Below are 144,179 nucleotides of genomic sequence, written 5' to 3'. Positions count from 1 at the left end.
GTGACGATCGCTCCAAATTTATATGGACGAACACGTCATTCATCAATTTTATTGCGAGGTATTTGACCTCTATATGATACGTTTTGTAAACATTGCATTCTTTTGAAAAGGCACACCATAAATTAATATTTAAATCAAAGGTTTTCGACATCTGATGATTTTTTCACATAGACAATCACCGTAAATAATAGTTTATAATAGTACTTTCGTTGACAATGCAATCAAAATAAGATACATGGTGATGATTTGGTGAATGCAACGTTTCCTTGAAAAAATATGCCATGTAAGACTCCATGCACATAGCTTGTCTAACATATAAGCAAACAGCGGAAGACTTCTAGGGAACCTGAGAATAAACATGTTTAAAAGTGTCAACATAAAGGTTGGTGAGTTCATAGTTTTAGTGTTTCGCATAATTTGTATATAAAAGTGGATCACAAGATTTCAGTTGTTTCATTCAGAAACGTTTATCAATAGATTCTACATAACAGAGCAACCTGGTAACTACGCTTTAACGTTATAATGATAAATACCCCATTCGTTTTAATACACGCAAACCAACGTGTCCTAAACTCAAATAACACACGTCCGTTAAAAGGCTAGCGCTCTAGCTCGGACGGGATGTCAAGCCCTATGGATCCATATACTGTTATTTGCGCCCACCAGTCCATATCCTATGTACTGGCAGCTACTAGTTACCAAAGCTAAGGGATTTTCGGTTCAAACTCGGTGTAGAATTAAGTATGTACTTGTATCCATTGCGTTTAAAATAAAGTGCATGTATTCTCAGCCCAAAAATATAGATTGCAAAAGCAATTAAAAAGGGAGCAAATGAAACTCACCTTAGCAGCATATAAAGTCGTTCACCAAAATGTGACCGAAACTCGGAATACCAAATAACCGTAGATCTCAACGTATCAATATTGTGATTCAATATTACAGGAAAGTACGTAGACGCAAAAGAGATGATAAACACTAGGTTTGACTTGCGAACAATACCCATGAACATTACCCATAACCTCCATAGCTATAACCCATAATTTCCTTAGCTCTATCCCGTTTGAAAACCCATTTTGAAAGTGACACGCTCATGACCTCGTCGTAATATTTTATGTATAATACTACTAATAATACTACTAATACTACTAATACTACTAATAATAATATTTAGATTAATAATAATAATAATAATAATAATAATAATAATAATAATAATATGTATAGAGAGAGATGCGTGATATTGAATGCACCAGACTGGAACCAGATCGATCAATTTATAGAACCTAAACTCTCCCACCTTTCCATGCGATCGCATGGCTTTTACATGCATATACCATGCGATCGCATGATATAACTTTACAGCTTCCATTCAATGATTTTCATCATGTCGACACATTTAGTACATGTAATATATATATATATTATTATTTAATATATAATATATTTAATCTTTAGAATTAATTAAATATTATATTATATTTACGCTCATGGTAAAAATATAATTTTTACAAAAATGACACGGACGTGGTCTCACGACTCATGTACCACTTTCGGTTTTTCGAGCGCACTTTCGTACGTTTAGAAAACTAGCCTTTTACGTTTAATGACCCGTACTATTATAAAAATTTGGTTTTAGTTATTGAAAAATTACTTTATGACAAATGTACCTTATATAATTGAGTGTTGTGGTCATTTGCTTCTATAAATCAGTGGCTCGTTGTTTGTCAAAATATATTATTTTAAGTTAGGACATTTTATGACTAAGTTAAGATATATATATATATATATATATATATATATATATATATATATATATATATATATATATATATATATATATATATATATATATATATATATATAGAATTGTAAATTTGTACGTAATATATATGTTTGAAATATTTATCTAATGATATAAAGATAAAGTTTAAATTTGATCAAAAATTTCCGGGTTGTCACAATAACTACCCGTTAAAGAAATTTCGTCCCGAAATTTGAGTGAGGTCATCATGGCTAACAATAAAAACGTTTTCATGACGAATATGAGTTGGTAAATAGAATTTTTTTTCACCATTGAATAATACGGATAAAACAATCCGATTACTCGAAGCGTATGAGAGAAGTTATCGTAATAGAGTGAAATGGAGAATAGAGATTCGTCTTATCTCTTGATGTAGTAACTATTGATTTTCGGAATTTAAGGAATAGAAAATCTTCATAATTTAAATAAGATTTGATTCTTCGAAATTTAAGGAAATTAGGATTTCCTTTGATTAAATGCGTAATCTGCCTCGATTGCTATGTCTGATATTTTGCTATAAATTAAGGGAGATGATATATCCACCACTATTTTTGATATATCCACCATCACAGTGCATTGTTTACATGTACTGTACAACTATGCAATGCATATTTTTTGGTGGATGAATAAAAAATTATGGTGGATTTATCATTGCCCATAAATTAACTACTTCAGTTTTATTATTTTCACCACTCCTACATCTTCTTCCTTATTTCATATTTCCAAAAGATTGTGAAATGCTTAATCCAGTTCTGATTCTTGATATTTTCTTGGCTATCGTATCCTTCATTCTTCTTTTTCATCTACCACCAGAGGAAGTTATTTTCTTCTACTATTACCTTGGGGTTATAGTATTTTTCATTCTCCCATGTCTTTATATTGCTATACGCATTGATATACACGGTTTGTAATATACGTGTTGTTGTCAGGCTTTATATTTTCCCTTCAATTTAGGAGCTCCATGCTTTCGTTTTTCCTTCCCGACTTTAAGTCAAGCGAATAATGGTCCAGAATTCGTAGGTATGAATTTCGGAATAAACATAATTAATGTTTTAAGAAAGGAACGGTAATGGCACAATCTGACTTGTCAAATTACCAGAATACCTCGAAAAAGACCGAATCATTAAGAAAAATATTTTCTTGATATGTTTAGAGGTTAAATAGAATGAAAGAGTTATGTAACATGGTTCATGATGAGGGTGGGATCTGTGAACCTTTATCACATTCCATTAAAAACTCAGCATGACTTACTGTAATATAATCACGTTGATCAAGTGTCATTATATTATACTAATTCATGCTTCAGTTCCCAACACTACTTCAAACATCTATTTTTCGAATTTTTCAGATTTTTAAAACTAACATAGTTTCTTTTATGATGTAACACATATAGCGCGAAGAGATGAATGATTTCAGATAAGAATGGTTATAAGAAAATATCTTCAGAAATATGGAGGATATTTATAATGGAAGATACGATGATAACTAAGAATATTTAAGATAAGATGATGATGAAGAATATTGTCCGCAAAGGTTTTAGAGTAAGGAGCAAGGTATTTGCTAAGGATTTCAGCAGACACTGAATCATTTGTATTCTTTGAAGGTAGATTTCGTCTTTGTGATTTTTCCACAGCCTCCTTCATGGTCTGCTCAATCCGTTTTTCAGTTCCAAACCTTCTCTTTTTCTCAGCTTTACCACCATACTATTCTTTATCATCAAAATTTTAACTGTTAAAGTCATTTACAGTTTTTGCTGCTTCATCAGCATTGTTCCAATTTCAGATAACTAGTTCATAGTTTGGGATGTTTTTCAGAAACTTCACATTCAAAGTATGTAAGTCTAGAAGATAGATATTATCTATATATAACTGTTGTCACAGAAAATGCTGCGAGATTCAAAATACTGATTACTAATTCCCGGTAGTTGGTATGACAATTACCGTTACAAGATGTGAATGAGTACATGATAGGGTGCCAATGAGTATAAGGATTTTTCGGAAGATCAAGGATAAATGAAGTTGTTGGTAAATTTACTGCTAATGTGGTGAAACATAAAAGGTTCCCCGGTAACAAGAATGTATATGTCAAGATTATAATAAGGCTAATCTGAAAAGTCGAATTTGACTGTTGGAAGTATAGTAAAACTGGATACTTTGAAAAAAAAAATTGCAAGATTATTTTCGGTAAAAACAACGCTAAAGGATCTTGCACAGTTTTGAAGTCAAAGTATAGCTTTGAAAGATATAGAGATCTAAGAATGATGTCACTGGTTCAGAGTTATGACTTGGATTCTGATCCGTCAATATCAGAATATGTAATTGAATTTGTATGAAATGATTGTGTATTGCAGTTAAGGTAGTGAGTATAGTTAATGATTGTTGAATTAAAGTTGAAGAATGTACAGTGTAACATATTAATTGTGAACTTATATATTTCCCGAGTATTACCTACCCGTTAAAGATTTCACAAGTAATATTTTGTACAAAAGAATTTTTCATTACAGTCTTTATGAAAATATCTGTAAGTATATTTTCTTCAGATGTAATTCAGATTAAATGAGTAAAAATTATATTAAACTCATTTGATTTTTGGCTTGAATTATAAATGAATAATCTCTAAAACATTAGAGATTACATAATCTTCGTGGAGTATTTCACTAATGAAATCAATACTTCATTAATTATTCTTATTGATATTTCTCGGTGAAGGATGTTGGTGTTCGTGGAATTTTTGTGAACCTTACAAGGCACATATGATGTTTTCTGGAAAGTTTCGAGTACATCGAAAATGAAAAATGTAAAATCAATTATGTAATTGAATAATACACTTGGTTTATTATGAAATGGAATTCATTATGTTGAAACATAGATTGTAGTTAACAATGGTTAAGTTGTTAAGGAAGGATGTACATCATTGCATATTAGTAATATGAACTAACCGAGTAGTACCTACCAGTTAAGATTCACATGTAATAGCTTAGTACAAAAAGATTTATTTTGATTTCAAAATTCATATATATTAAATATACATAAAATTTCTTCAGGGGAAATGAGTTAATACTTCATCGGTTATTGTTGCTGGTATTTCTTGGTAACTACGGTGCGTATGACGTTGATGCTCGTGGGACAGATTGTGAAGTTGAGATTTGCGATGCGGATGTTATTGGTGGTGGTAATGGTACTGTTGGTGTTGTTGTCGGTGGTACTGTTGATGCCGATGATGCTGCTGGTGCTTGTAACCTTTGCACCATATTCTCCAAAGCCACTACCCGAGCGCGAAGCTCGTTGACTTCTTCTACTATACCGGGATGATTGACGGTTCGGACGAGCAGATGAATAAGATCCAGAATTTGAGAGAGTATATGATCATGACGAGATATTCTGGAGATGAGAGAGAAAATGGTATTACGAACAGGTTCGCCGGTAAGTGCTCCAGGTTCTTCGCCAAAAGGGCAATGTGGTGGATGGAAGGGATCGATTTCTTATTGTCTCCAATAATTAAGTAGGCTACGAACCCATCCCCAATTCATCCAGAATAGATGATGGCTAATTGGTTGATCCATTCCGGTTACACTGTCTTCGGAATTCAGGTGAATATCCATATCGGAATGGCTGTCAGAGTTTAAGGAATTTGAACTAGATACGGGATCCATCTTGTATAATTAGGGAGATGATTTTTGATATGAATTAGATTATAGAATTTAGTTTGGTATTCTTCAATACATAATTTACATATGTATATATAATACCAAATTCCACAAATCATGGAAAAATTTTCGGAAGATGTCAGGAAAAGTTTACAGTAACAGATACGCTAAGATATGAATTTTGTCTATACACTATTCATGCAATAAATGCAGGAAAACGTGTCTAGACTTAAGAATGATAAACATGTAATTTCCGACAAGAAATGATAAGCAAAACTTTTAACATGCAGACACGGTCGAAGTCCAGACTTACTAATGCATCTTAACAACTATCAGTTAGACACACTCATGCAAGACCTGGTTCGCTAGGACCAACGCTCTGATACCAACTGTGACGATCGCTCCAAATTTATATGGACGAACACGTCATTCATCAATTTTATTGCGAGGTATTTGACCTCTATATGATACGTTTTGTAAACATTGCATTCTTTTGAAAAGGCACACCATAAATTAATATTTAAATCAAAGGTTTTCGACATCTGATGATTTTTTCACATAGACAATCACCGTAAATAATAGTTTATAATAGTACTTTCGTTGACAATGCAATCAAAATAAGATACATGGTGATGATTTGGTGAATGCAACGTTTCCTTGAAAAAATATGCCATGTAAGACTCCATGCACATAGCTTGTCTAACATATAAGCAAACAGCGGAAGACTTCTAGGGAACCTGAGAATAAACATGTTTAAAAGTGTCAACACAAAGGTTGGTGAGTTCATAGTTTTAGTGTTTCGCATAATTTGTATATAAAAGTGGATCACAAGATTTCAGTTGTTTCATTCAGAAACGTTTATCAATAGATTCTACATAACAGAGCAACCTGGTAACTACGCTTTAACGTTATAATGATAAATACCCCATTCGTTTTAATACACGCAAACCAACGTGTCCTAAACTCAAATAACACACGTCCGTTAAAAGGCTAGCGCTCTAGCTCGGACGGGATGTCAAGCCCTATGGATCCATATACTGTTATTTGCGCCCACCAGTCCATATCCTATGTACTGGCAGCTACTAGTTACCAAAGCTAAGGGATTTTCGGTTCAAACTCGGTGTAGAATTAAGTATGTACTTGTATCCATTGCGTTTAAAATAAAGTGCATGTATTCTCAGCCCAAAAATATAGATTGCAAAAGCAATTAAAAAGGGAGCAAATGAAACTCACCTTAGCAGCATATAAAGTCGTTCACCAAAATGTGACCGAAACTCGGAATACCAAATAACCGTAGATCTCAACGTATCAATATTGTGATTCAATATTACAGGAAAGTACGTAGACGCAAAAGAGATGATAAACACTAGGTTTGACTTGCGAACAATACCCATGAACATTACCCATAACCTCCATAGCTATAACCCATAACTTCCTTAGCTCTATCCCGTTTGAAAACCCATTTTGAAAGTGACACGCTCATGACCTCGTCGTAGTATTTTATGTATAATACTACTAATAATACTACTAATAATAATATTTAGATTAATAATAATAATATTTAATAATAATAATAATAATAATAATAATAATAATAATAATTATAATATGTATAGAGAGAGAGATGCGTGATATTGAATGCACCAGACTGGAACCAGATCGATCAATTTATAGAACCTGAACTCTCCCACCTTTCCATGCGATCGCATGGCTTTTCCATGCATATACCATGCGATCGCATGATATAACTTTAGAGCTTCCATTCAATGATTTTCATCATGTCGACACATTTAGTACATGTAATATATATATATATATATATATATATTATTTAATACATAATATTTAATCTTTAGAATTAATTAAATATTATATTATATTTACGCTCATGGTAAAAATATAATTTTTACAAAAATGACACGGACGTGGTCTCACGACTCATGTACCACTTTCGGTTTTTCGAGCGCACTTTCGTACGTTTAGAAAACTAGCCTTTTACGTTTAATGACTCGTACCATTATAAAAATTTGGTTTTAGTTATTGAAAAATTACTTTATGACAAATGTACCTTATATAATTGAGTGTTGTGGTCATTTGCTTCTATAAATTAGTGGCTCGTTGTTTGTCAAAATATATTATTTTAAGTTAGGACATTTTATGACTAAGTTAAGATATAGATATATATATATATATATATATATATATATATATATATATATATATATATATTTATTTATTTAGAATTGTAAATTTGTACGTAATATATATGTTTGAAATATTTATCTAATGATATAAAGATAAAGTTTAAATTTGATCAAAAAATTTCGGGTTGTCACAGTACCTACCCGTTAAAGAAATTTTGTCCCGAAATTTGAGTGAGGTCGTCATGGCTAACAATAAAAACGTTTTCATGACGAATATGAGTTGGTAAATAGATTTTTTTTTCACCATTGAATAATACGGATAAAACAATCCGATTACTCGAAGCGTATGAGAGAAGTTATCGTAATAGAGTGAAATGGAGAATAGAGATTCGTCTTATCTCTTGATGTAGTAACGATTGATTTCTGGAATTTAAGGAATAGAAAATCTTCATAATTTAAATAAGATTTGATTCTTCGGAATTTAAGGAAATTAGGATTTTCTTTGATTAAATGCGTAATCTGCCTCGATTGCTATGTCTGATATTTTGCTATAAATTAAGGGAGATGATATATCCACCACTATTTTTGATATATCCACCATCACAGTGCATTGTTTACATGTACTGTACAACTATGCAATGCATATTTTTTGGTGGATGAATAAAAAATGATGGTGGATTTATCATTGCCCATAAATTAACCACTTCAGTTTTATTATTTTCAACACTCCTACATCTTCTTCCTTATTTCATACTTCCAAAAGATTGTGAAATGCTTAATCCAGTTCTGATTCTTGATATTTTCTTGGCTATCGTATCCTTCATTCTTCTTTTTCATCTGCCACCAGAGGAAGTTATTTTCTTCTACTATTATCTTGGGGTTATAGTATTTTTCATTCTCCCGTGTCTTTATATTGCTATATGCATTGATATACACGGTTTGTAATATATGTGTTATTGTCAGGCTTTATATTTTCCCTTATATTTAGGAGCTCCATGCTTTCGTTTTTCCTTCCTGACTTTAAGTCAAGCGAATAATGGTCCAGAATTCGTATATATGAATTTCAGAATAAACATAATTAATGTTCTAAGAAAGGAACAGTAATGGCACAATCTGACTTGTCAAATTACCAGAATACCTCGAAAAAGACCGAATCATTAAGAAAAATATTTTATTGATATGTTTAGAGGTTAAATAGAATGAAAGAGTTATGTAACATGGTTCATGATGAGGGTGGGATCTGTGAACCTTTATCACATTCCATTAGAAACTCAGCATGACTTACTGTAATATAATTACGTTGATCAAGTGTCATTATATTATACTAATTCATGTTTCAGTTCCCAACACTACTTCAAACATCCATTTTTCGAATTTTTCATATTTTTAAAACTAACATAGTTTCTTTTATGATGTAACACATATAGCGCGAAGAGATGAATGATTTCAGATAAGAATGGTTATAAGAAAATATCTTCAGAAATATGGAGGGTATTTATAATGGAAGATACGATGATAACTTAGAATATTTAAGATAAGATGATGATGAAGAATATTGTTCGCAAAGGTTTTAGAGTAAGGAGCAAGGTATTTGCTAAGGATTTCAGCAGACACTGAATCATTTGTATTCTTTGAAGGTAGATTTCGTCTTTGTGATTTGTCCACAGCCTCCTTCATGGTCTGCTCAATCCGTTTTTCAGTTCCAAACCTTCTCTTTTTCTCAGCTTTACCACCATACTATTCTTTATCATCAAACTTTTGACTGTTAAAGTCGTTTACAGTTTTTGGTGCTTCATCAGCATTGTTCCAATTTCAGATAACTAGTTCATAGTTTGGGATGTTTTTCAGAAACTTCACATTCGAAGTATGTAATTCTAGAAGATAGATATTATCTATATATAACTATTGTCGTAGAAAATGCTGCGAGATTCAAAATACTGATTGCTAATTCCCGGTAGTTGATATGGCAATTACCGTTACAAGATGTGAATGAGTACATGATAAGGTTTCAATGAGTATAAGGATTTTTCGGAAGATCAAGGATAAATGAAGTTGTTGGTAAATTTACTGCTAATGTGGTGAAACATAAAAGGTTCCCCGGTAACAAGAATGTATATGTCAAGATTATAATAAGGCTAATCTGAAAAGTCGAAGTTGACTGTTGGAAGTATAGTAAAACTGGATACTTTGAAAAAAAAATTGCAAGATTATTTTCGGTTAAAACAACGCTAAAGGATCTTGCACAGTTTTGAAGTCAAAGTATAGCTTTGAAAGATATAGAGATCTAAGAATGATGTCACTGGTTCAGAGTTATGACTTAGATTCTGATCCGTCAATATCAGAATATGTAATTGAATTTGTATGAAATGATTGTGTATTGCAGTTAAGGTAGTGAGTATAGTTAATGATTGTTAAATTAAAGTTGAAGAATGTACAGTGTAACATATTAATTGTGAACTTATATATTTCCCGAGTATTACCTACCCGTTAAAGATTTCACAAGTAATATTTTGTACAAAAGAATTTTTCATTACAGTCTTTATGAAAATATCTGTAAGTATATTTTCTTCAGATGTAATTTAGATTAAATGAGTTAAAATTATATTAAGCTCATTTGATTTTTGGCTTGAATTATAAAAGAATAATCTCTAAAACATTAGAGATTACATAATCTTCGTGGAGTATTTCACTAATGAAATCAATACTTCATTAATTATTCTTATTGATATTTCTCGGTGAAGGATGTTGGTGTTCGTGGAATTTTTGTGAACCTTACAAGGCACATATGATGTTTTCTGAAAAGTTTCGAGTACATCGAAAATGAAAATGTAAAATCAATTATGTAATTGAATAATACACTTGGTTTATTATGAAATGGAATTCATTATGTTGAAACATAGATTGTAGTTAACCATGGTTAAGTTGTTAAGGAAGGATGTACATCATTGCATATTAGTAATATGAACTAACCGAGTAGTACCTACCAGTTAAGATTCACATGTAATAGCTTAGTACGAAAAGATTTATTTTGATTTCAAAATTCATATATATTAAATATACATAAAATTTCTTCAGGGGAAATGAGTTAATACTTCATCGGTTATTGTTGCTGGTATTTCTTGGTAACTACGGTGCGTATGACGTTGATGCTCGTGGGACAGATTGTGAAGTTGAGGTTTGCGATGCGGATGTTATTGGTGGTGGTAATGATACTGTTGGTGTTGTTGTCGGTGGTACTGTTGATGTCGGTGATGCTGCTGGTGCTTGTAACCTTTGCACCATATTCTCCAAAGCCACTACCCGAGCGCGAAGCTCGTTGACTTCTTCTACTACACCGGGATGATTGGTGGTTCAGACGAGCGGATGAATAAGATCCAGAATTTGAGAGAGTATATGATCATGACGAGATATTCTGGAGATGAGAGAGAAAATGGTATTACAAACAGGTTCGACGGTAAGTGCTTCATGTTCTTCGCCAAAAGGGCAATGTGGTGGATGGAAGGGATCGCTTTCTTATTGTCTCCAATAATTAAGTAGGCTACTATCCCATCCCCAATTCATCCAGAATAGATGATGGCTAATTGGTTGATCCATTCCGGTTACACTGTCTTCGGAATTCAGGTGAATATCCATATCGGAATGGCTGTCAGAGTTTAAGGAATTTGAACTAGATACGGGATCCATCTTGTATAATTAGGGAGATGATTTTTGATATGAATTAGATTATAGAATTTAGTTTGGTATTTTTCAATACATAATTTATATATGTATATATAATACCAAATTCCATAAATCATGGAGAAATTTTCGGAAGATGTCAGGAAAAGTTTACAGTAACATATACGCTAAGATATGAATTTTGTCTATACACTATTCATGCAATAAATGCAGGAAAACGTGTCTAGACTTAAGAATGATAAACATGTAATTTCCGACAAGAAATGATAAGCAAAACTTTTAACATGCAGACACGGTCGAAGTCCAGACTTACTAATGCATCTTAACAACTATCAGTTAGACACACTCATGCAAGACCTGGTTCGCTAGGACCAACGCTCTGATACCAACTGTGACGATCGCTCCAAATCCATATGGACGAACACGTCATTCATCGATTTCATTGCGAGATATTTGACCTCTATATGATACGTTTTGTAAACATTGCATTCTTTTGAAAAGGCACACCATAAATTAATATTTAAATCAAAGGTTTTAGACATCTGATGATTTTTTCATATAGACAATCACCGTAAATAATAGTTTATAATAGTACTTCCGTTGACAATGCAGTCAAAATAAGATACATGGTGATGATTTGGTGAATGCAACGTTTCCTTGAAAAAATATGCCATGTAAGACTCCATGCACATAGCTTGTCTAACATATAAGCAAAAAGCGAGAGACTTCTAGGGAACCTGAGAATAAACATGTTTAAAAGTGTCAACACAAAGGTTGGTGAGTTCATAGTTTTAGTGTTTCGCATAATTTGTATATAAAAGTGGATCACAAGATTTCAGTTGTTTCATCCAGAAACGTTTATCAATAGATTCTACATAATAGAGCAACCTGGTAAATACGCTTTAACGTTATAATGATAAATACCCCATTCGTTTTAATACACGCAAACCAACATGTCCTAAACTCAAATAACACACGTCCGTTAAAAGGCTAGCGCTCTAGCTCGGACGGGGATGTCAAGCCCTATGGATCCATATACTGTTATTTGCGCCCACCAGTCCATATCCTATGTACTGGCAGCTACTAGTTACCAAAGCTAAGGGATTTTCGGTTCAAACTCAGTGTAGAATTAAGTATGTACTTGTATCCATTGCGTTTAAAATAAAGTGCATGTTTTCTCAGCCCAAAAATATAGATTGCAAAAGCAATTAAAAAGGGAGCAAATGAAACTCACATTAGCAGCATATAAAGTCGTTCACCAAAATGTGACCGAAACTCGGAATACCAAATAACCGTAGATCTCAACGTATCAATATTGTGATTAAATATTATAGGAAAGTACGTAGACGCAAAAGAGATGATAAACACTAGGTTTGACTTGCGAACAATACCCATGAACATTACCCATAAACTCCATAGCTATAACCCATAATTTCCTTAGCTCTATCCCGTTTGAAAATCCATTTTGAAAGTGACACGCTCATGACCTCGTCGTAATATTTTATGTATAATACTACTAATAATACTAATAATACTACTAATACTACTAATACTACTAATAATAATATTTAGATTAATAATAATAATAATAATAATAATAATAATAATAATAATAATAATAATAATAATAATAATAATAATAATAATAATATGTATAGAGAGAGATGCGTGATATTGAATGCACCAGACTGGAACCAGATCGATCAATTTATAGAACCTAAACTCTCCCACCTTTCCATGCGATCGCATGGCTTTTACATGCATATACCATGCGATCGCATGATATAACTTTACAGCTTCCATTCAATGATTTTCATCATGTCGACACATTTAGTACATGTAATATATATATATTATTATTTAATATATAATATATTTAATCTTTAGAATTAATTAAATATTATATTATATTTACGCTCATGGTAAAAATATAATTTTTACAAAAATGACACGGACGTGGTCTCACGACTCATGTACCACTTTCGGTTTTTCGAGCGCACTTTCGTACGTTTAGAAAACTAGCCTTTTACGTTTAATGACCCGTACTATTATAAAAATTTGGTTTTAGTTATTGAAAAATTACTTTATGACAAATGTACCTTATATAATTGAGTGTTGTGGTCATTTGCTTCTATAAATCAGTGCCTCGTTGTTTGTCAAAATATATTATTTTAAGTTAGGACATTTTATGACTAAGTTAAGATATATATATATATATATATATATATATATATATATATATATATATATATATAGAATTGTAAATTTGTACGTAATATATATGTTTGAAATATTTATCTAATGATATAAAGATAAAGTTTAAATTTGATCAAAAATTTCCGGGTTGTCACAGTAACTACCCGTTAAAGAAATTTCGTCCCGAAATTTGAGTGAGGTCATCATGGCTAACAATAAAAACGTTTTCATGACGAATATGAGTTGGTAAATAGAATTTTTTTTTCACCATTGAATAATACGGATAAAACAATCCGATTACTCGAAGCGTATGAGAGAAGTTATCGTAATAGAGTGAAATGGAGAATAGAGATTCGTCTTATCTCTTGATGTAGTAACTATTGATTTCCGGAATTTAAGGAATAGAAAATCTTCATAATTTAAATAAGATTTGATTCTTCGAAATTTAAGGAAATTAGGATTTCCTTTGATTAAATGCGTAATCTGCCTCGATTGCTATGTCTGATATTTTGCTATAAATTAAGGGAGATGATATATCCACCACTATTTTTGATATATCCACCATCACAGTGCATTGTTTACATGTACTGTACAACTATGCAATGCATATTTTTTGGTGGATGAATAAAAAATGATGGTGGATTTATCATTGCCCATAAATTAACTACTTCAGTTTTATTATTTTCACCACTCCTACATCTTCTTCCTTATTTCATATTTCCAAAAGATTGTGAAATGCTTAATCCAGTTCTGATTCTTGATATTTTCTTGGCTATCGTATCCTTCATTCTTCTTTTTCATCTACCACCAGAGGAAGTTATTTTCTTCTACTATTACCTTGGGGTTATAGTATTTTTCATTCTCCCATGTCTTTATATTGCTATACGCATTGATATACACGGTTTGTAATATATGTGTTGTTGTCAGGCTTTATATTTTCCCTTATATTTAGGAGCTCCATGCTTTCGTTTTTCCTTCCCGACTTTAAGTCAAGCGAATAATGGTCCAGAATTCATAGGTATGAATTTCGGAATAAACATAATTAATGTTTTAAGAAAGGAACGGTAATGGCACAATCTGACTTGTCAAATTACCAGAATACCTCGAAAAAGACCGAATCATTAAGAAAAATATTTTCTTGATATGTTTAGAGGTTAAATAGAATGAAAGAGTTATGTAACATGGTTCATGATGAGGGTGGGATCTGTGAACCTTTATCACATTCCATTAAAAACTCAGCATGACTTACTGTAATATAATCACGTTGATCAAGTGTCATTATATTATACTAATTCATGCTTCAGTTCCCAACACTACTTCAAACATCCATTTTTCGAATTTTTCAGATTTTTAAAACTAACATAGTTTCTTTTATGATGTAACACATATAGCGCGAAGAGATGAATGATTTAAGATAAGAATGGTTATAAGAAAATATCTTCAGAAATATGGAGGATATTTATAATGGAAGATACGATGATAACTTAGAATATTTAAGATAAGATGATGATGAAGAATATTGTCCGCAAAGGTTTTAGAGTAAGGAGCAAGGTATTTGCTAAGGATTTCAGCAGACACTGAATCATTTGTATTCTTTGAAGGTAGATTTCGTCTTTGTGATTTTTCCACAGCCTCCTTCATGGTCTGCTCAATCCGTTTTTCAGTTCCAAACCTTCTCTTTTTCTCAGCTTTACCACCATACTATTCTTTATCATCAAACTTTTAACTGTTAAAGTCATTTACAGTTTTTGCTGCTTCATCAGCATTGTTCCAATTTCAGATAACTAGTTCATAGTTTGGGATGTTTTTCAGAAACTTCACATTCAAAGTATGTAAGTCTAGAAGATAGATATTATCTATATATAACTGTTGTCACAGAAAATGCTGCGAGATTCAAAATACTGATTACTAATTCCCGGTAGTTGGTATGACAATTACCGTTACAAGATGTGAATGAGTACATGATAGGGTGCCAATGAGTATAAGGATTTTTCGGAAGATCAAGGATAAATGAAGTTGTTGGTAAATTTACTGCTAATGTGGTGAAACATAAAAGGTTCCCCGGTAACAAGAATGTATATGTCAAGATTATAATAAGGCTAATCTGAAAAGTCGAAGTTGACTGTTGGAAGTATAGTAAAACTGGATACTTTGAAAAAAAAATTGCAAGATTATTTTCGGTAAAAACAACGCTAAAGGATCTTGCACAGTTTTGAAGTCAAAGTATAGCTTTGAAAGATATAGAGATCTAAGAATGATGTCACTGGTTCAGAGTTATGACTTGGATTCTGATCCGTCAATATCAGAATATGTAATTGAATTTGTATGAAATGATTGTGTATTGCAGTTAAGGTAGTGAGTATAGTTAATGATTGTTGAATTAAAGTTGAAGAATGTACAGTGTAACATATTAATTGTGAACTTATATATTTCCCGAGTATTACCTACCCGTTAAAGATTTCACAAGTAATATTTTGTACAAAAGAATTTTTCATTACAGTCTTTATGAAAATATCTGTAAGTATATTTTCTTCAGATGTAATTCAGATTAAATGAGTAAAAATTATATTAAACTCATTTGATTTTTGGCTTGAATTATAAATGAATAATCTCTAAAACATTAGAGATTACATAATCTTCGTGGAGTATTTCACTAATGAAATCAATACTTCATTAATTATTCTTATTGATATTTCTCGGTGAAGGATGTCGGTGTTCGTGGAATTTTTGTGAACCTTACAAGGCACATATGATGTTTTCTGGAAAGTTTCGAGTACATCGAAAATGAAAAATGTAAAATCAATTATGTAATTGAATAATACACTTGGTTTATTATGAAATGGAATTCATTATGTTGAAACATAGATTGTAGTTAACAATGGTTAAGTTGTTAAGGAAGGATGTACATCATTGCATATTAGTAATATGAACTAACCGAGTAGTACCTACCAGTTAAGATTCACATGTAATAGCTTAGTACGAAAAGATTTATTTTGATTTCAAAATTCATATATATTAAATATACATAAAATTTCTTCAGGGGAAATGAGTTAATACTTCATCGGTTATTGTTGCTGGTATTTCTTGGTAACTACGGTGCGTATGACGTTGATGCTCGTGGGACAGATTGTGAAGTTGAGATTTGCGATGCGGATGTTATTGGTGGTGGTAATGGTACTGTTGGTGTTGTTGTCGGTGGTACTGTTGATGCCGGTGATGCTGCTGGTGCTTGTAACCTTTGCACCATATTCTCCAAAGCCACTACCCGAGCGCGAAGCTCGTTGACTTCTTCTACTATACCGGGATGATTGACGGTTCGGACGAGCAGATGAATAAGATCCAGAATTTGAGAGAGTATATGATCATGACGAGATATTCTGGAGATGAGAGAGAAAATGGTATTACGAACAGGTTCGCCGGTAAGTGCTCCAGGTTCTTCGCCAAAAGGGCAATGTGGTGGATGGAAGGGATCGATTTCTTATTGTCTCCAATAATTAAGTAGGCTACGAACCCATCCCCAATTCATCCAGAATAGATGATGGCTAATTGGTTGATCCATTCCGGTTACACTGTCTTCGGAATTCAGGTGAATATCCATATCGGAATGGCTGTCAGAGTTTAAGGAATTTGAACTAGATACGGGATCCATCTTGTATAATTAGGGAGATGATTTTTGATATGAATTAGATTATAGAATTTAGTTTGGTATTCTTCAATACATAATTTACATATGTATATATAATACCAAATTCCACAAATCATGGAAAAATTTTCGGAAGATGTCAGGAAAAGTTTACAGTAACAGATACGCTAAGATATGAATTTTGTCTATACACTATTCATGCAATAAATGCAGGAAAACGTATCTAGACTTAAGAATGATAAACATGTAATTTCCGACAAGAAATGATAAGCAAAACTTTTAACATGCAGACACGGTCGAAGTCCAGACTTACTAATGCATCTTAACAACTATCAGTTAGACACACTCATGCAAGACCTGGTTCGCTAGGACCAACGCTCTGATACCAACTGTGACGATCGCTCCAAATTTATATGGACGAACACGTCATTCATCAATTTTATTGCGAGGTATTTGACCTCTATATGATACGTTTTGTAAACATTGCATTCTTTTGAAAAGGCACACCATAAATTAATATTTAAATCAAAGGTTTTCGACATCTGATGATTTTTTCACATAGACAATCACCGTAAATAATAGTTTATAATAGTACTTTCGTTGACAATGCAATCAAAATAAGATACATGGTGATGATTTGGTGAATGCAACGTTTCCTTGAAAAAATATGCCATGTAAGACTCCATGCACATAGCTTGTCTAACATATAAGCAAACAGCGGAAGACTTCTAGGGAACCTGAGAATAAACATGTTTAAAAGTGTCAACACAAAGGTTGGTGAGTTCATAGTTTTAGTGTTTCGCATAATTTGTATATAAAAGTGGATCACAAGATTTCAGTTGTTTCATTCAGAAACGTTTATCAATAGATTCTACATAACAGAGCAACCTGGTAACTACGCTTTAACGTTATAATGATAAATACCCCATTCGTTTTAATACACGCAAACCAACGTGTCCTAAACTCAAATAACACACGTCCGTTAAAAGGCTAGCGCTCTAGCTCGGACGGGATGTCAAGCCCTATGGATCCATATACTGTTATTTGCGCCCACCAGTCCATATCCTATGTACTGGCAGCTACTAGTTACCAAAGCTAAGGGATTTTCGGTTCAAACTCGGTGTAGAATTAAGTATGTACTTGTATCCATTGCGTTTAAAATAAAGTGCATGTATTCTCAGCCCAAAAATATAGATTGCAAAAGCAATTAAAAAGGGAGCAAATGAAACTCACCTTAGCAGCATATAAAGTCGTTCACCAAAATGTGACCGAAACTCGGAATACCAAATAACCGTAGATCTCAACGTATCAATATTGTGATTCAATATTACAGGAAAGTACGTAGACGCAAAAGAGATGATAAACACTAGGTTTGACTTGCGAACAATACCCATGAACATTACCCATAACCTCCATAGCTATAACCCATAACTTCCTTAGCTCTATCCCGTTTGAAAACCCATTTTGAAAGTGACACGCTCATGACCTCGTCGTAGTATTTTATGTATAATACTACTAATAATACTACTAATAATAATATTTAGATTAATAATAATAATATTTAATAATAATAATAATAATAATAATAATAATAATAATAATAATAATAATAATAATAATAATAATAATAATAATAATTATAATATGTATAGAGAGAGAGATGCGTGATATTGAATGCACCAGACTGGAACCAGATCGATCAATTTATAGAACCTGAACTCTCCCACCTTTCCATGCGATCGCATGGCTTTTCCATGCATATACCATGCGATCGCATGATATAACTTTACAGCTTCCATTCAATGATTTTCATCATGTCGACACATTTGGTACATGTAATATATGTATATTATTATTTAATATATAATATATTTAATCTTTAGAATTTATTAAATATTATATTATATTTACGCTCATGGTAAAAATATAATTTTTACAAAAATGACACGGACGTGATCTCACGACTCATGTACCACTTTCGGTTTTTCGAGCGCACTTTCGTACGTTTAGAAAACTAGCCTTTTACGTTTAATGACTCATACCATTATAAAAATTTGGTTTTAGTTATTGAAAAATTACTTTATGACAAATGTACCTTATATAATTGAGTGTTGTGGTCATTTGCTTCTATAAATTAGTGACTCGTTGTTTGTCAAAATATATTATTTTAAGTTAGGACATTTTATGACTAAGTTAAGATATATATATATATATATATATATATATATATATATATATATATATATATATATATATATATATATATATATATATATTTATTTATATTTATTTATTTATTTAGAATTTTAAATTTGTACGTAATATATATGTTTGAAATATTTATCTAATGATATAAAGATAAAGTTTAAATTTGATCAAAAATTTCCGGGTTGTCACATAAGTCCGCTTTTCCAACAGGACCCTTCCGCTGATTGAATTGCTTCCCGACAAAATACATAATGACTGAATTACCTCCCGACACCGAATGATTGAATTACCTCCCGACGTATACCGAATGATAATGAAAGTAATGGAGAAAATCAAATGTCGTTATGCCAATGAGTTTGAATATTTAGAAGATTGGAAATAGTTCTATTATTTTATTATTACTCGTATTTATAATTATGTCGTATTCTTAAACGAAATCTGCCAAAAAGCCCATTTCTCAGCCTTTAATAAGATTTAAGTCAAAAAAATTTGCTATAATGCCCTCGCAAATCGCAAACCCAAATTTGCGATTTACAACTGCTTGCCAGTGGCCATTTGCGTGTATGTACAATGTTGTAGCTGAGTCGCAAGTCGCAAGTCGCAAGTCGCAAGCCGCCCATTTGGCATTTATGGATCAACACGATAATCGATAATGTTTTAGATAAGATTTCGGATAAGATTTTATGACATTTTAATTGTTCTTTCTTTCTTTCACGTTGATGTTGGCGGAACTTGTAGGACTCACTTCTTTTATTTATTTATCGTGGTTGTCTTGTACTTTGTGAATTTGTAGGGTATATTTGTGTGTATTGTTTATTTGATAGACAATGTCTAGTTATGAATCAGCTATGAGTTATTGAGATTGGTTGATGCTAATATGACGCTATAAGAGAGATGTTGGTATTAAGATATGGAGTAGTCTAAGGCGCAACGGAACCTCGGTTTTGAATTAAAACCTTTTGACAACACTAACAACAACAACAACAACAAAACCCAATACCACATAAGTGGTGTATGGGGGAGGTGAGATGTAGACAATCATTCCCCTATCCGAGAATAAAGATAAGTCATTTCTCCACCCAGAGTGAAAACACCCTCAAAAGTAGAGAAAGTCATCCCTCTCTCTATTCGACGGATAGAGATATTACTTCCGAGTGAACCTCCGGCCAATAAGTAGGAAAAAGTTTTTAAAAATAAAATTAAATAAAATTAAAAATAAAATTGAGACACCATGAAAATGATAAAATCAAATTTCCATGGGTTTTAAATCCTGCCTAAAATTTAATTTAGGCTCTAAGAGTCAGTCAAGTCGCCAAATAACCTTAATTCCAAATAATCATCTCAACCATTTTCTGATCTTTAGCCTCCTGGTTTCAGTTATTCCTTTTCCTCTATCATTAATATGCTCCTTATTCTCAAATTCTATTTTAATTTAATTCCCTTTTCACTTGCCATTAATTACCGCCCACAAATTTTCACCATGACTTTGATTTTTTTTCTCTAAATGAGTATTTTTACAATGTCATTTTGTTGAGAAGTTCTATTTAAATTAACAATAATATTATTCCAAGTACTCCTTCCATTTAAATTCTTCATATTCCAACCTTTTTTATCTACCCCTTGACCAATACCAACTTCACATCTTTTAACAACTTTGTAACCCTCATCAAGATTATCGTTGAAATTGGTACCTTCTCCATTTATTACTGACCGGCCCGCGCGTTGCGGCGGGGGCTTTCGGGTTGCGTATTCATATTTAACGTAGCGTTGTGTATTTACAGAGGGGAACACGACTCATGTGTTAAGCGTCGTTTTAGATGTTATTGTGTTAAGCGTTTTTTAAAAAGTATCCGTTTCGAACGTAGTTAGTTTTGATTTGTTCAATAAATTTTTTCAAGTGTAACGGTGCTGTCAGAAAAATTTAACTCGCGGCGAGCAGAAAGATACGGGCTGTCGTTGTGTTTAGCGTTTTTTAAAAAGTGTCCGTTTCGAACGTGGTTAGTTTCGTTTTGTTCATAAAATTATTTCAAGTCTGATGCTGCTGTCGAAAAAAAATTAACTCGTGGCGAGCGGGAAGATACGGGTTGTCGTTGTGTTTAGTGTTTTTTTAAAAATTGTCCGTTTCGCGTATAGTTAGTCCCGTTAGGTTCGTAAGATTTTTCCGAATTCAACGTTGGTCTCGGAAAAATTTAACTCGCACCGAGCGAGAAGATAGGGCCCGTTATAAATTCGGGTGGAATTAGCTTCTTTTATTTTAATAAAATAATACATTTACACTTTTAACCCCTGAAAAGTGTAAACTTGAGGGGCCGTCATGTAAATATAGTCGAAGTTGAAGGATCAGTTGTAATGTGAACGCAAACTCAAAACTACATTCCGATGTAATTAAAACTACACATTTTCCCACCTTTTTTAGTATATAAGTGTTAAAATGTTAAAATAATAATTATTACTATTACTATTACTAATATAGCTAATAGACAAAATTTGTCTTATTAGCTATGAATAGTATTATTTAACATTTCATTTTCTACACACCTACCCCTAACTTTCATTAAAATACAAATTGAACCCCCCATTTTATAGCACTATTTAATATTTAATTTTTCACACACCCAACCCCTAACTTTCATTAAAATACAAATCTAACCCCCCATTTTATACCTATATTCTAAAATATTATTTATCCCATCACTAACACTAAAAATATTGAATAATAACACTCACTACGCTACTACTGTGCTACTTTTTTTTTGTCTCAAACGATAAAAAACAACTTTCATAAAAGGAACAACCCTTCAATGCTATCAAAAGATGTCGAAAAATATTATTTTTTACAAAATAGATCAACTAACTTTAAAAAAAAAAAAAAAAAAAACTCGAACGCTAAAAGAAGCAACTTTCACAAAGGAACAACCCTTCAATGTTAGATGTCGAATTTTTTTTTTTTACAAAATAGATCAACACTTTTTTTTAACTCGCATTCAAAACGGAGCCTCCGGCGCGAAGCGAGGGCTACACAACTAGTTATTACCAAAAGGTATCAAAATATTATTACAAGCTTGTGTTGGATGGTTGGTTTGAGCAAATACCAAAAAGTATCCGGGTCTAAGGCTCTAAGGGTGGCAGCTTGAATTAGACTTGCGGGTTGAAACTACTAAACCAGAACCCAACCTGAATATATATATATATATATATATATATATATATATATATATATATATATATATAAAAGGGTTGTTTTATTCAACCCAACTTAAAACTTGTTAAACTAAAGTCGAACCAAGTTACCCGTTTATTGATCAGGTCAAACAGTTTTTTTGGGTCAAATGACTCACATGGGTCAATCTTTTCTAAATTAATAGCTCATCATTAGTAAACATAAAATAAAAATGCATTTTACATAAATACAGTATAAATTTATCACCAACATATCTAATCCAACTAGGAAAAAGTAATCAAACACTTTTAAATCAATATTTAAGAATCATCTATAAAATTACAATTGATTATTGTCCATTATGACCATTTTTAATAAGTGATAAATGAAAAGGTCCAAATCTTATGTTACAGTAGGATAAATTCACATTTTTAATACTCCGTAGAATTTATTCGGGTTGGTGGGTCAACCAAAAGACACATTAGATGATCCGAACTCAACTCAAAAAAATAGCATGTTGGCGGGTTTTCGATTCATGGGTGAAACACCCGTTCCTTGTCGGTTTTGTTGTCTGAAGTTGACATCCTTACTCGGGTCGGTGGATTGACCCACCTACCCAATCATGAGTTGAAAAATTAAATGGGTTGGTAATCTGAGAATCTCGATCATAACATGTTGATTTGGGGCTGTGTTAGAAAATCACTAGCAGATCCAAGAAAATTATCTTATCAGATTTTGAATGCTAGTAAGATTTAATTATTAATGTTTTTTATATTTTTCATGTATAATTCTACTATGTGACTATAATTTAATTACAATATTTTTTCATGTTTAACGTATATCGTATTTTGCAACAATTGTTATATGTTGCTAAACTTACTAAGTATTGATCTCAACCCAATAGTAACTCTGGACTAACAAGTACTGAAGACCGTAAATTCAAACAACCAATAATATGGTTAGGCTGCAGACTGTAAGTTACAATCACCCAGCACAAGTTACTGAAAGAAATACATCAAACAAGAAAAATACTACAAAAAAAATACTAGACGTTACTACAAACAATTAAAACGTATACCCTAAGGAACAAGCAAAGTGCATACAACAATAACCTTCCATCTCAACTGCTACAACATCACATCGTGCAACTTAGTCCGGGAACCGTATGATTTCCTTAAATTAACTGACAAATAAATAAAAATATATATAAGTGAATTACAAACAAAAAAGTTCAATTAGTCAATAATTGCAATTCATGACATAGCAAGATGAAAATCCTTGTAATTATGGGTAAACGGATAAGCTGTAACAATGAAGATATTGACAGGGCATAGCAACTAGAAAATCATACTTAAAACAGTAGGTTGGGTAATATCAAAATGGGTAAGGAGTTATACCCCTAAACAAAAAATAATATATATATATCTAACAAGTTAAAGAACTGTAAGCTTTTAAATATTTGCAGGAAAACTATGGACTAGTTTAACATATTTGATAAGTGCCATTTTTGGCTAGAAATTTGGAAACTCGACATAAAGGAGTCAATCGCCCCTGGATAACATAGCATTTGCACTTTTCAATGGTCATATACTGTGCAGAGTAGAACATAAAAAAAAAGTGGCATACATATGTAAGATATTGAAACTGAGTCGAGATCAAAAGTAAAACACAGACCTTCATAATCCCGGTTCATATACGATATTTGTTGACATGGCATAGTCAACTTAAAGGATGACAACAGTAGCCCATGAATAGGACAGGATCCTACAAGACTATTCGACGGGCACTACAGCCTAACTAATGCATAATGAAAATTTCTACTACTTAATCACATTGATGGGCCTGCAAGATTATCGTTTATCTAACCTTTTTGCTACTTTGATAGGTCCTATCCTATAAGGTGTAAGTACTGCTAACTGTCTGGATCTGTTAATGCCATATATTTATCATTTATATGACAAGAAAGAAGTGCTCATTTGTGTTGGTACGTAATGATGATGGTATCCATTTTAATTTCACACACTGGCTAGTTTGAAAGGTATTACTTTTCCACACTATAGCAGTAATGAACTAAAGCTATCTACTTGATTGTAAACAAGATAATGGTGTTGTGTAATGTTTACAACAACCTAAAATTTGATTATCATTAGTACAAAACCTAAACTAGCAGCAGTAAAATTAAAGTACCTCAGAACACATCCATCAACAGTGCCGGCATCCTCATCATCATCGTCAGTACCATCATTGTCGTCGTCCTCATCATCATCTTTGATGTCGTCGTCCTCATCATCATCATCGTCGGTGTCTTCATTAATGAGCATAGTATTCGGCTGATCAATCAAAAGTAACGTTTCCGCAAGGGAGTCTACGGTGACCTCGATCATAGAATTACCGTTTCCAAAAACCTCAAGATCAGTGAACTCTTTTGAGCATGGTCCATAAACTTCAAAACTATATATATTAGGTCCTAACCTTGACAATATAGGTAGACCATTCTTTCTAAAACCTAGAACTTGATAACATGAATCCTTTGGAGCCTTAAAAGTAAAAAGTTTATCATAAGAATTTGGAACACCATGCTTCATTATCCATACATCACAAACTTGTTGATTGCCCTTTTTATAATCATCAATAATAGCAAGAGACTCCATTCGCTTGGATAGGAATAACCCTCCGGATGAACGTGCTAAACTATCTGGAAAATATAATTCTCCAAATTTTTCACTTTTCAAATCAAATGTAATTATCATGTTTTGACAATATCCATTACAAGTTCTTCTACTATCATCCTTGGCAAGAAAATATATAATCCCATTTATAACTACCTGACTCAAATTCAAGGAAACTGACTTACGAGGCTTATCGCTATGTATAGTTCTCCAAACCCCTGAGCTAACACTATAAACCTCGACATCCAAATTGACCGAATTAGAAGTGGCGATATTACCATATCTCCTAATTTTGACTAGTTTAGGGTCAATACTGTCACGACAAACTCCGAAACCAACAACAAAACTTGAGGCATTAGGAATCGGTATAACGATACATCTTCGAATTGAAGGATTCCATAAAAAGCATTTACCACCTATATTATTATTACTACGTTTAAATAAACACAATAATCCGTGAGAAGAACTGACTACAATAACATCAATTCGGTCAATAGTGTCAGGGACATTAAGAATAGGTAACTTAATTTGGGGAAAATTATCATTTTCAATAACGGAAACGTGATTTAGTTGAAATTCGTGATTAATATTTAAATCGTACCGTGCAAGTAGATAATGCTGCTGATTGTAGCGGACGCTATGTTCAGTGATGAACAAAGGGCTTTTGATGATGGAATTGAATAATTTTGAAAGGGATGTGCATAGAATCAATGATTTAATCGGAAGATGTTTTATGATTTCAACTTGGATCTCGATCGGTATGTTAGCAGGCAATTTTAATTCTGATTTCATTTTGGGTTTTAGGGTTACGAATTTTAGGGATTGATCGAAGTGTATATGAGTTAGAAATGAGGGTTCAACATCTTTACGTTAATCATCCTCTTGTTTCTATTCATCTAATTGACTATTAAGTCTTACTTATAATAACAGGTTAAAGTTCCAAAATAAATTTAAGGTTATAATTGTAAGTTTTATGGTAAAAAGTGGGTATGATCAAAAATTGATGTGTGAGTATCACTTGACTCGAGAAATGCAAGTGATTTGCCTAGGTAAACGCCGGTTGTGAGCATCCTGATTTTGGGTTTAATTAATTGGGCCTGGGCCTAGCCCATCTGGCGTTGATGTTGCCCATAAAGTTTTTATTATGGGCCCCCTGATTAATGGGCCTGATCAGTAGGGTGGGCTGGATTTGAACTTTCATTTGCCTGAAGTTGATTTGGTTAAGCAGCGGGTCGTTGGTGTTGCTGGTTTAGATCTCGGTCTTCGGCAAAGGATGGTTGTTGAGGAAGTCCATTCTTCTTTGGTGGTTCCTCAAAATGTTGACGTTGGCGGTTCTTCTTCGAGAAAGTTCTCTAGTTGTTTCGATGAAGCCACGAAAGAGTTCAAAGAGTGTTGGGTGGAAGGAAAAATACTTCACTTGAAGACGGCTCCGAAACGAAAGAAAAACCCTAAAGCTTGGACAGTACACCGGGTCAATTCCTCAATTTCGCTAGGTCAATGACCCATTACTACAATGGGTCACTTTTTTCTAAGATAAAAGTTTTCTACTAGTAAAAAGAATTGCCTTTCAAAAACGACCCATTGGTATTTATCCTCAGTAGGCAATGTCTTTATACACAATGACTTGGAACGAGTCAAAGAGGGCCACACAATGAGGAAAGCACCCCGTTAACTATCAATACCCACTATTTGTTGCGCCCTTTGGAGAACTTGAGATGGAAGGTTGTTTGATGTCCACAGCAAAACCACCATTAACAAGCTCATGCTCAATCTTATTATTTTAGCTGCCTTTTTTTCTTCTTTGTTACGATATGGATGGATTCTCATTTTGTACGCATGCAGATGAATAGAGATGATTGATAATCATGCACAGTAAAATTATGAATTATTGATTACTATTTCACCTACTCTATAATTGATTGTGAAAACGAGTAATGTACAGTTAACTTTTAGTATTATAAATACTCACTCAATTGTAAGGATATGTACACCATTCTTAAAATAAGAATTTAATCTCTTCTTTCTTCCTTCATATTAGTATCTTCCTTCATAGTAGTAGGATATATGTCATATACAATATGAAATTATAACACGTTATCAGCACGAAGAGCTCCTGCCGGCCACCGTCCTCCTCCGCTGAAACAGTCGGAAGATCCAGAAACCTCCGATGTGTCTTCTCATCAAGAAGTTATCAGCTTGGATTCTTCCATCACTAAGTTATACTCATCAGGTATTCCAAAAAATTGTTGACGTTATTTAATTTAAATTACTTTGAATTAATTAATTAACAAGAAAACCATAAAACGATCATAAAATGAACCTGTTTTGAGAGGGATAGTTAAAAAGAGAGATATTAAGATACCCATACATACTAGATATATACATACCTTCTTGTTTTCTTGATGAACCGACATCACCACTTTTCTTTCATAGCTTTCATAGAAACCAAAACACCACCTTAAACACCATCGAGTCTTTTTCTTCTTCTTTGCAAACCGTAGTGAATAACCACAACAAAAACCTTTTTGGTCGAATTCCTCATAAACCAAACACCCAATTTTTTTTTCCTGTTTTTGATTCGGTTGAAACCCAAAGAATCGAATAGAAACCTTCTTTCTATTCTTCTGTTACATACAACCATACACAACCCCACCGCCACCTTTAACCGCTATTCTTGTACCAGCCTGCTGCTGTAATTTGGTTTATTGTACAGCGGGTTAGTGAAAAAAAAATTGATAAAGATATTGATAATTGATGCATGATAACTATATATATAAACATATAGGATTCGTATTGTGATGTGGGGTTTAGCTTTTTTTTAAAAAAAAGCTTCGTCCCACCCAAATATTAAGAGGCCGACATTTGCATATTGAAAGAAAAAGTGGCCACTAGTAGTTGAAAGGACCCGTCCTAATCCACCTGGACGAAGTCATCAACATTTGGTCCCATTGCGATGATCGGCTCCAAGTAATGTCCTTATATTGAGCAAATGCACAGCGGAAGACTTAATTCGTACCTGAGAATAAACATGCTTTAAAGTGTCAACCGAAAGGTTGGTGAGTTCATAGGTTTATCATAACAATCATTTCAATATGTTAATAGACCACAAGATTTCATAATCATAAACATAATACACTCGCAAGTGTATGTAAATCATTCTAAGTGGTTGAGCACTTGGTAACCATACTTAACATTTAACCAACGTCGCAAATTCCCTTTATTATGAAATCTCACTACACCGTACCAAGTGTAGTCACCAAAACGAAGTACTGTGCAACCGTTGAATACTGGTCGTCCAGTCCGGTTGGGGTTGTCAGGCCCGATAGATCTATCAACAGGATTCGCGTTTACAATACCCATGTAAATAGTAGTTACCAAGCTACAGGGAAATATGCCAGTGGTACAACTCAACGTAGAATATATTTTTAAGTACTTGTGTCTATTTTGTAAACATTTATAAAAGCAGCGCATGTATTCTCAGCCCAAAAATATATATTGCAAAAGCAATTAAAAAGGGAGCAAATGAAACTCACTTTTGCCTTGAAGGTATTTAATTTGACTTGGTCTCCGATAGATATCACGAACCTAACCATATATATAATATATCAACATATTTTCTTTTTAAGTAATCGTTACATATATATACTTTTAATACTTTTAATATTTTCTTAGTCCGTAGTTAGCAGTTCGATGTTAGTGGTCCATAATTAGTTGCTTAAATAAAATAAATAAAGACCCCATCGTATTCGTATTGATCAGAATTAATCTCGACCCATGGTACCATGTTGTCAAATGACGTGTTGCGTACATAAAGTACCGTGTTGTCAAATGACGTGTTGCGTACAATCATGAGGTCTTATGGTTAATCTTCTCGTGTTGTTTACGGGTGGTCCTGAAATATATAAAATCAAATCATAAGTAATTATATATAAAATATCATATTAATTAGAAAAGATATGATTAATTTACTTTTTCTCCAAATATTTTCGTAGCTAAACTAGCTTCGGATACCCAATCTTGTTTTAGTCGTAGTTTCTTCATTACAACTCCGTTTTTGTTGGTTCAACTTGCCACTTCCTTGGATCGAGTCAAATTTTAAGAATATGAACTGAAAATACCTTAGTTTGTATTCGAAATCATAGGTTATAGGTCAAACTTTGGTGAAACTTATGAAAGTGATCATTTTCCATCATAAAAACAACATTTAATGATCATTTTTCTAAAAATACTTACACTTTGAGTTAAACCATGAAATTTTTATGTGTTAACATATTCATAAGAAATATCATTTTTCCAGAACATGAACTTCCAATTCAAAGTTCAAGATGGTTTTTAATTATCCAACCCAAAACAGCCCCCGGTTGGACTCCGACGACGTAGATTCAGTTTTTAAGATGTTCTTTGTAAAACCAAGTTATATCTTGTTAGGTTAGCATATCATTATGATATATTACAGGTCTTGAAGTGTTTTAAAAGTCAAGTTAGAAGGATCTATTTAGTTTGCAAACACGTTTGAAATCATTCAAACTATGTTCATGTTGTTAAAATTTTATACCACAAAATAAGATAGCTATATGAATATGAATTGAATAAGATTATGAACAAGGTTACTACCTCAAGTTACTTGGATAAAGTTACTGAAAAAGATAAGATATAATCTTGGAATCAAAGAGTGGTGGAGTTAGATCAAAAGGTTGGAAGTAAACTTCTTCAAATGGGTGGTTATTTTGATATGTTCTTGAAAGAGTTTTCTTATGGTGTTTAAGGCTTATAATTGAAGCTAAATGATGGGGAAAATGTTTGGAGATGATCAAGTATGAAGTTAGGAGTATTTTGAGAGAGAAATGAGGGTGTAGGTATGAGAAAATGGAGTGAAGAAATGGTGTTCATTTATAAAAACGTTTTTAGTTTATAAAGAAAGAAAAGGATTCCTAATTTTGTTTTCTTACTAATAATTCATACTACTTGACAAATCCTAGTTACCTCATATCTAGGGCAGTAATAATGTTGATTAGGATGTTGATTTGATGTGTATATATCAATAGTAAATACGTATAGAAGCTGGGTATGATACGGGTACATATACCCTAGATATACGTATAGAAATCTTGAGAAAACGGAACGAGAATTTAAATATAGCTATCTTTTGTGAATATACTTATATTGTTTTATGTATTTAAGTCCTTAAAAAGTGATTAAATACTTTATATATACGATACATGTATAAGCATTATAGATTATAAGTATATATATCAAAGAATGTTACGTATAGTTATCGTTTTGAAAACTTAAGTTAGTAGTTTCAAAATATACTTATAACTCATTGTCATTAGTACACAATGAGATGTTAAACCATCATTAGATCATGTTAAATATATATAAATACATATATATACACAAACGTATAATTATCGTATGTTATATAGTTCGTGATATCATCGGTCATATTGGACGGTCAAACGTTGTGTAAAACTCTTTTCAAAAACACAAGTCTCAACAATTTGGATTGCTTATCATGTTGGTATGGTTTAATTTATGTAAATATTAATCTCATAAGTATAATTTGGTCGGAAAATTCTGGGTCATTACAGTAGTGTGTTTATTACTTCATATATATATATATATATATATAAGAAACGAAAAAGGTCAATGATTGATAGGAATAGATCTAGTAATATGCAAGTGGCAATTTACTGTGGAAATTAGATGATGATGATTTGGGTTAGTAAGTCACGATGGGGATAATATTATAGTAAGGAGGATATTATTGTTTTTAAACTACTAGGGTGTTCTTGTTCCTCATATGGCAGACCAAGTGGGATTACACCACGTTTTTTTTATTTGTAAAATAAATAGAGTGCTCATACTTTTAAGTATGGCCGACACTCTCAATTAATTAAACCCCACTAGATAAAGATGTTGAACTCTTCTACGGAGTATTATTTTTCCCCCCACCGAACATGAAACCACAGAATTATTAGCTGGATCATTATTAACGGAATATATGTGGGACAACATGAAGGATAAGGGCCGACAGAAATGAATTTTTGCAAAGAGACGTTCATATACAAACACGTATAGTTTTTCTTTATTAAAGTGATGTTAGTGGGTTTTTGCAACTTGATGAGTATATAGCTATTTATAAATGGGTGCCACCTTATATATTGGCAGACAAAAACAAAATTAGGTACCAAATTAAATTTAATCAATAGATTGATAGGGGTAGTGGGGTCTTTATCAAGAAAATGAATCCTAGGTGATTAGTTGAGACTTAATTAAACTGCCATATTCAACCTCTATTATAGCCGATTACTTTACTAAGTCCACTTCTTGAAATCTTCATATATTAAACTGAAATTCTAGCGGGCTTATTATTTTCTTTGGGATTTTCCTGTTGGGCCTCCCCCATCAGGCCCAAATACATTGAATAGTTAGTGATTCTTATTAACTGATTTAGATAAGTCTCAAATAAAGTTTGTTAACATTTAAATATAAATATAGCCCAAATGAAAAATAAGACAGTTTAAAAAATAACGAGTCATTCCAATATATAAAACTCTAATTACATTATCTTGATGTATTTAAAGAGCCACTGTAACAGTATAATTAAACACATATGTCATATGATATTGTTCAATAGTTGGAAAATGTCTATGTGCACAATTAACGATCTTTTGCATATTATTTTTGACAAACCCCACCTATTAGTTTGATTCATATATTTAGTGTATTCAAAACGGTTATGATTGAATACATTTTTGTAAATAATACTCGTAATACTTTGTTATGATTGTGGATAGTGACTATATAATAATTATAATTATATTAGTATAAAGTAAGCCTCCCCTATTATTAATTCCTGGCTCCGCCTCTGGACGGGGCATATGATGAAAAGCGCAGCACATATGATTAAAAGCGCAACGCATATGATTAAAAGCACATATGATGAAAAGCGCGTATGATGAAAAGCGCAGAGCATACGATTAAAAGCGCATATGATAAAAAGCGCATATGATGAAAAGCGCAGCGCATACGATTAAAAGCGCATATAATGAAAAGCGCAGCGCATACGATTAAAAGCGCATATGATAAAAATCGCATATGATTAAAGGCGCATATGATAAAAAGCGCATATGATAAAAAAGCGCATATGATGAAAAGCGCATATGATGAAAAGCGCATATGATAAAAATCACATATGATAAAATGCGCGGCGCATATGATTAAAAGCGCATATGGTGAAAAGGATATATTAATGAAAATCACATATGGTGATTAATGAAAAAGAACATATGGTAATTAATAAAAAAGTACATATGGTGATTAATGAAAAACATATATGGTGATTAATGAAAAGTATATTGTGAAAAGGAATCACAAATGTTTCTTGAAAGAATTCAAGGTGAGATATGCGAATAAATTCATCCACTGTGACGACCCGGCAATTTCCGACCAAATTTAAACTTCATTTTATTATGATTTCGACACGATAAGCAAAGTCTATATTGATGAGTCTCTAAAATTTTGGAACTATGTCTATATATTAAATTGACCATTGACTAATTCCGACGATTCACGAACAATTATTTATAAATAAATATGTATACATATAAATACATGTAATAAATTGAAATTATAAATATAATTTAAAACATTAGAATTAAAAATGTAAAATAAGATATCAAACAATTAAATGTAATTTAAGACGAATCTATATTTAAATATATAGGATTCCCATGTATAATTATCATATATATATATATATATATATATATATATATATATATATATATATATATATATATATATATATATATATATATATATATATATATATATATATATATATATATATATATAGTTTATAAATAATAAAGAAGCAATAAAAGTTATTATATAATATATTATTATTATTAAACATTACATAACTTTTAATATATTATTAACAAGTTAAAATATAGTTGTTATAGTAATATTATTATTACTTTCATCATTATTGTTAATACTAATATTAATAATAATAATTAATCTCTGTATTAGTTATATTATTATAGATAAGATATGGATATGAAATTTAACACATTTAATTAGACATCTCTACTAATATTATTATTATTATTTTCATTAATATTATTAGAATAAGTACTTAATATTAAAAACAGGGTTATTATTATTATTATTATTATTATTATGTATAATACATAATTATGAAATTTGATACAATTGATTTGTTATATTACTAATATTATTAGTATTATTGTTATCACTAATTATATCATAATTAGTAGTAAAATTCTTAAAAGATTAAGTTATTATTAAAGAATATTTATTATTACTATTACTTTTTATCAATATTAATATTATTAATATCATTATAGTTATTATTATTAGAAAATAACACAATCTATTAGTAATATCATTAATATTAATATTTCCATTATTAATAATCCTTGTAGTACAAAACAGTTTTTTTAATTATTACTAATTCTTATTATTATTATTATTAATGTATAATTACTTAATCATTAAAAATTAATTGTATAATTTATATTAATTAGATAAAGGGAATCGGTTTGGCTTTACATAGCTTTCCAGCTGTTATAAATTTTGTTTATATCTCAAGTGGTTACAAATCTGTATCAATTGTACGAACCTGTTACTTTCAAAAATTACTTTATATTTTATTTATTTATTTGATATTCCTGATTAAAAGTGTGTCGATTAAATTGGTTATATATTAAACGATTAGCTCGATGAATTTAATTAATACATTCAGTTCTTGTATCACTATTCTCAATTAAGAATCAAATCATCCTTTGTTCAATTTAAGAATCAAACGAATTTTTTTTTATACAAACCGATATCTCTGTTTCTCCTTAATTTTCAAAACATACGAATTCGAAAATGATTTTCAAATATAATATTGCAGTGTTCTTAGAAAGTGATTATGTAAACTATCTGCAATTATTCATCATCCAATTTTTCGTAATTAATCCTAAATTGGAGGTCAAAGTTATTTTTAAGAAAAGTCAAACAGCCCGTTTTTGATCAAATTCGATTTTGTTTTTAGGTTTTAAGTTAAATTGTGGATACAGAAAGATTCTATGGAAGAATTAAAACTTATTTTATGTAGAAAATTTGTTCTAAAACCGCCTAGAAATCAAAATCGCGAGTTGAGTTCTATCTTCTTCACAGCGTCGGTTTAATTTTTTTTTTATTATTTTATTAATTTTTTTTCTTTTGTTAATCAGTAACAATCACATGGTATATTTCTGTTTCGTTTAAAAATTTAAAACACATATTTTTGAGTTTGATCTTTGGTTACCGAAAGAGATTTCAGTCGAATGGGAAGGAGAAAAAGAAGGGAAATAGTTTACTTGAGTTAAATGTTTTCTGCTGGGTTTTAATAACAGAAAAGATGAAATGGTGGAATGGTTGAGAGGGTTGTTTGGGTTTAGAGAGGTCGCGGGTTCAATTCAAGGGAGTGACAGTTTCACTTTTTTTTGAAGATTATCAATTCTATTAAGGTAGTTTATTTATTCTTATTATTATTACTTATTGATATTATTATTATTATTATTATTATTATTATTATTATTATTATTATTATTATTATTATTATTATTATTATTATTATTATTATTATTATTATTATTAGTTAGTGTTAAAGTGTTATTATTATTATTATTATTGCTAACATTAATACAAATAATAATAGTATGATTATAATTATATATAGGTATGATCATTATGTATTATTAGTATACAAATTGTTATTATTACCAGCAATATTAGCATTATTATCATATATATATAGTTATTATTGTCATTAATATCATTAAGTATCATTATCATTAATATTAGTATATTAGGAGTACCCTTTAACATTAATTTTAGTAGTATAAATTATGAACATTAGAAATTTCTATTAAAACGCTAATTATTATTAAACTTACCATTACTATTGAAAATACTATTTTTATTAAAACTATTATTTTTACTTTATCATTGTTAATAAAATTACCATTTTTATTAAAATTACTTTATCAGTATTATTATTATCTTTAAACTAGCATTACTACAATTGATAATTTTACAAAACAAAAGATATATATGTGAATACAAATATATTTACTAAATAAAGTATACTAATACTACATAAAAATTTCGTTTTAACTAGCAACATTAATTAAATATCAAATAAATATCATAATGTAAAGTAAGTATTAATAAAATTATATATATAAAAACATTAATCTTAATACATAAAATAATAGATATACATTTGTTTGATTACGATTATTTGTTTTAATATATATACAAATGATATAGGTTCGTGAATCCGAGGCCAACCCTGCATTGTTCAGTTAGTCTGTTTCGTAATATGTATTTTTACTACAAAATACAGTATGGTGAGTTTCATTTGCCTTTTTACCCTTTATATTTTTGGGCTGAGAATACATGCGCAACTTTTATAACTGTTTTACGAAATAGACACAAGTAATCGAAATTACGTTCTATGGTTGAATGATCGAAACTGAATATGCCCCTTTTTAGTCTGGTAATCTAAGAATTAGGGAACAGACACCCTAATTGACGCGAATCCTAAAGATAGATCTATTGGGCCTAACAAACCCCATCCAAAGTACCGGATGCTTTGGTACTTCGAAATTTATATCATGTCCGAAGGAGGATCCCGGAATGATGGGGATATTCTTATATGCATATTGTTAATGTCAGTTACCAGGTGTTCAATCCATATGAATGATTTTTGTCTCTATGCATGGGACGTATATTTATGAGAAATGAAAATATGAAAAATCTTGTGGTCTATTAAAATAATGGAAATGATTATTTATGATAAACTAATGAACTCACCAACCTTTTGGTTGACACTTTAAAGCATGTTTATTCTCAGGTACGAAAGAAATCTTCCGCTGTGAAATTGCTCATTTTAAAGATATTACTTGGAGTCATTCATGACATATTTCAAAAGACGTTGCATTCGAGTCGTTGTGTTCATCAAGATTATTATTAAGTCAATTATAGTAAGATATATTACGAAATGGTATGCATGTTGTCAACTTTCAATGTAATGAAAGATTGTATTTTCAAAAACGAATGCAATATTTGTAAAATGTGGCATATAGAGGTCAGAACCTCGCAATGGGACCAACTGTTGAAGACTTCGTCCAGATGGATTAGGACGGGTCGTTTCAGTTGGTATCAGAGCGGTGGTCTTAGCAAACCAGGTCTGCATTAGTGTGTCTAACTGATAAGTCGATAGGATGCATTAGTGATTCTGGACTTCGACCGTGTCTGCATGTCAAAAGTTTTGCTTATCATTTTGTGTCGAAAATTAACTACTTATCATCCTTAGGAAATTACCTGCTTATCATTCTTAGTCTAGACACATCTTACTGCAATGATTGCATAAATAGTGTATAGACAAAATCCATATCTTAGCGTATCTGTCACTGTAGACTTTATCTGACACGTTTCCTTAATTTTCTCCGTAATTCACGGGATCTTTGGAAGTATGTATAGATATTCTATATATAATTAGAATATCATTCGATATTCGAAAATCATTTCATATCAAAACCCTTTAACTGATCGTGAGAGATGGATCCTACACCTAGCTTGGATTCCATTAGTTCTTGAAGTCATTTTGAGATGTATATTGAAGCAGACTCCGAAGTCAATGAACCAGAAGTGCCTCAACCATTTAGTTATTTTTCTTTCTGGAGGAGATGGGGATGGGTTCGAGACTTACTCACTCGATGGAGAAATGAAGAAGGCGAGCCCTACCGCGAACCAAACTTACCTCCTAACATCGGAGAAAATGATGTACTCACCGGTGAACCTATGCGCAACACTGTATTCACCCTTCTTGCTAAAGTTTTCCACCTCGAAGGTCGCATTAATGCAATCTCAGAAAATATTCAACCTCTACTTCCGAATACCAATAGAAGGGGAATATTAGAAGAAGTTAGGGAACTTCGAATTGATAATCAAGATCTATCGAATCAGATGAGTGGATGGATAGAAATGATAGATGGTAGGATAGAAAACCTGACAAGGTTGGTGCGTGATCTACAAGCTATACTTACTACACCAACGTCATTATCAACCTCAGCACCAACAACACTTGTAGCACCGACAGCAACAGTGCCATCATCCGCAGCACCAGAAGCATAACCAGTACCAACAACAACATCATCACACGTCTCAACCTCGCAATCTATACCTCAAGCATAATCATCGTTCTACGAATCGTACTACATAAACTATCTTCGTCCTTCATGGCAATTATGTAATCTCTAATGTTTTAGAGATTATGTACTCTAATTCTAGCCGTAAATCTGATGAGTTTAATATCACATTGACTCATTAAATCCATGATTACGACTGAAGAAAATATATATGTATATATATATATATTATTTCATAAAGATTGTAATTAAAAGCTCCTTCGTACAAACTGTTAATGGTGAAAATATTTTAACGGGTAGGTAATACCCGAGGAATATTTAGATTTCACATTAATATTACACTGTACATTCTTTCAAATCTAATTCAACAGTCATTTACTATCCTACTTACAACCACCGATATACATATCCGTTCACCAAAGAATAACTATTTTCATTCAAATTCAATTTCATATTTGGATTTTGACCTCTCAGAATCCAACAAGTGGCATAATGAAGAAATAATGGACACAATAAAAATTGATTAGAAACAGACTAATTAACAATATGAAATTTTGTTAAGAATCCACGCTAACAAGATCCTAGCTAACTGTTAATTCCGTATTACATTTTATTTTATCGCAATTTATTTATCGCAGTTTATTTATCTCAATTTATATTCTCGCAATTTTATTTATCGTCATTTAATTTCTGTTATTTATTTTACGCACTTTAAATACCGGGACACGTATACAAGGTTTTGACATATCATATCGACGCATCTATGTATATTATTTGGAATAACCATAGACACTCTATATGCAGTAATGATCGAGTTCTCTATACATGGTTGAGGTTGATTCTCAAATAATATATATATACTTTGAGTTGTGATCGAGTCTGAGACATATACGGGTCACGATACGTATTAATTAATTCGATTATTATATATTAAACTATATATATGAATTATTGGACCGTCAACTGTAGACTTTCGACTGTGGACTAATAACATTGGACAATTAAAATGAATTAAATTATTGATTATAACATATGAAACTAAACAATTCTTCAAGTTTGCCACTTGATTTCATTTTAAACCCCATTCGTATCATCACGATTACAATATGCGTTCAAACCTTTCATGATTCTTGAAAACACCTCAATTGATAGGATGAATCAACCGCACTTCATCTACGGAAGGAAAGATTTATGCATATAGTTATGCACCTGAGAAACTCTCGGCAACTGAGTAAAAGTTTAACACGTAGCCGCGTCAGATCCTTTGGCATTTATTAGCAAAAATAACTTTGCGATCCCTTTTCAAAGTAGCTAATTTTGTCACAGCTCCAGCAAGTCAACTTCGACTTTTCATTCGAAGTAGCTTTACTATAATCCTGATATATACAATTACCCTTTTGATACCGGAGAATTCTTTTATATTCCACCATATTACCAGCAGACGTACCAGCAACCTCGTTACTTTTTGGCGTAAATCTCTCTGACAAATCATTATATTTATTTATTGAAACCCTATCATATACTCATCCGCATTTTGTAACGAGAACTGCCATAACAATTACTGGGAATCAGCAATCAGTACTTTGAAAACTCACAGCATATCTACATCAACAGTTATATGTATAACATTTATCTTTTAGAATTATGATATTTCATTCTGAAATTCTAAAAAGCACTTAGTCACAAATCAATAATCTGAATGTTGAAAAAGCCTAATGAAGCAGCAGAAACCATAGACAACTGTAAACGACCTTAGTCATCGAAAGTTTGATGATAAAGAATAGTATGTTGGAAAAGCTCAGAAAAGTTGGAACAGGAAAACGGATTGAGCTAACCACGAAGGAGACCAAGGATAAATACAAGGACTATATCATATATTCAAAGAATCCAGGTAATTCTGGATCCGATGAAACCTTCAGCGAATATCTTGCTCCGTACTTATGTTAAAATCTTGCGAAAAATCTTCCTCATCAACCATCGAACTTAGAAATTCCAAAATATCATCATAAATATCTTCCATATTTTTGAAGATATTTTCATAAATATTCTCGTCCGAAATTATTTATCTCTTCGTGCTATCTATATTACATCATAAAGGAAACTACTTTAGTTTCTAAAATTCTTTAAAATTCGAGTTTAAATTATGAATGTTTATGAAGTAGTGTTGGGAATTGATGCGTGAGTTAGTATAATATAATGACACTTGATCAACGTGATTATATTATAGTAAGTCATACTGAGTTTCTAATGAAACGTGATGATTCACAGACTCTAACGTCATCATGTGCCATGTTACACGACTCTTGTATTCTATTTAAACCTCTAAAATATCATGAAAATATTCCTTGATGATTCGGTCTTTTCCAGGGTATTCTGGTAATTTAAAAAACCAAGATCGTGCCATTACCATTCCCTTCATAGAACATTAACAATGTTCATTCTGAAACTTATATCCGCGAATTCTGGACCATTACAAGAGATACACAATCGCAAGAAGAAGAAACGAAGGGACAAAGCTCCGAAATAGAAAGTGGGGTATAAATCACAGCAAATAGGAGGGAATATTAACTGTGGATAACAATGATTATAGGAAACATAAATAAGGACATTGAGATATAAGGGGAGATATAAAGCCCAATAACAACACGAAAATTACAGACCGTGTATATCAATATTTATCGCAACATAAAGACACGGGAAAATTAAAAACACTATAACCCCAAGGGCGAAATAAAAGAAAACAGATTCATCCGGTGGTAGTTGGAAAAGAAGGACGATCTTTGCGATAGTTAGAATAAGAACAAGGATCAGAACAGGGTTAAGCATTTTCATAAATCTTTTGAATTTGGGAATTGAGTATAGAAGCGGTGAAAACTAATGGAATGGAAAAGGTAAATTTATAAGGGAAATATCAGACGTAGTAATCGGGACAGATCATTGCATTTAATTAAAGAGATCCTAATTTCCTTGTTCGCTGAAGAATCAAATATTTTAGATTTTGAAGATTTTCTTAAATCCATTGAATTCCGAAATTCAACCAATACAACGTCAAAAGCTAAGACGCATCTTATTTCCTAAATTCAACCATGACTAGTCAAAAGTTATGATGAAACTTGTCATTTTCAATTCACTATTCTGTGATAGCTTCACTCGTACTCTATACACAATCGAACTGTTTTATCTATATTATTTAATAATGGTGAAACTCTATTTATCAACTCATAATCGTCATGAAAACATTTTTATGGTTAACCATGACGACCTTACTCAAATTTCGGGACGAAATTTCTTTAACGGGTAGGTACTGTGACGACCCGGCAATTTTCGACCAAATTTAAACTTCATTTTATTATGATTTCGACACGATAAGCAAAGTCTATATTGATGAGTCTCGAAAATTTTGGAACTATGTCTATATATTAAATTGACCATTGACTAATTCCGACGATTCACGAACAATTATTTGTAAATAAATATGTATACATATAAATACATGTAATAAATTGAAATTATAAATATAAATTAAAACATTAGAATTAAAAATGTAAAATAAGATATCAAACAATTAAGTGTAATTTAAGACGAATCTATATTTAAATATATAGGATTCCCATGTATAATTATCATATATATATATATATATATATATATATATATATATATATATATATATATATATATATATATATATATATATATATATGATAAAGAAGCAATAAAAGTTATTATATAATATATTATTATTATTAAACATTACATAACTTTTAATATATTATTAACAAGTTAAAATATAGTTGTTATAGTAATATTATTATTACTTTCATCATTATTGTTAATACTAATATTAATAATAATAATAATTAATCTCTGTATTAGTTATATTATTATAGATAAGATATGGATATGAAATTTAACACATTTAATTAGACATCTCTACTAATATTATTATTATTATTTTCATTAATATTATTAGAATAAGTACTTAATATTAAAAACAGGGTTATTATTATTATTATTATTATTATTATTATTATTATGTATAATACATAATTATGAAATTTGATACAATTAATTTGTTATATTACTAATATTATTAGTATTATTGTTATCACTAATTATATCATAATTAGTAGTAAAATTACGAAAAGATTAAGTTATTATTAAAGAATATTTATTATTACTATTACTTTTTATCAATATTAGTATTATTAATATCATTATAGTTATTATTATTAGAAAATAACACAATCTATTAGTAATATCATTAATATTAATATTTCCATTATTAATAATCCTTGTAGTACAAAACAGTTTTTTTAATTATTACTAATTCTTATTATTATTATTATTATTATTATTATTATTATTAATGTATAATTACTTAATCATTAAAAATTAATTGTATAATTTATATTAATTAGATAAAGGGAATCGGTTTGGCTTTACATAGCTTTCCAGCTGTTATAAATTTTGTTTATATCTCAAGTGGTTACAAATCTGTATCAATTGTACGAACCTGTTACTTTCAAAAATTACTTTATATTTTATTTATTTATTTGATATTCCTGATTAAAAGTGTGTCGATTAAATTGGTTATATATTAAACGATTAGCTCGATGAATTTAATTAATACATTCAGTTCTTGTATCACTATTCTCAATTAAGAATCAAATCATCCTTTGTTCAATTTAAGAATCAAACGATTTTTTTTTATACAAACCGATATCTCTGTTTCTCCTTAATTTTCAAAACATACGAATTCGAAAATGATTTTCAAATATAATATTGCAGTGTTCTTAGAAAGTGATTATGTAAACTATCTGCAATTATTCATCGTCCAATTTTTTGTAATTAATCCTAAATTGGAGGTCAAAGTTATTTTTAAGAAAAGTCAAACAGCCCGTTTTTGATCAAATTCGATTTTGTTTTTAGGTTTTAAGTTAAATTTTGGATACAGAAAGATTCTATGGAAGAATTAAAACTTATTTTATGTAGAAAATTTGTTCTAAAACCGCCTAGAAATCAAAATCGCGAGTTGAGTTCTATCTTCTTCACAGCGTCGGTTTAATTTTTTTTTATTATTTTATAATTTTTTTTTCTTTTGTTAATCAGTAACAATCACAAGGTATATTTCTGTTTCGTTTAAAAATTTAAAACACATATTTTTGAGTTTGATCTTTGGTTATCGAATGAGATTTCAGTCGAATGGGAAGGAGAAAAAGAAGGGAAACAGTTTACTTGAGTTAAATGTTTTGTGCTGGGTTTTAATAACAGAAAAGATGAAATGGTGGAATGGTTGAGAGGGTTGTTTGGGTTTAGAGAGGTCGCAGGTTCAATTCTAGGGAGTGACAGTTTCACTTTTTTTTGAAGATTATCAATTCTATTAAGGTAGTTTATTTATTCTTATTATTATTACTTATTGATATTATTATTATTATTATTATTATTATTATTATTATTATTATTATTATTATTATTATTATTATTATTATTATTATTATTATTATTATTATTATTATTATTATTATTATTATTATTATTATTATTATTATTATTAGTTAGTGTTAAAGTGTTATTATTATTATTATTATTACTAACATTAATACAAATAATAATAGTATGATTATAATTATATATAGGTATGATCATTATGTATTATTAGTATACAAATTGTTATTATTACCATCAATATTAGCATTATTATCATATATATAGTTATTATTGTCATTAATATCATTAAGTATCATTATCATTAATATTAGTATATTAGGAGTACCCTTTAACATTAATTTTAGTAGTATAAATTATGAACATTAGAAATTTCTATTAAAACACTAATTATTATTAAACTTACCATTACTATTGAAAATGCTATTTTTATTAAAACTATTATTTTTACTTTATCATTGTTAATAAAATTACCATTTTTATTAAAATTACTATTATCAGTATTATTATTATCTTTAAACTAGCATTACTACAATTGATAATTTTACAAAACAAAAGATATATATGTGAATACAAATATATTTACTAAATAAAGTATACTAATACTACATAAAAATTTCGTTTTAACTAGTAACATTAATTAAATATCAAATAAATATCATAATGTAAAGTAAGTATTAATAAAATTATATATATAAAAACATTAATCTTAATACATAAAATAATAGATATACATTTGTTTGATTACGATTATTTGTTTTAATATATATACAAATGATATAGGTTCGTGAATCAGAGGCCAACCCTGCATTGTTCAGTTAGTCCGTTTCGTAATATGTATTTTTACTACAAAATACAGTATGGTGAGTTTCATTTGCCTTTTTACCCTTTATATTTTTGGGCTGAGAATACATGCGCAACTTTTATAACTGTTTTACGAAATAGACACAAGTAATCGAAATTACGTTCTATGGTTGAATGATCGAAACTGAATATGCCCCTTTTTAGTCTGGTAATCTAAGAATTAGGGAACAGACACCCTAATTGACGCGAATCCTAAAGATAGATCTATTGGGCCTAACAAACCCCATCCAAAGTACCGGATGCTTTAGTACTTCGAAATTTATATCATGTCTGAAGGAGGATCCCAGAATGATGGGGATATTCTTATATGCATATTGTTAATGTCGGTTACCAGGTGTTCAATCCATATGAATGATTTTTGTCTCTATGCATGGGACGTATATTTATGAGAAATGGAAATATGAAAAATCTTGTGGTCTATTAAAATAATGGAAATGATTATTTATGATAAACTAATGAACTCACCAACCTTTTGGTTGACACTTTAAAGCATGTTTATTCTCGGGTACGAAAAAAATCTTCCGCTGTGAAATTGCTCATTTTAAAGATATTACTTGGAGTCATTCATGACATATTTCAAAAGACGTTGCATTTGAGTCGTTGAGTTCATCAAGATTATTATTAAGTCAACTATAGTAAGATATATTACGAAATGGTATGCATGTTGTCAACTTTCGATGTAATGAAAGATTGTATTTTCAAAAACGAATGCAATGTTTATAAAATGTGGCATATAGAGGTCAGAACCTCGCAATGGGACCAACTGTTGAAGACTTCGTCCAGATGGATTAGGACGGGTCATTTCATCCACCATGTGGACCATTTAGATATTTCATGTTCTAATAGACGCATCTAGCGGATGGTCTCATGTTTGTGTGTTATTAAGCCGTAATATGGCATTTGCAAAGTTTCTTGCACAAATTATTAAATTGAGAACACATTATTCTGATAACACCATTAAAAGGATGAGACTTGATAATGCTGGTGAGTTAACATCTCAAGCATTTAATGATTATTATATGTCTACAGAGATTGTTGTTGAACATCTAGTTGCACATGTGCATACACAAAATTGATTTAGCTGAATCAATAGATAAACACTTGCAGCTAATAACTAGACAATTGGTAATGAGAACAAAACTCTCAATATTTATATGGGGACATGTAAATTTAAATGATGCGACATTAATTCGCATTAAATCAAGTGCAAGTCATAAATATTCTCCATTACTAACTTAATTTTGGTCGAGAGCCAAATATTTTCCATCTTAGAACATTTAGTTGTGCAGTGTATTTTTAATTGCACCACCACAACAAATGGTTCATCAAAGAAGGATGGAAATATATGTTGGATATGAAACATCTTCAATTATAAGATATATTGAACCCATGACGGGTGATGTTTTTACAGCACGTTTTGCTGATTGTCATTTTAATGAAAAATTATTCCCTAGATTAGGGGGAGAAATGAAAAATAAATAAAATGATGTTTCATGGTGTGAACATCAATTAAGGTATCCCGATCCTCGCATAAAAGAATGTGAAACGAAAGTTCAAAAATAATGCATATGCAAGAAACTTGCAAATCGATTACGTGATGCATTTAAAGATACAAAAAGAGTGACTAAATCATATATAATAGCAGTAAATGCTCCAGCTCGAATTGAAATTCCAAAAGAATAATGTCACTCTTGAGTCTTTGCCACGCATGAAACGTGGAAGATCAATTAGTTCCGAAGATAAAAATCCTCAAAAATAAAATCAGCTGATAATGAGGTAAAATAAAGTGTTCAAGAAGAACCACAATTCAATATTCCTTCTGCAGAGGATATTGATAAATGTAAATACATAAATTGCAATAAATTATGCAATATTATGGAACCGAAATGAAATGAAAAATCTTGATGAGATATTTTCATATAATGTTACAATGACATCATGAATAAAGATGATGATCTGAAACCAAAATCTGTCATTGAATATCAAAATAGACATGATTGAGCTCAATGGAAAGGAGCAATGCGAGCTGAATTAGAATCGCTCAATAAAAGAAAAGTTTTCGGAACAATCGTTATCACTTTTAAAGATGTGAAACGTATGGGATACAAATGAATTTTTATCAGAAAAAGAAATGTGAAAATGAAGATATAAGGTAAAACTAGACTTGTAACTTAAGATTTTCCACAAAGACCATAAATGAATTATGAGGAAAACTTATCCTTATGTAATGGATATAATTACTTATTAGATACTTAATCAACATGGTAGTTACTTAAATGCATCTCATGGATGTTGTTACTACTTATCTATATGAATTACTTGATAGTGATATATACATGAATATACATGAAGGGTTTAAGGTATCAAAAGCATCTAATGCAAAACACAAGAAAATGTATTCCATTAAGTCACAAAGATTTTTATATGGGTTGAAACAATCGGGTCGCATGTGGTATACCCGATTAAGTGATTACTTGATAAGAAAAAGGATATACAAATAATCTTATTTGCACATGTTCATATTAAGAAAACAATGTCCGAATATGTGATTGTAAGTTGTTTATGTCAATGATCATAACATCATATGAACAAATAAAGAGATTCATGAAGTCATTCAACTTCTAAAGAAAGAATTTGAAATGAAAGATCTCGAAAAAACCAAGTATTGCCTTGGTTTGCAAATTAAGCATATGCCTAATGGTTTACTTGTACATCAAACAAGTTATACCGAAAAGATTTTTAAAACATTTTTAAAGACAAAACCATTGGTTGTTAGATCACTCAGTATTGACACTGATCCATTTCATCACCGTGAAGATCATGAAGATCTTAACGGATCAGAAGTTCCAGATATAGTGCAATTGGGACTATTATATATTTTACAAATTATACAAGACCTGACATTTCTTTTGCAGTTAATTTGTTGACAATGTTCAGCTCAGCCCCTACCAAAAGACATTGGAATGTGATCAAACAAATAGTTTGATACCTTCGGGAAACTACTGATTTATAATTATTTTATTCTAACAACTCGAAACAAGATTTGTTTGGTTATATAGATGCAGATTATTTATCTGATCTACATAAAGCTAAATCTCAAACTGGATATGTATTCCTAAATGGAGGCACCGCAATATCATGACGTTCTCAAAAACAAACACTGGTTGCAACATCATCAAATCATGCCGAAGTGATTGCATTACATGAAGCCACTCAGGAATGTTTTTGGTTGAGATCAATGACACAACTCATTACTGATTCTTGTGGACTAGAACGCGATAAAAGTTCAACAACTATCTATGAAGATAATGCAGCTTGCATAACATAGATGAAAGAAGGGTATATCAAAAGTGACCGAACAAAACACATACCTCCTAGATTCTTCTCATACACTCAAGATCTCATCAAGGACAACCATATTGAAATGAGATATGTTCAATCCAGCAAAACTATGCCGATCTTTTAACCAAAGCACTTCCAACTGCTGTTTTCAGAACACACGTTCACAATATTGGCATGAGACAAGTTCAAAATATGTGACGACTTAACGATGTCTACTTGAGGGGGAGTCAACTCTATGCTGCACTCTTTTTCCCTTGGTTAAAGTTTTTATCCCACTGGGTTTTTCTTTAGCAAGGTTTTTAACGAGGCAGTACTGGTTGATCTCTAACGAAACAAAATTATCATCCAAGGGGGAGTGTTACGATATGGATGGATTCTCATTTTGTACGCATGCAGATGAATAGAGATGATTGATAATCATGCACAGTAAAATTATGAATTATTGATTACTATTTCACCTACTCTATAATTGATTGTGAAAACGAGTAATGTACAGTTAACTTTTAGTATTATAAATACTCACTCAATTGTAAATACTCACTCAATTGTAAGGATATGTACACCATTCTTAAAATAAGAATTTAATCTCTTCTTTCTTCTTTCATATTAGTATCTTCCTTCATAGTAGTAGGATATATGTCATATACAATATGAAATTATAACATTCTTATTATCTTCAATCTTTTTTACATTTTAAATTTATTATGCTTTTTATCCTTTAATTTTTTATTACACTAAATAAATTAAATATTAAATGATGATAATGACAATGTAACAACTAAACATTAACGATGACTTCTTGATAATAATCTAAAATCAATCAATTTAAGTACGAGTAATAAAAATCCTCTTAAAAACACAATTTCATCTATGCCATGAAGTATTCACCCATGATACCTTTCCCATATCGTTTGAGGGGTAAAGGGGAATGGGGTTTTACTTGGCCGTGCCCTTGGATCAGTTTCAAGGTTTCCTTTCGGGCAGCGATGGGGGCAGGGTTATTATCGTTGCATCGGCATAGTCGAAACGGGAGATGATCGCAACGGGTGGTTCAGTCCCCCTCGGGTGATCCCTTTCGCTGTCCAAAAAATAAAAATAAAAAACCTCTTAAGATATTACTCCCTCAGTCCATAATTTATTGTCCATAATTTATTGTCTGATTAATTGTCCACTTTCATAAATAGAAAAAATAAGATCATTAAGTTATATTGTGCTAATAATGTATGTAGATAAGATTAAAGGCAAAAGAAAGGTTAAAATTGAAAAGTAACAATGATATTACAGTACGGAGTATTCTATATATCAATTAGATTGTACTGTGCAGTTCGTCTATTTTGGTAATTTCATGTTTGTAGTATTGATTATTATTATGAATATGAATATGAATATGAATATGAATTCCATAAATAAATGTTAGTACTATTTACTTATTCAACGAGTGAGAAATTTAGACACCCTTTTTGAAAAAATCAATTAGCATAAAAACAGTGAGAAATTTTAGATGAAAGGATAGCTCTGGACACATGGTTTGAAACCTTCTACACAGAGCATCAAACCTATTACTTTTCATTACATTGCGCTTTCTACGGAGTACAATAATCATCCATACAACCCAACTTAAAAGTATCCAAAAAATTACTAAATTAAATGGTTTTATTACTTCATAACTAACTAACTAACTAACTAACTAACTAACCTCAGCTCTTCTTTTCATCCTCCTCAACTATGTGCTGCTACTATTCTCAAAATGCTCCATTGTTGGTATAGATGGTGCAAAACAAAACCCCGTTGATACGCACAAGTGCTGTTTCACATATGAAATACAACACCAACCAAATCAATTCTCAAATTTCAACTAATTAACTAACTAACTGCAATTTAGTTTTTTAATGTTAAAGATTATTATCAAGTCATAAGCACCTTATCTTTACTATACTTTTCTCTGAGTGATGGGAAGCTGGAATTTGGGGATTCAACAACAAGTGTGTGCAGAGCTTTTACGCCCTCATACAAATCTCACGGTTGGTACTGAGTATAACGCCTTATGGCCGGATTCTGTTGAAGAAATTTACATTAGTCTATCCAAACTTAAACAAAAACACAGCAATTAAAGCAGTCAACAACGTAAAAAAAAAAAAATTCAAATAATTGGTACCCAAGGTGGTTTCTGTGATGGAAAAAGCGAATATCTGGCTAAGTAAATAGCAGATGCTGCAACGAGAGAAGGAGCATAGCGCAACATACCATACTCGATAAGAGAAAACGCACATATGTAGCTTGCCACGCACTCTACATAAATAACCTCCTGTTGTTTTGACAAACAAAGTAAACAATCTCTCAACTAACTAACTAACTGAAACCAAGCAATAATAATAATAAAGTTGAGGAACGCAAATGAGCGTAACTTAAAACTAGTACCTGCTTGTTTACATCTTCAGTAGCGCGAGCAAATCTTGATAAAAAAGACATAGCAGTTGGGACATGTGTTATGACAATTTGTCTAGTGCACCCACACCAGCGAAAGCTAGGATATAATTTGTTTGAGACAAACTTGCGAGAAATAATAGAAAGCAAATAAAGTAACTGATAACACGACGATTTAACGTGGTTCGGCAAAACTCTGCCTACGTCCACCCCAAGAGTCTCCTTTATTCTTATAATATAAAAGAACCTGGTACAAGAAAAAGTACACTATGACTTAAACCCAAACTCAAGCCCCTTAGATTTTAGCATAAAATCTAAGTTTCTCGTATACTTTTTTACACTCCTTACAAGAATAAAACCCTCAACCTCATAAATACACACTCTCCGTTGATATTATCGATCAACTGTGTTTTCCCATTGTGATACTTTGACCCTCCCTGGATTTGATCCCTCTGGATCACTTGATCTCACTCTTGGATACTTATAAATCTCTCTATGGACACCTATTTATAACCTTGCATACATGTGTGTTAGGTACATGTAAACTAGAAACATATAAATGGCTACCATCCATTTTTGACTTGTAAATACTTGCACATGTAAAAGCTCCATGTGAAACCAAATACCATTCTAACACACATGTATTTCATGCATTCCATATCAACATAATGTGAGTCACCTATGTTGACTACCGTCCAACAATCTCCACCTTGATGAACATTTATCATCTTCGTCACCGAAAATACTAACACCTAGTACTTTCACCATTTGGCCTCTTTACCACCACTGCACACACCTTGAATCACCTTGGTCCTGAACCCCGATTCAAATAAAACCGGCCAATAACCATGTGCAGCTGACCCCGTCAACTTACCCGGTTGACTCCGGAGAGGAGTCTCGAATCACCTCTCTTACCACAGTAGGATTTTCCTTCTCACCATCATCTACCTTGGTCAAACATGTCCCAACATGTTCCCGACCTGTTCCCGCGTGCACGAGTACATTTTGTACTCGCCACCAGACGATATAAACCCTCATACTTCTCTCGCTTCATCAAGACCTTCACGCTACGTGTGATTTTCATAACTCCACCTACGGCCTAATATCCGTATCCTTGAGAATCCAACACGCATAAGAAAATTAGATTCTTGCACATCCTTGGTGTGTACGCCACACCACCAAGAGCGTAAGCAGCTCCATGAAACAATTTTATTTTCACCATGCAAACACCCTCGACATCACATGTTGAACCACCACCTAAAGTCAGCACCCCGCTTTCTTTAACATTAGCTTATCAAAATAAGCTTCCTTGGAACACACATGCATCGTACAACCAGAATCTAAAAATCAATTCATCTTGAGCAGAAGTAGAACTTTTGGAGATTGTGAGAACATCTTCCACCGGTACATTAACTGCTACCGCAGCCGATGAACCCCCAGATTTACCTTCACCATTACTCCATAGTGGACAGTCCTTCCTTAGTGACCCCACTCATGACATTTGAAGCACTGTATATCCTTCACGCTGTCTCCTGATCTAGACCTACAGTTATCACTAGATCTCTTCTCAGCAAACCTTCCCCTTCCATGACCAACCATAGCAAACCCATGCCATAAAAATGGTCACTGGATCTTCGTCTCTTATCCCGTGATAAGCTTACCGGTACTACATTCTCCATCTTTACAGTAGCGTTTCCGTAAAGAATAGTAGTGACCAAAATATCATACGAACCAGGAAGAGAGGCAAGAAGAATAAGGGTCTTGAAAGGACCCGTCCTAATCCATCTGGATGAAGTCCATATCGATTACAAATGATTCACAATAGTTGATTACATCGCGAGGTACTTGACCTCTATATGATACATTTTACAAACATTGCATTCGTTTTTGAAAAGACAATCTTTCATTATATCGAAAGTTGACGGCATGCATACCATTTCATAATATATCCAACTATACTTGACTTAATTATAATCTTGATGAACTCAACGACTCGAATGCAACGTCTTTTAAAATATGTCATGAATGACTCCAAGTAATATCTCTAATATGAGCAAATGCACAGCGGAAGATTTTTTTAATACCTGAGAATAAACATGCTTTAAAGTGTCAACCAAAAGGTTGGTGAGTTCATAGGTTTAATTCTATATAATAATCATAATATTTAATAAGCCACAAAATTTTATTTAATTAAATGCGCAGGATCATTACAACTGCAAAAATCATTCATACGATGAGTCGCCTGGTAACCGACCTTAACAATAGAGCGCTTAAGATATCTGGCATCATACATTCCACTATTCAAATGTATGACAAGAACCCTTCGAAGTACTAAAGCATTTCCACTATCGAAAATGGGGGTGGTTGGTGCCCGTAGATCTACCTTTAGGATTCTCGTCAATTAGTGTTTTTCACTAATTCTAAGGTTACCAAGCATAATAATAATAATTACATATATCCGGTATAACAAAACAATCGTAGAATGTAGTTTCATGAACTTGTGCTTATTTTGTAAAACATTTATAAAAGCAGCGCATGTATTCTCAGTCTCAAAAGTGTAAAGAGAAAAAGGGAGCAAATGAAACTCACTATACTATATTTTGTAGTAAAAATACATATGACGTCATTTAACAAGTGTAGGGTTGACCTCAGATTCACGAACCTATATCAATTGTATATTTGTTAATACATATAGTGTAAATCACAAAATTTTATTTATTATGTATTATTTATATATTTATAGTTATATAGGATTTATAGTAACTTTCATTTTGAAACATATACTTATATTATGTTTTATATTATATTGTATATATATTAATTTTGTGTATATAATTATAATGGTTAATATTTAGTTATAATAATATACCTATTTACTTATATATGTGATTAGTATTGTATTCATGAAATATCATTTGTTATATAAAATATTAATGTAATCTTAGTATATGTAATAAGTATATATGATATACAAAAATTTATTTGTTTAAATGATAGTTTCTCTAGTAATTATAAGGTAATAATGATAATTTTAGTAAAAATAATATTTTTAATAATAATAGTAGTAAGTTTAATAATAATTTTAATCATATTAGATATTTTAAATGACCATATTAATAATAAATAAATAAAATGATAAGATTATGACAATAATAATATTAGTAGCAACATTAATAATGATATTAATCATATTTGTAATTATTATTATGATAATAACAATAAATGATAACTAATACTTATTTAGTAATAATAATAATAATTTTAATACTTGTACTAGTAACACTAACAATCTTTAATAATAACAATAACAATAATAATAATAATAATAATAATAATAATAATAATAATAATAATAATAATAATAATAATAATACTAGTAACAATAATAAAAATGATAATAATAATACAAAAATAGAAAATAATAATATGAAAGGTTTATACCCTTTTAAAGCTGCTGTAAAAAGAATTGCACGAGATGGGGCTCAAACCCGTGACCTCTCGAAACCTGACACTAACCCTTAACCATCGCTCTGCTGTGTACTTTTCTGATTTAGTATTCGAATTAATTATATATAACCCAAACTTTCTGTTCTTCCTATTTCCTTATCTTCTTCAGACCTTAAATCAACCAGGGAATCAATCCTAACTCTAATTAAAGTTTAATTTCTCTTGTAGCAGATATAGGAACGACGGTATTTGAAATTTACAGACATAATTTAAAAGCAAAAGGAATTAAACAGATAGAAGAAGTTGTACAGACCCGTCGCTGAACATGAAGAACAACTTGATCATTGATTTTGAGTTTAAGGTCGTAATAACAGAAGTTTTCTACACGAATTATGTAGTGACCCGAACTTTTCCATGTTTATATATATTAATTGAGATTGATATTTACATGATTAAATGTTTCCAATATGTTAAGCAATCAAACTTGTTAAGACTTGATTAATTGAAATATGTTTCATATAGACAATTGACCACCCAAGTTGATCAGTGATTCACGAACGTTAAAACTTGTAAAAACTATATGATGACATATATGGATATATATATATAGTTAACATGATACTATGATAAGAAAACATATCATAAAGTATATTAACAATGAACTACATATGTAAAAACAAGACTACTAACTTAATGATTTTTAAACGAGACATATATGTAACGATTATCGTTGTAAAGACATTTAATGTATATATATCATATTAAGAGATATTCATACATGATAATATCATGATAATATAATAATTTAAAATCTCATTTGATATTATAAACATTGGGTTAACAACATTTAACAAGATCGTTAACCTAAAGGTTTCAAAACAACACTTACATGTAACGACTAACGATGACTTAACGACTCAGTTAAAATGTATATACATGTAGTGTTTTAATATGTATTTATACACTTTTGAAAGACTTCAATACACTTATCAAAATACTTCTACTTAACAAAAATGCTTACAATTACATCCTCGTTCAGTTTCATTAACAATTCTACTCGTATGCACCCGTATTCGTACTCGTACAATACACAGCTTTTAGATGTATGTACTATTGGTATATACACTCCAATGATCATCTCTTAGCAGCCCATGTGAGTCACCTAACATATGTGGGAACCATCATTTGGCAACTAGCATGAAATATCTCATAAAATTACAAAAATATGAGTAATCATTCATGACTTATTTACATGAAAACAAAATTACATATCCTTTATATCTAATCCATACACCAACGACCAAAAACACCTACAAACACTTTCATTCTTCAATTTTCTTCATCTAATTGATCTCTCTCAAGTTCTATCTTCAAGTTCTAAGTGTTCTTCATAAATTCCAAAAGTTCTAGTTTCATAAAATCAAGAATACTTTCAAGTTTGCTAGCTCACTTCCAATCTTGTAAGGTGATCATCCAACCTCAAGAAATCTTTGTTTCTTACAGTAGGTTATCATTCTAATACAAGGTAATAATCATATTCAAACTTTGGTTCAATTTCTATAACTATAACAATCTTATTTCAAGTGATGATCTTACTTGAACTTGTTTTCGTGTCATGATTCTGCTTCAAGAACTTCGAGCCATCCAAGGATCCATTGAAGCTAGATCCATTTTTCTCTTTTCCAGTAGGTTTATCCAAGGAAATTAAGGTAGTAATGATGTTCATAACATCATTCGATTCATACATATAAAGCTATCTTATTCGAAGGTTTAAACTTGTAATCACTAGAACATAGTTTAGTTAATTCTAAACTTGTTCGCAAATAAAAGTTAATCCTTCTAACTTGACTTTTAAAATCAACTAAACACATGTTCTATATCTATATGATATGCTAACTTAATGATTTAAAACCTGGAAACACGAAAAACACCGTAAAACCGGATTTACGCCGTCGTAGTAACACCGCGGGCTGTTTTGGGTTAGTTAATTAAAAACTATGATAAACTTTGATTTAAAAGTTGTTATTCTGAGAAAATGATTTTTATTATGAACATGAAACTATATCCAAAAATTATGGTTAAACTCAAAGTGGAAGTATGTTTTCTAAAATGGTCATCTAGACGTCGTTCTTTCGACTGAAATGACTACCTTTACAAAAACGACTTGTAACTTATTTTTCCGACTATAAACCTATACTTTTTCTGTTTAGATTCATAAAATAGAGTTCAATATGAAACCATAGCAATTTGATTCACTCAAAACGGATTTAAAATGAAGAAGTTATGGGTAAAACAAGATTGGATAATTTTTCTCATTTTAGCTACGTGAAAATTTGTAACAAATCTATTCCAACCATAACTTAATCAACTTGTATTGTATATTATGTAATCTTGAGATACCATAGACACGTATACAATGTTTCGACCTATCATGTCGACACATCTATATATATTTCAGAACAACCATAGACACTCTATATGTGAATGTTGGAGTTAGCTATACAGGGTTGAGGTTGATTCCAAAATATATATAGTTTGAGTTGTGATCAATACTGAGATACGTATACACTGGGTCGTGGATTGATTCAAGATAATATTTATCGATTTATTTCTGTACATCTAACTGTGGACAACTAGTTGTAGGGTACTAACGAGGACAGCTGACTTAATAAACTTAAAACATCAGAATATATTAAAAGTGTTGTAAATATATTTTGAACATACTTTGATATATATGTATATATTGTTATAGGTTCGTGAATCAACCAGTGGCCAAGTTTTACTTCCCGACGAAGTAAAAATCTGTGAAAGTGAGTTATAGTCCCACTTTTAAAATCTAATATTTTTGGGATGAGAATACATGCAGGTTTTATAAATGATTTACAAAATAGACACAAGTACGTGAAACTACATTCTATGGTTGAATTATCGAAATCGAATATGCCCCTTTTTATTAAGTCTGGTAATCTAAGAATTAGGGAACAGACACCCTAATTGACGCGAATCCTAAAGATAGATCTATTGGGCCTAACAAACCCCATCCAAAGTACCGGATGCTTTAGTACTTCGAAATTTATATCATATCCGAAGGGTGTCCCGGAATGATGGGGATATTCTTATATATGCATCTTGTTATTGTCGGTTACCAGGTGTTCACCATATGAATGATTTTTATCTCTATGTATGGGATGTGTATTGAAATATGAAATCTTGTGGTCTATTGTTACGATTTGATATATATAGGTTAAACCTATAACTCACCAACATTTTTGTTGACGTTTAAAGCATGTTTATTCTCAGGTGAATATTAAGAGCTTCCGCTGTTGCATACTAAAATAAGGACAAGATTTGGAGTCCATGTTTGTATGATATTGTGTAAAAACTGCATTCAAGAAACTGATTTCGATGTAACATATTTGTATTATAAACCATTATGTAATGGTCGTGTGTAAACAGGATATTTTAGATTATCATTATTTGATAATCTACGTAAAGCTTTTTAAACCTTTATTTATGAAATAAAGGTTATGGTTTGTTTTAAAAATGAATGCAGTCTTTGAAAAATGTCTCATATAGAGGTCAAAACCTCGCAACGAAATCAATTAATATGGAACGTTTTTAATCAATAAGAACGGGACATTTCAGTTGGTATCCGAGCGTTGGTCTTAGAGAACCAGAAAATTTGCATTAGTGTGTCTTATCGAGTTTGTTAGGATGCATTAGTGAGTCTGGACTTCGACCGTGTTTTCTTTAAAAATGATTGCTTAACATTTTTGTTGGAAACTATATATTTTTAACATATGAATATTATGTGATATATTAATCTCTTAACGTGTTTGATATTATGTGATAGATGTCTACCTCTAGAACAAGTCCCATTGACTCACCTAATAATAATGAAGAGTCAAATGTAAATTGGAATGATTTGTGGACTGATTCACAAGTTCCCGAAGAGGAACCGGAAGAAGAGTCGGAACCGGAAGAAGAATCGGAACCGGAAGAAGAATCGGAACCGGATGAAGAAATAGAACCGGTGGGGGAAATAATAAAACGGTTAAGTAAAAGAAAATCCTCAACCAACCGACCAAAGTTAATTATGGTCAATGGTGTTTCCGCCAAGGAAGCAAAATATTGGGAGGATTACCAATTCTCCGATGAATCGGATTCCGACGAGAATTCCGATGATGTTATAGAAATTACCCCAACTGAATTTAAAAAGGCAAAAGAAAATAATAAGGGAAAGGGCATAAAAATAGAGAAATCTAATTCCAACCCCGATGAACTTTATATGTATCGTCAACCCCCGAAGTCCTTAAGTTGTAACAATGACCCGGGAACCTCTAAACCACCAGGTTTTTCTAAACCAATGTGGACAACGACGGCTCGTATTAGGGGAACATCATATATCCCTAGAAACTTGGCAAAACGAACCAAAACCGAAGAAGAAGAAACGAGCGAGTCGGAATAAGATAGTTGTATTCGTGTGGTGTAATATATGTAATATAGTGTTCTTATGCTTTATGATATATGTAAAAATTGCTTGTATTAATAAGTATTTTTTTTTATGAAACTAACTCTTGTCTATTTTACAGTTTAAAAATACAAAATGGATAGACAACCCAATATTTTAAGAGACCTACCCGGAGACATGATTGATGAAATCTTGTCTAGAGTCGGCCAGAATTCTTCGGCACAACTATTTAAGGCGAGATCAGTTTGTAAGACATTCGAAGAACGTTCCAAGAATGTCTTGGTTTATAAGAGACTTTCGTTTGAAAGATGGGGGATATCACATTGGGAAACCCATAAGTTACGATGTGTTTACTTTGACGCATATATTGCGGGGAACCCAAATGCTATTTTACGCAACGGGTTAAGAAATTATTTTGACTCAATATATCCGAATATTGGACTTCGTGATTTAGAAAAAGCGGCTAACATGCAACATAAAGAAGCATGTTATGCTTACGGATTAGTAATGTTCGCTTCTCACCAAAGTGAGAACAAGAACATCGGGCTACAACTATTAAACAAAACGTTTCCACAAGTGACAGAGTCGGTAATTGGGGTAAGAAATGAGGTTTTTAGATTATTACGGGACTGTTGGACATTACGTAACCCTCGTCCCTTTGATGATGTTACAACACGCTGTCTTATCAACGGCCATAACGGTTATGTTGCACAAGACCAAGGATGGGAAGTAGTCCTAGTAAAACCAGAATGCATGACTTGTTTCTGGACGTATGAATTACGTGTCTTTATTGCCTTTGCCGAACGACTTGTGTACTAGCTAGAATTGTCTTCACAACTATCTTGTATCAAAGTTATTGTGTGCTATATTTCATGCTTTATGTAAAATAAGCGGTATTGTAAGTTTGTAAAATATTGTATAAAAGTTTGAACGCGAAATATTATTACAATCAGTTTTTCATATAGAATTGTAGTAGTTGAATTGTATATTAGCTACTAAGTATGAACTTAACGGGTAGGTACTACCCGAATTTAAACTTATAAAACGCTAATATGAAGAAAAAGCTTTTATAAATGAGTTCATATTATGCTACAAAATACTATTAACTACTCTTAATATTCTGTATGATTAACTTGTTCCATTTAACTATTTTGAAGGAAATGGCACCGACTACTCGACACACCGTGAATATGAATGAAGAGGAATTCCGTACTTTTCTAGCTTCAAATATAGCCGCAGTACAGGCTGCGCTACATACCAACAATAACCTTGGATCTAGCAGTACAGGAAATCGTGTAGGATGCACCTACAAAGAATTCACTGCCTGCAAACCTTTGGAATTTGATGGAACTGAAGGACCGATCGGATTGAAACGGTGGACCGAGAAGGTTGAATCGGTGTTTGCCATAAGTAAGTGTACTGAAGAGGACAAAGTGAAGTACGCTACGCATACCTTCACAGGTTCTGCGTTAACATGGTGGAATACCTATCTAGAGCAAGTGGGACAAGACGATGCGTACGCACTACCGTGGTCACCATTCAAGCACTTGATGAACGAGAAGTACCGTCCCAGAACCGAGGTCAATAAGCTCAAGACAGAACTTAGAGGGTTACGAACCCTAGGATTTGATATTACCACGTACGAAAGACGATTCACAGAATTGTGCCTATTGTGTCCGGGAGCATTCGAAGATGAGGAAGAGAAGATCGACGCGTTTGTGAAAGGATTACCGGAAAGAATCCAAGAAGATATAAGTTCACACGAGCCCGCCTCCATACAACAGGCATGTAGAATGGCTCACAAACTAGTGAACCAGATTGAAGAAAGAATTAAAGAACAGACTGCTGAAGAGGCCAATGTGAAGCAAGTCAAAAGAAAGTGGGAGGAAAACGGTGATAAGAATCACCAATACAACAACAACAGCAATTACAACAATAATCGCAACAATTATCCCAACAATCGCAACATCAATCGCAACTACAACAAACGGCCCAACAACAACAACAACAACAACAGCAACTACAACAATTATCCCAACAACAATAATAACCGCAACAACAACAACAATCAGAAGCAGCTATGCCAAAGGTGTGAAAAGAATCACTCGGGGTTCTGCACCAAATTTTGCAACAAGTGTAAAAGAAATGGTCATAGTGCGGCGAAGTGTGAGGTCTACGGACCAGGGGTTAATAGAACGAAAGGAACAAATGGTGTCGGAACGAGTAATGGCGGAGCAAGTAGTGTCGGAGCAAGTTATGCCAATGTAGTTTGTTATAAATGTGGAAAACCAGGCCACATTATTAGAAATTGCCCGAACCAGGAGAACACGAATGGACAAGGCCGTGGAAGAGTTTTCAATATTAATGCGGCAGAGGCACAGGAAGACCCGGAGCTTGTTACGGGTACGTTTCTTATTGACAATAAATCTGCTTACGTTTTATTTGATTCGGGTGCGGATAGAAGCTATATGAGTAGAGATTTTTGTGCTAAATTAAGTTGTCCATTGACGCCTTTGGATAGTAAATTTTTACTCGAATTAGCAAATGGTAAATTAATTTCAGCAGATAATATATGTCGGAATCGAGAAATTAAACTGGTTAGCGAAACATTTAAGATTGATTTGATACCAGTAGAGTTAGGGAGTTTTGATGTGATAATCGGTATGGACTGGTTGAAAGAAGTGAAAGCAGAGATCGTTTGTTATAAAAATGCAATTCGCATTATACGAGAAAAAGGAAAACCCTTAATGGTGTACGGAGAAAAGGGCAACACGAAGCTACATATTATTAGTAATTTGAAGGCACAAAAACTAATAAGAAAAGGTTGCTATGCTGTTCTAGCACACGTCGAGAAAGTACAAACTGAAGAAAAGAGCATCAATGATGTTCCCATTGCAAAAGAATTTCCCGATGTATTTCCGAAAGAATTACCGGGATTACCCCCACATCGATCCGTTGAATTTCAAATAGATCTTGTACCAGGAGCTGCACCAATAGCTCGTTCTCCTTACAGACTCGCACCCAGCGAGATGAAAGAACTGCAAAGCCAATTACAAGAACTTTTAGAGCGTGGTTTCATTCGACCAAGCACATCACCGTGGGGAGCTCCTGTTTTGTTTGTCAAGAAGAAAGATGGTACATTCAGGTTGTGTATCGACTACCGAGAGTTGAACAAACTTACCATCAAGAACCGCTACCCACTACCGAGAATCGACGACTTATTTGATCAACTACAAGGCTCGTCTGTTTATTCAAAGATTGACTTACGTTCCGGGTATCATCAAATGCAGGTGAAAGAAGATGATATTCCAAAGACTGCTTTCAGAACACGTTACGGTCATTACGAGTTTATGGTCATGCCGTTTGGTTTAACTAATGCACCAGCTGTGTTCATGGACCTTATGAACCGAGTGTGTGGACCATACCTTGACAAGTTTGTCATTGTTTTCATTGATGACATACTTATTTACTCAAAGAATGACCAAGAACACGGTGAACATTTGAGAAAGGTGTTAGAAGTATTGAGGAAGGAAGAATTGTACGCTAAGTTTTCAAAGTGTGCATTTTGGTTGGAAGAAGTTCAATTCCTCGGTCACATAGTGAACAAAGAAGGTATTAAGGTGGATCCGGCAAAGATAGAAACTGTTGAAAAGTGGGAAACCCCGAAAACTCCGAAACACATACGCCAGTTTTTAGGACTAGCTGGTTACTACAGAAGGTTCATCCAAGACTTTTCCAGAATAGCAAAACCCTTGACTGCATTAACGCATAAAGGGAAGAAATTTGAATGGAATGATGAACAAGAGAAAGCGTTTCAGTTATTGAAGAAAAAGCTAACTACGGCACCTATATTGTCATTGCCTGAAGGGAATGATGATTTTGTGATTTATTGTGATGCATCAAAGCAAGGTCTCGGTTGTGTATTAATGCAACGAACGAAGGTGATTGCTTATGCGTCTAGACAATTGAAGATTCACGAACAAAATTATACGACGCATGATTTGGAATTAGGCGCGGTTGTTTTTGCATTAAAGACTTGGAGGCACTACTTATATGGGGTCAAAAGTATTATATATACCGACCACAAAAGTCTTCAACACATATTTAATCAGAAACAACTGAATATGAGGCAGCGTAGGTGGATTGAATTATTGAATGATTACGACTTTGAGATTCGTTACCACCCGGGGAAGGCAAATGTGGTAGCCGATGCCTTGAGCAGGAAGGACAGAGAACCCATTCGAGTAAAATCTATGAATATAATGATTCATAATAACCTTACTACTCAAATAAAGGAGGCGCAACAAGGAGTTTTAAAAGAGGGAAATTTAAAGGATGAAATACCCAAAGGATCAGAGAAGCATCTTAATATTCGGGAAGACGGAACCCGGTATAGGGCTGAAAGGATTTGGGTACCAAAATTTGGAGATATGAGAGAAATGGTACTTAGAGAAGCTCATAAAACCAGATACTCAATACATCCTGGAACGGGGAAGATGTACAAGGATCTCAAGAAACATTTTTGGTGGCCGGGTATGAAAGCCGATGTTGCTAAATACGTAGGAAAATGTTTGACGTGTTCTAAGGTCAAAGCTGAGCATCAAAAACCATCAGGTCTACTTCAACAACCCGAAATCCCGGAATGGAAATGGGAAAACATTACCATGGATTTCATCACTAAATTGCCAAGGACTGCAAGTGGTTTTGATACTATTTGGGTAATAGTTGATCGTCTCACCAAATCGGCACACTTCCTACCAATAAGAGAAGATGACAAGATGGAGAAGTTAGCACGACTGTATTTGAAGGAAGTTGTCTCCAGACATGGAATACCAATCTCTATTATCTCTGATAGGGATGGCAGATTTATTTCAAGATTCTGGCAGACATTACAGCAAGCATTAGGAACTCGTCTAGACATGAGTACTGCCTATCATCCACAAACTGATGGGCAGAGTGAAAGGACGATACAAACGCTTGAAGACATGCTACGAGCATGTGTTATTGATTTCGGAAACAGTTGGGATCGACATCTACCGTTAGCAGAATTTTCCTACAACAACAGCTACCATTCAAGCATTGAGATGGCGCCGTTTGAAGCACTTTATGGTAGAAAGTGCAGGTCTCCGATTTGTTGGAGTGAAGTGGGGGATAGACAGATTACGGGTCCGGAGATTATACAAGAAACTACCGAGAAGATCATCCAAATTCAACAACGGTTGAAAACCGCCCAAAGTCGACAAAAGAGCTACGCTGACATTAAAAGAAAAGATATAGAATTTGAAATTGGAGAGATGGTCATGCTTAAAGTTGCACCTTGGAAAGGCGTTGTTCGATTTGGTAAACGAGGGAAATTAAATCCAAGGTATATTGGACCATTCAAGATTATTGATCGTGTCGGACCAGTAGCTTACCGACTAGAGTTACCTCAACAACTCGCGGCTGTACATAACACTTTCCACGTCTCGAATTTAAAGAAATGTTTTGCTAAAGAAGATCTCACTATTCCGTTAGATGAAATCCAAATCAACGAAAAACTTCAATTCATCGAAGAACCCGTCGAAATAATGGATCGTGAGGTTAAAAGACTTAAGCAAAACAAGATACCAATTGTTAAGGTTCGATGGAATGCTCGTAGAGGACCCGAGTTCACCTGGGAGCGTGAAGATCAGATGAAGAAGAAATACCCACATCTATTTCCAGAAGATTCGTCAACACCTTCAACAGCTTAAAATTTCGGGACGAAATTTATTTAACGGGTAGGTACTGTAGTGACCCGAACTTTTCCATGTTTATATATATTAATTGAGATTGATATTTACATGATTAAATGTTTCCAACATGTTAAGCAATCAAACTTGTTAAGACTTGATTAATTGAAATATGTTTCATATAGACAATTGACCACCCAAGTTGATCAGTGATTCACGAACGTTAAAACTTGTAAAAACTATATGATGACATATATGGATATATATATATAGTTAACATGATACTATGATAAGAAAACATATCATAAAGTATATTAACAATGAACTACATATGTAAAAACAAGACTACTAACTTAATGATTTTTAAACGAGACATATATGTAACGATTATCGTTGTAAAGACATTTAATGTATATATATCATATTAAGAGATATTCATACATGATAATATCATGATAATATAATAATTTAAAATCTCATTTGATATTATAAACATTGGGTTAACAACATTTAACAAGATCGTTAACCTAAAGGTTTCAAAACAACACTTACATGTAACGACTAACGATGACTTAACGACTCAGTTAAAATGTATATACATGTAGTGTTTTAATATGTATTTATACACTTTTGAAAGACTTCAATACACTTATCAAAATACTTCTACTTAACAAAAATGCTTACAATTACATCCTCGTTCAGTTTCATTAACAATTCTACTCGTATGCACCCGTATTCGTACTCGTACAATACACAGCTTTTAGATGTATGTACTATTGGTATATACACTCCAATGATCATCTCTTAGCAGCCCATGTGAGTCACCTAACATATGTGGGAACCATCATTTGGCAACTAGCATGAAATATCTCATAAAATTACAAAAATATGAGTAATCATTCATGACTTATTTACATGAAAACAAAATTACATATCCTTTATATCTAATCCATACACCAACGACCAAAAACACCTACAAACACTTTCATTCTTCAATTTTCTTCATCTAATTGATCTCTCTCAAGTTCTATCTTCAAGTTCTAAGTGTTCTTCATAAATTCCAAAAGTTCTAGTTTCATAAAATCAAGAATACTTTCAAGTTTGCTAGCTCACTTCCAATCTTGTAAGGTGATCATCCAACCTCAAGAAATCTTTGTTTCTTACAGTAGGTTATCATTCTAATACAAGGTAATAATCATATTCAAACTTTGGTTCAATTTCTATAACTATAACAATCTTATTTCAAGTGATGATCTTACTTGAACTTGTTTTCGTGTCATGATTCTGCTTCAAGAACTTCGAGCCATCCAAGGATCCATTGAAGCTAGATCCATTTTTCTCTTTTCCAGTAGGTTTATCCAAGGAAATTAAGGTAGTAATGATGTTCATAACATCATTCGATTCATACATATAAAGCTATCTTATTCGAAGGTTTAAACTTGTAATCACTAGAACATAGTTTAGTTAATTCTAAACTTGTTCGCAAACAAAAGTTAATCCTTCTAACTTGACTTTTAAAATCAACTAAACACATGTTCTATATCTATATGATATGCTAACTTAATGATTTAAAACCTGGAAACACGAAAAACACCGTAAAACCGGATTTACGCCGTCGTAGTAACACCGCGGGCTGTTTTGGGTTAGTTAATTAAAAACTATGATAAACTTTGATTTAAAAGTTGTTATTCTGAGAAAATGATTTTTATTATGAACATGAAACTATATCCAAAAATTATGGTTAAACTCAAAGTGGAAGTATGTTTTCTAAAATGGTCATCTAGACGTCGTTCTTTCGACTGAAATGACTACCTTTACAAAAACGACTTGTAACTTATTTTTCCGACTATAAACCTATACTTTTTCTGTTTAGATTCATAAAATAGAGTTCAATATGAAACCATAGCAATTTGATTCACTCAAAACGGATTTAAAATGAAGAAGTTATGGGTAAAACAAGATTGGATAATTTTTCTCATTTTAGCTACGTGAAAATTTGTAACAAATCTATTCCAACCATAACTTAATCAACTTGTATTGTATATTATGTAATCTTGAGATACCATAGACACGTATACAATGTTTCGACCTATCATGTCGACACATCTATATATATTTCGGAACAACCATAGACACTCTATATGTGAATGTTGGAGTTAGCTATACAGGGTTGAGGTTGATTCCAAAATATATATAGTTTGAGTTGTGATCAATACTGAGATACGTATACACTGGGTCGTGGATTGATTCAAGATAATATTTATCGATTTATTTCTGTACATCTAACTGTGGACAACTAGTTGTAGGGTACTAACGAGGACAGCTGACTTAATAAACTTAAAACATCAAAATATATTAAAAGTGTTGTAAATATATTTTGAACATACTTTGATATATATGTATATATTGTTATAGGTTCGTGAGTCAACCAGTGGCCAAGTTTTACTTCCCGACGAAGTAAAAATCTGTGAAAGTGAGTTATAGTCCCACTTTTAAAATCTAATATTTTTGGGATGAGAATACATGCAGGTTTTATAAATGATTTACAAAATAGACACAAGTACGTGAAACTACATTCTATGGTTGAATTATCGAAATCGAATATGCCCCTTTTTATTAAGTCTGGTAATCTAAGAATTAGGGAACAGACACCCTAATTGACGCGAATCCTAAAGATAGATCTATTGGGCCTAACAAACCCCATCCAAAGTACCGGATGCTTTAGTACTTCGAAATTTATATCATATCCGAAGGGTGTCCCGGAATGATGGGGATATTCTTATATATGCATCTTGTTATTGTCGGTTACCAGGTGTTCACCATATGAATGATTTTTATCTCTATGTATGGGATGTGTATTGAAATATGAAATCTTGTGGTCTATTGTTACGATTTGATATATATAGGTTAAACCTATAACTCACCGACATTTTTGTTGACGTTTAAAGCATGTTTATTCTCAGGTGAATATTAAGAGCTTCCGCTGTTGCATACTAAAATAAGGACAAGATTTGGAGTCCATGTTTGTATGATATTGTGTAAAAACTGCATTCAAGAAACTGATTTCGATGTAACATATTTGTATTATAAACCATTATGTAATGGTCGTGTGTAAACAGGATATTTTAGATTATCATTATTTGATAATCTACGTAAAGCTTTTTAAACCTTTATTTATGAAATAAAGGTTATGGTTTGTTTTAAAAATGAATGCAGTCTTTGAAAAATGTCTCATATAGAGGTCAAAACCTCGCAACGAAATCAATTAATATGGAACGTTTTTAATCAATAAGAACGGGACATTTCAAATTAGGCTGTAAATCATTTTTAGAAACTTTAGGAACCATCAATTAAACGTAAAACATTCAAACAATGACGAATTTTACAAAGATTAAACTGTTTGACTTTTCGAATTGGAACTTTGACTCAGAAATTCTAGCTCGTTTTGAAAAATTAGAAGATGAGATTTTTCAGATAGCTTCATTAGATGATTCCTAACATAACCTCATTTATGGATTTTCAAATTCGATTCACAATTGTGTTTTGGCAAAAAATTGAATAACAGAGGTGAAGGTTTCGGTTTATTAGACTTCTGTTTTTAATTCCTATTATTAGCAGATACCATCAATATATGGCGATGATAATGATGTTAATTCAACATTTGGATCAGTAATCTATTTGTTATCTAGTGTTTGTTAGTCGACAAGGGATCACAGAGTAACAGAAACAAAAACAAAAAAATATATATATATATATATATATATATATATATATATATATATATATATATATATATAACTCATAAATTGACTCTTAAAAAAATGCGTATGATTATAAAATTTTACAACTGTAATTTTATGTATATATATATATCTGTATATGTAATCTACATATATATATCTATATCTGTATCGGAAATTTTGTATATATATATATATATTTGCATTTGTATTTATAAAACTTAATTACATTATCAATAATCAAAATTTCTAATAATAATAATAATACTATTAATAATAATAATAATACTATGAGTAATAATGATATAATGATCACGAAATAAAGATTTTAATAATAATTAAAAATTATACTAATAATACTTTTAATAACATTAGTTATATTAATTATGATTAATGATTAATGATAATAGTAATAATAGTTATAATATACCAATTTATACATAACAAATTATATATATATTTATCTCACATTAGAATTAATAATATTAATTATACTAACATTGGTATTAATAGTAATAATAAAAGTATTAATAACATTACTATAACAACTATATTTTCAACTTGCATTTAATATATTAATATTACATATTATTAATTATGTACAATTTATTAATTATATATATATAATATGTAATAGTGAAACTTTTTATATATATCCCGATACACATATCATAATATTTATTTATAGAAATCATATACATTTATATATATAGTTTTATTTTAACAATCTCTTTATTACCTTGTATATTATTTTACATGTTCAATTCAAATGATTAAATTATATCTTATTCTTTCAATTTATTATCTATACTTTTGTTTATATATATTTATATACATATATACCTTTATTTACAACCAATTGTTCGTGAATCGTTGGGATTAGTCAAAGGTTCACTGAATCCATATAAATAGTTCAAAGGTCAAATGTATACATGAACACATTTCAAATTTTTTTGAAACATCATTATTACAGACTTTACTTATCATGTCGGAATAAAGATTAAGTTTAAATTTGGTCGAAAATTTCCGGGTCGTCACAGTATCTACCCGTTAAAGAAATTTCTTCCCGAAATTTGAGTGAGGTGGTCATGGCTAACAATAAAAATATTTTTCATGACGAATCTGAGTTGTTAAATAGAGTTTTATCACTATTGAATAATATAGCTAAAATGATTTAATCACTTGAAGCGTACGATTGAAGCTATCCCGAAATAGTGAAATGAGATAGAAAAGTTTCATCATAACTTTTCACTAGTCGTGGTTGAATTCCGGAATTCAAGGGATTTAAAAGAAATTCTTCGAAATCTAAAAGATTTGATTCTTCGGCGAATAAGGAAATTAAGATCTCTATAATTAAATGTTGTGATCTTCCTCGATTACTCTATCTGAAATTCCCATTATAAATTAAACTCTTTTGTTCCATTATTTTCACCATTCCTATACTTTCTTTCTTAGTTCATACATTTAAAAGATTGTGAAAATGCTTAATCCAGTTCTAATCCTTGCCCTTATCCTTACTATCGCAACAATCATTCTCCTTTTCCATCTTCCACTGGAGGAATCTGTTTTCTTCTACTTCGCCCTTGGGGTTATAGTGTTTTTAATTCTCCCGTGTCTTTATGTTGCAATAAACATTGATATACACGGTTTGTAATTTCCGTGTTGTTTTCGGGTTTTGTATCCTCCTTTATATTTCGGAGCTCCATGCTTTTGTTTTCTCTTCCCGACTTTAAATCAAGCGAATAATGATTTATATAGAGTTTTGATTGGTTATAATGTTCTAAGCAGGAAGGAACGTGATAGCACGATTTGATTTTCAAATTTATCAACATCACTGAAGATAGAACTATCAAGAATACATTTTCTTGATATGTTCAGAAGTTAGGTAGAATGAAAGAGTTATGTAACATGGCATATGATGATCTGTGAATCATCATGCTCCAATAGAATTTCCAGCATGACTTACTGTAATATAATCACGTTGGCCTGACGTCATTATATTATACTAACTCATGCTTCAATTCCCAACACTTCTCCAAAAACCATTCATAATTCAAACTCGAATTTTAAAGAAATTTAGAAACTAAAATAGTTTCCTTTATGACGTAACACGGATAGCACGAAGAGATAGATAATTTTGAACAAATATATTTATGAAGGTATCTTCAGAAATATCTAAGATATTTATAACGAAAGATACGATGATATCTTTAGAATTTAAAATATTTAAGATCAGAAGATGATGATGAAATTTGTCCTCAAGGATTTAGAGTAGGGAGCAAGGTATTCGCTAAAGGTTTCATCAGCTTTTTTTTTTTTTTCAAAACTCAGAAAACTGATTCATAGGCTAAAGCGCTTTTCAGAAATTCAGAATTGAAGTTTTGTAAATCCAGGAGATAGAATATATATATATATATATATATATATATATATATATATATATATATATATATATATATATATAATTGTTGTCGTAGAATCGCTGAGGAATTCGAGATTATCGATTTATGCTTCTCGGTATTCGGTATGGTAATTATCGTTACAAGATACTGATAAGTTCATGATAAGACTTCAACAGATAAATATAGTGATTTGTCGGAGAGATTTAAACTAAGGAGCAACGAGATTATTGGTACCTCTGTTGGTAATATTGCAAAATATAAAAGGTTTTCCAGTAACAATAACAATGGCAAACGTATATATCAAAGTTACAATGAGGTTGATTCGAACGAAAAGTCGAAGTTGACTTGCTGGAACTGTGACAAAACTGGCTATCTCGAACAGGAGTTGCAAAGTTATTATCGGTAATAATAACGCTAAGGGAATTAGCACAGCTACGTGTTAAACGTTTACTCAGTTTCTGAGAGTTTTTCAGATGCATAACTATATGCATAAATCTTTTCTTCCGTAGATGAGATGCAGTTGGTTCATTCTCTCGATTGAGGTGTTTTCAAGAATTATGAAAGGTTTGAGCGCAGATTGTAATTGTCAAGATACAATTGAGGTTTAAGATGAAATCAAGTGGCAAACTTGAAGAATTGTTTAGTTTCATATGTTATAATTAATATTTTAATTCATTTTTAATTGTCCAATGTTGATAGTCCAATAATCGGTTTATATATATATAATCTTAGAATTACCCCACGACGTATTGTATACGTATTGTCTTTGCATCAACCCAGAGACGTATTGTATACGTATTGTCTTAGAATTAACTAAGACGTATTGTGTACGTATTGTCTTAGGATTTATCAAAACGTATTGTATACTTATTGTGTTAGGATGTACCAAGAATATTATTATACATATATACAATTACAGATTTCGTGTACATGTCTCAGACTCGATCACAACTCAAAGTATATATATTATTGTAGAATCAACCTCAACCCTGTATAGCGAACTCTAGCATTACAGCATATAGAGTGTCTATGGTTATTCCAAATAATATATATACATGCGTCGATATGATATGACAAAACTTTGTATACGTGTCCCAATATTTAAATGCGTAAATAAATGCAGAAATTAAATGACGATAAATAAAATTGCGATAAATAAATTGCGATAAATTAAATGTAATCAGTTAGCTAGGAACAGTTAGCGTGGATTCTTAACAAAATTCTTCTCATAGTTAAATTGTTTGTTTCTAACAAAATTTATTTTGTCCAATGTTTTCTTCATTATGCCACTTGTTGGACTCTGATAGGTCAAAATCCAAATATGAAATTGAATAAAAATGGTTATTCTGTGGTGAACGGATACATATATACGTGGATGTAAGTAGGATAGTAAATGACTGTTGAATCAAATTCGGAGAATGTACAGTGTAACTTATTAATGTGAAATCTAAATATTCCTCGAGTATTTCCTACCCGTTAATATATTTTCACCATTAACAGTTTGTACGAAAGAATTTTTAATTATAATCTTTATGAAAATATATATACATATATATTTTCTTCAGATATAATCATGGATTTAATGAGTTAATGTGATATTAATCTCATTTGATTTATTATTAGAACAAGAATATATAATCTCTAAAACATTAGAGATTACATAATTGCCATACCGAACGAAGATAATTCATGTAGAACGATACGTAGAACGATGATTATACTTGAGGTACAGAATGAGATGTTGAGGCATAAATTGTTGATGGTACTGGTGCTGTTATTGATGGTACTGTTGGTGCCGGTGATGTTGTTGAAGCTGGTAAATTTTGCACCATATTCTCCAGATTGATTACTCGAGCGCGATGTTCGTTGACTTCTTCTATTATTCCAGGATGATTGTCGGTCGGAACGAGCGGATGAATAAGGTTTAGAATTTGAGATAGTATATAATCGTGGCGAGATATTCAGGAAATGAGGGTGAAAATGGTGTTGCGGATAGGTTCGCCGGTAAGTGCTTCAGGTTCTTCACCAAGAGGTGAATTCGGTTGACGGAAATGATCACCTTCTTCTTGTCTCCAATGATTAAGTAGACTACGAACCCATCAAATAAATTGGTTGATTCATTCTGGTGACTCTGCTTTCGGAGCTTAGTTGAAACTCCATATCGGAATAGCTTTCAGAATCCAAGGAATTCGAATTGGTTGAGGGATTCGTCTCGTACGATCAGATGAAGGATTTTCAATAACAAATAGATTATAGGATGTAGATTAGTACCCTGCAATACATAATTTACATATGCATATATAATACTAAAATCCCATAAGTTACGAAGGAATCTACGGAAGCTGTCAAGTAAGGTCTACAGTAACAGATACGCTAAGATATGAATTAGCAGATATGCTAAGATATGAGTTTTGTCTATACACTATCTAGGCAATAGAGGCAGTAAGATGTGTCTAGACTTTAAGGATGATAAGTAAGTAATTTCCGACACGAAATGATAAGCAAAACTTTTGACATGCAGACACGGTCGAAGTCCAAACTCATTAATGCATCCTAACAACTATCAGTTAGACACACTAATGCAAGACCTAGTTCGCTAAGACCACCGCTCTGATACCAACTGAAAGGACCCGTCCTAATCTATCTGGACGAAGTCCATATTGATTACAAACGATTCACAATAGTTGATTACATCGCGAGGTACTTGACCTCTATATGATACATTTTACAAACATTGCATTCGTTTTTGAAAAGACAATCTTTCATTACATCGAAAGTTGACGACATGCATACCATTTCATAATATATCCAACTATACTTGACTTAATTATAATCTTGATGAACTCAATGATTCGAATGCAACGTCTTTTGAAATATGTCATGAATGACTCCAAGTAATATCTCTAATATGAGCAAATGCACAGCGGAAGATTTCTTTAATACCTGAGAATAAACATGCTTTAAAGTGTCAACCAAAAGGTTGGTGAGTTCATAGGTTTAATTCTATATAATAATCATAATATTTAATAAGCCACAAGATTTCATTTAATTAAATGCGCATGATCATTACAACTGCAAAAATCATTCATACGATGAGTTGCTTGGTAACCGACCTTAACAATAGAGCGCTTAAGATATCTGGCATCATACATTCCACTATTCAAATGTATGACAAGAACCCTTCGAAGTACTAAAGCATTTCCACTATTCAAAAATGGGGGTGGTTGGTGCCCGTAGATCTACCTTTAGGATTCGCGTCAATTAGTGTTTTTCACTAATTCTTAGGTTACCAAGCATAATAATAATAATTACAGATATCCATTATAACAAAACAATCGTAGAATGTAGTTTCATGAACTTGTGCTTATTTTGTAAAACATTTATAAAAGCAGCGCGTGTATTCTCAGTCCCAAAAGTGTAAAGAGAAAAAGGGAGCAAATGAAACTCACTATACTATATTTTGTAGTAAAAATACATATGACGTCATTTAACAAGTGTAGGGTTGACCTCGGATTCACGAACCTATATCAATTGTATATTTGTTAATACATATAGTGTAAATCACAAAATTTTATTTATTATGTATTATTTATATATTTATAGTTATATAGGATTTATAGTAACTTTCATTTTGAAACATATACTTATATTATGTTTTATATTATATTGTATATATATTAATTTTGTGTATATAATTATAATGGTTAATATTTAGTTATAATAATATACCTATTTACTTATATATGTGATTAGTATTGTATTCATGAAATATCATTTGTTATATAAAATATTAATGTAATCTTAGTATATGTAATAAGTATATATGATATACAAAAATTTATTTGTTTAAATGATAGTTTCTCTAGTAATTATAAGGTAATAATGATAGTTTTAGTAAAAATAATATTTTTAATAATAATAGTAGTAAGTTTAATAATAATTTTAATCTTATTAGATATTTTAAATGACCATATTAATAATAAATAAAAAAATGATAAGATTATGACAATAATAATATTAGTAGCAACATTAATAATGATATTAATCATATTTGTAATTATTATTATGATAATAACAATAAATGATCACTAATACTTATTTAGTAATAATAATAATAATAATTTTAATACTTATACTAGTAACACTAACAATCTTTAATAATAATAATAATAATAATAATAATAATAATAATAATAATAATAATAATAATAATAATAATAATAATAATAATAATAATAATAATACTAGTAACAATAATAAAAATGATAATAATAATAAAAAAATAGAAAATAATAATATGAAAGGTTTATACCATTTTAAAGCTGCTGTAAAAAGAATTGCACGAGATGGGGCTCGAACCCGCGACCTCTCGAAACCCGACACTAACCCTTAACCATCGCTCTGCTCTGATTTAGTATCCGAATTAATTATATATAACCCAAACTTTCTGTTCTTCCTATTTCCTTATCTTCTTCAGACCTTAAATCGACAAGGGAATCAATCCTAACTCTAATTAAAGTTTAATTTCTCTTGTAGCTGATATAGGAATGACGGTATTTGAAATTTACAGACATAATTTAAAAGCAAAAGGAATTAAACAGATAGAAGAAGCTGTACAGACCCGTCGCTGAACATGAAGAACAACTTGATCATTGATTTTGAGTTTAAGGTCGTAATAACAGAAGTTTTCTACACGAATTAGGTTGTAAATCGTTTTTAGAAACTTTAGGAACCATCAATTAAACTTAAAACATTCAAACAATGACAAATTTTACAAAGATTAAACTGTTTGACTTTTCGAATTGGAACTTTGACTCAGAAATTCTAGCTCGTTTTGAAAAATTAGAAGATGAGATTTTTCAGATAGCTTCATTAGATGATTCCTAACATAACCTCATTTATGGATTTTCAAATTCGATTCACAATTGTGTTTTGGCCAAAAAATTGAATAACAGAGGTGAAGGTTTCGGTTTAATTGACTTCTGTTTTTAATTCCTATTATTAGCACATACCATCAATATATGGCGATGATAATGATGTTAATTCAACATTTGGATCAGTAATCTATTTGTTATCTAGTGTTTGTTAGTCGACAAGGGATCACAGAGTAACAGAAACAAAACAAATATATATATATATATATATATATATATATATATATATATATATATATATATATATATATATATATATATATATATATATATATATATATAACTCATAAATTGACTCTTAAAAAAATGCGTATGATTATAAAATTTTAAAACTGTAATTTTATGTATATATATCTGTATATGTAATCTATATATATATATATATATCTGTATCAGAAATTTTGTATATATATATATATATATATATATATATATATATATATTTGCATTTGTATTTATAAAACTTAATTACATTATCAATAATCAAAATTTCTAATAATAATAATACTATTAATAATAATAATAATAATAATACTATGAGTAATAATGATATAATGATCACGAAATAAATATTTTAATAATAATTAAAAATTATACTAATAATACTTTTAATAACATTAGTTATATTAATTATGATTAATGATTAATGATAATAGTAATAATAGTTATAATATACCAATTTATACATAACAAATTATATATATATTTATCTCACATTAGAATTAATAATATTAATTATACTAACATTGGTATTAATAGTAATAATAAAAGTATTAATAACATTACTATAACAACTATATTTTAAACTTGCATTTAATATATTAATATTACATATTATTAATTATGTACAATTTAATAATTATATATATAATATGTAATAGTGAAACTTTTTATATATATTCCGATACACATATCATAATATTTATTTATAGAAATTATATACATTTATATATATAGTTTTATTTTAACAATCTCTTTATTACCTTGTATATTATTTTACATGTTCAATTCAAATGATTAAATTATATCTTATTCTTTCAATTTATTATCTATACTTTTGTTTATATATATTTATATACATATATACCTTTATTTACAATCAATTGTTCGTGAATCGTCGGAATTAGTCAAAGGTTCACTGAATCCATATAAATAGTTCAAAGGTAAAACGTATACATGAACACATTTCAAATTTTTTTGAAACATCATTATTACAGACTTTACTTATCATGTCGGAATAAAGATTAAGTTTAAATTTGGTCAGAAATTTCCGGGTCGTCACAGGTCTTATCTTCTTCCTCAATATAAACCTCAACTTTTGCAAGTTGATCCACCAGATTATTATACACGTTCATGTGTTTAATGATATCCCAATCGTCATCCATTATCTCAAATGGCTCCACCTTAAATTGCATATCGCTATTTTTCCGCCATCTCCAAACAAAAAAACTATCCGAAACACCTGGATGCTCTGATACCACTTGTTATGACAATTTGTCTAGTGCACCCACACCAGCGGAAGCTAGGATATAATTTGTTTGAGACAAACTTGCGAGAAATAATAGAAAGTAAATAAAGTAACTGATAACACGAGGATTTAACGTGGTTCGGCAAAACCCTGCCTACATCCACCCCAAGAGTCTCCTTTATTCTTATAATATAAAAGAACCTGGTACAAGAAAAAATACACTATGAGTTAAACCCAAACTCAAGCCCCTTATATTTTAGCATAAAATCTAAGTTTCTCGTATACTCTTTTATTCTCCTTACAAGAATAAAACCCTCAACCTCACAAATACACACTCTCCGTTGATATTATCGATCAACTGTGTTTTCCCTTTGTGATACTTTGATCCTCCCTGGATTTGATCCCTCTGGATCACTTGATCCCACTCTTGGATACTTATAAATCTCCCCATGGACACCTATTTATAACCTTGCATACATGTGTGTTAGGTACATGTAAACTAGAAACATATAAATGGCTACCATCCATTTTTGACTTGTAAATACTTGCACATGTAAAAGCTCCATGTGAAACCAAATACCATTCTAACACACATGTATTTCATGCATTCCATATTCAACATAATGTGAGTCACCTATGTTGACTACCGTCCAACAACATGCAAGTCAAATTCCAAGATATTCAGAACCGCTGATTCCATTTGCACTAGCTGCAACACTCGATCGATGTGTTTAGTCCAATAATTCAGTGAAGAAATATATAATAGCCTAAATTACTACATAAACATGACACGCACCTCATATACTACCGAGTGTTTTCGACCAATCTCAGAGCACATGTCTTCCAGATAGAGTGAAATAATATCGTTATATGTCCTGAAAATATATTTAAAACCGACCAGATTATTGAGACAAGCAATGTGAATATATACATGTACATGTACATGTATATATATACAGATCAAACATACGTATATACGTGTACGTATATATGTATGTGTGTTTGTATGTATGTTTGTGTGTATATGCGTAGGTTTGTTTGTGTACGGATGTATGTAGGCATGTATATAGGTTTGTGTATGGGTGTATGTACGAATATGCATGCATGCATGTATGTATGTATGCATGATTTTGGTGCTTCGCATCGTTCGGTGCATCTTGGGGTTATTATGGCTGAGGACGACCCTCTTTAATCGTGAGCCTGGTTGGTTTTCTTTAGTTGTGTGGCTTCGGGGATGTCTACCGTAAAGGTGCATGAGTGGTGTTTGGTTTGTTACGGGTGGTTGGCTCTTTGCTTTTGCAACAACTTCCACCTGGCATGCCTTTCGAGTTTCTATGGGTTTTTTTTTTTGGATCAATTTATTGAGGCAACAACAAGCGTCGATATAGTGGTGTCTTGACTGCCGCTTTGAGCTTAAATTGATTTCCAGGCAGCCTTTAAAACCCATGGAAATTTGATTAAACCATTTTCATGGAGTCTTTTTTTATTTTTATTTTATTTTTATTTTTGGCCGGAGGTCCCCACGGAAGCAATCTCTCTGCCTTGGAGTAGAGAGGGGGATGAATTTCTCTTCCTATGGGCCTCGACTCATGGTTAAAGAAACGACTTCTCTCTTACTCTACGGCAGAAGAAGGATTGTCTACATCTCACCTCCCCCATACCTCGCATGTGCGGGATTGGGTATTGTTGTTGTTTGTTGTATATACGTATACGTATATACGTGTGTGTGTATATATATATATATATATATATATATATATATATATATATATATATATATATATATATATATATGTACGTATATATTGTCACACCCCCCAAAATGGACCAGGGGTAATTGTGACCAATCATATCATAACACAGTTGTATAAACGAGAACGACTCTATATGAGACTTTTTAAATAAAACCTTTGTTAATAAAACAGCGGAAGCAGTAATACATGTTTACATTATTATTAAAACGTAAAATAAATGTTTATGAACTAAAATATAATATGCGATGTGGAATCCATGCAAGCATCAAATCTATCATCACAAAGTTGCAAACAGCTAGCTCAATCATCACCTGAGACAAAACATGCTTAAAGTGTCAACCAAAAAAGTTGAGTGAAATTCACAGGTTTATAAATAATATCCAAAGTTTTAGACCACAAGATTTAGTTTAAAGTTGATTGATATAGAAATATCAATCTAAAAGTGTTGCTGCATTTTGTAATATCGCTACTAAACAAGTTTACCCTATGACACCTTGTACTGTCAGTGTCGTGGAATCATTATTATGTAACCAAAGACCAATGGTCAAATGGTTAGAGACGTTACTCTCAATAGGCCTACTCACAATAATTAAGTTTGCATTTAAATGTAGCAATTAACGATATTACGGTAGGGATATAGCATGAATTAAAGCATGACAGCATAGTTAACAATTTAGTACTTGTGTCTAAGCGTAAAACAGTTATAAAGCAAGCATGTGTCTCACCCCAAAAGTTATAAAACAGTTATGAAACAGTAAAAAGTGGGGCTATGAAGTTCACCTTAGCAGCACAAAAGAGTATTTCACGAAAGAATTGAACGGAAGGACGTGACCGAGATCTCAACCTAGAGATAGAACGTATGATCAGACATTACCTAACAGACAATAATATATAGTACTATATTGATAGTAATGGTTCACTAAAGAATTTCCATTTTCGGAAGGATACTATTTATGGAAAGTTTCCACTTATAGTAATTTTCCAATTTTAGAAAGTTCGGGTTAATCTTTAGCAATACGTTGTATAACTTTACTCAAACTTCGTTGCTATCAAATAAGTCAGGAATGACCAGATGTAACCGGGGGCCCAGGACTCTTGACCAGAATCTAAGTCATGGCATTCGAGATCCACAAGCTTACCCATAAATGGCAACCTAGACATCATTCACTTACGACCGTGAGTAGCGATGAAGTTCACATGAATTGTACATTATCTTTGATTAACCTTCACTTTAGGTTTATATGTTATATTATATTTATTAATGTATTAACAATTTGATTATCTTATATTATATACTATAAGTTATTATTATTAAATTAGTATAGTTATAAAATAAGTGTTTATTAATAATGTATTGTTATTAAATTACATTATAAGCATTATACTTTATTATATAGTATACTTAGTTATTAACCGTAAGTTATAATAATAATATTAATTTAGTATATGTAACATACTTATGTTAATCGAAAATCATACTAATATATGTTAATTCGAATATTAATTCATTAAATATTATATTTATAATTTTTATAAACTTAGTTAATTATACAATTCAGTAGGATATTTTATAAAAATAATTTTATCAAGTTTTTGTATTTATTTCCCACTTTTCTTTATATATATACTCGATTTATATTAATCAAATTTAATTAGGTAATAAATATTAAATTGACCTAAATAAATAATTTTATATTTTTTACAGGTTCTATATTATGTAAAAATGTTATAAAAATTATTAAATCAAATTTTATATCAAAATATTATTTATTTAATGTTTTCTAATTATTTAACCATTGTAATCGGCCTATAATTAAATAAATAAGAAAAATAATTTAAAATTAATTTTTATATTTTTTTTAAAGTATCTAGTGATGCTACTAATCATATAAAAATTTTATAAAAATATTTAATACACGTTTGTATTTATTTTGTATTTTCTTTCTTATTTCTCTCGGTTTAGAATAATGCAAAAGTAAATTCTTTTTAAATACTAATCTTCCCATTTATTTAATTTTTATAATTTTTACTTGTTTATAAAAGTATAATAATCTCAAAAAAAAATTATAATTATTTTTATTACTGTTTAATATTTTATTACGAATTTTATATTGTTTTTATGTTTAAATACTACATAATTCGTATTTAATTATAAATAATATTCCATAAATTATAAAAATTATTTTTATACATCATAATACTTATAATACTAATTATAACATGTAAAAATAATATATATATATATATATATATATATATATATATATATATATATATATATATATATATATATATATTAAATTCGAATTTTTAAAGAATATACAAAAAAATAAAAGTAATTCGATAAAAAATATAGAAAATACCTCAAGTACTTTTCCAAGTTTGTTAGAGAGTTTTTCCAAAGATTTGATACAAGTTTTTATGAAATAGAAGTGGGTATTTATAGGAAAAAAATGGTTGGTGAAAAGAAAAAATATAAATAAAATAACGGTGCCAATTTTGACAAAAAATAAAAACATGTTAAAAATGTTTTTAATAAGTTTTTGTTTTTGAAAATATTTAGTCAAAATTCATGGGCTCATTGTTTAATTTATAAAAAAATCTCTTTTTTTATAAGCTAAAAATATATATATAATGATTAAAATAACTTATCATTTAATTAATAATTATGTTTCATATAGTTTTAAATATAATACGCATTAATATTAATATTAACTAAAGTTATTTTATATAATTAGTGTAAACTTTAGTTAACAAAAAGTGTCGACTAAAAATAAATATTTGATCAATGTCAAATTTAATTATATATTACGTATGGATAACAACCCTATAGTCAAATTAGTCAATTCAGGTATGGAAATATGAGGGTTGTTATATATATGTATATATATATATGTACGTATATATGTGTGTATATTGTGTGTGTGTGTATATATATATATATATATATATATATATATATATATATATATATATATATATATATATATATATATATATATATATATATATATATGTATATATGTATATATATATGTATATATGTATATATAATCCATTATCATAGGAGGAAAATTGTGATAAATGACTTACGAAGCTATCACAATGCAGGAGGCACCAATCAATTGAAATTGTTGTATCCCCACTATTGGAGTGGCGCAAAGGTAACGATCCAAGTAGTTAACAGCCAAATGCAATGTAGTAGCCCAAATGTCAAAAGAATCAGAAATCTATAACACACAATTTTACATTAGTAGTTAATGGTGCGCCATATGGTTTGCATGTATTAAAAAACATTATAAACCGGAAAAGACGCTTAAAAGGCATAAAAAATAGCATTGAGAGAATTTTTTAATATATATATACACACATATATACAAAAAGGATTTTATGTGGACAACGAAAGTAGAAGATGTTTTTGAAGGAATAAAAAAGTTGTTAAAAGAACTTCCAACTTTAACCGCCCCAATAGCAAGGGAAACATTAACTATGTACATGGCAATATCAAAAGAATTAATAGATATAGTTAATTACCAATAATTAATAACATAATCAAAAAATCACTTCAAATCATTTGGTGGAACATGTTTGTTTGTTGGTCAACTTTGTACCTTAACAAGCCAATCTATTGTGACTGCACGCATGTAAATTTTAGCGTAGTCCAGCACCTCGTCCATGTAATCATCTCTGATTCTTTTCTTTGCCTGAAAAACCAGCATCGATAAACAATTAAATTAAAACCATCTGAAACAACATAGTAAGTACAAATTCCACAATAGTGAATATTGCACCTCAGTAGCTCTAAAACTCGGATAATAACAGTCATATGCTGGAATGCCATACAACTTTGCTTCCGTGTAATCAATATCACGGACAAGATTTATATACTTCTCACCACTAGAACCGGTCACCTAAAACAAAAACACTATATTAAGAGTTTGTTGGAGGCCTAACCATACAAGGTTTGAACTTAACTATACGAATACCAATGATAAATAAACTATATAAAATAGCGTACCGGAGCGGGTTCATCTTCATCATCCCACAAGCTTTTAGGCTCTTTTTTAATGACGAGTGGGGCTGGCACATCCTCTGCCACAATGAAACAATTGCAACGCGTGTGAAAATATATATTGATTACAAGTTCCAAGAATATGACTTAATCCATGACTAATGCAAGAAGAAAGATAATACCAAAAAAAACCACCACGAATTTATAATACAACCGTATTAACAGAGTATCATCTATATAACTATAATTTTGATCTACCAACTAACTACTCATGTATATAACTATAATTTTGATCTACCAACTAGTATATCACATAGGCAATATTTTGAGCTAAACTATATTAGCCAAGAAGAGATGTCGTACATAAGCTTCAAAACTATTATGTCTACTTTCATCCTATTCTGGTCTTAGGAAGGAAGCATTTAGCAGAATTACTGTAACATGTGCAAAAAAAATAAAAAATAAAAAAAAAATACCTGTTTTCTTTTTACCAGCAGCAGCTTCTTTATCTACTTTTAGTTTTTCATTCGCAACAAACAACTGTGATGTATAAATCCCTGGCATTACTAGTTTGAAAAATCCCTGGCTCTTAATCATAACAAACAACTGTGATCCGCTAAGGATAAGAAGAGATCAACTAATAAACCTGCAAAAGAAAAAGAAAAAAAAAAACACAGAATTCAATTCAACTTGGATATAAAAACATATGATTCTTTCAACAAGCTTCAAAATATTGGAGTAAAAAAACAATCATCATCAAATACTAGTACATCTTATATCAAATTGTATGTATCAATTAATACCTAAACTACTACCAGTTAACCTACCTCTTGCATGCATACAAAATCAATCCCATTCCACAACCGATTTACATGTCGCAACTAGTTGCAAACGCAATTGCTTGATTTAAACTTGTAATTACATAATTAACGCCAGCTTTATTTTTGATTACATACAATTACAATATCCAATGAAAGTTAAGAAAGAATAAGCTGACCAATTTTTGTTTGAAGTTGATTATACAGTGATTGAAATTATAGTACCTGACGACGGTTAGTGGTGCAACGGTGTCGATAAGAGGTTTAAGGCTACGTATCCAATAACAGTTGATGGGATTTTGATACTGGCTTCTGTTTGTTTGTTTGTGTATCTAGGGTTTTATGATTTACTCTTATTGTTTTTGTAAGCAATAGAGGGTGGTGTACTTGTGGGCTACCCTACTAGCCATTATTCTCTTCATCTCCATCACCGGTTCTAAATCGAGTTTTGTAACTCCATTCTCGTCCTTTTCTTCTTTCCCCCACGCTATTGCCCTAGTCGATCGATTATTCATTCAGCCAGGTACTGATTGATTAACTGGTGTTGTCTCTTCTAAAATCGAATTTCTTGGCCGATATTGGTTATTCAGATCGGGATTCGTAAAAAAACGTGATGGAACAGGTACTATATGTTTACTAAAGAAAGCAATCCGTAAAAAGCAACTAAAATATTCGTTGGTGTTCGGGTGAAAACTTGAACTAAGTACACACATGCTTTTAAAAAGGAGGTGATACTTACGCACTCAATATTAATTCATCCAAATTAAAAGTATAATAGTAAGTTAGTGTATATGGATCAATTCTTGGTGTATATGGATCAATTCTTTGTGTATGAATATCACTAAAAAGTAAAAACATACCAACTGCTCAAGCGTAATTGTCGATGAATTCATATCCCCAAATGCATGCATCTCTATCTCTAATCTCTAAATCTCTAAATTAAATTAAAACAAATAAACAAATATGATCAGTTACAAAAAGTAGTAGAAAAAATTATCAGGAAATTAAATTATGAAATTCACTAACCCACATGAATCAAACAGACAAAAGACATATACGATTACTTCAATCTAGATTTCGAACCGCACAGAATTGAAAGCCAATTAAGGCCAAATCAAATATAATTCACCAGTAACTGTTTTAATAATCGATTTGGATATGAAAACTCTTACAGATAAAACTTTATCTAAGAGGTGCTGTCAAGTAAGATTTTTGAAACATTGATGATATAATTAAATTTTTTCTTCTAATAATAAAAGAGAATAGAGAAAGATCTTCAGTATTGTAACTTTTTTAACTATATGAACTGATATATTTTTTTCCACCACAGTTTACAATCCATGAGATGATTGATGAAGGAACACAGGGGGAAGTTTACAAAGCTCTTGACCGAAAAAACAAAGAACTTGTCGCTATGAAGAAGATTCTTCTTCCGAGAAAAGAAGACAGTAAGAGACTAAAAGCAACGCTTATAAGAGAAATCACCATGTTAAAACGTGTGGAGCATGAAAACATCGTCAGGTAATTTTCAACTAACCAATAGTTAGCTATTAATTTTCCTTGGGCAGTAAGTCTATTTATAGATAACTAAAGACAAAAAAGAAATGACGGAGAAGGAATCAAACACATACGAGTAATTTGTATTTCCTTATAATTTGACACGTGGAAGTTAATGGAGGCATATTCGGCTAACAATTTACGGAGTAGTTTTGGTAAGCACACAACGGGGTTGAACCATCAACCTCTTTGGTTGAAAAGTCCCTCGAATACCTATAAGACCTTTGGTAAGCAATAGTTAGCTATCACTCTTTGGTTGAAAAGCAATACTCTGCTGAGAATCTGAACGTATTGAATAGTTAGGAATTTATATACATTATTCATCTTTATGGTTTATGGACAGGTTACGTAAGGTTGTGTGTAGTAAAGAAGAAGTGTATATGTGTCTTGAGTACCTAAACTCCGACATGTGCAAGTACATGAAAGAATCTGGTCCAGAGTTGTCAAAGGATCATTGTCTTGTGAAAGTGAGTAAATTTGGGATTTAAAATACTTGTATAACTTTTTGTAGCATTTTCTAACATATTGCAACTTTTGATTACCCTCTTTTAATTTTCAGATGTTCTTGTATCAAATACTGTGTGGAATTGCTTGTTGCCATGATCATGGAGTGGTACATAGGGATCTAAAGCCTGCAAACTTGTTGATGGATCCTAAAAGCAATGTTTTAAAGATTGCAGACTTTGGGTTGGCCCGGGGACTTATTACTCTTTCCCAGCCTTTATCGCCTAAGGTAATTAAATGGTTTTTTTTAAGTTTCTTGTTCAAATTTTAGCACATTTAGTGTATTTATTTATGTGTTTCTAAGATTACTAGGGTTTGTTAAACATGTCACTTAAATAATTAATATATAACTTTTCAGGTGGGGACAGTGTGGTATATGGCACCAGAAGTAATATATAACTTTTCAGGTGGGGACAGTGTGGTATATGGCACCAGAAGTTCTTCTTGGATCACAAGCTTATTCTACTGCTGTCGATGTGTGGGCCATTGGTTGTATTTTTGCTGAGATGGTGAATGGGGGACAACCCCTTTTTGAAGGAGAATCTGAGATTGACCAGTTGTATCATATTTTTAGGTAATGTATTCTTGAAGATTTTACATTTCATGTGTTCCTTTTTAATTTATAATTAGATAGATATTATATCCAGATAGTTTTTTCTTTCTCTACAATATAGAATAATGGGAACTCCAAATGAAAATGCATGGCCCATATTACTTCCTCGCTTCGCTTCAAACTTTCCAACTTCTACAGGGGAGGTGATGAATTATTCCTAATTTTTAATGCTTATGATCAGTTATGTTATTGTGTTAGCTAGTTGGTTAGTTGGTGTTATTTAAAAACTAACATGATTTTTTTTTTTTTTCTTCCTACTTTTAGGACCTTGCAAATGTTGTACCAGATCTTGATAAATATGGTCTTGATCTCTTACGCGTAAGTTTGTTCAGACTAATTACTATTTGAATGAATTATAATTAATTCTTGTATGCTGAATTACCTAATTCTCGTATGCTGAATTACCTATTACCTAATCCATATGAAAATCAACAGGTCATACAAGTGATATACGAGACATTTTATTTATTATACATGTTTGCTAAGTGGTTTACATATTAGCAATTGACTAGTTGTTTATGTTGTGCTCACAAACTGCTTATCAACCATGTTCGTACAGAGTATACACAATGCAACTTTAAAATTTAATGGAAATAGTTCATCGTCGTAGATCTTATCAAGAGTTTTACTAACCCGATTATCCAACCATTCGTGAATATTAAAATATTGAAACATGGGACAAACCAGGCTTTGCCCACTAGAAGTCTTGATTACAGAATCATTTATGGGCTTTTTTTTTTTTTTTTTTTTCCAGGAAATGCTTTACATCGACCCCTACCAAAGAATTACAGCTAAGGCTGCACTGGAGCATGAGTACTTCAAGGATATCAGGACAAAAAGCATAAGAATTATAGCCTAGGCAACAAAAAAAAAAAAAATAAATAAAATAGAATTCTGTACAAATCGTAAAACAGTGAATTTCTTAATGCATATTATTAGGTTCATGGGTCAAAAACACGTTCCTTGTCGCCTTTGTATTGGGTTTTAACTAATGTCGGACTCGGAAGTTGACATCCCCCTCAGGTCGGTGGATTGACCCATTTACCCAAACATGGGTTGAAAAGTTAAATGGGTTGGTAGTCTGAGAGTCAAGATCATAACATATTACTCCAATATTACGCTGGATTTGGGCTTGTGCTAGAAAATCACTAGTAGATCAATGAGAATTATCTAATCAGATTTTGAATGCTAGTAAGATTTAATTATTAATGTTTTTATAGTTTTCATGTATAATGTATAATTCTACCTTGTGACCATACCCATTAATTATAATATTTTCTTCATGTTTAACCTGTATCGTTTCTTGCAACAATCGTTATAATTAAACTTAGCAAGTATTGATCTCAATCTAATAGTAACTCTGGACTGATAAGTAATGCAAACTGTATTTCACCAATCAATAACATAGTTAGGCTGCACAGTGTAAATTTAGTTTCAAGCTCGGAATTTAAAACAATACTTGCAATCACCCAGCACAAGTTACTGAAAGAAATACATCAAATAAAAATTACCAGATGCTACTACAAACATTTAGAAGCTATATCTTAAGGAACAAGCAAAGTGCATACAGCATAACCTTCCATCTTAACTGCTACATCATCACATCGTGCAACTTAGTGCAAGAACCGAATGATCTCCTTCAATTAACTGGCAAATGAACAAAAAAAAAAATGAGTGAATGACAAACAAAAAAGTTAGAATGACAGAGTCAATAATTGCAAATCATAGACATAGCAAGATGAAACTCGTAAGAATTACGGATAAACGGATAAGGTTTTCTCTTTTCAGTATATCTAGAGGGTGAATATATATACTCTGGTAACCTGGCCGACCTAACGGATTATCATGTGATCGTTTCCGACCATTTACCTAGCCACACCAAGATACCAAGATACGTTTGTACTGAGGTTTGAACTTGAGACCACTAACCTATCATGGGATATACGCGGCCTCTTGTGAGGATATATCAGAATAGCATACAAACTAATAAGATTTCAGTCAAGCTTGATTGTCATAGCTGTAACAATGAAGGTTTTGACAGGGCATAGTCAACTAGAAAGTCATACTTAAACAGTAGGTTGGGTAATATCAAACTGGGTGAAGGGTTATACCCAATATATATATATATATATATATATATATATATATACACACACACACACACACACACACACGCACACATAGATATGTAGGATTCGCGCTTTTCAATGGTAGTATACAATGGGGTCATATATTGTGCAGAGTAGAACATCAAAAAAGTGGCATACATGTGTAAGATATTGAAACAGAGTAAGCTTATTGATAACACATGTTTCTGTTACAGCTTGGCTGGTGTATCATATATATTCATTATTACTTTCCATTCAAATGTCAAAAAAAAAAAAAAAAAAAAAAAAAAAAAAAAAAAAAAAAAAATCAGATCGTTGAAGTTGGTAGCTAACATCTATGATTCTACTGCCATTGTTAGTTTGAATCTAGGATATTGTTTATGCAGTTAGAAGGTATAATGACTATAGAGAACATAACGACTAAAGATAAAAGGTATTGAGTGCGAAGGCAGCACAAGTTGGGTCACAAGCTTTCAAATCTCACTGTGTATGCCACTTTATTGAATTAATTTTATTAAAGACAAACACTAATAAAATATTTTTTACTTTGAACTGACTAATCAAATCAAATATTAGGTTACATGGAATCATGGAAACCAACTTTGATAAACAAACTGTATGTGTTCAAAATCCACATAAATGCTTCACAATTTCATATGATTGTGTCATATATTCATGCCGTTAAAAACACCGTTCGCAATGACCATCAAAAAATCGAAAATGCTTCCAGTTATGCGTTACTGACAAGCTTCAAATTAATTACTCACTCCACATAATTTATGATACCTTTTAGACATGTAGCCGGCCATCACAATAAGACCAGCTTTATATTAGTGCTAGTTCCTAAAAGATCCTTTCTTCCCTTGACTAAATTTCAAAAATGGAAATTACTGAGGAAGTGACATATACACATATCAGACTAATAAAGTGAGTTCCTAACCAAACTGAGTCACAGTAAAAAAAGCAAAAATGTTTTAAAAGGGTCTCAATGTTATAAATATTCCCTGCTTAGAAGGTTCTATTGTTCTAGTATCACTACTGATTTGAAGCAATGTCTACGACGAAAAAATCAATTATAGTGCCAACTCCTACTGAGTCGAGATCGATAGAAAAACACAGACCTTCATAACTCCTGGTCATATACGATATTTGTTGACATGGCATACTCAACTTGATGGATGACAACTGTAGCTCATGAAGAGGGCAGACTGCTACAAGACTATTCGCGGGGCACTACAACCTAACTAATGCATAATGAAATATAAATAAATAACTAATGCAGGGGTATTTCTGATGCCATTTCTACTACTTAATCACATTGATGCGCCTGCAAGATTATCCTTTATCTAACTTTTTGCTTCTTTAATAGATCCTATATGATGTATGTACTGCTTACTGCCTGATTTGTTAATGCTAGTGAAGATCATTTATCACTTATATGACAAGAAAGAAGTGCTCACTTTTGTTGGTACGTGATGATGATGGTATCCATTTTAATTTCACACACCGGCTAGTTTGAGTATTTCATGACAAAGAAGACCCATTCAAGCAAAAAAGTGATATCGTAGTTATAGTAGTATTACTTCTCCACACTATAGCAGTAATTAACACTAAAATGAAGTTAGCGCCCCATGGATCAAATATCAGAAAATCTTGCATTGCAAATATAGAGCACCACATATTAGATAATTGAAACTATCTACTTGATTGTAAACAATATAATTGTTAGAAGAACCTAAAATTTGATTATCATTAGTATAAAACCTAAACTAGTAGCAGTAACATTAACGTACCTTGGAACATGTCCATCAACATAGCAGCGACATTGCCGACGTCATCGTCATCATCATCGTCATCCTCATCATCATCATTATTTTCGTCCTCGTCATCATCATCGTCATCATCATCATAACTGATGAGCATAGTATTCGGCTGATCAATCAAAAGTAACGTTTCCGTAAAGGAGTCCACGGTGATCTCCCCTAAAGCATAACCGTTTCCAAAAACCTCAAGATCATTGAACTCTTTTGAACATGGTCCGTAAACTTCAAAACTATATACATTAGCTACTAACCTTGACAATATAGGTTCACCATTCTTTCTAAAACCTAGAACATGATACCATGACTCCTTTGGAGCCTTAAAAGTAAAAAGTTTATCAAAAGAGTTTGGAACACCATGTTTCATTATCCATACATCACAAACTTGTTGATTTCCCTTTTTATAATCATCAATAACAACAAGAGACTCCATTCGCTTTAATAAGTCCAACTGTCCGGATGAACGTGCTAAAAAATCCGGAAGGTATAATTCTCCAATTTCGTCACTTTTCAGATCAAATGTAATCATCATATTTTCACTATATCCATTCCAAGTGCTTCGACTATCATCCTTAGCAAGAAAATATATAATATTATCTATAACTACCTGAAACCAAGTCAAGGAAACTGACTTACGAAGCTTATCGCTAGGTATAGTTCTCCAAACCCCTGAGCTAACTGTATAAACCTCCACGACCGAATTAGAAGTGGTACTACTACCATATCTCCTAATTTTGACTACCTTAGGGTCAATACTGTCATGACAAACTCCGAAACCAACAACAAAACTCGTGCCATTAGGAATCGGTATAACGATACATCTTCGAATTGAAGGATTCCATAAATAACATTTACCACCTATATCATTATTACCACGTTTAAATAAACAAAATAATCCGTGACAAGAACCTACTTGGATAACATCAATTAGGTTAAAAGTGTTAGGAACATTAATAGGTAACTTATTTTGGGGTAAATTATCATCGTCTATAACGGTAACGTGATCTAGTTGAAATCCGGGAGTAAATTCTGTATAGTACCGTGCAAGTAGATAATGCTGCTGATTGTGGTGGACGCTGTGTTCAGTGATGAACGACGAACTTTTGATGATGGAATTGAATAATTTTGAAAGCGATGTGCATTGAATCAATGATTTAATCGGGAGATGTTTTATGATTTCAACTTGGATCTCGATCGGAATGTTAGCAGGTATTTTTAATTCTGAGTTTGAGTCTGTGGACATGTTTGATTTTAGGGTTTCGAATTTTAGGGCTTGAATTTGTAATGGGGAAGGTGATTGATCGAAGTGTGTATGAGTTTAATGAATTTTAGGGCTTTAATTGCCTAGGTAAAAGGTAAAGGACGGCTGTATGCCTCCTGAATCCTGATTTTGGGTTTAATGAATGAGATTATCACAAAAAGCCCTTTTTGAACTTGTTTGCGTGAGAGTCCAAGTTTGACAATTTGTCTTCGCAAGGATCAAGATGCCTCTTGTTTCCTTGCGCCTTGCGTCCTTGCGACCTTAGTCACACTTGAGAGCAATGATCAAGGTGCCTCTTGCTCCCTTGCTCCTAGAGGCACCTTGCTTCCACCTGGGAGCAAGAGGCACCTTGCGTCTTTGTTTCTACCTGGGAGCAAGGGAGCAAGAGGCACCTTGCTCCTTGCTCCTTGTTCCTTGCTCTCAAGTGTGACTAAGGTCACAAGGACACAAGTCTTGCGAGGACAAATTGTCAAAAAAAAATTTATGGACTCTCAAGCAAACAAGTTCAAAAAAATGGATTTTTTTGGTCATAATTCCTTAATTAATTGAGGATCTGGCGCATCTGACGTTGATGCTGCCCATACAATTTCTGTTTGGGCCCTCTGATTAATGGGCCTAATTCTTTATTAAATGGTGGGCTGGATTTGAACATTCATTGCCTGAGGTTGATTCGGTTAAGCAGAATGTCCATGGTGTTAGTGGTTTAGATCTCGGTCTTCGACAAAAAATGGTTATTGAGGACGATCTTTATTCTATTTTCCTGTGTTGCAGCAGTCGTCTAAGCTCTTTTCATAGCTTCAAAATGTCAAAATATTAGCGTAAGATTAGGTATTGCCTTATGTGACTTGTTTTCCTTTTACAAGTCAATATTATCTGTTTTATAATAATTAGTAACATTTTTTTCATCGAGGTTTGTTTGTTTAAGATACGGTTCTCAATCCTATGTTATGCCTTTGAACAAGGCGGTAACTAAATTTCTGATGTGTTCAACAAATTAGTGTATGATTTTTAAGTATTCTTGTTGAGGATACCATACATTATTTAGGGCTACCAAGCATATATATGCTACATCATAACTTATTAGTGTTTGCTTATATTTATCATTGTATGTGTCAGCAATTTTTTAACCAATATTTCTTACATTTCGGTGACTGCTTGCCATTTTTACGATCTCTATGGAACAATATCATTGTATTGTTTGTTACACGGATATGTCGTTTAAATTGACGTGTATGAACACTACTTTCTATTTATTGTCTTTTTATTAATATGTTTTTTTTTTTTCTTTCTCTTAGAGAGTACCATCTTCTTCTTTTTTTTCTAAGATTTGAGGTAAATAGCGTAATCATTTTTTGCAACAACGCGCAAGCTATTTTCTCTTGTTTTTATACATTTATCTTGATTCTTGATAAACATAAGAAAGCAATAAAAAATTATCGAGGTCTTTGAGAATAAAAGTAGAAAAACAAAGTAGGAATATTATAGGACTAAGGTATGTCGTCAAATTCTTCTCTATAATGTCTATAATGGCTTTTTAATACACAATATTCGAGGATAAAATTGAGATGATAGCAACACTGAAGAAAGAAGCAAAACTCACCTTTGATTTGGTATCAATAATTTGGAGAAATATTCTTGGTGGTCATCTTTGACAGCCACTAAAGGGATCCAACTTGCCCATTGGTATTACTAGTATAGTACTATTTACTAGTGTTTTATTTGGATCCTTCCCCAAGTGGTTATTAATTTTATTTTCAACGAGATTGAACAACTTTAACCACTTACAAGTGGATTATAATCATCATTATATTATAATTAGATATTAGAATAGAAACGGAATTAGAATTAGAATTAGAATTAGATTAGATATTAGTATAAATTATATTAGATATTAGGTTAGATTGGAAAGTTGTTAAGAAACGTAGGGTCACACAAATGAAATGGCACACCGTCCATGAGGTTTTAGTGTATAGAGAAATTATAATTATAATTATATTTATGTTATGATAATAATAATTGAGTATGGAACTATAATAATGCTAAGTATGGATAGTCAATTTTGTACAACATTATAGTCAACTTGGAGTCACTTGCATAGTAGTATAAATACCCATGAGTTATGCTTGTAAAGATGTACCATTTCTCACACTTATAAAGTGTTTATTTCTTTCTCTCCATTATCATCTTTGTTCTTACACTTCATTATTAGTATTCTTAATCAATAATCAAACCACTAAAGGTAGTTATAAGCCTACTGAATTATAACACTAAAGGTAGTTATAAGCATACTGAATTATAACACTAAAGGTAGTTATAAGCCTACTGAATTATAACACGTTATCAGCACGAAGTGCTCCGTATAATCAAGGTTTATCTAAGCAAGCACAAGTCACTAATCAAGGTAAGAAATTCTTTAACGATATCTTCTATTATTTATTAGTAAAGTAAATATTATTATCATCATAAGTAAAATTATATTTCTGTAATCTAACTTTTATTAACTTCACTAACATTTATATTTATGTTATTTAAGTTATATATGATCGGTTATACCGCATGAATTATATTTATGTAATCTAACTTTTATTAACTTCACTAACAGTTATATTTATGTTATTTAAGTTATATATGGTCGGTTATACCGCCTGAATTATATTTATGTAATCTAACTTTTATTAACTTCACTAACATTTATATTTATGTTATTTAAGTTATATATGGTCGGTTATACCGCCTGAATTATATTTCTGTAATCTAACTCTTAACTTCATTAACATTTATATTTATGTTATCTAACATTTATGATTACTTATGCAATTAATCATTATTTATTTCATGCATACTAATGTTTATTCTTAAAATTTATTATTTATGCATAATGTGTTTATTCTCTTAATCTTAGTATTTATACTAAACGTATTTATACTAAATGTATTTATAGTAATCGTATTTGTACTAATAAAATTCTTTTATTAAAATTATTATAATACAACGAGTACATAACAGTCGTTAACATCAACTAACGGCGTTACAACGGTCATATATACATAACGGTTGTTAACGTCAACTGACGACGTTACAACGACTATATTTTTCAAATATAAAATAAACATCTCCGTTTTCACATTTTCACAAATCAATCTTCATTTTCTCAGATTACCACTCTCAAAAAGTTTTTTGTAAAGATGATTCACACAAGGATGATTTTTCCTATTGTATTGGTCATACTAACTATCATCATTGTTGATAATATACCACGGGGTGAACCTATATTCTATCCTGCTCTTGTGGTTTTATCATTTGTAATCATGCCATTATTCTGTTGTTTGCTACTTATGAATTTAAAATTATTCTAATTTCATTTTATTATTTGTCTATGAATAGAAATTGATTATGATTATGATTTATGTTGTTCATCTTTTGATAATAGAAAATGTCGAATTTGAAAAGGCTTAAATTTGCTCCTTTAGAATCAAGTGGGAACAACTACTTAACATGGGTTATGAATGTAGAAAAATATCTCGAATCAATTGGTATTTTAGAAACCCTGAATGAAAATAACAATTGTTCCGAACAAGAGAAAGCAATAGCAAGTATTTTTCTTAGCAAACATATTGACGAGTCCTTAGAATCTACATATTATATGATCGAAGATCCAAGTGTATTATGGAAAATACTCAAAGATAGATACGGTATTAATTATCAAGAAATAATGGTGATCCATGAAAGAATAAAATTGAAGATGTTAGTAGACGCTCTTATAAGAATCCCGGAGATTCTTATTAATCATCTAGTAACGTGGATCATCAGTCTAGTATTTCTTGAATACATGAATATCTTGTTTAGCTCTACAAATAAGTCCCAAAAGAAAAGAAAACGAGAGTGAATCTGTTGAAAAATCTTGATTAAATAAACCCTGAGCTACCTTGAGACTTGAATGGTTTGAATTTTCTAAGATGCCTAGCTTGTTATGTATCACTCATAAATAAATGGTTTTAGACCATAACGCATATGTTTATTAAGTGTTATCTTTTATGTACTTCAGATTGTAACTTGTTTGCAGGTAATATAATTTGATTATCTTGCTGAAATATAACTCATTATTTGCTTATCTTATTTGAAGTTTTAGTATGTATCCTGCTGAAATACAACATCAATAAAATGGTAAAGACCTATGTATTGCAGATAGTGGTAACATACACACTATGATCAAATCTAAGAAATATTTCATTGATTTAAATTAAATGGAGGAATTATAAATACTATATCAGGTCTTGCAAACTTGATATAAGGAACGAAAAAGGCAAAAAAATTCATATTACCAAATGGTACGAATTTTCTGATAAACAATGCCTTTTTTTCTCCCAAATCAAAGAGAAATTTGTTAAGTTTCTCTGATATATATATCATAATGAATATGATTATCAGTCAATGATAACCAAAAATGAGAAATACCTATGTAGCACCAAAAAGCGCATATGATGAAAAGCGCAGCGCATACGATTAAAAGCGCATATGATGAAAAGCGCAGCGCATATGATAAAAAGCGCATTGCGATTAAAAGCGCATATGATGAAAAGCGCAGCGCATATGATAAAAAGCGCATATGATGAAAAGCGCAGCGCATATGATTAAAAGCGCATATGATGAAAAGCGCAGCGCATATGATTAAAAGCGCATATGGTGAAAAGGATATGATGAAAAGCGAATATGGTGATTAATGAAAAAGCACATATGGTGATTAATGAAAAGCACATATGGTGATTAATGAAAAGCACATATGGTGATTAATGAAAAAGTACATATGATGATTAATGAAAAAGTACATATGGTGATTAATGAAAAGCACATATGGTGATTAATGAAAAGTATATTGTGAAAAGGAATCACAAATGTTTCTTGAAAGAATTCAAGGTGATATATATGGATCAATACATCCATCATGTGGACCATTTCGATATTTCATGGTTCTAATAGACACATCTAACAGATGGTCTCATATTTGTTTATTATCAAATCGAAATGTGGCATTAGGAAAGTTTTTTGTTTGAATTATTAAATTAAGAGCACATTTCTCGATTACACCATTAAAAGGGTGAGACTTGATAATGTTGGTGAGTCAACATCTCAAGCATTTTATGATTATTATATGTCTAAAGGGATTGTTGTTGAACATCCAGTTGCTCATGTGCATAAAAAAATTGGTATAGCTGAATCAATAATTAAAAGCATGCAACTAATAGCTAGACCATTAAAAATGAGTACATAACTCTCAGAAATTATATGAGGACATGCAAATTTACATGCTGCGACTTTATTTCACATTAAATAAAGCGCGACTCATAAATATTCTCCTCTACAACTTGATTTGGCCAAGAGCTAAATATTTCACACCATTAAGACATTTGATTGTGCAGTGTATGTTCTAGTTGCACAATCACAATGCACTAAAATGGGTCTTCAAAGGAGGATGAGAATATATGTTGGATATGAAACATATTCAATTATAAGATATATTGAACCCATGACGGGTGATGTTTTTACAGCACATTTTGCTGATTGTCATTATAATGAAAAATTGTTCCCTATATTAGGGGGAGAAATGAAAAATAAAGAAAAAGATGTTTCATGATGTGAACATAAATTAATGTATCTTGATCATCGCACAAAAGAATGCGAAAAGAAAGTTCAAAAAATAATAATAAAGAAAAAGATGTTTCATGATGTGAACATAAATTAATGTATCTTGATCATCGCACAAAAGAATGCGAAAAGAAAGTTCAAAAATAATACATATGCAAGAACTTGCAAATAAATTATCTGATGTATTTACAGATACAAAAAGTAGTGACTAAATCATATATACTAGCAGTAAATGCTTCAGCTAGAATTGAAATTCTAAAAGCTGGCAATAATATCACTCTTGAGTCTTTGCCACGCCAGAAACGTGGGAGACCAATTGGTTCAAAAGATAAAAATTCTCGAAAAAGAAAATTTGCTGATAATGAGGTAAAAGAACGTGTTCAAGAAGAACCACAAATCAATATTCCTTCTGCAGAGGATATTGATGATGTAAATACATAAATTGCAATAAATTATGCAATATTATGGAACCGAAACAAAATGACAAATATTGATTTTTCATATAATCTTACAATGACATCATGAATAAAGATGATGATCTGGAACCAAAATCTGTCATTGCATGTCAAAATAGACATGATTGGACTCAATGAAAAGGAGCAATACGAGCTAAATTAGAATCGCTCAATAAAAGAAAAGTTTTCGGATCAATCGTTATCACTTTTAAAGATTTGAAACGTATGAGATATAAAATGAATTTTTATCCGAAAAAGAAATGAGAAAAAAATGAAGTTACAAGGTAAAGCTAGACTTGTAACTCAAGATTTCTCTCAAAGACTATGAATAGATTATGAGGAAAACTTATTCTCCTGTTATGGATGCAATTACTTTTAGATAATTAATCAGCCTAACAGTTTCTAAAAAAAAAATTAGAAATGCATCTCATGAATATTATTACTACTTATTTAAATGAATCACTTGATAGTGATATATATATATATGAAGATACCTAAAGGATTTAAGGTATCAGAAGCATCCAACGCAAAACCCAAAGAAATGTACTCAATCAAGTTACAAAGGTTTTTATATGGGTTGAAACAATCGGATCGCATGTGGTATAAACGATTAAGTGATTACTTGATAAGCAAAGGGTATACCAATAATCTTATTTGCTCATGTGTTTTCATTAAGAAAACAACATCCGGATATGTGATCATAGCTGTTTATGTTGATGATCTTAACATCATAGGTACAAATAAAGAGATCCATGAAGCCATTCAACTTCTAAAGAAAGAATTTGAAATAAAAGATCTCAGAAAAACCAAGCATTGCCTTAGTTTACAAATTGAGCATATGCCTAATGGTTTACTTGTACATCAAACAACATATACTGAAAAGATTTTGAAACGTTTCAATATGGACAAGGCAAAACCATTAAGTACTCCTATGGTTGTTAGATCACTCAATGTTGAAGCTTATTCATTTCGTCCATGTGAAGATCATGAAGATATTCTGGGACCAGAAGTACCATATCTTAGTGCAATTGGAGCTCTTATGTATCTTACAAATTGTACAAGACTTGATATTTCTTTTGCAGTTAATTTTTTGGCAAGGTTCAGCTCAACTTCTACCAAAAGATACTGGAATGGGATTAAACACATATTTCGATACCTTCGAGGAACTATTGATTTAGGATTATTTTATTCTAACGAATCAAAACAAGATTTGGTTAGTTATGCAGATGCAGTTTATTTATCTGATCCACATAAAGCTAAATCTCAAAATGGATATGTATTCCTAAATGGAGGTACTGCAATATCATGGCATTCTCAAAAACAAACACTTGTTGCAACATCATCAAATCATGCCAAAGTGATTGCATTACATGAAGCTACTCGAAAATGTTCTTGGTTGAGATCAATGACACAACTCATTACTGATTCTTGTGGACTAGAACGCGATAGAAGTCCAACAACTATCTATGAAGATAATGCAGCTTGCATAGCACAGATGAAAGAAGGGTATATCAAAAGTGACCGAACAAAACACATACCTCCTAGATTCTTCTCATACACTCAAAATCTCATTAAGGACAACCAGATTGAAATGAGATATGTTCAATCCAGCAAAAACTCAACTGATATTTTCACGAAAGCACTTCCAACGGCTATTTTCAGAACACACGTTCATAACATTGGCATGAGACATGTTCAAAAGATGTAACAGCTGAAGCGATGTCTACTTGAGGGGGGAGTCAACTCCAAACTGCACTCTTTTTCCCTTAGCTAAAGTTTTTTTCCCACTGGGTTTTCTTTAGCAAGGTTTTTAACGAGGCAGTAACTTACAGTTGATCTTCAACAAACAAAAATTGCTATTCAAGGGGAAGTGTTATGATAATAATAATTGAGCAAGTATGGAACTATAATAATGCAAGTATGGATAGTCAATTTTGTACAACATTATAGTCAACTTGGGGTCACTTGCATAGTAGTATAAATACCCATGAGTTATGCTTGTAAAGATGTACCATTTCTTACACTTATAAAGTGTTTCTTTCTTTCTCTCCATTATCATCTTTGTTCTTACACTTCATTATTAGTATTCTTAATCAAGAATCAAACCACTAAAGGTAGTTATAAGCCTACTGAATTATAACACTAAAGGTAGTTATAAGCCTACTGAATTATAACACTAAAGGTAGTTATAAGCCTACTGAATTATAACAATTTATATATTTTAAGAGATATAAGTTAGACTACCCAAAAATGACAAAAATTTTGTCCATGGTCTATGAACTTTGTATTAGACATCATAGGTGACTTTAAATTTTTCTTTTTATATTTATTTACCTCGGTGTTTTATGGTATTCCATGTATGACCCTGGATTTAACATTTGTTATTTTTTGGCCGTTAAGTTAGCTCACGTGAGTACCACGTGATGGTATTTTGGTCAGTTTAAGTTTTTATTGTTCCCTAATAAACAGGCGTTTCAACTGTAAACCCATTCCCTCTACGCCATTTGGTCGCATGCTCATCTTCATCTCAAAAAAGACTTTGTAAATATTATAACACTGTTAATCGTCAAAATGTTGATAGAAATTTTTTATGGGATTCGATCAAAGTATGGCATTAATAAACTGAAGGATTTATACGGTATGAGTTATTCTTTTACATTGATATTTTAAACTGTAAATATGATTTTCAATTGTTTATGTTTGTTTTAATTAAATCTACTGGTATATTGAGGTTTTTTGTATTCGTTATTCTTGTAAATATGAATACCGATCAATGTTTACACTGAAATTACATTATGGTGGGACTTTCAACAAATAACCAGGGACAGAATATTTGAATGATAAGGTTGAGCTATCTGACGGAGTTGATAGTTTTATGTTTACTGTGCAAGATGCTATCAAAACTATATTTAACATGGAGTATGATATGAGTAAGATGATGTACTATCAGTTTCTTATACCTGACAATGATATGACTAATGGATTATATCATTTTGCAAATGAAGAAGAAGTGAATGTTTTAAGGAGTTATATTGATAAGCACAAGGAAATAAACATGTTTGTTGAATATGATGAAATTGTCGGAGTTAGTCAAAATAGTTGTTTGGATGAAAACCTAAGTTAGGTTCATAGTGATAATGATCATGGTGAAGAAGAACATAAAAGCAAAAGAAAAATGAATGCACAAAATGATAGTGAAGATGAAGATTACATAGTAGACCAAGACAATAACTTCGAAGATGATGAGATAGACAGGAGTGAATTTCATTTTGCTATGGATGAGGATTGTGAGTACATGAGTAATGTGTGACAACCCAGAAATTTTTGACCAAATTTAAACTTTATCTTTAAATGATTTAATGTTTTCGACACTATAAGCAAAGTCTGTAGTGTTGAAATCTCAAAACTTTTGAACTATGTTCATGTATTCATTTACCCTTTGACTGTTCACGATGATTCACAAACAATATATATATAACTTGATATGCATATATATAATTTTATATATATATATATATATATATATATATATATATATATATATATATATATATATATATATATATATATATATATATATATGAATGATAATTGAAAACATTAACAAAATATTTCGTGTATGATATCGAACATTAAACTTATTGGTTTTCATATCTATTAGATATATTAAACTATCCAAGTTAAAAGATAATATCAAATGATTGAATTATCAGATACATTGTGATATGATTAAGGGTCTCTATTACGAGGTCCACATTGATTTGCGAAATCGTTTCTTTTTAATGGTATTCGAAATAAATAACAATGTGATTTATAAGTAAGAACAAATGTATCAACTAACGAGTGTTAGATAAAAGTTAGTGGAAAGCTAAAGTTCATAATATTCAATTGATTTAGTTTCAAACGTGTGGAAAAGTTTTTCGATTCAATAGAATTTAATTATTAAAATGTTTTGTTTGAATAACTTAATTTGAATATATACAATCAGTTATAACATTAACTATTAGAATTAGATATTTAAATAACTCACAACGAGTATTATACTAAATATATATATATGATTTCAAATTAATTAAGTAAACGATTGTAACGCTCGCTTATTGATTTGATTAATATTTAGATATGTCAATTAGTATACTAAGAAGTTAAAATAAGCGCTAGTACATAAATGAACTATACTTAGTTAAGTTTTAAAATGAAAATGTTATATGATATAATAATCTCTATTATGTAAACGATCTAAAATTATACTTTGAAATATATTTAGTATTTGAAAAACTAAATATTATATTATTAAATAAATATCTCTAATATATGAAAATTTATATTTCTAAATGAATATATATATATATGTATATATATTTTTTATAAAATGATAAAATATAATATTAACCTTGAGATAAAACGTTCTGATTTAAAATAATGTATATATGTATATGTATATACTACGAGACAATGATTTATAGAATCAAATAACCAAAACACTTAATTGATTAAGCTACAATTCGAGTGATATAGTTTGTCAATGATTAAGTTTAATTTTTGATAAAGGTACACGTCGCGTAACGAAAAGTACTAGTTTTCTAAGCGTACGAAAATGCGTTCGAGAAATCGGAACCGGGACATAAGTCGAGTGACAACGTACGAGTCATCGGAACAAAAATTACAAGTCAACTATGCACGTGAATTTAATATAATATATAATTAATTATATAAATTAAATATATTATATTTATATTAAAAAAATATGTCGACAAACAAAAAAACAAAACATTGTGAGCTGGATTATACAGCCATACGATCGCATGGCTAACCAGTACAAACCCCATGCGATCGCATGGGGGCTGGTGACAGAAGAGGTCCTATAAATTCAGACGAATTCGTTCAGATTTTTGCACACACATACATATTACACTCGTAAATATAATTATATATTATTATTATTATTATTATTATTATTATTATTATTATTATTATTATTATTATTATTATTATTATTATTATTATTATTAAGATTAATATTATTATTAATATTATTATTAGTAGTATTCATATTATTATTTATACATAAAATACTACGACGGAGTCATGAGCGAATTATTTCAAAACAAGCTTTTCGAACGGGATAGAGCTAAGGAAATTATGGGTTATAGTTATAGAGGTTATGGGTATAGTTCGGGGGTATAGCTCTTGAGTCAAACCTAGTGTTTATCATCTCCGTAGTGTCTACGTACTTTCCTGCAATATTGAATCACAATATTGATACGTAAGCATTCATATCTTATCTTTTATATATTAATAGTGTATCCATGTCTAGTGCTCGAGTATATATGGTTATGCATGCTTGTATGCTTTAATTTTGTCGTTAGATAGTTTTAGGATGAATCACGAATTTAATACATATACTACTAATATAAGGTATATGATATGCATGTTATTGGAAAGCTGGCAAAAAATTAATAACTTTTCATTTAGTATTGGAAAACGATATGAAATGTTAAACTATATTCAATTGTCATGATCATTCAAATATAATATAACTCTTGAAATAAATAATGTTTTGAGTTTGATAAACTATAAATTCGTTCAACTATCAAGACTTATACTATGTTAATATAATAAATATGTATAGATTTAAAGATCATATTGGGTCAGGTTGACTTTTTGAGATGACTTTTGCTAACTTTTGCATGTCGGTCTCGAGCATTAGGATTGTGATACACTATGACCTGACCTAGCTTGTTAGACATGTATTGACCACCATATGTTCTCTAGGTTGAGATCTACGGTTATTTTGCATTTCGAGTTTCAGTCACATTTTCGTGAATGACAATATATGCTGCTAAGGTGAGTTTCATTACTCCCTTTTTATATATATTTTTGGGCTGAGAATACATGCAATTTATTTTTATGCAATGGACCCAAGTACATACTAAATTCTACACCGAGTTTGAACGTAAAATTCCTTAGCTTTGGTAACTAGTAACTGCTGGTTATAAGAACTGGTGGACGCGAGTAGTTATATATGGATCCATAGGGCTTGACATCCTCGTCTATTTCAGGTATAGAAACCCTAGCCTGAACTATAAAACAGACGTATGCTATTTGAGGTTATTACACATTGGTTTGCGTGTATTGTACATGTTGGTTGCATGTATGTTAAAACAGGGGTACTTATTATATAGACGTTAAAGTTTAGTTACCAGGGTGCTCAATCTTGTAGAATATTTTGATAAACGTTTCTGAATGAAACAACTGAAATCTTGTGATCCACCTTTATATACAGATTATGCGCAACATTAAAACTATGAACTCACCAACCTTTATGTTGACACTTTTAAGCATGTTTATTCTCAGGTTCCTAGAAGTCTTTCGATGTTTGCTTATATGTTATACAAGTTATGTGCATGGAGTCATACATGCTTTATTCGAGAGAACGTTGTATTCACAAAATCATCACCATGTATCTTATTTTGACTGCATTATCAACGAATGTAGTATTGTAAACTATTAATTACGGTGATTGTCTATATGTAGAAATCATCAAACGTCAAAAACCTTGGAATTTGATATTCAATTATGGTGTGCCTTTTCAAAAGAATGCAATGTTTACAAAACGTATCATATAGAGGTCAGTACCTCACTGTGAAATCGATGAATGATGTATTCGTCTAAATGGATTTGGACGGATCGTCACAGTTGGCATCAAAGCTTGAGGTCATAGGGAACCAGAATTTGCATTAGTGTGTTTAACTGGTAATTGTTAGGATGTATTAGTGAGTCTGGTCTATGATCGTATTTGTTTTTACCATTTTTTGCTTATCATTTCTTGTTGGAAATTATCATCTTAAGTCTAAACGCGTCTTACTGCATTTATTGCATAGATAGTGTATAGACAAAATTCATATCTTAGCATATCTATTACAGTAAACTTTACCTGACATATTCCGTAAAATCCTCCGTAACTTATGGGATTCTGGTATTATAAATACATATGTAAACTATGTATTGAGGAATACCAAATTAGTCTTATAATCTATTTCATTTCAAAAAAAAAAAAAAAAATCTTTTCCCTACTCTGTACGAGATGGATCCTTCAACTAGTTCAAGTTCATCGAATTTCGATATGGAGTTTCACTCAAGCTCCGAAAGCAGTGTGACCGGAATGGATCAACCAATTAGCCATCATCTATTCTAGATGAATTGGAGATGGGTTCGTAGCTTACTTAATCATTGGAGATAAGAAGAAAGCGATCCCTTCCATCCATCACATTTCCCTCTTGGCGAAGAACCTGAAGCACTTACCGGCGAACCTGTCCGAAACACCATTTTCTCTCTCATTTCCAGAGTATCTCATCACGATTATATACTATCTCAAATTTTGAATCTTATTCATCCGCTCGTCCGAACCAACAATCATCCCGGTGTAATAGAAGAAGTCAACGAGCTTCGCGCTCGGGTAGTGGCTTTGGAGAATATGGTGCAAAGGTTACAAGCACCAGTAGCATCACCGGCATCAACTGTACCACCGACAACAGCACCAACAGTACCATTACTACCACCAACAACAATCACATCGCAAACCTCAACTTCACAATTTGTTCCACGAGCATCAACGTCATACGCACCTTAGTTACGTAGAAGTACCAGCAACAATAGCCGATGAAGTAATGCTTCATAACTTCAGTGGAGAAACATTCTACGGTGATTATGTAATCTCTAAAGTCTTAGAGATTATCTATTCCAGCCGTAGCCGTAAATCAGATGAGTGGACCGAAACGATAGAAGGGAGAGTAGAAACCTTGACCGGAATGGTGCACGATTTACAAGCTAGACTTGTTTTACCAGCAGCATCAACAGTACCATCAGTATCACTAACCCCGGCAAAACCTGTAGCACTACAAGTTCCGCCAATTCCATAACCACCAACATCATCACAAATCAACAACACGTATATTGTGTCAACGAGTTATGAAGTATTAACTCATTTCCCTTGAAGAAATTATATGTATATTTTATATATATATGAATTTTGAAATCAAAATAAATCTTTTCGTACTAAGCTATTACGTATGAATTGAATAAGGGTAGATACTACTCGGTTAATTCATATTACTAATATGCAATGATGTACATCCTTCATTAAAGACTTAACCATTGTCAACTACAATCTCTGTTTCAACTAATTTCATAATAAACCAAGTGTTAATCAATTACATGTTTGATTTTACACTTTCATCTTCGATGTACTTGAAACTTTCTAAAAACATCATTCATATCTTGCGAAGTTCACAAGAATTCCACGAACACCAACATCATTCACCGAATAAATATCAATAAAACTGAATAATGAAGTATTGATTACATTAGTGAAATACTCCGCGAAGATTATGAAATCTTTAATGTTTTAGAGATTATTCATTTCTAATCCAGCCGAAAATCAAATGAGCTTAATATGATATTAACTCATTAAATCCGTATTACATCCGAAGAAAATATACATATATATTTTCATAAACACTGTAGTAAAATTCTTCTATATAAAATATTACATGTGAAATTTTAACGGGTAGGTAATACCCAGGAAATATATAAGTTCACAATTAATATGTTACACTGTACATTGTTCAATTTTGATTCAAGAATCATTAACTATACTCATTACATTCACAGCGATATATATTCTTCCATAAGAATCATAACAACCATTTTCATACAAATTCGATTACACATTCTGATTTTTGACAGATCAGAATCCGAGTCAAGATTTAACAGAAGATATCACTATTAGATTTTCACATCTTACAAAACCATACTTTGAATTCAAAACTGTACTAGATCCTTTGACATTATTATTACCGAAAATAACTTTGCAATTCCTTTTCAAAGTAGCCATTTTTGTCACACCTCCAGCAAATCAACTTCGATTTTTCATTCGAATAAGCCTCATTATAACCTTGATATATATGTGTGACGACCCGGAAATTTTCGATCAAATTTAAACTTAATCTTTATATTATTTCGACATGATAAACAAAGACTGTAATGTTGAGTCTTAAAATTTTTGAACTGTTTCATATATTCATTTGACCTTCGACTATTCCCGACGATTCACGAACCACTATTTGTAAATAGATACATATATATTTAAATTAAAATATTATATGACGTAATTGTTAGAATTAATAATGTAAAATAAAATAATATATAATAACTATTATTTAAAATATAACTATATATGTAAATAATATATAATGAATATATATACTTTTGAATTTATTTTGTAAGCAACAATAACGCTCAATTGTCATTCGATCGATAATAAGTAAGTTAAAATCAAACTTATATTATTTTAAAATAAACTGTGATTCGAAAATGAGTTTTTACAAATTATAGACTTAATAAAAATAAAAATGTATTTAGGAAGTATTTGTTGAATTTTAAAACTTTTTATATTTTACTTGGGTTGGGAGTGAATAATTAATGTAATTGTTAAGGACCGAATTTCATACCATAATGACCAAAATAAATAAATATGGTTAATTTAAAATTTTGGAAATTTTTCGAAGACTTTTATCAGCCACTAGTTTACAACGAAGAGCGATACAACACCCATGTTAAGGTGTCAGCAGAATAATTGGATGGTGGCTAACAACCCGCACGTTTATTTTTCTTTATATTTTTATATTCTTCAACTTGTAATATTATGTATATATGTATATGTATGTTATATGCTTAAGGAGATAAAAGCCCACACACCATCATAAATCATTTATATGCTGCTTGTTAATCTCCGAACCATCTATCATCATCGGCAGCCACATCTCACCATCATTGAAGTAACAACACCTCAAACCGTCATTTTCTCTCTCCCTCTTCTTCGATAACCCACCATGGCAACACCATCTTCTTCAATCGAATAGGAATACCACCATCCACCTACAAAGCACCCATCAAAACCACACCCACCACCATACATTGCCGAAGAACCACCACCCATCACCACCGTCTCCAACACCAAAACAACAACCACCACAGTCCACCGGACACTGCTGCATTTTTTTTTGTTTTTCTGTTGCAGTCAAACCATTTCCACCACCATTAAACACCCTAAACAATCACCTGCAACCTTTTTAAAATCGTTTCTACTTCTGCTGTTACCGCTGCAATACTTTTCTGTTTCTATTCCTATATCGATGAAGAAAATGATGAATAGTAGAAAATGATAATGATGGCGATTATGATCAAAATGGAGAAGATGATTACAGTTTGGTGGCGATGGTGATGCTAGGTCACGATGATGATATAGTTTGATGATGATGGTTATGATAGTATGATGATGACGATATAGATGATAAATATGTGTGATGATGCGTCTGATCTAACTCAACTCGCACATCGAATTAGTTACACAGTGTTGGACTTATGAGATCCACTTAATTCAAATTGGGCCAACTAATCTGTTTTGTATCGGGCTGTTGTGCAAGATTTCGGTTTCTTTTCGAAGCCCAATTATGATCGGGTTTGTATTCAATCGACTAGAAATTAATGAAGAAGGAGATAACAGAAAACGGATTAAATAAATATAAGGGACTAATTAAAACAGAAAAGATGAAACGGAGGAATGGTTAGGAGGTTGTCTTGTGAATGAGAGGTCACGGGTTCGAGCCTCGTCTGGGGCAATCTTTTTAGAAAAAGAATTGAAAGAGTATACTTTACTATTTTTACTTCTATTATTATTATTATTATTATTATTATTATTATTATTATTATTATTATTATTATTATTATTATTATTATTATTATTATTATTATTATTGTTATTGTTATTATTATTAGTAATATACTTATTATTATTGTTATTACTACTAATACAAGATTATTGATCATTTATTATTATTATAAAGGTTATAATTATTATCATTAGGATTATATCTAAAAGTATTATTATTATCATTAGTATTATTAATTATTATTATTATTATTATTATTATTATTATTATTATTATTATTATTATTATTATTATTATTATTATTATTATTATTATCATTATTATTTTTATTATTATCATAAGTACTAGTATTATTATTAGTAGTATTATTATCATTATCGATATTAAAATAAATATTAGTATTATTATTATTTGTAAAATCATTATTTTTTTACAGTTATTATTATTAGTAGTATTATCATTATAATCAAAAACAACTTTTATTACAATCATTGATATTATGTTACCAAATAAACATTTTGTATATAAAAATATACTTTTAGTAATATTACATATAAGTAAGTGTTAATCACATTAATATTTTTATATAGATATTCATATATAAATTAAGTATTTTTAATATAATATTAACCAAATATATATTAATATAACTATATAAATATTAGTCATTATAAATGTATATACACAAATTAAATATATATAATATAAGTTATAATGTATGAAATTATTCAATTACGATTATAGGTATTAATATATATATATATGATATAGGTTCGTGAATTCGAGGCCAACCCTGCATTGTTCAGTATCGTCGTATGCATATTTTTACTACAAAATATCGTATCGTGAGTTTCATTACTCCCTTTTTAAATGCTTTTGCAATATATATTTTTGGGACTGAGAATACATGCGTTGTTTTATAAATGTTTGACGAAATAGACACAAGTACTCGAAAATTACATTCTATGGTTGGATTATCGAATCGAATATCACCCTTTTAGCTTGGTAGCCTAAGAATTAGGGAACAGACACCCTAATTGACGCGAATCCTAAAGGTAGATCTATAGGCACTAACTCCCCCATACTGGAAAATGGTATGCTTTAGTACTTCGAGTTTATATTATACAGACGAGTTTCTGTTTGGGGATATTCTATATGCGTTATGTTAATATCGGTTACCAGGTGTTCAATCCATATGAATGATTTTTAAACACTTACGAGTGTATGATTATTGAATAAAAGAAATCTTGTGGTCTATTAAAATTATAAAAATGATTGATTACGATAAACTAATGAACTCACCAACCTTTTGGTTAACACTTTAAAGCATGTTTATTCTCAGGTTTGAAAGAAATCTTCCCCTGTGCATTTGCTCATTTAGAGATATTACTTGGAGTCATTCATGACATTTTTCAAAAGACGTTGCATTCAAGTCGTTGAGTTCAGTAAAGATTATGATTAATTAAATGACCGATTAGTTGGATATTATGAGATGGTATGCATGCCTGTCAACTTTTGATGTAATGAAAGTTTGTCTTTTAAAACGAATGCAATGTTTGTAAAATGTATCATATAGAGGTCAAATGTATCATATTATGAGATGTAATAATATGTTATTGTATTCATTCTTATGGATTAGGACGGGTCTTTACACATGGTATCAGAGCGGTGGTCTTAGCTAACTAGGCCTGCATTAGTGTGTCTAACTAATAGTCGTTAGGATGCATTAGTGAGTCTGGACTTCGACCTTAGTTGCATGTTAAAAAGTTTTGCTTATCATATCTTGTCGGAAACTATGCTTATCATTTTAAGTCTAAACACATCTTACTGCATTGATTGCATGAAAAGTGTATAGACAAAATTCATATCTTAGCGTATCTGCTAATTCATATCTGTAGCGACCCCGACAAATCGTCAAGTGACGGCGTCGGCTACGTGGGTCCCATTACCTGATTATAAGTCTTTAAGATAACGTTTGACCAAAATATGTCGCCTTCATTTCAAAATAAAGATTATTTCAAAGTTTACAAGAATTGTTCAACCAAAAGTTAAGTTACAACGTTATAGATACGATTGAAATCTAGGCGACACGGTTTAAAGTAAAGTCAAAAGACGCTCCATGAAATGCATGTATACTCGACATCGGATGCAAGTATCAAATAGTAAGCGGAAGCATGTTTCACATATCGTGCAAGACCTGAGAAAAACATAGAAATCTGTCAACGAAAACATTGGTGAAATCATAGGTTTAAGTAAGTAAGTACAAGTGAACCACAAGATTTGCATCAATGAAATAATAGTAATACATTCCAAAAGTTTGTTTCACGAGCACCCAATTATCAAAGCTTAACATTCCTTCCATTGTATACCCCATCACTTAGTGCTAGAACAAACACTGATTCTCGAAAATATATTTCATCCGTAGACGGTAGCGAACCGTCAAAGATGAGGGTTGTCAACCCATATGGCCATATAACATAAGTTCTCGCTTACACCCGGCAAGTGTAACTAATGATAATCGAATTGAGGATTTTGTTTTAAACTCGTATGTAGAATGTTTGTTTTCCCGTTCTTGTGTTCACTTAGTTCAAAAGAATCGTTTATGTTTTCTCATCCCAATATAAGTTCAAAAAGAGTAAAAGTGGGACTATGATCTCACCTTGAGTGCAAGAGTTAATAAAGTACTTCAACAAGTAGACGCGTGCAAAGACAAAGCTAGTCTTGACCTAAACATATAGGTTGTATCAATAACGGTAAACACGATAGGTCAAAGATGTTCAATTAGTCCTATGGCTCGTTAAGACTCGATCATAATAGCATGTGAATCAAATTGTCATGTTTCATGCAAGGTACAAGTATAAAAACATGTTAGAACGATTGCACAAATATTTGGTTAAGTTTGATTAAAAGTCAAACTTTGGTCGGTCAAAGTCAACGAAAGTCAACACGTTCGGGTCGGGTTCCGAACTATTTTTCTGAGGTTTTTAATCATATATGAACATGTTAGAACAAGTTTCATGTGAATCGGAGGTCCGTAGTATGCCAAACATTTTCCATAAAATGGACACCGGAGACAGAAGCTGGGCACGGCTTATGCCGCGCCGCGGCACCCTTCTGTCGCGCCGCGACAATAGGCGGGTGCTGGTGCCTGGTCTGTTTCACTTGTCCAACTTGATCCAAACTTCAAATAAGCATAAAACGCAAACCGTAAACAACTAGAAGACGTATCTTATACCGTTGGAAAGCTCTTTTGACAAGGAACACAACTAAGCACTTATCATCAAACGACAACATCATTTACAATAGCCGAAAACTCATCAAGTGATCATTAAACGTTCATTTCAAGGTTTCAAGTTCATCAAATGCAATTTGAGTTTCGGGAAACCAATTCACATATATGATATGCCGTTTTGAAGGTAATGAGGCATACATTACAACTAAACACTAACAATTAACATTCCATGGCATTCAAGCATCCAAAAATTCATGTCAAGAACCATCAAACCCTAGTCAAACATCTCAAAATCAATAATCATGCTTTTGAAGTTTTCTTAATCAACCTACACACCAATTTGAAGCTAGTGATATTAGAAACACAATTAGAACATGAACTTTTAACATCTAACAACATATGATCATCCAAAATTCAAGAACAACACACCAAAATTCAAGTTCATGCTAGTTATACTAAAACAACGAGATCGAGCATACAAATTACATACACGACATCACAATGAGCCATAGACACTAATTAACAACTTTATAAGTCAAGAACACGAATTTAAAGAAATCTAGTGTTTTAGAAATGTTACCCAAATGAGATGAAATTGGTATCAAGTCGAAGAGGATGAAGAGAGGATTCCAAATATGTAATTTGTTTTGATGTTAGCCTCCAAATCCGAAATTAGATGATGAATCTTGGTTGAGTTCTTGAGAGGAAAATGGAAGTATGAAAAGAGAGAAAGAGAGAAAATGAGAGGAGGAGGTTGAAGGTTTGACTAGTTGACCTAGTCAAATCTTTGGCCTCTTTGCAAGTTTAGTCCCTCTAGTTCGGGTGCGGGTGCGTGAATTAACCAAACGAATTATTTTGAATTACACGAGAGTACGAGAGATGTTAAAATCCAATAACGAAAATATTTTAAGAAGGTTAGCTAATGGAGGCTATGAATCGAGATACTGAGGATAATATTACAATAAAAAGACGGGCGTTAAAATAATTTAACGGAAAAATGCGGGATGTTACATTACCTACACCTTAAAAGAAATTTCGTCCCGAAATTTAGTTGAAAGTAGTAGTCGTTGTTCCTTCATCGAGATCGTGCGTTGCCCATTCTACGGATAAGTGAAAGTACTCCATCGGGCATTTCAACGAAATTTGACAGTCGGGGTTTTACGTTGTTTCAGAGTTTGGTTTCATGATTCAAAATTTCAACCGGTTCTCCTAGGAAGGAAAGTTTGTCATCGATAGTAGGTTCGTCGAAGAGGGTAACAAGTCCTGGTTTCGCAAGGCACGTCTTTAAGCTTGATACGTAGAATGTGGGATGTACGGAGACTCGAATGAGTTGAAAAATCTAAACGGCTAGTAACGGGTCCGAAACGCCCCAGGATTTTAAAAGGTTTTTGTGTATCGCGGATTTAGCTTCCTACGTTTCCCGAAACGGATTGCACCTTCCTAAGGTGCGACTTTTAACGTTACGCGGTTACCCACTTGGAATTCGAGAGGTCCACGTCTAACATCGGCATAGCTCTTTTGGCGACTACGGTCCGCCTTGAGCCTTTCTTGGATTTGAACGATCATAACGGTTATCTCATGAATGAGTCCGGGTCCGGTGGTTTGCATGTCAACTACTTCGGTTCAACAATTTAGAAAATGACAATTGTGGCTATATGAGTCCTCGAAAGGTGTGGCGTTAATACTCGAATGAAAATTATTGTAGTGCTAGGATTCGGCTAAAAGCAAATACTTTTCTCAAGTAAATTTGAAGTTGATAACGCAAATTCGTATTACGGTTTTCAAGGTTGAATTGTACATGTGCTTTGTTCGTCGGTTTGTGGATGATACGCGGTACTCATGTCTAAACGTGGTCCCGAGACTTTTGTAAGGCACTCCTAAATCTAGAAGTGAAACGAGGATCTCGATCCGAAACGAGGTACATTTCCTTAAGATAAATTTGAATAAGTTTGTTAGGACTTGAAAACTTTAGTTAGAACAAGTTTCTGTTTCTCAAGAATTTCGCGCCGCGGAAGATTTATCGGTTTTCGGAAACGTTTGTTAGGACTGTTCACCCTCGTGGTGAATACTAGTATAACGTGAAGAGTCTCTCTCTCCATTGAAAGTTTAGAATAATGATTTCCTTAAACGGAAGTACGAGTGTAATGCGAGAGAAGTTTCCGCCTCGATGTGAGCATACCAAACAGTTTGTAGTTCGTCGATAAAACTATGCGAAAACGACTGATGTTGAAAGAATTTGCCATTCATTCGGAAGTATAACTATGGTTCGACAATAATCGAAAATGTGTCCCGGGTATGGTTGTTATCAGTATTCTCGGGGTTGAGTAGTAGTTGGCCGTATAACAGAAGCACAAGGACGTTAAGTCAAAAAAAAAAAAAAAAAAGGGGTATCCTTGGATTGTGTGTTATCTTTGGTCTCAGTAATATCAGACGGTAATAGTGAAATAGCAGAGCCATGTATCGTGGTACGCGATAACGAGAAGATTGATCGGATCCATAAATAAGTATTCAAATTCTCCGTGTAAAATAACGAATTTCAGCTTCCTTGATTTCGAGTCGAGAGGGGTTGCCTTTCAGGCGTTCACGTAGAAGTATTTCTATATTTGAGTTCCATTTTGTGCCACACGAATTTATCTAGTAAGGTTGGTGTGAAAAAAAAAATCACGTTCAAAGTCCGGACACGAAAAATGTTTAATTCTTTCCCTTAGTACGTTAACGAGGTTAAAGGACGAGCGATACGGGAAAAATTGGAAATTAATCTTTGGTAATAATCGCGAGATCCAAAATTTTACGAATACAAGTCGGAGTCGTGAGGGTTTCTCCAAAATTAATTAATTAATTAAATTTTTTTTTTTTTTTTTTTTTTTTTTTTTTAACCACTAACAACATGGTTTAGAATTTGGACTTCGTTTAACCAAAATTCTCACTTGGAGAATTCGGCATAGAGTTGCTCTTTTCTCAAGAGTTCGAGCGTAAGACGGAGACGTTGTCCGTTTTTCCTTTCCGCTTGAATAGCTTAAAACATCAATTATAAGTACGGTAACGGATTTGTCTAGATAAGTTTGCATACGCGGTTCCGGAGGTCTATGAATACGGGCGGAGCCTTAGTTAAACTGAACGGCACTAAAAGAAATTTATAACTATCGTAGCGAGTTCGGAAAGCGGTTTAGGAGACATCTTCTCCCTTAACCCTCAATTGATGATAACCAGAATGAAGGTCGATTTTAGAATATACGCGAGATCCGTGTAACGGTTCAAGAGGTTGTTGATACGGGGAAGAGGATATCGGTTCTTAAACGGAAATCATTTAGTTCACTAAAATCACATATATGTGGGGAAAACATTCCCTTCCTAACGTATAGGTTTTGGGCTCCCTAGTTCTATAGATGTCAAATCAAAGTTCAAATTACCTACCCAATAAGTTTAACGTACTCCCTCCGATAAAATTTATCGATACGCAATGGTTTTCCGTTGGTCACTTGAATGGCGTAAGTAATATCTAGGGGGAGGGGTGGAGTGCAAAGAGTAGGCTCCAAAGCCTTGGATACAAAACATTTATCGATACCCGAATCGGATAAACATGAAACATAAGAGTCGTTGAGAAGAAACGTACCCGTAACTAATTGTCGTTCCGGGAATCCTATGTGTTAAGGTTGAAAGCTCATTCGCGTACATTAGGGTGGGCGTTCTTCTTGGGACATGCATTCTTAAAATGACCCAGTTGTCCACATTCAAAACAAGCACCCCTTCTGCGTGCACTGGGCACCTTTTTAGCGACGGGGGCGGCACCCTTACAACTATGGGCCACATGGCCACTTCTTTGACACTTGATGCAAAATGGTCCGCCACATTTTCCATAATGATGTTTGTGGCACGTGTTGCAAAAAGGTCGTGTTCCAGCATAATTTTTCCTGCCGCCGGGGGTGAAAGGCTTCTTGGTGGAGTCGTTGTGGTTGTGGTTGCTTGATGGAGAGGCTTCCTGTTTTCTTTTGTTGTTAACTGGTTGGGCCTCGGCCGTTGGTGCCAGCGCTTCAATTTCATCCACCGTTTTTATAAATCGGCGGGCTATCATCACAGCCTCTTGTAGGTCGGCGGGTCTTAATGGCATTACCCCGTGTGGAATGCTCTTAGGGAGGCCATCCATGTAAAACTCAACTCCTTGGGGCCCGGGAGCCCGGAGGTTTGGACAAATTGAGGTTAGTTCGGCAAACCGTTGATTATAAGCTTCGAGGTCATCTCGGCCTATTTTTAAATTTCTTGGCCCCTGTTCGAGCCTTCGAGTCTCTTCGTGCGGGAAGTATTAGGTGGTCATTCTTTCTCTTAATTCGGTCCAAGAGAGTGTAAGGGCTTCATCGATACCCACCGATTGTACATACGTGTTCCACCATGAGAGAGCAATACCGGTGAGAGTGAGGGTGGAAAACTTGACCTTATCTTGGTCCCGACAACCGCTTATACTAAAAACGGCTTCTGTTTGTTCGAACCATCGGGTGAGAGCAACCGGTCCTTCGGTTCCATTGAAAGTGGGAGGATTGTACTTCATGAAGTTTTTGTAGGAGCACCCCCCGTTTGAATTACCGACCCCATGATTGTTGTTGTTGTTGGAGAAGTGACCGGCCACTGCCTCTCCCACAGCGGTGGCTATCATTCGTTGAAGAGCTTGTTCGAGAGTTTCGGGAGGGGTATTGTGTTGACCTTGGTGAGCCATTGTTCCTTCATGACACAAGAATACCGTTGTTTAGTATTATCAATAATACTAATCGTGATGTGGAAATCAAGATAAAGAGGAAATTTTTCCTTGACTCGCCTTAAATTCTTTATGTCATAATGTCGGAACGTCCATGTGAATCACCGTAATATAATCCCGGAAATTATATTACCCTGATTTACATGTGCATTTAACATTACTTTATAAAGTCAAGGTGGCGCGTCAACAAAATTTATCAACGTAAGATCAAGATCGAATACGAGTTAGATATGATAGAAGAGTTCGAGTATAAATGCACAAATAGTCAAGTAATTCCTACTTCAGTCTATATGCCGGTTGTAGTCTAGATTCACCTATGTACCCTATGACTCGGGGTGGACACAAATGAACTCTAAATCCCTACAACCAAGGCTCTGATACCACCTGTAGCGACCCCGACAAATCGTCAAGTGACGGCGTCGGCTACGTGGGTCCCATTACCTGATTATAAGTCTTTAAGATAACGTTTGACCAAAATATGTCGCCTTCATTTCAAAATAAAGATTATTTCAAAGTTTACAAGAATTGTTCAACCAAAAGTTAAGTTACAACGTTATAGATACGATTGAAATCTAGGCGACACGGTTTAAAGTAAAGTCAAAAGACGCTCCATGAAATGCATGTATACTCGACATCGGATGCAAGTATCAAATAGTAAGCGGAAGCATGTTTCACATATCGTGCAAGACCTGAGAAAAACATAGAAATCTGTCAACGAAAACGTTGGTGAAATCATAGGTTTAAGTAAGTAAGTACAAGTGAACCACAAGATTTGCATCAATGAAATAATAGTAATACATTCCAAAAGTTTGTTTCACGAGCACCCAATTATCAAAGCTTAACATTCCTTCCATTGTATACCCCATCACTTAGTGCTAGAACAAACACTGATTCTCGAAAATATATTTCATCCGTAGACGGTAGCGAACCGTCAAAGATGAGGGTTGTCAACCCATATGGCCATATAACATAAGTTCTCGCTTACACCCGGCAAGTGTAACTAATGATAATCGAATTGAGGATTTTGTTCTAAACTCGTATGTAGAATGTTTGTTTTCCCGTTCTTGTGTTCACTTAGTTCAAAAGAATCGTTTATGTTTTCTCATCCCAATATAAGTTCAAAAAGAGTAAAAGTGGGACTATGATCTCACCTTGAGTGCAAGAGTTAATAAAGTACTTCAACAAGTAGACGCGTGCAAAGACAAAGCTAGTCTTGACCTAAACATATAGGTTGTATCAATAACGGTAAACACGATAGGTCAAAGATGTTCAATTAGTCCTATGGCTCGTTAAGACTCGATCATAATAGCATGTGAATCAAATTGTCATGTTTCATGCAAGGTACAAGTATAAAAACATGTTAGAACGATTGCACAAATATTTGGTTAAGTTTGATTAAAAGTCAAACTTTGGTCGGTCAAAGTCAACGAAAGTCAACACGTTCGGGTCGGGTTCCGAACTATTTTTCTGAGGTTTTTAATCATATATGAACATGTTAGAACAAGTTTCATGTGAATCGGAGGTCCGTAGTATGCCAAACATTTTCCATAAAATGGACACCGGAGACAGAAGCTGGGCACGGCTTATGCCGCGCCGCGGCACCCTTCTGTCGCGCCGCGACAATAGGCGGGTGCTGGTGCCTGGTCTGTTTCACTTGTCCAACTTGATCCAAACTTCAAATAAGCATAAAACGCAAACCGTAAACAACTAGAAGACGTATCTTATACCGTTGGAAAGCTCTTTTGACAAGGAACACAACTAAGCACTTATCATCAAACGACAACATCATTTACAATAGCCGAAAACTCATCAAGTGATCATTAAACGTTCATTTCAAGGTTTCAAGTTCATCAAATGCAATTTGAGTTTCGGGAAACCAATTCACATATATGATATGCCGTTTTGAAGGTAATGAGGCATACATTACAACTAAACACTAACAATTAACATTCCATGGCATTCAAGCATCCAAAAATTCATGTCAAGAACCATCAAACCCTAGTCAAACATCTCAAAATCAATAATCATGCTTTTGAAGTTTTCTTAATCAACCTACACACCAATTTGAAGCTAGTGATATTAGAAACACAATTAGAACATGAACTTTTAACATCTAACAACATATGATCATCCAAAATTCAAGAACAACACACCAAAATTCAAGTTCATGCTAGTTATACTAAAACAACGAGATCGAGCATACAAATTACATACACGACATCACAATGAGCCATAGACACTAATTAACAACTTTATAAGTCAAGAACACGAATTTAAAGAAATCTAGTGTTTTAGAAATGTTACCCAAATGAGATGAAATTGGTATCAAGTCGAAGAGGATGAAGAGAGGATTCCAAATATGTAATTTGTTTTGATGTTAGCCTCCAAATCCGAAATTAGATGATGAATCTTGGTTGAGTTCTTGAGAGGAAAATGGAAGTATGAAAAGAGAGAAAGAGAGAAAATGAGAGGAGGAGGTTGAAGGTTTGACTAGTTGACCTAGTCAAATCTTTGGCCTCTTTGCAAGTTTAGTCCCTCTAGTTCGGGTGCGGGTGCGTGAATTAACCAAACGAATTATTTTGAATTACACGAGAGTACGAGAGATGTTAAAATCCAATAACGAAAATATTTTAAGAAGGTTAGCTAATGGAGGCTATGAATCGAGATACTGAGGATAATATTACAATAAAAAGACGGGCGTTAAAATAATTTAACGGAAAAATGCGGGATGTTACAATATCTTAGCGTATCTGTTACTGTAAACTTTGCCTGTCATATTCCATAAATTTTCTCCATAATTTGCGAAATCTTTATGCTATATATAAGTATTCTATGTAGTTAGAATATCATCTAATATTCGAAAATCATTTCATATCGAAAAACCCTTTACTCAATCGTACGAAATGGAACTCGCCACTAGTTCAAGTTCTTCGGAATCTGACAGCTATTCCGACATAGATGTTCACTTAAGCTCCGAAAGCAGCGTCACCGGAATGAATCAACCAATTAGCCATCATCTATTCTGGATGAATTGGGGATGAGTTCGTAGCCTACTTAATCAATGGAAACGCGAAGAAGGCGATCCCTTCCACCAACCAAATTCACCTCTTGGTGAAGAACCTGAAGCACTTACCGGCGAACCTGTTCGAAACACCATTTTCTCTCTCATTTCCAGAGTATCTCGACACGATTATATTCTATCCACAATTTTAAACTTTATTCATCTGCTCATCCCAACCGACAATCATCCTGGAGTAATTGAAGAAGTCAACGAGCTTCGCTCTCGAGTAATCAATTTGGAGAATATGGTGCAAAACTTACCAGCTTCACCAACATCAACACTAGTACCACCAACAACCCAAGTTTCAACATCACATGCCTCAACATCGCAATCTATACCTCGAGCATAATCTTCATTCTACATCTTGTTCTACATCGGTTATCTTCGTTCTTCATGATGATTATGTAATCTCTAATGTTAGAAATTATGTATTCTAGATCTAACGGTAAATCAAATGAGTTTAATATTATATCTACTCATTAAATCCATGATTACATCTGAAGAAAATATATATGTATATATATTTTCATAAGAATTGTAATTAGAAATTCTTTGTACAAACTGTTAATGGTGAAAATATTTTAACGGGCAGGTAATACCCGAGGAGTATTTAGCTTTCGTATTAACATGTTATACTGTACATCCTCCAATTCCGATTCAACAGTCATTTACTATCCTACTTACATCCACAGATATACGTATTCGTTCACCGCAGAATAACCATTTTCATTCAATTTCATATTTGGATTTTGACCTATCAGAATCCAACAAGTGGCACAATGAAGAAAATATTTGACAAAATAAAATTTGTTAGAAACAAACAAATTAACTATGAGAAATTTTGTTAAGAATCCACGCTAACAAAATCCTAGTTAACTGATCCTAGCTAACTGTTAATTCCTTATTACATTTTATTTATCGCAATTTATTTATCGCAATTTTAATTCTCTCAATTTTATTTATCATCATTTAATTTCTGTTATTTATTTTACGGACTTTAAATATCGGGACACGTATACAATGTTTTGACATATCATATTGACGTCATCTATATATATTATTTGGAATAACCATAGACACTCTATATGCGGTAATGTTCGAGTTAGCTATACAGGGTTGAGATTGATTCTCAAATAATATATATACTTTGAGTTGTGATCGAGTCTGAGACATGTATATAATGGGTCACGACACGTATTAATTAATTCGAATATTATATATTAAACTATATATGAATTGTTGAACTAAAAATTGTGGACTACTAACTGTGGACTAATAACATTGGACAATTAAAATGAATTAAAATATTGATTATAACATATGAAACTAAACATTTCTTCAAGTTTGCCACTTGTTTTCATCTTAAACCTCATTTGTATCTTGACGATTACAATCTGCGTTCAAACCTTTCATGATTCTTGAAAACACCTCAATCGAGAGGATGAACCAACCGCACTTCATCTATGGAAGAAAAGATTGATGCATATAGTTATGCACCTGAAAACACTCAGAACCTGAGTAAACGTTTAACACGTTGTTGGTTAAGATTCAAAGCATAATACTCAAAAGATAATTACTTTGTTTTGGGGATGACACACAAAAACTGAGAAGTCAAATCATATGTAGGACGACATGAGTTCATGAGCCTAAACTATCTCTAGCAAAAGACCAATAATTAAGAAATTATATTGTGAAAATTGCTACACGGCTGTACCACGGTCGACTGTGATATCAACCGTGTGTGTCCTGCACCAACGAGTTCAAGTTATTCAAAAACTGCAAACCCACGGCTGACCTCATGGACGACCGCAGCCCGACCGCAGTTCCTTCTGTCACCAATCTTGATCAAATAAAGTTTGACTAGTTTCCTGCATCTATAATTTATAAAACCTTTTTAAACATGCTTAATATAGTTGCCTTATTTGATCTTAAAAGAGTTTTCAACCAAAAGATGTAAATTTTCATTAATCACACCTAATGACATCTTAATGATATTTCAAGCTTGATTTAGGCTAAAACACTCAAGTGTCATATCCCTTTACCCCAATTCATAGTATCATTTAAACATACTAATAATGGTCATTAAAGTCCCAATTAAAGAGTTGCTCTCCCATTAGTTCTATGTATCATTATTTTTGCAAGTATGTAATTAGTTAAATCTAGTCAAGTTGTAACAAGAATCATCATGTTCAAACTAGATTCAAACTAGTTCAATTAAGTTGTAACAATATTCTAAAGGGCAAGAAACTCCCATAAACTAAATGACAAGTGATTAAGAAGGTTGATGAAGATTTTTGGAAGTTAATGGTTTGTCAAGAGACAAAAATCTGCAATTACCTCTTTTAGTAATTAATGACAATTGGTCAAGGATTGAAGACTTTCCTCTTTGAAGCACATGTCAACTTCCAAGCTAATGGCCAAAACATAAAGGGTAATGAGTATAATTTCAGAAGTAATTGGCCACTAGTTGCAGCTACTCAACAAGGCAAAATGACAAATTTCAAAGGACAAAAACGGCCATAAGAATTAGATGTCAGGAGTACACGGTAGAACCACGGTCGACCGTACAGTGAGCCGTATGACTTCCAGGCAGATTTCTCTTCCCTATAAAAGCTAAGCCTTGAAGCATTTGAAGACTCACCTCTTGCACTCTTTTTTCTCATACTTACTGATATCATTCTTATACTTAATTTGTAATCTTTTAGAGTGATTCTAGCAAGAGTACTTGTAAGCTTAAAGTTGTAAGTTTACTTGTAAACTATCTTCTTAAAGGGATCTAGAGGATAGTTGTGTTTTCACTAGGATAAAGTTCATTAGGATCTTGTGGTAAGAGCTATAGGTGTTTGTGAAGTCTTCAAAGGGATGTAAGAGTTCACAAGGAGCGGCTTATCGAAGTACTAGTGTTGTATCCGGACACTCCACCGAGTTTGGAGTATCATAGTGAAGAAAAATCTCAATTCGTAGAATTGAGGAGTGGATTAAGGAAGATTAGTTAACATCTTCCCGAACCACTATAAATCGTTGTGTTTGTTCTCTCTTCCCTTATCTTTTTACTTACAATTTAACTTATATTTGTATTGTTAGTATTATTGGAGAATAAACATTTCAAATCACACTATATCAAGTTCAAGTTCAACAAAACGCTAAATAAATTTTTTAAAATCGACTAAGTAACTATTCACCCCCCTTTAGTTACTTACAATTGGTATCAGAGCGGTTGCTCTAAACGTTTTGTCAAAAATTACTAACTCGAAATAAAAACTAATTTTTGCAAATTTTAGAGTTTAAGATCATGGAACAAAACTTTGAGAACTTGAACTATAGTGAAGGATGTTCCATGCAAAGACCTCCACTTCTTGAAAGTGAGGGATTTTGCTATTGGAAGCATCGATTTGAAACGTATGTCCGTTCCAAAGATATAGACTATTGGAACATTATTACTAAAGGTGATCATGCTCCATTTAAGCTTAGTGATGATAAGAAAACTAAAATAGATATCCCCGAAGAGGAATGGACCAAGGAACATAAAATAGAAGTAGGCAAAAATTATGAGGCTAAAATGACCATTTTTAATGCATTGCCTAGGAAAGAATATGAGAGGGTGTTTATGATGGGTAGTGCTAAGGAAATTTGGGATATTATCATGGTTACTCATCTTGGAAACCCACAAGTCATAAAAAATAAAGTAGAATTGCTTATAACCAAATATGAACAATTTGCTATCGAGGATTATGAAAAAATAGATAGTGCCTACACTAGATTTAACAATATTTGTTCAAGTTTGAAAGCTCTAGGTATAACTTATACGGATAAGCAATATGTTCGTAAGTTCTTAAGGGCTCTACCATCAAGATGGAGACCAAAGGTGACGACAATTGACGAATCAAAGAATACAGAAAAGCTAACTCTAGATGAACTCATTGGAAATCTCAAAGTACATGAGGTCATCCTTGATAAAGATGATGAGTTAGAGAAGGCCAAGAGAGAAAAAAATGATGATATTCTTAATGATGATGAGCAACTCGCATTTATTGTTCGCTCATTCAAGAAATTCTATCGAAGGCCAGGAAACCAAGTTCGCCCTCCAATGGAATAAAGAAAGGCGCCATTCGATCCCAAGAAAAAGTTTGTACGAAAATGCTTTGGGTGTGGCGATCCAAATCATTTGATAAGTGAATGACCCAAAAGAAAGAATGAAAAGGCCTTCCTTGGAGGTGCGTGGGATGATGAAGAAAATGACACTCAAGAAGAAGGAAAGGAAACATGTCTCATGGCCATTGACACTCCTAGTGATGACGACAAAGAATCGCAAGTCGGACAACCCGACAATGAGGTTTGTCTCAATGGTGTTGTACAAAATGAGGAATGGATAATCGATAGTGGATGTACAATGTAGAGACTCGTCATAATCCATCTGGACGAAGTCACCAACATCTGGTTCCATTGCGATGATCGACTCCAAATAATGTCTCTAAAATGAGCAAATGCACAGCGGAAGATTTCTTTCGTACCTGAGAATAAACATGCTTTCAAGTGTCAACCAAAAGGCTGGTGAGTTCATTAGTTTATCATAAATAATCATTTCATAATTTTAATAGACCACAAGATTTCATATTTCCATTTCTCATAAACATACGTCCCATGCATAGTGACAAAATTATCATTCATATGGATTGAACACCTGGTAACCGACATTCACAATATACATATAAGAATATCCCCATCATTTCGGGATCCTCCTTCGAACATGATATAAATTTTGAAGTACTAAAGCATCCGGTACTTTGGATGGGGCTTGTTGGGCCCGATAGATCTATCTTTAGAGTTCGCGTTAATTAGGGTGTCTGTTCCCTAATTCTTAGATTACCAGACTTAATAAAAAGGGGCATATTCGATTTCGATCATTCAACCATATAATGTAGTTTCAATTACTTGTGTCTATTTCGTAAAACAGTTATAAAAACAGCGCATGTATTCTCAGTCCCAAAAATATATATTGCGAAAGCATTTAAAAAGGGAATAATGAAACTCACGCATATAAATATTGCAAAACAGTTAATAAAGCATTTGCATGTATTCTTAGCCCAAAAACGTAAAGAGTAAAAGGGAGCAAATGAAACTCACCTAATGTATTTTGTAGTAAAAATACATACGACGATATTAAACAATGTAGGGTTGGCCTCGGATTCACAAACCTATATTATTCATATATATATTAATACATATATTCGAAATCGAACAATTTATTATATCTTAAATTATATATTATATATATTTAATTTGTATGTATCTTTAAAATGACTAATTTTTATATAGTTATATTAATTTTTATATATGATTAATATTATATTAAAAATACATCATTTGTTATATATGAATATTTAAAAAAAAATTATTTATTATATGTAATATAATTTTATATGCCTAACATTTATTTGTTGTAAAAATAATAATAATGATAATATTAGTAATCATAATTGTAGTTTTTAGATATTACTAATATTAAGTGATAACTAATATTTTTATTAGTAACGGATAATATTAATAATAATAATAATAATAATAATAATAATAATAATAATAATAATAATAATAATAATAATAATAATAATAATAATAATAATAATAATAATAATAATAATAATTTTTAGTATGAAAACTACCTCAAAAGGAGCCTTAAAAAGAAAACTGCTGCAAACGGGACTCGAACCCAAGACCTCTCGGTTAAACCAAATACTCCAACCGTTGCTCTATTTATCCCTTCGTGATTTATTTGGTACTTAAATTGTTTTAATAAACTCGTGTACTAGTTTTTCAAACCCAACATCAGAAACATCAATGTAGCCCAACATTCAAAACAAGACTTCGGCCCAACTGCAAACACGGCCCAACAAGGATAACTATAGTGGCCCAATAGTAGTTTGATTTGTTAAATTCATAACTTGAATAATTGGGCCGTTTGATTGTTTAGAAACAGATTAGGAAACAATAATGGACTGATCAAATACAAGAAACCTAAACGGTGGAATTAGTAAACTGTGCACATCGTCTTCTTTTTCTTTTTTCTTTTTTTTTAACCGATTGAAATAATATATAAAAAAAACAATCGACCATGGTTTTGGGTCTGTTCGATTTAACAGAAACAAAACGGATGCAGTTGCAGCAGCATCCTCTCAACAGAAACCGAAAATAGAATTGTAGTAGTAATTATCGTGTGGAAATTTTTGTTCTTGAACTGAACAGGAACGAAAAGATGATGATGACGTTGTTCTTGATTTAATTATACCTGTAACAACAACCAGGAAGGATGAAGTAACAGTTGTCGATGGTGTTTGGCTTGAAGAGAGATCGAGCAGCAACAAAAATGGGTTTCGTTTGATTTGGGTTTGATAACAAATAAATAAGCTGTAGTAGTTTGAAGGTGATGATGTTCACTCGAAGCAGGAAATAGGAGTAACTGTAGTTGTCATTAATAGTGATTCAAGTGAGAACGGTGATGACGGTTCTCAGACAAGAATGAAAGAGAGAGAGAAAAAAAACGAAAACAAACATATCGATAACATACCGGTGGTGGTTAAGGTGTTTGTGGTACGCATATAACATGAAGAAGGAAGGAAAACACAGCAGCGGTCAAGTAGTTATTCGTGGTTTCGTTTAATGAAGATGATGATGGTTGGTGTTTTAACAACAAGAAGAAACAGAAATATAGAGAGAGAGGGAAATGAAGAAAGAGAGAAAGAAGATGGTGTTTGCCGGCGGTTGTAAGGTGGTAGAGTGGTGGCCGTGATGTGGAGTGAAAGTTGTTATGATTGTTAATCGGTTTAATAGAAAACAATAACAAGAAATAGTGACAAGCAGTAGGTGTGGTTCTCGGTTGCAGAACACGATGGTGGTGGGGTGTGATTTAAGCATGAAAGTAGAGGTTTACAATAGTGATCGATATGTTGGTGTTAGGAGGTTCATGATGGTGATGAGGGTGGCGGGTTGATGATGGTTATAGGGTAACGTGGGTTTGGTATTGATTGAGAAGGTAGCGGTGTGCTTGGGTGGTGTTGGTCAGCCATGGTGGTGACCTTCAAGAGTGATGGTGGCGGTTAGACCAAGAAAGAAGAGATGAAGTATATGGAGTTTTCAAACAAAACCGATTAGTAGCTACCATCATAATGGGGTTTAGTTTTAGTAGAAAACATAAACGAGTAATGGCTATGTTGGAACATTAGTATATCGAGTAGATTGTGTGTGTGGGATTTGATCAATCAAGGTTATAATTATATGAGGTATGCAAGTATATTATAAAATTCAAGTGGTAATGACAACTAACAAGACACACACAGTGACCCATAAAGTAATCTTTATTCAATTATTTTTAAACAGTGTAACAGCCGGTAGTTTATTCTACCCACAGTTTAATATGTTATTCCGTACCCCGTTGTAAATTAGTGGCGGATAAAAGTCTTCAGAAAAATTCTAAATTTTTATAGTAATTATCTTTATTTATTTCAGTCATTATGGTATAAAATTCGATCATTAAATATTAAATAAAAATTACATTAATTATTCACTCCCAACCCCAAGTAAAATATAAAAAGTTTTTATATTCAACAATAGTTCCTAAATACATTTTTAGTAAGCCTAAAATTTATAGAACACATTTTCGAATCACCTTTTATTTTAAAATAATATAAATTCGAATTAAACTTCTCTAAATAAAAATCGAAACGTCCGAGTATTACAGTCATTAAATATTTATTTTTAATATACTTTTGTTTATATATATATATATATAGATATGTTTTAAATAATAATTATTATATTTTGTTTTTACTTTACATAGATAAATTTTGGTAACAACAACATACAATATTTAAAATTATATTTCTAATTATTATTTATATACATATATATATATATATATATATATATATATATATATATATATATATATATATATATATATATATACACACATATCAAGTTACAATTAATTGTTCGTGAATCGTCAGAACTGGTCGAAGGTCAAATGATTTCATGAAACAGTTCAAAAAAAATTTGAGACTCGGTTTAATAGACTTTGCTTATCGTGTCAGAAACATATAAAGATTAAAGTTTAAATTTGGTCGGAAATTCCCGGGTCATCACATACAACACACATGACGGGTAATAAAGAATTCTTCACAAAGTACTTGAAGCATAATGGAGGCGATGTAATCTTTGGTGGCGATGTGAAAGGAAAAATCGTCGATAAAGGTAACATTACTAATCAAAAGATTACACTTGATAATGTGTTGCATATTAAAAACTTAAGTTTTAACTTGCTAAGTGTAGGAAGAATATGTGACAAAGGATATACCATGACATTTACTAAAAATTCATCACACATAATAAAGGATGGTAAAAGTGTCATAAATGGAATTACGAAGAAAGGTCTTTATACATGTAAATTGAATGACTTTAAGCATGTAGATATTTGTCTCGCATCTATACATGATACTACTACATTGTGGCATAGGAGATTAGGGCATGCTAACATGAAACTAATTCATAACATATCCTCAAAAGACATAGTTAGAGACTTGCCTAAATTAAAATATGAAAGCCATTTTTGTGATGCATGTAAAGTAGGAAAACAAGATCATAGTAGTCATAAACCTAAGAATTTCATTTCTACCAAAAGATGTTTAGAACTTTTGCACATGGACTTATTTGGACCATCGGCCGTTCAAAGTTATGGAGGAAATTTTTATACTTTAGTAATAGTAGATGATTTTTCAAGATATACATGGACACTATTTCTAAAACATAAAAATGAAGCATGTGAAAGATTTATAATTTTTGCTACTAAGATACAAAATTTGCTTAGTTGTACCATAGTAACAATAAGAACGGATCATGGTAGGGAATTTGATAATGATGCTCAATTTGGAGTCTTTTGTGATTTAAATGGTATCACTCATAACTTTTCGGCTCCTCGCACACCTCAATCCAATAGGGTTGTTGAAAGGAAAAACCGAACTCTTCAAGAAATGAGTCGAACTATGTTGAATGAACAATCAATACCTCAAAAGTTTTGGAGTGAAGCCGTTGCCACCTCCACCTACATTCAAAATAGAGTCTTAATTAGGCCATCTATGGATAAAACACCTTATGAAATTTTAAATGGTAGAAAACCAACCGTAAGTCATCTTAGAGTATTCGGGTGCAAATGCTTTATCCTAAACAAAAAGGAATATCTTACAAAGTTTGAGCCTAAAGCTTACGAAGGAGTATTCTTAGGATATTCATTAGAAAGTAAGGCATATAGGGTTCTAAATAAATATACAAATGTCATAGAAGAATCCCTAGATGTTACATTTGATGAAACTCCTCCACCACCTAAGACTAAACCTTTAGAGGATGATGATGTGATTGAACAAGATGCTATAGAAATAATGCCAACTCAAGTCAAGTTCAATGACACAAATGAGGACGGACCTCACTTGAAACCAAGTAAGGATAACCTAGTATCCTCAATAGATATTAAACATATAAAAGATCATCCCATAGATCAAGTCATATGAGACATCAACACTAGAACCACTAGGTCACAAGCTTTCAATCTAATTGCTAACTATGCTTTTATCTCACAAATAGAACCCAAAAATATTAAGGAAGCCCTACTAGATGAAAGTTGGATAGAAGCCATGCAAGAGGAATTAAATCAATTCCAAAGTAGTGATGTATGGGATTTGGTTCCTTTACCTAGTGAAAGCAACATCACAGGTACAAAATGGGTCTATAGAAATAAACTAGATGAGGATGGCAAAGTAGTTAGAAACAAAGCTAGACTAGTTGCACAAGGATATAGCCAACAAGAGGGAATTGATTATGATAAAACATTTCCTCCCGTCGCTAGGCTAGAATCAATAAGAATACTTCTTGCATATGCATGTGCTAACAATTTCAAACTCTATCAAATGGATGTCAAAAGTGCCTTTTTAAATGGTGTCATAAATGAAGAAGTCTATGTATCACAACCTCCGGGATTTGAAGATTTCAAAAAACCTTATTATGTTTATAAACTTAAAAAGGCTCTCTATGGACTTAAACAAGCCCCTAGAGCATGGTATGAAAGACTTAGAACATTCTTAATAAACAATGGGTTTGAAATGGGAAAATACACTCTTTATCGAAAGGCATGAAAAGGATTTAGTTATAATTCAAATACATGTGGATGATATTGTATTTGGATCTACTAATGAATCTCTTAGCAATGAGTTTTCTAAGTTAATGCATGATGAGTTTGAAATGAGCATGATGGGTGAACTCAAGTTCTTTCTCGGATTACAAATCAAGCAACTAGAAGATGGAACATTCATCAATCAACAAAAATACATTCATGAAATGCTCAAGAAATTTAGAATGGAGAACTCAAAACCAATGGCGACTCCAATGGCAACAAATGTGAAACTTACTTTAGAAGGGGAAGGAGAACCATTTGATAGTACTAAATATAGGGGAATGATTGGATCTCTTCTATATTTAACGGCAAGTAGGCCCGACATCATGTTTAGCGTGTGCTTATGTGCAAGATTTCAAGAGAATCCAAAGATGTCACACGTAGAGGCCGTTAAAAGAATCTTTAGATACTTAAAGGGAACAATGCATCTTGGGTTATGGTATCCAAAGTTTACCGGGATTGATATTATGTGCTTTGTGGATTCTGATCATGGTGGATCTATAATTGATAGAAAAAGCACAAGTGGAGTATGTGCGTTCATGGGGCTTTGCTTAACGTCATGGTTCTCAAAGAAGCAAACATCCGTCGCATTGTCTACCACCGAAGCCGAATATGTAGCAATGGGAAGAGCGTGCCCACAAGTGCTATGGATGAAGCAAATCTTCCTCGACTACGGTATCATCTCATCTAAAATACCTATATGTTGTGATAATAAAAGTGCTATAGACCTATCAAAAAATCAAATATTACACTCTAGGACTAAACACATAGATATTAGGCACCATTTCCTTCGTAACCAAAAATGGTAATATTGTGATAGATAAGGTTGAATCTGCTGAAAACATAGCTGACATATTCACTAAGCCCCTTAAAAAGGAAACCTTTAATTTGCTTAGGAATGGGTTGGGAATGATGGAACATGTTCCATAATTTTTTTTTTCTGATCACGCACGGTCGAACCACGGTCGACCGTAATGAGAGCCGCCTGATGTCTGACGAATTTCTTTGTCTTTTGTGCAACTCCTTTAATACCCAAACAACTTTTCCACCAACCACATCTCCTCCTTAAACCCTAACCACTGAATTTCTGATTTTACTTTTGTCCTATCTTCAAGTGTTCTTCAAAAAGTGGTCCATACTCTTTCAAATCTATTCAAGGTAAAAATCTAAAACTTACTTCCAATTTTACTAAGTTGATTATATTCTTTCAAAAATCATAGGAACACTTATTTCTTGCATGAACTACTTAAATATATGAGTAAAATTGTCATGAAAGGTTTCGTTTTATCAAAATGAGTCATAATAGTGATTTCTTGCATAAAAACTCATATATGCTTTGAAATTTTTAAACTCACTCATGCACACACACATATGTTTGAACAAATCATCATGATACTTGTCAATCTCATGACTAGTATCCACTTTTGACAAACATAAAGCAAAATGATGAAACTTGTCTAAATTTTCAAAAGAAAAATAGTACAACTTAATTTCAAATTCATGATTTTCAAAATGAGTCTAGACAAGGATTAATCTACACAAGTTTAGCATATAGATTTTCAAACTTAACAACTTAATTAGTTTGCTAAATTTGTGGTTTTTCTAGGAAATGACCAACACGAGAAATCAACGTATCACGAACAATAGGCAACACATGGAGACTAGAACACTTCATGAGGAGCGTGTTGTTCATCATACCGAGTTTCCCGAGTTAACTCAACTTTTTACCCATAACAATTGTTTCTCATTTCTTGAACTTGATGAAACCGTTTATCCAACTCTCATTAGGGAATTCTATGCTAATCTTGATATTTCCAACCCCGATCAAGTAGCATTTCGTCTTTTTAATACACCCTACACTTTGTCCCTTGAGCAATTTGGAACCATTATGGGAATTCCTTCGGATGGGCGTTCTTTCTATACACCCTCAACCGATCTAAGATCACTTAACCCTACGTTTCCGTTGCCACCTATCTTAGATCTCTTCACCACTCCGGGAGTACAACGAAATCTCAATCAACGGCTTCGCATTCAAGATAACGACATTCGCCATGATCTTCAACTTCTTCTTAATGTCGTTTGAAACAATGTCTATTGTCGGGAACCTACCGCTACTCACATCTCCGGCATCGAAGTCGTCATCATGTGGTCACTTCTCACTCAATGAACCCATAAATCTTGCTCATCTCACTACTCAAAGAATGGGTTACCTTCGAGAACTAGGAACTCGTCCACTCCCATATTCAATTCATCTTAATTGGCTTTTCCAATTTATTAATGCCATCAACGCTTCTCACATCCCTCAAACCATGTCAACAATTCCTATTACCTATTGGGAGGCTCATGAAGTGATCATTCTCTCGTCCGACAATGAAAGCTCGAAAATCTCGGATGCGTTTAGCAAAAATGGAATTTATCCTTAAAAGTACTTAATGTTGGTTAAGAACTAGTATAAGGGCGGGTAGACACTTATTATGAATTTCTTGTTGAAATGCACTTACTATGCTTCTCACGTTTGTTACTCTTTATGCTTACTATTGGTTCGAGGGGGAGCCATTTTACTTGTTTGCAGGAACACTTGATAAGTGTGTACAATTTAAGGAGGCGCATTACTCTAGAGCGCGCTTAGTTCCATGTGGGACTAACCTTTTTGCTTCGACAAAAGGGGGAGAAAGTGTATGGTAAGTGATGTTAACACTTATGTCGACCTACATAGTTAAACACTTACTCATATGTTTGTCATCATCAAAAAGGGGGAGAATGTTGGTTAAGATTCAAAGCATAATACTCAAAAGATAATTACTTTGTTTTAATGATAACACACAAAAACTGAGAAGTCAAATCATATGTAGGACGACATGAGTTCATGAGCCTAAACTATCTCTAGCAAAAGACCAATAATTAAGAAACTATTTTGTGAAAATTGCTGCACGTCTGTACCACAGTCGACCGTGATATCAACCGTGTGTGTCCTGCACCAACGAGTTCAAGTTATTCAAAAACTGCAAACCCACGGCTGACCTCACGGATGACCACAGCCCGACCGCAGTTCCTTCTGTCACCAATCTTGATCAAATAAAGTTTGACTAGTTCCCAGCATCTATAATTTATAAAACCTTTTTAAACATGCTTAATATAGTTGCCTTATTTGATCTTAAAAGAGTTTTCAACCAAAAGATGTAAATTTTCATTAATCACACCTAATGATATCTTAATGATATTTCAAGCTTGATTTAGGCTAAAACACTCGTGTCATATCCCTTTACCCCAATTCATAGTATCATTTAAACATACTAATAATGGTCATTAAAGTCCCAATTAAAGAGTTGCTCTCCCATTAGTTCTATGTATCATTATTTTTGCAAGTATGTAATTAGTTAAATCTAGTCAAGTTGTAACAAGAATCATCATGTTCAAACTAGATTCAAACTAGTTCAATTAAGTTGTAACAATATTCTAAAGGGCAAGAAACTCCCATAAACTAAATGACAAGTGATTAAGAAGGTTGATGAAGATTTTTGGAAGTTAATGGTTTATCAAGAAACAAAAATCTGCAATTACCCCTTTTGGTAATTAATGACAATTGGTCAAGGATTGAAGACTTTCCTCTTTGAAGCACATGTCAACTTCCAAGCTAATGGCCAAAACATAAAGGGTAATGAGGATAATTTTAGAAGTAATTGGCCACTAGTTGCAGCTACTCAACAAGGCAAAATGACAAATTTCAAAGGACAAAAACGGCCATAAGAATCAGATGTCAGGAGTGCACGGTCGAACGTACAGTGAACCGTATGACTTCCAGGCAGATTTCTCTTCCCTATAAAAGCCAAGCCTTGAAGCATTTGAAGACTCACCTCTTGCACTCATATTTTCTCATACTTACTGATATCATTCTTATACTTAATTTGTAATCTTTTAGAGTGATTCTAGCAAGAGTACTTGTAAGCTTAAAGTTGTAAGTTTACTTGTAAACTATCTTCTTAAAGGGATATAGAGGATAGTTGTGTTTTCACTAGGATAAAGTTCATTAGGATCTTGTGGTAAGAGTTACAGGTGTTTGTAAAGTCTTCAAAGGGACGTAAGAGTTCACAAGGAGCGGCTTATCGAAGTATTAGTGTTGTATCCGGACACTCCACCGAGTTTGGAGTATCATAGTGAAGAAAAATCTCAATTCGTAGAATTGAGGAGTGGATTAAGGAAGATTAGTTAACATCTTCCAGAACCACTATAAATCGTTGTGTTTGTTCTCTCTTCCCTTATCTTTTTACTTACAATTTAACTTATATTTGTATTGTTAGTATTATTGGAGAACAAACATTTCAAATCACACTATATCAAGTTCAAGTTCAACAAAACGCTAAATAATTTTTTTAAAATTGACTAAGTAACTATTCACCCCCTCTAGTTACTTACACACGTATTTGTGCTAGCTCCTTTGGCATTGTTATTACTGAAAATAACATTGCAATTCTTTTTCAAATTAGCCAATTTTGTCACAGCTCCAGCAAATCAACTTCAATTTTTCATTCGAATAAACCTTATTATAAAGATTACCCCTTCATCATCGTTACCGGAGAACCATTTATATTCCACCACATTAGTAGTAAACTTACCAGCAACTTCATTACTCATTGATTTAAGTCTCTCCGAAAAACCATTATATTTGTTCGTTAAAACCTTTTATCATATACTCATCCACATCTTATAACGAGAATTACCACATCAATTACCGGGAATTAGCAATCTGTATTTTGAAATCTCGCAGCATGTCTACATCAACAGTTATATGTATACATATAATCTTTATCTCTTAGAATTATGACCTTCCATTCTGAAATTCTGAAAAGCACCCAGTCTGCGAATCAATAATCTGAATTTTGAAAAGTTGAATGAAGCAACAAAAACTGTAAATGACCTTAACAGTCAAAAGTTTGATGATAAAGAATAGTATATTGGCAAAGCTCAAAAAAATTGGAACTGGAAAATAGATTGAGCAAAACATGAAGGAGGCTGTGGACAAATCACAAAGACTAAACCTACCTTCAAAGAATCCAAATGATTTAGAATATGTTGAAGTCATTAATTAATACCTTGCTTCTGACTCTACACTTTTATGGACAATCTTCATCATAATCCATCGATATTAGAAATTCTAAGATATCATCGTATCTTTCATTATAAATATTCTCGATATTTCTGAAGATATTTTCATAACTAGTCTTATCTGAAATCATTTATCTCTTCGCTATATCAATGTTACGCCAGAAAGGAAACTAGTTTAGTTTCTAAATTCTGAAAGATTCGAACTTAAAATATGAATGTTATTGAAGTAGTGTTGGGAACTGAAGCATGGGTTAGTATAATATAATGACACTTGATCAACGTGATTATATTACAGTAAGTCATGTTGAGTTTCTAATGGAACGTGATGATTCACAGATCATAACGTCATCATGTGCCATGTCACACGACTCTTACATTCTACTTAATCTCCAAACATATCGAGAACATATCTTTCTGATAATTCTATATTTTCACTTAAATTCTGGTAACTTAACCACTCAAGATCGTGCTATTACAATCTCTCTCTTAGAACATTAGTCATGTTCATTTGAAACTTCATATCTATGAATTCTGGACCATTATTCGCTTGACTTAAAGCCTAGAAGAGAAAATAAAAGGATGGAACTCCAAAATATAAAGGAAATGAAGGGAGTAGACTTATAGTGAAATATCCGACAGAGTAATCAAAACAGATTATCGCATTTAACCAAAGAAGATCTTAATTTTCTTAATTACCGAAGAATCAAATCTTATTCCGAAGATTTTCTCTAAATTCCAGAAATCAACGTGACTACGTCACCGGTTAAGACGAACCTACATTTACTCATTTCATTCTTTTGTGATAGCTTCACTCGTACTCTTCGAGTAATCGAAATATCTTATCCATATTACTCAACAGTAATAAAACTCTATTTATCAGCTCATATTCGTCAGGAAAACATTCTTATTGTTAGCCATGACGATCTCGATCAAATTTCGGGGACGAAATTTCTTTAACGGGTAGGTACTGTGACGACCCGGAAATTTTCGACCAAATTTAAACTTAATCTTTATATTATTTCGACATGATAAACAAAGACTGTAATGTTGAGTCTCAAATTTTTTGAACTGTTTCATATATTCATTTGACCTTTGACTATTCCTGACGATTCACGAACCACTATTTGTAAATAGATACATATATATTTAAATTAAAATATTATATGACGTAATTTTTAGAATTAATAATGTAAAATAAAATAATATATAATAATTATTATTTAAAATATTACTATATATGTAAATAATGTATAATGAATATATATATAGTTTTGAATTTATTTTGTAAGCAAAAATAACTCTCAATTGTCATTCGATCGATAATAAGTAAGTTAAAATCAAACTTATATTATTTTAAAATAAACTGTGATTCGAAAATGAGTTTTTACAAATTATAGACTTATTAAAAATGTATTTAGGAAGTATTTGTTGAATTTTAAAACTTTTTATATTTTACTTGGGGTTGAGAGTGAATAATTAATGTAATTTTTAAGGACCGAATTTCATACCATAATGACCAAAATAAATAAATATGGTTAATTTAAAATTTTGGAAATTTTTCGAAGACTTTTATCTGCCACTAGTTTACAACGGAGCGCGATACAACACCCGTGTTAAGGTGTCGGCAGAATAATTGGATGGTGGCTAACAACCCGCACGTTTATTTTTCTTTATATTTTTATATTCTTCAACTTGTAATATTATGTATATATGTATATGTATGTTATATGCTTAAGGAGATAAAAGCCCACACACCATCATAAATCATTTATATGCTGCTTGTTAATCTCTGAACCATCTATCATCACCGGCAGCCACACCTCACCATCATTGAAGTAACAACACCTCAAACCATCATTTTCTCTCTCTCTCTCCCTCTTCTTCGATAACCCACCATGGCAACACCATCTTCTTCAATCGAATAGGAATACCACCATCCACCTACAAAGCACCCACCAAAACCACACCTGCCACCATACACCGCTGAAGAACCACCACCCATCACCACCGTCTCCAACAACAAAACAACAACCACCACAGTCCACCGGACACTGCTGCATTTTTTTTTGTTTTTCTGTTGCAGTCGAACCATTTCCACCACCATTAAACACCCTAAATAATCACCTGCAACCTCTTTAAAATCATTTCTACTTCTGTTGTTACCGCTGCAATACTTTTCTGTTTCTATTCCTATATCGACGAAGAAAACGATGAATAGTAGAAAATGATAATGATGGCGATTATGATCAAAATGGAGAAGATGATTACAGTTAGGTGACGATGGTGATGCTAGGTCACGATGATGATATAGTTTGATGATGATGGTTACGATAGTATGATGATGATGATATAGATGATAAATATGTGTGATGATGCGTCTGATCTAACTCAACTCACACATCGAATTAGTTACACAGTGTTGGACTTATGAGATCCACTTAATTCAAATTGGGCCAACTAATATGTTTTGTATCGGGCTGCTGTGCAAGATTTCTGTTTCTTTTCGAAGCCCAATTATGATTGGGTTTGTATTCAATCGACTAGAAATTAATGAAGAAGCAGATAACAGAAAACGGATTAAATAAATATAAGGGACTAATTAAAACAGAAAAAATGAAATGGAGGAATGGTTAGGAGGTTGTCTTGTGAACGAGAGGTCACGGGTTCGAGCCTCGTCTGGGGAAATCTTTTTAGAAAAAGAATTGAAAGGGTATACTTTACTATTTTTACTTCTATTATTATTATTATTATTATTATTATTATTATTATTATTATTATTATTATTATTATTATTGTTATTGTTATTATTATTAGTAATATACTTATTATTATTGTTATTACTACTAATACAAGATTATTGATCATTTATTATTATTATAAAGGTTATAATTATTATCATTAGGATTATATCTAAAAGTATTATAATTATCATTAGTATTATTATTATAATTATAATAATAATAATAATTATTATTATTATTATTATTATTATTATTATTATTAGTATTATTATTATTATCATTATTTTTATTATTATCATAAGTACTAGTATTATTATTAGTAGTATTATTATCATTATAGATATTAAAATAAATATTAGTATTATTATTATTTGTAAAATCATTATTTTTTACAGTTATTATTATTAGTAGTATTATCATTATAATAAAAAAAAACTTTTATTACTATCATTGATATTATGTTACCAAATATACATTTCGTATATAAAAATATACGTTTAGTAATATTACATATAAGTAAGTATTAATCACATTAACATTTTTATATAGATATTCATATATAAATTAAGTATTTTTAATATAATATTAACCAAATATATATTAATATAACTATATAAATATTAGTCATTATAAATGTATATACACAAATTAAATATATATAATATAAGTTATGATGTATGAAATTGTTCAATTATGATTATAGGTATTAATATATATATAAATGATATAGGTTCGTGAATCCGAGGCCAACCCTGCATTGTTCAGTATCGTCGTATGCATATTTTTACTACAAAATATCGTATCGTGAGTTTCATTACTCCCTTTTTAAATGCTTTTGCAATATATATTTTTGGGACTGAGAATACATGTGTTGTTTTATAAATGTTTGACGAAATAGACACAAGTACTCGAAAATTACATTCTATGGTTGGATTATCGAATCTAATATCACCCTTTTAGCTTGGTAGCCTAAGAATTAGGGAACAGACACCCTAATTGACACGAATCCTAAAGGTAGATCTACGGGCACTAACTCCCCCCATACTGGAAAATGGTATGCTTTAGTACTTCGAGTTTATATTATACAGACGATTTTCTGTTTGGAGATATTCTATATGCGTTATGTTAATGTCAATTACCAGGTGTTCAATCCATATGAATGATTTTTAAACACTTGTGAGTGTATGATTATTGGATAAAGGAAATCTTGTAGTCTATTAAAATTATGGAAATGATTGATTACGATAAACTAATGAACTCACCAACCTTTTGGTTGACACTTTAAAGCATGTTTATTCTCAGGTTTGAAAGAAATCTTCCGCTGTGCATTTGGTCATTTAGAGATATTACTTGGAGTCATTCATGACATTTGCATTCAAGTCGTTGAGTTCAGTAAAGATTATGATTAAGTAAATGACCGATTAGTTGGATATTATGAGATGGTATGCATGCCTGTCAACTTTTGATGTAATGAAAGTTTGTCTTTTAAAATGAAAATGTTTGTAAAATGTATCATATAGAGGTCAAATACCTCGCAATGTAATCATATGTTATTGTATTCGTTCTTATGGATTAGGACGGGTCTTTACAATAAGTTTGCCCTTCGTCATCGTTACTGGGGAACCGTTTATATTCCACCACATTAGCAGTAAACTTACCAGCAACATCATTGATCTTTAACTTTCCTAAAAATCATTATATTCATTGAAACCCTATCATGTACTCATCTGCATCTTGTAACAGTAATTGTCATACCAAAAGGCTTCAATCATTATTCTCTAATTTCCCAGCAATTCTACGCTAACAGTTATATATGTACATATAACGTCTATCTCCTAGACTTACACACTTCGAATGTGAAGTTTCTGAAAAACACCCTAAACTGCTAACTAGTTCTCCAAATTTTGAAAAAATGCTGATGAAGCAGCAAAAACTGAAAAAGACCTTAACAGTCAAAAGTTTAATGATAAAGAATAATGTGTTGGCAAAGCTCAGAAAAATAGAAGGTTTGGAACTGGAAAACGGATTGAGCAAACCATGAAGGAGGCTGTGGACAAATCACAAAGACTAAACCTACCTTTAAAGAATCCAAATGATTCAGTGTCTGCTGAAGTCATTAACGAATATCTTGCTCCTGACTCTAAACCCTTGCGGACAACATTCTTCATCATCCTCGGATATTAGAAATTCTAAGATACCATCTTATCTTTCATTATAAATATCCTCGATATTTCTGAAGATATTTTCACAATTATTCTTATCTGAAATCATTTATCTCCTCGCGTTATCTGTATTACATCATAAAGGAAACTGTTTAGTTTCTATATTCTGTAAACCTTCGAGTTTAAATTATGAATATTTTTGAAGCAGTGTTGGGAACTGAAGCATGAGTTAGTATAATATAATGACACTTGATCAACGTGATTATATTATACTAAGTCATGCTGAGTTTCTAATGGAACGTGATAAAGGTTCACAGATCATAACGTCATCATGTGCCATGTTACACGACTCTTGTATTCTACTTAAACTCTAAACATATCAAGAAAATATTTTTCTTGATGATTCGGCCTTTTCCGAGGTATTCTGATAATTTGACAAATCAAGATCGTGCCATTACAATTTCCTTCTTAGAACATTAACTATATTCATTCCGAAATTTATATCTGCGAATTCTGGACCATTACATGCGGTGCTTAATGGATAGAAGAGAAAACAGAGCATGAAGCTCCGAAATTGAAATGAGGGTATAAATCGCAGTAAATAGGAGAGAGTATTAACTGTGGATGTCGATGATTATAGAAAGCAGAAGCAGGGACTCTGAAAAATAAGGAAAGATATAAAGCCCGATGACAACACATAAATTACAAACCGTGTATATCAATAAGTATTGCAACGTAAAGACACGGTAGAACTAAAAACACTATAAAGCCAAGAGTATAGGAAAAGTGAATAGATTCCTCCAGTGGCAGATGAAAAATAAGAATGATAGATATGAAAGTTAGGAGTATATCAAGAATCAGAACTGGATGAAGCATATTAACGAATACTTTAAAGTATGAGTTGAGGGAGGAAGAATAGAAGGTGAGCTGTGAAAATAAAGAAACGAAAGGAGTGAATTTATAGCGAAAAATCTGACAGAGCAATCGTGACAGGTTATCGCATTTAATCAAAGAAGATCCTAATTTCCTTAATTACCGAAGAATCAAATCTTATTACGAAGATTTTCTCTAAATCCCTTGAACTCCGAAAATCAACCCTATCTACGTCAAAAGATATGACGAAACTTTATTTTCTCATTTCACTCTTTTGTGATAACTTCACTCGTACACTTCGCATAAACAATTTGTTTTATCCATATTACTCAATGATGATAAAACTCTAATTTTCAACTCGTATGAGTCATGAAAACATACTTATTGTCATCCATGACCATCCCAACCAAATTTCGGGATGAAATTTCTTTAACGGGTAGGTACTATGACAACCCGGAAATTTTTGACTAAATTTAAACTTTATCTTTAAATGATTTAATATTTCCGACACGATAAGCAAAGTCTGTAGTATTGAAATCTCAAAACTTTTGAACTATGTTCATGTATTCATTTACCCTTTGACTGTTCACGACGATTCACAAACAATATATATATATATATATATATATATATATATATATATATATATATATATATATATATATATATATATATATATATATATATATATAACTTGATATGCATATATATATATATATATATATATATATATATATATATATATTGAATGCTAATTGAAAACATTAACAAAATATTTCGTGTATGATATCGAACATTAAACTTATTGGTTTTCATATCTATTAGATATATTAAACTATCCAAGTTAAAAGATAATATCAAATGATTGAATTATCAGATACATTGTGATATGATTACGGGTCTCTGTTACGAGGTCCACATTGATTTGAGAAATCGTTTCTTTTTAACGGTATTCGGAATAAATAACAATGTGATTTATAAGTAAGAACAAATGTGTCAACTAACGAGTGTTAGACAAAAGTTAGTGGAAAGCTAAAGTTCATAATATTCAATTGATTTAGTTTCAAACGTGTGGAAACGTTTTTCGATTCAATAGAATTTAATTATTAAAATGTTTTATTTGAATAACTTAATTTGAATATATATAATAAGTTATAACATTAACTATTAGAATTAGATATTTAAATAACTCACAACGAGTATTATATTAAATATATATATGATTTCAAATTAATTAAGTAAACGATTGTAACGCTCGCTTATTGATTTGATTGATATTTAGATATGTCAATTAGTACATTAAGAAGTTAAAATAAGCGCTAGTACATAAATGAACTATACTTAGTTAAGTTTTAAAATGAAAACGTTATATGATATAATAATCTCTATTATGTAAACGATCTAAAATTATACTTTGAAATATATTTAGTATTTGAAAAACAAAATATTATATTATTAAATAAATATCTCTAATATATGAAAATTTATATTTCTAAATGAATATATATGTATATATATATTTTATAAAATGATAAAATATAATATTAACCTTGAGATAAAAAGTTCTGATTTAAAATAATGTATATATATATGTATATACTACGAGACGATGATTTATAGAATCAAATAACCAAAACACTTAATTGATTAAGCTACAATTCGAGTGATATAGTTTTTCAATGATTAAGTTTATTTTTTGATAAAGGTACACGTCGCGTAACGAAAAGTACTAGTTTTCTAAGCGTATGAAAATGCGTTCGAGAAACCGGAACCAGGACATAAGTCGAGTGACAACGTACGAGTCATCGGAACGAAAATTACAAGTCAACTATGCACGTAAATTTAATATAATATATAATTAATTATATAAATTAAATATATTATATTTATATTATAAAAATATGCCGACAAACAAGAAAACAAAACATTGTGAGCTGGATTATACAGCCATACGATCGCATGGCTAACCAGTACAAACCCCATGCGATCGCATGGGGGCTGGTGACAGAAGAGGTCCTATAAATTCAGACGAATTCGTTCAGATTTTTGCACACACATACATATTACACTCGTAAATATAATTATATATTATTATTATTATTATTATTATTATTATTATTATTATTATTATTATTATTATTATTATTATTATTATTATTATTAAGATTAATATTATTATTAATATTATTATTAGTAGTATTCGTATTCGTATTATTATTTATACATAAAATACTACGACGGAGTCATGAGCGAATTATTTTAAAACAAGCTTTTCGAACGGGAAATAGCTAAGGAAATTATGGGTTATAGTTATGGAGGTTATGGGTATAGTTCGGGGGTATAGCTTGTGAGTCAAACCTAGTGTTTATCATCTCCGTAGTGTCTACGTACTTTCCTGCAATATTGAATCACAATATTGATACGTAAGCATTTATATATTATCTTTTATATATTAATAGTGTATCCATGTCTAGTGCTCGAGTATATATGGTTATGCATGCTTGTATGCTTTAATTTTGTCGTTAGATAGTTTTACGATGAATCACAAATTTAATACATATACTACTAATATAAGGTATATGAAATGCATGTTATTGGAAAGTTAGCGAAAAATTAATAACTTTTCATTTAGAAATCGCGTGATTTCGATGAACGGATTAAAAGATATGGTCAACTGAATTATAATTAACATTAATTGAAATTGCTTTTAAATCTGCAATTGATATTTAAACAAGTTGCTTATAAGATTGATAAATTGGATTTTAAAATATTACTAATCGAGTAAATGAATTTCTATATAAGGCACGTCTCGTCTTATTGAATAATTGTCAAAGTTGACTGTCTTATCATGTTTTAAAGCTTTATAAATACTATAATCTGGTTTTACAAGTATTGGAAAACGATATGAAATGTTAAAATATATTCAATTGCCATGATCATTCAAATATAATATAACTCTTGAAATAAATAATGTTTTGAGTTTGATAAACTATAAATTCGTTCAACTATCAAGACTTATACTATGTTAATATAATAAACATGTATAGATTTAAAGATCATATTGGGTCAGGTTGACTTTTTGAGATGACTTTTGCTAACTTCAGCATGTCGGTCTCGAGAATTAGGATTGTGACACACTATGACCTGACCTAGCTTGTTAGACATGTATTGACCAACATATGTTCTCTAGGTTGAGATCTAGGGTTATTTTGCATTTCGAGTTTCGGTCACATTTCGGAGAATGACCTTATGTGCTGCTAAGGTGAGTTTCATTACTCCTTTTTTATATATATTTCTGGGCTGAGAATACATGCGATTTATTTTTATGCAATGGACACAAGTACATACTAAATTCTACACCGAGTTTGAACCGAAAATCCCTTAACTTTGGTAACTAGTAACTGCCGGTTATAAGAACTGGTGGGCGCGAGTAGTTATATATAGATCCATATGGCTTGACATCCCCGTCTGTTCTAGGTATAGAAACCCTAACCTGAACTATAAAACATATGTATGCTATTTGAGGTTAGTATACGTTGGTTTGCGTGTATTGTACATGTTGGTTGCATGTATGTTAAAACAGGGGTACTTATTATATAGACGTTAAAGTTTAGTTATCAGGGTGTTCAATCTTGTAGAATATTTTGATAAACATTTCTGGATGAAACAACTGAAATCTTGTGATCCACCTTTATATACAGATTATGCGCAACATTAAAACTATGAACTCACCAACCTTTGTGTTGACACTTTTAAGAATGTTTATTCTCAGGTTCCTAGAAGTCTTCCACTGTTTGCTTATATGTTATACAAGTTATGTGCATGGAGTCATACATGCTTTATTCGAGAGAACGTTGCATTCACAAAATCATCACCATGTATCTTATTTTGACTGCATTATCAACGGATGTAGTATTGTAAACTATTAATTACGATGATTGTCTATATGTAGAAATCATCAAATGTCAAAAACCTTGGAATTTGATATTCAATTATGGTGTGCCTTTTCAAAAGAATGTAATGTTTACAAAATGTATCATGTAGAGGTCAGTACCTCACTGTTAAATCGATGAATGATGTATTCATCTAAATGGATTTGGACGGATCGTCACATAATGCTAGCATGAAAATGCCATAAGTTTACAAAGAAAAAAAATGTTGTCATTGAGGAGTTGAATAATGATCACTTTGATAGTGTTCTGGAGTGTGCATATGCCGATGAACTAATAAGAAAGAAAATAAAATAGAGAACTAAGTCAGAAAGAAGGATGTGAAGCAGATGTTAGCAAGATCTTTTTTTATGTTGGACAGGAGTTTGGTACACTAGAAAACGTTAACGATCTTGTAAGAATGAATGCAGTTGAAACTAGAAGGCAACTTATATTTGTCAAGAATCAAGGGGAGATAATTAGGGTTGGTTGTGTTGGAGAAATAAATGTGTTACACGATGCAAAACTAAATGGTTGTGTTTAAAAATTTGAAAATTTCAGTAAAGGTGAAAGTTCAAAAGTTGTTAAAAAGGTAGTTAACAAAAAGAAGGGAAAACATGTTAAGGAAAGTGATTAGAAAAAGAGTTGGAGGAAAGTAGATTTGAAGCTTGATTGTAAATGGGTTTTATATTAAAAATCAGTGAAAACCAAAACTTGGAAAGTGAAAACATACAATCTTGAACGTACGCCCTGGATTTTTTTTCCCATGATGTATGTAGGATAGTGATTCGACCGCACCAACATTCAACCATTTCAATTTTGAATCAAAGTTTTGATAAGAACGAATCAAAAATTAGGGTTTTGTTTTCTGGGGACGTTTCAGAATGAAGAGTATCCCTGCCATGTATATTGCACGACAGTTTAATAGAGAACAAAAGACTTTCTAAGCTGATCAAAATACCCTCACGTGCTACTTTCATGAGCTAATTTAATGACACAAAATGAACAATTGTTAAATCTAGAGTGAAGGTTAACGAAGTCATAAAAAAGTTGTGGAATCCGAATCTTTCTTCTTCATTACGAAGTCATGGTAAATATTTACGGACCACAAAATTCTCGAGATAAAATAAGGTTGTGGGATTTTTTTTATCAAGCTTCATTAGTACACAAGAGGAGGAATTCGTACAAATCAGTGGTTTTAATGAAGTTCATAATGAAGAAGAATG

The 144,179-nt window shown here is 31.7% G+C and overlaps 4 protein-coding genes and 1 long non-coding RNA gene across 5 annotated transcripts; 1 reads left to right on the top strand and 4 right to left on the bottom strand.

Moving 5' to 3' along the window:
• Positions 1–23,413: 23,413 nt before the first annotated feature.
• LOC139864617 (F-box/kelch-repeat protein At3g23880-like) lies at positions 23,414–25,937 on the bottom strand. The gene is made up of 2 exons (XM_071853196.1): positions 24,664–25,937; positions 23,414–23,659 (listed from the first exon to the last, which is right to left on the bottom strand). Exons 1-2 carry the CDS (start codon positions 25,935–25,937, stop codon positions 23,656–23,658), a joined length of 1,278 nt encoding a protein of 425 aa, XP_071709297.1. The 3' UTR covers positions 23,414–23,655.
• A 22,627-nt stretch (positions 25,938–48,564) lies between these two features.
• LOC139861366 (uncharacterized) lies at positions 48,565–49,316 on the bottom strand. The gene is made up of 3 exons (XR_011763729.1): positions 49,170–49,316; positions 48,935–49,069; positions 48,565–48,818 (listed from the first exon to the last, which is right to left on the bottom strand). It is a non-coding gene; the product is annotated as an uncharacterized lncRNA (long non-coding RNA).
• A 31,138-nt stretch (positions 49,317–80,454) lies between these two features.
• Positions 80,455–82,546, bottom strand: LOC139864616 (cyclin-A1-4-like). Its single transcript, XM_071853195.1, has 6 exons — positions 82,421–82,546; positions 81,854–82,023; positions 81,384–81,457; positions 81,157–81,276; positions 80,977–81,069; positions 80,455–80,595 (listed from the first exon to the last, which is right to left on the bottom strand). Exons 2-6 carry the CDS (start codon positions 81,972–81,974, stop codon positions 80,455–80,457), a joined length of 549 nt encoding a protein of 182 aa, XP_071709296.1. The 5' UTR covers positions 81,975–82,023; positions 82,421–82,546.
• Positions 82,547–82,808: 262 nt separating this feature from the next.
• LOC139864615 (cell division control protein 2 homolog) lies at positions 82,809–85,744 on the top strand. Its single transcript, XM_071853194.1, has 8 exons — positions 82,809–82,817; positions 83,526–83,716; positions 84,096–84,219; positions 84,312–84,485; positions 84,664–84,830; positions 84,931–85,012; positions 85,134–85,187; positions 85,624–85,744. Exons 1-8 carry the CDS (start codon positions 82,809–82,811, stop codon positions 85,726–85,728), a joined length of 906 nt encoding a protein of 301 aa, XP_071709295.1. The 3' UTR covers positions 85,729–85,744.
• A 724-nt stretch (positions 85,745–86,468) lies between these two features.
• Positions 86,469–89,898, bottom strand: LOC139864614 (uncharacterized). The gene is made up of 4 exons (XM_071853193.1): positions 89,838–89,898; positions 88,771–89,655; positions 87,869–87,921; positions 86,469–86,516 (listed from the first exon to the last, which is right to left on the bottom strand). Exons 2-4 carry the CDS (start codon positions 89,327–89,329, stop codon positions 86,469–86,471), a joined length of 660 nt encoding a protein of 219 aa, XP_071709294.1. The 5' UTR covers positions 89,330–89,655; positions 89,838–89,898.
• Positions 89,899–144,179: the final 54,281 nt, after the last annotated feature.

Source organism: Rutidosis leptorrhynchoides, chromosome 8 (assembly GCF_046630445.1).
Source record: "Rutidosis leptorrhynchoides isolate AG116_Rl617_1_P2 chromosome 8, CSIRO_AGI_Rlap_v1, whole genome shotgun sequence".
Lineage (NCBI taxonomy): Eukaryota > Viridiplantae > Streptophyta > Magnoliopsida > Asterales > Asteraceae > Rutidosis > Rutidosis leptorrhynchoides.
Note: the sequence above shows the minus strand (reverse complement) of the source record. Positions and strands in the feature narration are given on the sequence as shown.

What these genes read in the sequence shown, in the direction of transcription:
- LOC139864614 (XM_071853193.1), bottom strand. Translation starts at nt 89,329, where the DNA reads ATGATGATTACATTTGATCTGAAAAGTGACGAAATTGGAGAATTATAC. An exon ending in GTTGATGGACATGTTCCAAG is followed by an intron (nt 87,922 to 88,770) that starts GTACGTTAATGT and finishes ACTGTGACTCAG; the next exon opens with TTTGGTTAGGAACTCACTTT. An exon ending in GTGTATATGTCACTTCCTCA is followed by an intron (nt 86,517 to 87,868) that starts GTAATTTCCATT and finishes TTCATTTGCCAG; the next exon opens with TTAATTGAAGGAGATCATTC.
- LOC139864616 (XM_071853195.1), bottom strand. Translation starts at nt 81,974, where the DNA reads ATGATTAAGAGCCAGGGATTTTTCAAACTAGTAATGCCAGGGATTTAT. An exon ending in ATGAAGATGAACCCGCTCCG is followed by an intron (nt 81,277 to 81,383) that starts GTACGCTATTTT and finishes TTTTTGTTTTAG; the next exon opens with GTGACCGGTTCTAGTGGTGA. An exon ending in CAATAGATTGGCTTGTTAAG is followed by an intron (nt 80,596 to 80,976) that starts GTACAAAGTTGA and finishes TGTGTGTTATAG; the next exon opens with ATTTCTGATTCTTTTGACAT.
- LOC139864615 (XM_071853194.1), top strand. An exon ending in TTCCAACTTCTACAGGGGAG is followed by an intron (nt 85,013 to 85,133) that starts GTGATGAATTAT and finishes TCCTACTTTTAG; the next exon opens with GACCTTGCAAATGTTGTACC. An exon ending in ATGGTCTTGATCTCTTACGC is followed by an intron (nt 85,188 to 85,623) that starts GTAAGTTTGTTC and finishes TTTTTTTTCCAG; the next exon opens with GAAATGCTTTACATCGACCC.
- LOC139864617 (XM_071853196.1), bottom strand. Translation starts at nt 25,937, where the DNA reads ATGAAATCAGAATTAAAATTGCCTGCTAACATACCGATCGAGATCCAA.